Here is a 141,035-nt window from a genome sequence, read left to right on the forward strand (position 1 = left end):
TTGAAGGGGCAGGTTGACTTGCCCTGGGGTATGGTTCAGCCCCCTCTCCTCTCCCTCCACCCCAGGGCTCCTCCTTCTCTTTCTGACCCAGGCCTGGACAAAATCTCCAACCCACAAGAATACAATTAGAACAACAACTTTTTTTAAAAGGAAAAGCAAAAGCTACAAGACGATCAGATACATAGCTGTTTGAGAGCAGAGTGTTTGACCGGAAGGTCTCACAGCCTGGCCAGGGATGCTAAGACCAAGGGTGGGGTCCTCTGGAGGAGGAAGACTTTTCTCGTCTTTGTGATATTCCTGCAACCCACTCACCCCCATCTTAACTCCAGTCCCACAGAGGCAGAGTAGGGTCACATGGTTCTTGACTGGTAGGTCAGCTCCTAAGTTTCTTATCAGGGCTGTCACTTTGCTTCCCTGGCCATCAGTCTCTTCATCCATAAAGTGGGCATCATGGCACCCTGAGGGTTGATGTGAGGATTAGAAACATAAATAAATATTATAGCAGGAGGAGTGCCACACAAAAAGCATATGGTTAACTACCTTTATGTGGTAGTAATTTTGCAATAATAATTATTAATTGCAATTGCCACTGTAATCATTTTACAATATATACCTATATCAATTCATTGTGTTGTGCATCTTAAATTTATACCATGTTACATGTCAATTACATCTCAATAGAGCTGGGGGTGGGAGCATATATAACTGTTCATCAGTGTTCTCTTATCACAGCCTCACCTCTGTGTCTTTGCTATGCTGGTTTCCCTGTTCCGGATGCCCTTCCTTTTTCTCCATCTGGCAAAATCTTACTATTTTAAGACCTACCTCCAGTATCACCTCCTTTGAATCCACCCGCCAATGCAGGAGGCGCAGGAGATGCGAGTGTGATCCCTGGGTTGGGAAATCCCCTGGAGAAGGAAATGACAACCCACTCCAGTATTTCTTGCCTGGAAAATTTCATTGGCAGAGGAGCCTGCCAGACTATAGTCCAGGGCAATAGTCGGACACAACAGAGATCGAGCATACACACCAGTATCACCTCCTTTGTCAAAACTTTTGAAGTGCTAGATGAGCAGAAGCATCCTCTGCTCCTCAGGACTTCTGGGCACTTTACTCCTACCCCCTCAGCCCTTACCAGCTAGGTCTTGGGAGTCACTGACCCTGTGCACCAGGAACTCTGGGCTGGGATGCTGCCCTTTCGTGTCCTGTCTAACATAGAAGCCACTGGGCAAACCTTTGTCAGATGCCCACAGAATGACTTCTGCTTGTCTCCTAACAACCTTCCCCACTCCTTTTTGGGAATGGGCCTTCCTTTTCCGTAGGTACTTTCCTGGATTTGGGTTGATTCCAAAGAAGTTGGGGTGCCCTCAGTGGGGGCCCAATTCAGATACTCTTGAGGTTGGGGCTCCCTCATTATGGGGAGGAGCTGGGGATACCAAAAGCAAGGGGCACAGCTGGAGAGCTGGACTCGGCTGGGACACGTGCCCTAGAAGGGTGGATGCCCAAGGCAGGGCTGTCCTGTTAGGTCACCCGAACTCGGTGGCTTCAGAGGCCACGCACGGGCCTTTTGAGGGAAAGAGCTGGCCTGCCCTGACCCCCACCACAACACACACACACACACAAGCACACACAGCTGTGCACAGCTGGATTGTTCCCTCTGAACTCTCTGAACCTGGTGTTCCTCCCCACTCTCAGAAGGTCCACCCCACCCCAGACCTCAGGAAACATCGTGGGTCTGTCCTGCCCCCTGCTGGCCTCGGAGAAAATAGCCCTGAGGAAAGTGCAGGGCGCTGCCTGGCCACTCTGCCAGGCGTTATTCCTGAAGACAACGACCACCCCAGCCCCAACCTTCCCGCTGTCCTGTGGGTCTCACCATTTGACCTTAGTTACTGTTCAAGTCCAAACTCTTTTGCTGGGCAAAGTCCTTCAGGACCTGATTCCAAAGTCCCTTTCCCATCTGACTTCCTACCACTCCCTCCCCAAACCCTGGTGCCAGCAAAGCATCTGTTTTTTTGCCCCTGGAATACACTTTCCAGTGTGTTCTGACTGCTGGCCTTGATGCAGGTTATCCCTTTCCAGAAATGCCATGGCCCTTTTCTCTCTGCTTCAAGATCCAGTCAAGTCTCACCTCCTGGCTGAGCACCCCAGCTCCAGACACGCTCCAGCACTCAGCCAGAGCCCATCCCTGTCCCCTGTGGCTTGTGCCCACCCTCGTTCCATCTGCAGCTAGACGAAGGATAGTCACATCGAATGTGCACAGACTCAGGGCTTCAGCACAGGGCCGTGCACACAGCCAGTGCATATACTCAGTGCTGGTGGGATAGGTGATCAGTCCCAGCACCTCATGTTTCCATTTCTCCCACCAGCCCCAAGGGCTGCGGGGAGGCTGGCAGGGTCCCCTGGGAGGGTAAGGGTGCTCTCAGTTTAAAGTGTAGGTCCCTGATCATCCTCCAGGCCCCTTGCCCTCACAAAACTAGTATCTGGACGGCACCAGCTGTCAAGGAGAGGCGGGAAAGGGGAGGCCCCCTGACATGCAGCTGGACCTGGGAGAAATGTGTGTGCAGGGGATGCTGATTACCCTCCTCCAGGTCACTCCCTCCTCTCCCAGTCACTTCTGCTCTCCTGACTTCTGGTTCCTGTCTATCTTCACTCACTCACTCCGTGATCCTCTGTTAGGTGGCAGACACGGGTTTGGCTTACACAGAAAAAGACACAAAACCCTGTCCTCAAGAAGTACTTTGTCTAGTAGAAGAGAAAATGAAGGTCTTCACCAGTATCTCGCGTTAAGGGTTCTGACAGAGATAGAAGAAGCTGTGTGTCCTCCCAGACCACAGCTGAACCAGCTGAGAGGCAAGGGGAATCCAGGGACCCTGCCAGGATGTGGGCGTGTTGAAGGTGAGATGGGAAGGAGGCACCCAGTCATTAACCAGGCAGCAAAGGTGGGGAGACAGAAAGTGAAGCCAGGTCTGGATTTCTGGGCACTTCTTTACACATGGATTCAGGGTGGGAAGAGGAGATTTGCAGAAAGCAAATCTCAAGTGCCACGGGCAAAGATAAGGACTTTGATTTTTTTTTTTTTCCCTTAAAGCAAAGGGAGCAACTGAAGGATTTATAAGCAGGGAAGTGACGTGTGTACATCTGAATTTTAGGCAGATCTGTTAGGCAAAGTTTGGCAAGCAGCGAAGGGAGCATCCGTAGGGAGGTTTGGGAGGCTGTGGTGAAATAAAGGGGGTGGGGGTGGGTCTGAATTAAGGCAATAGCAGCAGGGATGGAAAATCATAGCAGATTCTGGAGTTTCAAGCAAGAAAACATACGACTCAGTCCTAGATGTGGGGAGTAGATGGGGGGACCACAGACTGAGATGGGGACACTGGAGAAGGAACAGGCTCAGTTTGGAGCCCGATCTCTGGGGCCTCTGTCCTCCCCAAGGATAGTGTTCCCTGCATGGATGCCGCAGCCTGCATGACCCCTGCCTTGCCCTTCAAGACCTTCCCTGGAACTGCACCTTGCTGGTGGAAGGACATAGCAGGAACCTTGGCCTCTGCCCTGTGTCCTCCCCACCACACGGGTTCCTGCCCTTCCTCTTTGCAGCCCCAAAGGAGTTGGGTGGATGGGATTTAAAAAAAAAAAAAGGAGGTGAAGGAGCTAGGGAGCCCACTAGGACTGAGCCGTTCAGCTCCCCTGCAAGAGAGGTTGGGGGTGGGAAGCTCCCCAGGCCAGGAGCCATGAAGGCAAATTCTACCCAATGAGGTGGCAGCCCCGGCTTCAGTTTCCTCAGCTGTAAAATGCCCAGCTCTACGGTAGGGCTACCGGCTGTGTGGTGGGACTAATGGCGACCTCCTCCAAGAGGACTTATGCCAACATGCTGTGCCTCCCAAGACTGCTGCTGCCAGTCCCCCTGTCCCTGTGGCAGGCCACTGCTAGCTCACACCTCCACAGAAGACCCTCACACACTCACAGGCAGGACACATTGGAAAAGACCCCGATGCTGGGAAAGGCTGAAGGCAGGAGAGGTGGACGACAGAGGCTGAGATGGTTGAATGGCATCACCAACTCAGTGGATGAGTTTGAGCAAACTCCGGAAGATTGAGAAGGACAGGGAAGTCCATGGGATCACAAAGAGTCGGACACTTCTTAGTGACTGAACAACAACAAAACTGCTCAGCGGGGTCAGGCCACCTTCGAGGTCCCACCCACAATAACTGCCTGTGATTCCACCCTGTCCTGTCTGCAATTCACCTACTAGCCAGCAGAGGGGGCCCACACCCCTTCCCAGCCAACCTGGAGCCCGGCCAGGAAGGCTGGCAAAGAGACAGGAAACCTGACTAAGTCACCGCTGTGTGGAGCATGTGACTTGCTTAGTGCAGCACTAGGCCTGGGAGCCTGGTGGGCTGCTGTCTATGGGGTCGCACAGAGTCGGACACGACTGAAGCGACTTAGCAGCAGCAGCAGCAGCAAGCCTGGGACACTCATTCAATAAGTAGGAGCCATAGTCTACATTTTGCAGATGAGGAAACTGGGATTCCAAGAGTTACATTTGAACCCAAGGGTTCAGGCACCGATGACTATTTAGGCAGCTCCAGGGAAGCATGATAACACACTCTTAACGTGTGAAGAACTTACCTTAAAAGAGGGAACACCCTGGGTGAATGTTCCAGGAATACAGGCCTGACACCGGCTTAGGAAAGAATGTTCCAATGGTCAGGGTTGGCTGGCTGGGACAGGGACTGCCTTGACGGTGAGCACGGTCTCTGAGGGAATGTTTTAGGCAGCCAGGAATTAAGGGGTGGTGGGTCTCTCTAAAGCCCCCTCCAGCCTAGAGGACCACATTCTGAGAGGACTGAAGGGCCTAGTGCAGTGGGTGCCTGTCCTGAGTCAAGGAAGCCACTGCCCCTCTGGGGGCTCAGCTGTCTCCGGTGCCTTGCAGATGTCCACACTCTCCCCAGGACACACTCAGCCTCAGGGCCGGAGAGGCCCAGGACCTTCTCTGCAGGCTCTGGATCCCAGTCACGAGCCCAGGGGCAGCCCCACTCCCTCCCCCAACCCCACCCCCACTCCTGGCTGCCCCACAGCTGGCCCCTCCTCTGAGGCTTGTTCTGGAATCCAGGGCAGGCCTCTCAGGGCAGGGTCTCTGCTGGCCTGAGTTCTGTGCTCTTTTCACAGGGCTGTGGCCCTGCCAGTCTGCTGGGGAGGGCAGCCTGCCACAGTCAGCAGGCTTATTCTGAGAACCCTGCGAGGCTATGGCTCAGGCCTCTCTTTGGACAAGTATTCTGGGTCCAAGATGGGGAGGCCAGGGTTCCTGACCTGAGCCACTATCCAGTTTCAGAGCAGAGCATGGTGGATTATTTCTCTGAAAGGATGCTCCCTGTCTGTGGCACAAGCACACCCCACGGGGCACACCCAGAGGACTGAGGGGGAAGAGGGGAAGCAGACAGGACAGCCTCTCAGGTCCAAGTCAGACAGCAGCAGCCCAGCACGGGCCTCTTCCAGGTGACACGCTTAAGGAAGGGTCTCACCAATTGGTTCCCATGAGAACCACTGGGGAGATTGTAAAACTGGATTCTGGGACTTGTTCCTGGACTCTCCATGGCTGGAGTGTTCAATCATGCTGCCCAGGGATCCCCACAGACCAAGTATGTGAGACACTGCTCTAGAGAGACCGAGGTGGCAGCCTGCCTGGCGCTGTGCCGTGCTTTTCTGGGGTGGCTGCGGGAGCTTGGGGAGGCCTGCTGGGGGAGACACCCCTTGGACGCGTGGAGTCTACTCTGCATGGCTCCGCAGGGAGAGCTGGGAGCAGCAGCACTTACAGGGAGGCCCGAGTTGGGAGGCAGATTTACAGAGCCCCTTCCTGCTCCAGACTTGTGACCTACGATATCTTATGTAATCCTTAGTCATCACCGGCTCTTCTGACAAACTTCTGACAAAGCTCAGAGAACTCAGGTTCCAAGGCCACACAGCTAAGAGCCAGAACTAGGGTCAAACTAAGTGTTTCTGGCCCTGAGTCCCTTGCTCTGGACTGTATAGGGTCCCACACAGCCTACATTGCTGGTGAGGTAATGGGGACTGGTCACTAAGAGGGTCCCAACAGCAGCTGGGTGCTGCAGAAGGGAGCCTTGCTCCCTGTGGAGGAACCACGTGGGGTGGGAATATGTAGTGGGGGTGGGAGGGCCAGGAAACCACAGAGAGGCTTCCAGACTCCCCCACCAGTCCCCCACCCCACCCCCACACGCTCAGCCCTCCCCAGGGCTCGGGAAGGACAGCACGATCTGTCCAGTGCCTCTCAAGGGCAACCAGGGTGTGGCCTGGACCCAGCCCACACTCTGGGTGGCCTCCATGAAGAGACCCGAGATTCCTCAGGGGCACAGCCCAAGGCCTTTGGGACCCTCAGGGACCACGTGGCACAGAGGGGAGGGTTGAGCCCTCCCACTGGCCTTCCCAGGGTCTGGTGGGGGTCCCAGGACACTGATCTCACCCTCCAACAGCCAGCTCTGGGCAGGACTGAGTCCCAGGGCTGCAGGAGCAGCAGCACTTTCCTGGGACAATTTTGTCTTGTTTTGTTACTTTTAAAACTCCCATTTATTTTGTGTGGGGTGGAGAGGGAAAGGAGAGGCACTGATTAAAAAATAACATGCTTTTTGGGAAAAAGTTGAAAAATATAGAAAAGCACAGAGAAGAAATCACATAGAAGCCGCCCCCCCACCCCCAAAACCCTAAAGAGATCTGACATTGTTTCTTTCAGTACCTTTTCTTCAAGCCAAGCTGCTGCTGCTAAGTCGCTTCTGTCGTGTCTGACTCTGTGCGACCCTAGACAAGCTGCTCAGGTTCAAATGGCTGTCCTGTCATCTCAGGGGTGTGACGCGGCATAAATGGCCTCTCCCCTCTTTGCACCTCAGTTTCTTCATATCTAACCTGGAGATGAAAATAACAGAGCCTACTTCAAAATGTTGGTGTGAGCATCAGCACATCGGTGCCTGTCACAGACTAGATGCCAAGAAAGTGTTTAGATTCAAACACTGATGTTTATTTTTATGTTTAGATTTTCGTGATTAAAATTGTTTATAAAATTGAATATTACCATTTCATAACAAGCTTTTTTCACCTAATACATCACGAACATTAGCTATATTTAAGATTTACATGATTGAAATGCTTTGTTTCTATTTATAAGGTTACGTGTGTTTTTAGATTTTTTTCTATGTTTTTATTTATATGATCTCAATTTATGTGTTTATTTGTTTATTCAACTAAACTAGTATCTACACAGTATCTACTACTGTGTGGCCTGCCTTCTTGTGCTGCGCCATGAACTCCCCCGACGCCCCCCCCCCTTCACTGAATAATAGACTTTGAATGGCTGCATTGTGCTCGCCGGGCAGCGGATTGAAACGCGTGGACAGGAACGGAAGTGCATGATGGAGGCGCTGGATGAGTGCCCTCCCCTGCACACCCATAGCAGGCAGCCAGACCAGGCCCAGGGAGGATGACCCAGGGCGCTGCCCCTCGTGGGACAGTGAGCCAGGCATATATCCATCCCCTCTCTTAAGATCACCGAGGATAGGCCCTTCTTTGAGGCTCCGCTTGCTAAGCAGCCCTCCCCAGCCTGGCCTGAGGTTCCTCTCCACCCCAGCCTCTCTGGATGCCTGCTCTGAATCACCGTCCAAGGGTCAGGCCTCTGGTGAAGAGGTTTCCAGGCGTCCCTGTCAGCCTTTCTGCCAGGGCTGTCTGGGTGAGAGGAGGCTGGAGGAATCTCGTCCCTTGGGACCACGGATCTCCCTGGATGAGGGGTGGGATGCAAAACAGAGGGGTGGGATGAGGAGGTATGTGTGGGAGTCACCCACCCCATCTAAGGCTGGACAAAGGCCGAACCCATTGCCCAGAAGTGGGGGAGGGACACTGAGAATGTCATCTAGAGGGCCATCCTGCTGCCAGGGACAGTTAGGAGAAGGATGGAGAAACAAGGCCTGAGAACTGGCTTGAGGTGTGGGGGCTTAGGAGACTGAGGAACTCAGGACGAACAGGGCAGATGAGGGTGGGCCCTGGGATTCCGACCCCAGCCTCCCAGCCCCTGAATGGAGCTGTTTCCAGGAGTACCTGAAGCCCAGCCTTGTCTCCTGAAAATCTAATCCTCCAACACCACCCTGGCTGCACAGTGCTTACCCTCAAGCCACCCGCTCCCAGCCTCCCCCAGCTGCAGACCCCTTTCCTCTGCATCTGTGGAGCAGGAAGGTGAAGGTGGAGGCAGGGAACACAACAGAGCTGCTCTTGGGAACCAGGCCAGAGGCCGTGTATGTGCAGAAATCCCGGGCCGGCTCAGACCCCTCCTCTCCCAGGGAGGCCAGCTCCTCCCTCTACACTCTGGACCCCACGCTGAGCATGCTTGTTTCTTCTGACCCCCAGAAGGTAAGCTCCAAGTACAGGGACATCATGGCTCTTGCTGACTCCTCTGTCTGGCTCACAGAAGCAACTTGCCCTGCGTGCCAGTGCTGGGGGCAGCTGAGATGCACTGCTTCTGTGACTGCCTGGCAGCCCCGGGACCATCCATCAGCCCCAGCCAGGACCACCATGACTCGGGCCCCACCCCTGATCTGACGTGGAGGCCGTGCCTTGTCTGTGCAGGGCGCCAGTCAGACCTCTGGCTGGACTCTGCTTGTGGCATCCATCCCGTGAGCCTGAGACGCTCCTAGTTGACATTCCACCCCCGGAGCCTTTCAGCGACGGAAAGGCTCCGCCCTTCTTGAAACCAGAGCCCTCGTTCCCCAGAGTCCTCCAGAGTTGCCCCCTGTTGACCAGGGTCTGCTCTGGAGTTTCCAAGAAGCCCAGGACTGCTTCCATGGCCAGGCCAGGGTAGCCTGGAGGGGCTCCTTGGCCCCTTCAGCCTAAACCCTGTGCAGCTGGGTCCATTTCTACCTGGTGCCTCAGTAGCCTCTCTCTAGGCCCTGAGAACCAGCAAGTGGCAAGGTTCTCCCAGGGGTCGGGAGCATGGGGAGGGGGCGGGGTTGGGGCAGGGAACAGCGACATCCTTGTCACATCTTTGTGACACTCAGTGACTCAAAGCACTCAGTGACTCCACTTACCACCAGGTGATAAAGACACAGATATTCCCTATCACCTGCCATCACCATCTTCACTCACACACACACACACACACACACACACACTGGCCACTCCCAATGTCTACCACTCCATTTCACTCATGCATCCAACAGGATTTTTACTCCCTCCACCTGGCATTCCCTTCCCACTTTGTCTCTGGGCCTGACTCATGTGTGATTTTTAAGCTCTGGCCCCAGCATCCCCTCCTCTGGGAAATTTTCCCTGATGCCCCCAAAACAGTATGTGGTCTTTTGTGCCTGGGGGGCCACAGTTCATGAATTTGTCCACAGGTCCTCCTCTCCCCTGAGGTCTCTGATGTGGACTTTCCCTCAGTGTGCCACATGCAGTAGTGGAGGGACGTGTGAACCAGGGCCTGGTCCCCACCAGTCTCAGGCAGTGGGAAGGCTGCTAGAGAAGGTGGGGCTTACAGGTAGACAGGAAGGACAGTGGGCGTTTCCCAAGGGCAGAGAGAACAGCCTGCCTACCGAGTCATGACGCATCTAGGAACCAATCATGAGTCAGTCTCTAAGCTGAGTGTAAAGTACAAGCAGCACGAAGTGAGGGGAGATAAGGGCTGAACCCAGAGGCTGGAGCCTCAAGTTCACAAAGCTCCTACTCCGTTAAGTTGGAACTATGGTGCTGTTTGCTATATCTGGGTAAGAGAGAATGCCAGTCTCTCATCTAGCCACCATTTCATGTGCTGCTGCGGACTAGTTTATCAAAGCGATGGTTCAGAGTCAAAAGGATGCCTAAAGTGGGTCCAAGTCCCATTTTAATGAAGAATATAATATTGAAAGCTTTTAGAAGGAATTCTTTCTAAATCTTCTGAAATCCAATCCCTCAGATTCTAGATTTCCTAGAGATAATAAGAATTTGTCCAATAACTTGTTAGATATCTCCAAAGTTTTAATAAATTTCTGCATCTTTTTTAAGCGCTGTGATAAGGAATTTGGATCTTGTCCTGAGATCAGTGGGGAGTTAGTGATGGGTTTTATACAGAGGAGTGGATGATCAAATTTCCAGCTAAGGAAGATCCCCTGCCTGCAAGGATGAGGGGGACTAATAAGAACAAGATTGGAGGCAGGGGGTGTAGGAGACTACGGTGCCCTCACAGGCAGACAGTCTGACAGTGGGCAGGACTCAGGACGCGGAGGCGGGATGGGAGGAAGGTGGACCTGTTGTTGGTGGTGTTGTTTTGGTTGCTTAAGAAGTTGCTAAGGAGATGGGACTCGCAGGAGGGGTGATGGGCCAGGTGCAGAGGTTGTGCCCTGCTTGGACACTTGACCAGTGATAATGCCTTTGCTGAGCTAGCAACATGGGAGGCGAGGCTGGGTGGTTTGGAGGGAGATACTGAACTCAAGCTGAGTTCCAAGGTGTCCCCTAGCATGTAACACAGTGTCTGGCAGACAGGAAGTCCTCAGTATATAGCTGTGGAGTGAATATATAAGTGAATAAATGAATGAATGAATACGGTCTTCCAGGCTTCACAGCCTTGTAATTCAAGGAGATGCCTCTGAGCTTCTAATCCCTTCCCCTCACACCTGCGTCTGGGCTCCTGGTGTCCCAGTCAGGATTACTCTGCCAAAGAATTTCTTTGACACCTGGAGCTTTCTTTGTGGAAGCATCAGTATGTCCCCCTGGTCCCCAGGGATGAGGGGCTTGGCCTCGCCGTTGCTCCAAAAGCCCCCTTCCCTGGAGTGGTTCCACCATGCTTGGCACTGAAGCAGCCCCAGGCCCAGCCCCACCCAAGCTGCCAAGGGATCCTGTCTGAGGAGACCTGCCCTGCTCCTAAGGGCACTCCTACAGGGCCCTGAAGGAGCAAGATGCTGAGGATGCAAGCGGAGCTCCTTGTTTCTCCACCTGAAGATTTCACAGGGATCTCTGCAGTGGGCCAGGCCCCTCTCCCAGCCTCTGCTCCCAGGCTCCATGAGAGTACCTGCAGTGCTTGCCCCTCAAACGCATGGAGAGGCCTGTGGGAAGGACAGGGTCCAGCCTGAGCTGGACAGGAACGCAGTCTTGGTGGGGCATTCTGATCAGGGCTGGCGCTGGGGTTGGGGGAGGCAAGGAAGGGACAGGCTATCCTGTCCTGAGAGAAGCTGAAGGACCAAGAACCTCAGACCCATGGAACAGAGCAGCAGGGGAGGTCAGGAGAGCTGGATCCATGAGGCCACGGCTAGGGCTGGCTCAGCAGCCCTGTGACCCCTGGGCCTCTAACGCTGGCTGCCCAATGGACTGTCTCCGCTGGAAGGCCTGTGGACAAGATCCTATCCCTGGACTCCAGGCCATCTAGGGCTCTGTTGGCCGAGGTAGGGGTAGGGGAGTAGGCTGAGATCTCCTGAGATGGCCCCAAGGAAGCCAAGGGTGGGAGCTAGACACAGGCTCTGCTCCCAGACCACAGGACTCTCCAAACACAGATCTTAACCCTACAAAGCCGAGTCTCTGACCATGAGACCACCACCACACAAACACAGGTATTTCCCTCCCTTCTTTCCCCTCCTACTTTTGCACTCCAGTCCCCTATAATGAAGAGGACATCTTTTTTGGGTGTTAGTTCTAGAAGGTCTTGTAGATCTTCATAGAAACGTTCAGCTTCAGCTTCTTCAGCATTACTGGTCGAGGCATAGACTTGGATTACTGTGATGTTGAATGGTTTGCCTTGGAAATGAACAGAGATCATTCTATTGTTTTTGAGACTGAATCCAAGTACTGTATTTTGGACTCTTTTGTTGACTATGATGGCTACTCCATTTCTTCTAAGGGATTCCTGCCCACAGTAGTAGATATAATGGTCATTTGAGTTAAATTCACCCATTCCAGTCCATCTTAGTTCACTGATTTCTAAAATGTCAATGTTCACTCTTGCCATCTCCTGTTTGACCACTTCCAATTTGCCTTGATTCATGGACCTAACATTCCAGGTTCCTATACAATATTGCTCTTTACAGCATCAGACTTTACTTCCATCACCAGTCACATCCACAACTGGGTGTTGTTTTTGCTTTGGCTCCATACCTTCATTCTTTCTGGAGTTATTTCTCCATTCTTCTCTAGTAGCATCTGGGCACCTACTGACCTGGGGAGTTCATCTTTCAGTATCCTAACATTTTGCCTATTCATACTTTTCATGGGGTTCTCAAGGCAAGAATACTGAAGTGGTTTGCCATTCCCTTCTCCAGTGGACCACGTTTTGTCAGAACTCTCCACCATGACTCGTCCATCTTGGGTGGCCCTTCATGGCATGGCTCATAGTTTAATTGAGCTAGACAAGGCAGTGGTCCATGTAATCAGTTTGGTTAGTTTTCTGTGATTGTGGTTTTCATTCTGTCTGCCCTCTGGTGGATAAGGATAAGAGGCTTATAGAAGCTTCCTGATGGGAGAGACTGACTGAGGGGGAAACTGGGTCTTATTCTGATGGGCAGGGCCATGCTTAGTAAATCTTCAATCCAATTTTCTGTTGATGGGCGGGGCTGTGTTCCCTCCCTGTTGCTTGACCTGAGCCAAACTATGATGGAGGTAGTGAAGATAATGGCAACTTCCTCAAAAGGTCCCTTGCAGAACTACTACACTCAGTGCCCTCGACCCAGCAGCAGGCCACCACCGACCCATGTCTCCGCCGGAGACTCCTGGACACTCAGGGGCGTATCTGGGTCAATTTGTGGGGTTACTACTGCTCCTTTCTCCTGGGTCCTGGTGTACACAAGGCTTTGTCTGTGTCCTCCAAGAATCTGTTTCCCCAGTCCTGTGTAAGTTCTGGTGGTTTTATGGTGGGATTAATAGAGACCTCCTCCAAGAGGGCTTATGCCATACCCAGGTCTGCTGCACCCAGAGCCCCTGCCCCTGCAGCAGGCCTCTGCTGACCCGTACCTCCACAGGAGACACTCAGACACAGTTCTGGCTCAGTCTCTGTGGTTTGGGCATGCGTTTTGTGCCCTTTCCAGGTTGAGCAGCTCAGGCGATCAGGTACTTGCTGAGCACACTGTCCCAGGTGGGCTGTGTGTCTTAATCACCTCCCTGGTCCCAGTCACTCAGTTTCCTGGGTGTGCTGCAAGAGCACCATCTCAGATGTGCCGTATGTCTCCTATGGAGAGCTAATCTCAGGCTGTGACCCTCCTGGCGGATGTCAACCATCCAGGATCTCAGGAAGATGTGGTTAGCAGCTGGGAGCCTGCTCACAGCCTTCTCTGGGGACGAGATTGCAGCAGCCCCTTGCCTTCTGGCTCTGGCTGTCGAAAGCCTGCCTCTCTGCCTCCAGGTAGCGAGGGACCGGTATGCAGCTAGCTCTCCTTTGGTATTTGCTCAATCCTTTGTTCTCTGAGCCGGCGAGGCTGCGCGTTAGGCAGTTAGGTTAGAGCCTTTCACGGGAAAGTTCTCTCTTCTGCAGTTGCAGTTAGGCGTGTATTCTGTGGGTTTGGGTTTTTTTTCCTCCCAGTTATGTTGCCTTCTGAGATTCTAAAACTCCCCACAGACCCCTCTGTGAGACGGTTTCCTACTGTGTGGAAACTTCTCCTCCTTCACGACTCCCTCCCCAGAGCCAGACTTCCTGGAATGCAAAGTCAAGCGGGCGTGCGTTAGGAAGCATCACAACCAACAAAGCTAGTGGGGGTAATGGAATTCCAGTTGAGCTATTTCAAATCCTAAAAGATGATGCTGTGAAAGTGCTGCACTCAATATGCCAGCAAATCTGGAAAACTCAGCAGTGGCCCATGGGACTGGAAAAGGTCAGTTTTCATTCCAATCCCATAGAAAGCCAATGCCAAAGAATGTTCAAACTACCGCACAATTGCTCTCATCTCACATGCTAGCAAAGTAATGCTCAAAATTCTCCATGCCAGGCTTCAAAAATATGTGAACCATGAACTTACAGATGTTCAAGCTGGATTTAGAAAAGGCAGAGGAGCCAGATATCAAACTGCCAATATCCTCTTGATCATCAAAAAAGCAAGAGCATTCCAGAAAAACATCTACTTTTGCTTTATTGACTACACCAAAGCCTTTGACTGTGTGGGTCACAACAAACTGTGGAAAATTCTTAAAGAGATGGGAATACCAGACCACCTGACCTGCCTCTTGAGAAATCTGTATGCAGGTCAAGAAGCAACAGTTAGAACCAGACATGGAACAACAGACTGGTTCCAAATTGAGAAAGGAGTACATCAAGGTTGCATATTGTGTCCTGCTTATTTAACTTATATGCAGAGTACATCATGTGAAATGCCAGGCTGGATGAAGCATGAGCTGGAATCAAGACTGCCAGAAGAAATATCAATAACCTCAGATATGCAGATGACACCACCCTTATGGCAGAAAGTGAAGAACTAAAGAGCCTCTTGATGAAAGTGAAAGAGGAGAGTGAAAAAAAGTTGGCTTAAAACTCAACGTTCAGAAAACAAAGATCATGGCATCCTGTCCCATCACTTCATGGCAAATAGATGGGGAAACAATGAAAACAGTGAGAGATTTTATCTTCCTGGGCTCCAAAACCACTGCAGATGGTGACTGCAGCCATGAAATTAAAAGATGCTTGCTTCTTGGAAGAAAAGCTGTGACCAACCTAGACAGCATATTAAATAGCAGAGACATTACTTTGCCAACAAAGGTCTGTCTAGTCAAAGCTATGGTTTTTCCAGTGGTCATGTATGGACGTGAGAGTTGGACTATAAAGAAAGCTGAGCACCAAAGAATTGATGCTTTTGAACTGTGGTGTTGGAGAAGACTCTTTAGAGTCCCTTGGACTGGAAGGAGATCCAACCAGTCCATCCTAAGGAAATCAGTCCTGACTATTCACTGGAAGGACTGATGCTGAAGCTCCAATACTTCGACCATCTGATGTGAAGAACTGACTCGTTGGAAAAGACCCTCATACTGGGAAAGATCGAAGGTGGGAGGAGAAGGGGACGACAGAGAATGAGATGGTTAGATGACATCACTGACTCAAAGGACATGAGTTTGAGTAAGTTCCGGGAGTTGGTGATGGACAGGGAAGCCTGGCATGCTGCGGTCCATGCAGTCACAAAGAGTCAGACACAACTGAGCGACTGAACTGACTGACTGACTCTCCCCTCCTGCCTCACTCCCTGTTTCTGTCCTACCTCCCTTGTTAGACTGTGAGCCCCCAGAGGGCAGGCAGCCTGGATGCCAAGGAAGGCTCTTAAATATCATGAAGCATGAAGACTGGATCACATACAGGGACAGAGGTAGGGTCTCAGTTTCACATCTCTGTTGAAGCTGCCCAGGCTCAACCAGAAGTCTGAGGGCATGGGGTCAGGTGGGGAGTAAAGAGTGGAAGAGGGAGAATGGTGAGGGAAGGGCTCCCTGCTGGGTCAGAGGGGAAAGAAGAAAAGGCAGGATGAGGTGGGCCCTGCTGCGAAGAAATCTCAGTCCTCCACCTAATGCCCATAGTGGGCCCAGCTCCCACCCGCCATCAACTCTTATGAGCCCCACATCCTGCTCACAGGCACCACTTGGGCACCCATAACCACACACCCCCATGGGCAGCACACACAGGCACACGTGCCAGCCCACACTGCCCCCAAGCCTGGGTCCACCTCCACCCACCTGTGCCCGGGGTGCCCTCTCCTGCTCCCTGCCCCAGTGCCTGATGCTGACCTGGGGCCTCAGGGGAGGCACCCACAGGCAGAGGGAAGAGGGTTACGCTAATGGCAGAGGCAAGTCAAGCAGGAAGCCTGGAAGCAAGGGGCTCTGTCTAAGCTAGGGACACCTGTCGGCGCAGGCATGGCACAGGCCTGGGTTCTGGCACTGGGCAGGTAGGCCGCCCCACCCACTAAGAGTCCAAAGAGCACAGGTGTGGCTGCCTCCCGGCCTCCGCACCATAAGACCGGTCTGCTTCAGGGCTCAACTGACCACAGGGCGCCTGCCCGGGACTGCGCCACTAGCAGAGAAGCCACCGTCTTCCCACCACCAGCGCCAGGCCACCAGCTCAGACACCTGCCCCTTCGGAGGCACCAGCCTCCAGGCCTCACTGGAGCCCAGGTAAGGGCCTGGCCCTCAGGAAGATCAGGGCTCAGCCAAGCCACAGGAGGTCCCGACATAGTGGGGACAGCTCGGTGGCTTCCCAGGCCAGGGTCTCCAGCCCATTCTCGACGTGGTGGCCCTAAGGAGGGCTTGGGACTCAGCTGAAGGCTAGCGGGCCAGGGAGCAGAGCGTGGGGCAGGCCGGGCTCCAGCAGCACCTCTGGGCTGCTTCTCTCCAGGGCCCGTGATGCAGACATGAACTTCTTCCCTGCTTCAGCTCCCTAAACTTGGGGGATAAATGGGGAAACTGGGCTGCCACAGATTCTCTTACCCCCCACCAGAGGCAAGACAGACCAAAGTCAGCCCCCGTTCCTCCACCCCTACCTTTCATCCCCCATCCCCATCCCACCTCGTTGTTGTGATGTGGAGCAGGAGATGTTGCTTGGACCTGCCAAGAGAGACTGTTGCCAAAATCCTGGCTCCCTGTCTACCGATGCCAGATAGAAATAAGGAGACAGAGTTTGGAGGAAGTAGAAAAGAAGAGCTTCATTATTTTTGCCAGGCAAAAGGGAAATACAGCAGGCTAGCGTCTCAAGAACTATGCCCCCCTTTCTTGGGAATAGGGAGAGGTTTTATATCCTCTTGAAGGCCTTGCATTTTCTTTTTCTTTTGCAACATTTCAAAACGGCCACAGTTGCCATCAGGCAACTCAGCAACCGGGTCTTGTGTTCCTGAAGTTATCAGCCCTTGACCTTCTTTCTGAAATGCAGAATGCTACATGAGAGTGGAGGGGGAGAGGAATGCCAGGTGCTGAGTATAATCTATATGGAGTCAGAGAGTAATCAGCCTTGTGGAGGACAAGTCCAGCTACAAGTGTTTGTTACTAGTAACAGCTAAAGAATAACCAACATTGTTTAACCCTTGTAGGCCTGTTTGGCTGGAATGTGCCACAGGCTGCTCACTCATTTCTGTTTTGCTGCAATAAGACCCACAGGGACCATCCTGTGTGAAGGGGCTGGCAGGTAGGGAGGGGTGCTAAAGAAACAAAGTTCATTTTCTCTTCTTTATCTTCTGGATCTAGAAGCAGGAAGTGTTGCAGCCTGTGGGGTGCAGCTGGGGAGAGAGGGAGCAGGCTTTTAGAACCCCTTAGCCTTGGAGAGGAAAGGGATCCTTCCAAACGTGGAAAACACAGACCCATAGACAATCCCTTGTTTACTAGCAACTCATTTCCCCAACACTGAGTCATCTTATCAGATCTTCTGCTATTTTCATAGCAGGCCTAGTTACAGGGGCGTGGGCTGCTCTCTGATACTTTGCCCAGGATATTCCAGGGTTTCTGTACAACTCGGATGCATCATGGAAATGCAAGGACATCACAGAACTGACACCTGTCCATGATGCATACACACATCATTAGCACATACCCTTGACCCACACACTCAGCTGACTCCTGCCACACCCCCACACATCTCATTTACCTCCATTCCACTTCAATATATGTATATATTCTAGACTCCCTCTATGCTAGGAAGGCACTGGGGGAACAGCAGGAGCAACATAAGTCCACTCTCAGGAGGGCACAGCCCAGTGACAGAGGCGCATACATAAACAGTTAAAGCATGGAGCTTGTAGTCAGACCCAGGCTGAGTTCATTCTCTATAAAATATTTACTTGTGATCTCAGACCTGTTATCCTCTTTGAACTGCCACATCATCCTCATCTGGTCAGAGGGGTAATAACAGGACCCACCCAGCAAGGTTGTTCTGAGGATTAAATGAGTTGTTGGGTGTAACATCTGTAGAAGAGCACTCAGCACATGGGATCAAGGAAGTATAAGTGACGGTGCTGTGCTGTGCTGTGCTTAGTTGCTCAGTCATGTCTGACTCTCTGCGACCCTTATGGACTTTGGCCAGTCAGGTTCCTCTCTCCATGGGGATTCTCCAGGCAAGAATACTAGAGTGAGTTGCCATGCCCTCCTCCAGGAGATCTTCCCAACCCGGGGATCGAACCCAGGTCTCCCACATTGCAGGCAGATTCTTTACCTAAACCACCAGGGAAGCATAAGTGATGGTAGTGAAAACTAAATGACATAAAGTTCATAGGCACTTGACACTAGGCTCACAGCACTAACCAGGGTGGTGCTGTTGTTAGAGAGGAACTTATAAGACTCGGTGTGGCATTAGGCAGATGGGCAGGGTTGAGTGGGGTGGTCAAGGAGGGCTTCAATGAGGAGGTGATCCTTAAACTGTAATATATTTAACTTATTTTTTTTTTGCGTTAACCTTGGTTTATAACACTATATAAGTTTCATGTGTACAACATTATATTTCTAATTCTGTACACACTATAACATGCTCACCATCGAAATTTACTTTGTCCGTCATCACACAGTTGATCCCCTTAACCCGTTTCACCTTCCTTCCTGCCCCTTCCCCTGTGGTAACCTCTACTCTGTTCTCTGTACCTATTATCTCTATTTTCATTTGGTTTAGTCTATTCATTTATTTTGTTTTATTTCTTATATTCTACATAAGTGTGGAGTCATACGATATTTGTGTTTCTTTTTCTGTCTTATTTCATTTCGCATAACACCCTCAAGGTCCATGCATGTTATTGCAAATGAAAGGCTAATATTCCTTTGTATATACTACATCTTCTTTATCCATTCACGTGTGGATGGGCATTTAAGTTGTTACCATATTTTGGCTATTGTAAAGGCCCGGATGAACATGCCTGTGAATGTGCTCAGTCACAACCAGCTCTTTGGGACCCCATAGATTGTAGCCCCCCAGGCTCCTCTGTCCATGGGATTCTCCAGGCAAGAATACTGGAGTGGGTTGCCGTTTCCTTCTCCAGGGGATCTTCCCCACCCAGAGATCAACCCTCGTCTCTTGGGACTCCTGCACTGGCAGGTAGATTCTTTACCAAGGTGCCCCTTGGGAAGCCCCCATGATGAATGGAGGGGTGTGGATATCTTTTTCAATGAATATTTTCATGTTCTTTAGATAAATAACCAGAAGTGGGATTGCTGGGTCATATGATTGTTCTGTCCTTAGCTTTCTGAGGAGTCTCCGTACCATCTTACACAGTGGCTGCACCATTTTACATCACATTTAACTTATCAACAGTGCACAAGGATTCCCTTTTCTTCTTTACCAACATTTTTATTTCTTGCTTTTTTGATAATAGCCATTCTGACAGGTGTGAGATGATAGCTTATTGTGATTTTTGACTTGCATTTCTCTAAGAATTAGTGATGTTAAACGTCTTTTTATGTGCCTGTTGGGCATCTGTATGTCTTCTTTTGAAAAAACATCTATTCCCTTGAGCTGGAATTTACAGGGTTGGGTGGGGAGGGGCTCTGGGCAGAGGGTTCCGAGTATGGAAAGGCAAAGAGAGGAGATTTAGTAAGACATTTAGGGAAGTTCAAGTCACTAACACATCCTACAGAGCTCCATCATAAACGTGCAAACATATGTGTGTGCATACGCACACACGTACACCCCTCTTGAGTGGCTCCCCCGCATAAGAGCCAACACTGGCCTCCTCCCAATTTGAAGAGTTGAAACAGGCTTGGACAAGAGGCTTGCTGTGACAGAGAAGGCTGCTGACCCTCATGCCTCCCCTCCAGAAGACAGGCACACCCATCCAGCACCTTTTACACTCAGGCCCAGGATGGGATCTGGTCCCAGGTACCTGTCCACACAGCTTCCCTGGGGCCATCAGGATGAGCGTTATTGGCCAAATAATGGGAAGTTGGGAGCCTGCCTGGGGGCCTCCAAGGCCCAGCCAAGATGGAGGGCTCCTTGCAGAGGTGTCGGCTGGAGACGGATCCAGAAGGAACGGTGGTTTGAGCCCCAGACCCAGGTCAGGGATGGGCTGCGACAGCAGCTCTTCCACCCAGCTCTGCCTGCTCATCCCTCTCCCCAGTCCTGATCGCTGTCTCTTCTGCTCAGTTTGGGTTTTAGGGAGTCATCTCAGCAGCGTCAGAATGTCCCGGCCAAGCAGCAGAGCCATTTATTGTAAGTGGTCCCCTTCTCTCCCTCTGGGTTCCCTGAAGCCCTGCGTCCAGTCTCTCCCTCCCCACACTGACCACCTCCTATAGTTGTGCCTGTCTCAACTCCTTCTTCTGCCCTCACCCCCTTGCTTCATGCCATGGCAGTGCACCGGAAGGAGTACTTGCAGAAAATCGCCTTAGAGCCCACTCACCTGCAGCACAGGGTGGAGGTGAGTAACCCTAGGGCCCCATACAATTTCCTGATTCAAGCCAAGTTCTCCTACGTGCCCCCAACCCTGACAAAAAGCAGATATCTGAGATAAGTCTGCCATAGAAGCCAATGGCCTGACCCGGCCAGAATAGGTGGGCTCAGGTCCAGCAAGCCTACCTGAGCATTTGCTAAGTGCAGGGGAGGAGGATGGGGCAGCTGGGCATGGGCAGAGGAAGCTAAGCCAGTGGGCATCCCATCCCCAAGTAGCAGAGGGATGGGCCAGGATCCACCACTCGATCCTGCCCCTTCCTGTCTCTCAGCTCATCGCTTGCCCCAAGAAATTGCTTTTTGCCCAGGATCTGGTACAGTTGGAGGACAGAATGTGTGAGGTCAGCCAGCGGTCCTTGTGCAGGGACTTGAAAGGACCACTATCTGAGAGGGGAGCCCTCTGGGCTTGAGCTTCCTGTGCACGGCTTGGAGCCTGGAATGGAGGCTCTGGCACTGCCTGGGAGAATGACACTGGCACTGCCAGATCTAGTTGCCAGGACAGCTGTTGACACCACGTGAAAGCTCAGACTGGAAGGGTGTGGCAGGGAAAAGCAGACACTGCATCAGGCTGAAGGTCTGGGTAGAAGCCACCCCCAGACAGCAGTAGATTTAGCACTCACCCCGAGAAAAGGCAGGCAGGGATGCTGGAGCAACCGTCTGGAAGAAGTCAGCCTTCCCCAGTCAGCTGAGCTGGGACTAAGATCCCTGGGCTTCATGGAGGGAATGAGGATTGGGAACTGCCTTTGTTTAGGTCTAGGAGGCAAGAGCAGGGGAGGCATGTCCAGGGTGCCAGGGCATTTGCCCATGATATCAGGGCTCCTGAATATGCTGGCCGAGTGAACTTGAAGAAGAGCTGGGAGCTATGCAGAGGACAGGGCAGTGGGGTCAGGGGGCAGGAGGCAGATGGCATCCTCCCAGCAAGGGCCTGGAGGCGAGCACAAGGGACAGGACTGTGACTTTTGAACATGGATGGTAGAAGCGAAGAGTATCCTTGAGAAGAGAGAATAACAGCAAAACCCTGCTGTAGTGATCAGACTAGCAGGGGACAAGGGCCTAAGTGGAGACTGAGGTCAGTATGGACCTCTCTGGGAAAGAATCAGGGAGAAGGGCGGTGGGCTTGACTTATTCCTGAGAGACTGGGAGGTAATGGATTATCAGAAGGGGGACATGCATGCTGGGCGTGGGGCGCAGCATGCATGGGGTCAGAAAGGCTAGGTCAGGGAAGAGACGGACCAGGCTGGGTGGGCGATTCTCAAAGAGAGCAAAGAAAAGTAGGGGACAGAATTTGAGCATCCTGTAACCTACCTGGAGAAGCTGAGACTTATATGTTGGATAGCTGAAGCCCACGCCCCCTCCCCACATTTACCACCATCTAGACTGTTACAGGCCATGATTGTCCTTCCTCCAGAGTTCTAAATCCCCTCCTACAGCCCGTCAGTCCCCACCTTGCCCAACTGCCTCCAGACCTCACATTGTCTCTTGAAGTCTACTTTATGGGGATTGCCTGGGGCCTCCCCAGTGAGGAGGCCAGAGACATGTCATCCCCTTCTGCTGCCCTTCCCCCACCCCCACCCCTGTCCATCCCCACCTGTGAGCCCCCTCTCCAAATCTTCTCCCAGCCCATCTCCTCCTGTCCCCTCAGCACCTGATGACATGTAAGCTGGGGACACAGAGAATCCAGGAGCCCAAGGATGCTCTGCAGAAGCTGCAGGAGATGGACGCTCAGGGCCGGGTGTGGAGCCAGGACTTGCTCCTGCAGGTCAGGGATGGCTGGCTCCAACTGCTGGACATCGAGACTAAGGTCAGCCTCCCATCATTCCCTGCAAGGGGTCATACCTAACCTGGGCTGTGGGAAAGCAAGCCCCAGGGCATGAACACCATCCCACTATGCCCCACATGGCAAGCACCCTTCCCCCCACACAATACACACCCAGGACTAGGAAGAAACAGGAGATAGAGGCACAGGGGTCAGGGGAAAGGACACCCCATCCCAAGCCATTGGAAGGGTGGAGCAACCCAGGTCAGGAGCTCCTAGGGGCCTGTCGGGCTCTCACGGACTTCACAGCCAGTCTCTCTGCTTGGCCCAGGAGGAGCTAGAGTCCTACCGCCTGGACCGCATCAAGGTCATGGACGTGGCGCTCAACACCGGCTCCTACAACTCTGTCCTGTCCATCACCGTGCAGGATTCAGACCTGCGAAGCACTAGCACTCTGCTTTTCCAGTGCCAGGAAGTGGGGGTGAGATCTAACAACCATCACCACCCCCAACCTAACCCCTCCCCTCCCCCATCCCCCAAGCCTGTCTGATTGCCGGTTCCTCCAGGCAGAGCGACTGAAGACCAGCCTGGAGAAGGCTCTGGAGGAGGAGGTAGAGCAAAGGTAGGCAGCCTGTGCCCCCGCCCACCTGCAGAACCCTCGAGCTCAGGTCTGGGTGGGCTAGACTCTGCCGCATACCTGGCGGAGCTCAGGGGCCTGTGACCCAATAACACAGACATTGACCTGGGGAGTAGCGAGGCTGGAAGCAGGGCGCAAATGAGTGCTGGGCCCAGGGGCCACTGGAGACTATCCTCAGAGACTGATGTGGGACCAACTGGTCCCGGAGGGCAGGCCGATGACGCCGGGGAGAGTCAGGGAAGGGTTTGGATGGAGACTAGGGGGCAAGGCTGGTGGGGCTCCTGGAGAGGGGCAGTGGTACCCCCTGGGTTCTGGGGCAGAAGTGTGGGCAGAGCCTCTGCCCCAAGAACCCAGTCAAAGCTGTGTCCTTGTCATGTGCTTGACAGGCCCCAGTTGGGAGCCCTTCGCCCAGACCAGGACCGATGGAGGGGGTCTTCTCTGGAAAGGCCGCTCCCTAAGGAGCAGGCACGTCCTCTGGAGTGGAGACCCCCTCCAGAACAGCACTACTTGATGAGCCCAGAGCACAGTAAGTTTGGGCGTGGGGGCCAGTGGGAGGAAAGGTTCCCATCAAAGAAGTTCTGGGCCATGGTCCCCTTCCTCTGCAGACACCCCACCACCGTCTCCGAGGCCCCTGCCACACCGCACCAGCATCCGAGAGCCAAGCATCTTCTCGCTGTCTCCTTCAAGGAGGTCCCCATCCCCTGAGGACCCAAAATGGGATAAGGTAACTGCAGACTGTCTTGGGCTTGTTGAGGCTTTTGTGGTCTAGCCAAAGGGAAGACACCAGTTGTCTCCCTCGCCTCAAGGAGCCAGGCCCCAGGTCCACCAAGGCAGGGCCTGGCCTAAGAGGGGACACAGAGGCTTGGTCAGCCCTGGGCTGGGCCTGAGGCTCAGGCTTGTGGTGGAGGGAGGCAGGATTGGGAGTTCCAGGGTGGGTCTAACTGCCCACTCAGCCAGGGGTTGTTTGGGCCCCAGGAGGTGCTGGACCATGTCCTAAGGGACATCGAGCTGTTTGTGGGGAAGCTGGATGAGGCCCAGTCTAAGACCAGTCGTAAGAAGAAGAGTCACAGGAAGAAAAAGAAAAAGAATAAAGAAGGTGAGTGAGGAGGGCCAGGGGAGAGGAGTGGGGGTTTGGGGGAGGGGGGGAAGTCTTGGGATGATACATGACCCACCATCTATCCCCTTCTTGCTATAGAGATAACAGAGGTACATTACATCGACTGCTTCCAGAAGATCAAGTACAGTTTCAACCTCCTGGTACGTGACTCCCCACAAGTTTCCCAGCTCTTTTCGCCCCCTCCCTCCCCTCCCCTACCTCAGCAATCCCCTCCTCTCCCTCCCCTCTCCCTACCACCCCCCCACCACCACCACCGAGCAATCCTGTTCTCTCTTCTCTCCATGGACATCCCATGCTGCTCCAGCTTCTCCCCCTGGAACCGCCCCACCCCACTCTTGGGTTACTTTGGGAGAATGCCAGGCTCCCCACCAGGGCCCAGAACAGTTATGGGGCCCTGGGATCCTAGTGAAGGTGGGGTGGGAGGAAGGCTGGTGACAGGCTTCACCCTGTGTCTTCAGGGAAGGCTGGCCACCAGGCTGCAGGATACAAGTGCCCCTGAGTTTGTACACATCATCTTCAAAATTCTGGACTCCGTGAGTCAGGGCAGGGCTGGTGGGGGTAGGGGGGAACAGGGTGGTACAGAGGGACGTGCTGAAGTTAAGATGAGACAGGCCAGGGTGGGAGGGAGGGGGCAGAGGGAGGTACGGGTCTGCTCCTTGCTCACCGCCAGCATACCCTCTTCCTTGACCCCAAGACACTACCCCACTGTGCACAGCAAGCACCTCTCAGCAGACTAGGTGCGCTGGGGTTGGAGCCAAGGACACCAGTGAGGGCAGGAAGGAGCAGGTCTGGGGCAAAGTAGGAAGCCAGGGACCCCGAGCCCTTTCCCACTCCTGCCTGGCCCCGAAGAAGCTCAGGCTTCCTGACACCTTTCATCCTTCCCCAGATCCAGACCCAGTGCCCTGAGTCTGACTTAGCAGCCCGAGTGATCTCACCCCTCCTCACCACCAAGGCCATCGAGCTGCTGCAGTCCTGTCTAAGCCCGTCAGAGAATAACCTCTGGGAAGGGCTGGGCACAGCCTGGACCACCAGCCAGTAAGTGACAATAAGGCCTGAATGAATTGGAGGCAAGCAACATGGGGGTGTAGGGCAGGAGGTGACAAGCTCTACATTGTATCTTAAAACGAATTCTATACCCGTTAAAACTATACCCATTCCTCCACTCCCCAGCTCCTGGTAACCTCTACTCTACGAAATTTCTAAAAACAAATCAGGGAAATCTACCTTGAGTTCCCAACATTTAATTAGGCTAAGCACAATGGGAAAAAAAAAAAAAAACCAATACACTTACCATCGCCCACCATTGCAGGAAAGCATTATCTCAGAAAATAGAACAGTTCTTCCCAAGAAAGGAGCACTGGCAACCTTCTACTAAAATTTTTCTCATTTTTGTCAAGGACGAAGTAAAAACTTTGTCTCAATGTAGCCCAGATTTTAACAATTACGGACATAAGAGATGTTGCAAATGTAACATCAATAAGATTTGCAACCAACTGGCAGAGGAGCTAAGAGAAGCGATATTTCATGTGGGTGGAACAGTGACACAGGCAGTTGGGCAGCAAGGCAAGCTGATGAGCGCAGCGGGTGGGATGCGAAATCAGTTAGCACACCCTGAGTGAGGTGTCTGCAGAGACTGGGTGGCCTGGCCCTGCAAGGAGAGGTCTAACCTGGCTACGAGGGTTTGACAACAGTCAGTACAGATGTAATAGTTGGGACCCCCTGGAGGTAAGCACTGCAATAAAGTAAGCAGAGCCCACTTTAATAAGCATGGCCTGCTCTCCCCACGAGAAACAGGCCTCGGAAAACTTTGAGGTGGCAAAAAGAAACGGATAAGGAGGTAAAGGAGGCAAAGAGAAATTCCGGAGAGTTAAAAAGGAAAAACAAAAAAGCAGAAGCATGAAAACCAAGAGAGAAGAGGGTTTTAGAAAGAGAAATCAATTGGGGGAAAAGCCAATGGTTCCAGGAGTCTTTTTGCCTAATGAGCAGTTTTGTTTTGCTTTTCAGTTCAGCCCCATTAAAGGACATCTGTGTTCAGTTCATCTAAAGACATAAAATATAACTTAACATCTATTTATTTTATTGTGGTAGAATATACATAGGATAAAATTTATTTTAACTATTTTTAAGTGTATAAGTCAATGCCTTTAAGTACATTAACAATATTGAGCAACCATCACTCCTATTCATTTCCAGAATTTTCTCAGCATCCCAAATGGGAACTCTATACCCATTAAACAACCAAACAAAACTCTTTACCCATTCCTTTCTTTCCCCAGCCCCTGGTAACCTCTATTCTATTTTCTGTTTCTGCTTATCATTTTAAATATAAGATTGACGTCAGGTGTGCCCTGACATGTTTTCTCATTTCTTAAAACAACCAAAAATTAAGGAATGAATGAAATGAAAGACAGAAACACAGAGAACAGAATTAACTAAAGAGATGTAAAAACCTTCAAAAGAGTTCAATTTCAGGCAAATTTTATTCAAACTATTTGGCTTGAAGCAAATTGACCCAAAACTATGCTGCTGCTGCTGCTGCTGCTAAGACGCTTCAGTCATGTCTGACTCTTTGCGACCACATAGACGGCAGCCCACCAGGCTCCGCTGTCCCTGGGATTCTCCAGGCAAGAACACTGGAGTGGGTTGCCATTTCTTTCTCCAATGCATGAAAGTGAAAAGTGAAAGTGAAGTTGCTCAGTTGTGTCCGACTCCTAGCGACCCCATGGACTGCAGCCTACCAGGCTCCTCCATCCATGGGATTTTCCAGGCAAGAGTACTGGAGTGGGGTGCTATTGCCTTCTCCCACCCAAAACTATAAATGACACTAAATTCTGTGGTAATAGACTAGAAGGATACAGATCACACAAGGCCATTTGGATTTGGCAATCAGAAATCATCAGGGCTTTAGAAGAACTAGTTTCAACAGAGTAATGGCAGAGGTAAAAGTCATGTGGTAAGGAATAAAGAAAGATCCAAAGGTAAGAAAATGTAGGCAGGGCCTATGGACACATCCTCAAAAAATTTGATAAAGATAAGATAATAGGATGGCATCTTTAAAAGCATAGTCAAGGGAAGACTTGAGCATGTTTTTAAGGCAAAGAAAAGGAGCCAGTGAGGACTTCCCTTGCAGTCCAGTGGTTGACTTCACCTTCTGATGCACGGAGGAAAGGGTTCTATCCCTGGTCCAGAAGCTAAGATCCCACTTGCCTCCCGGTCAAAAAATCAAAATATAAAACAGAAGCAATATTATAACAAATTCAATAAAGGTTTTTTAAAGGGCCCACATCAAAAAAGGAAAGAAAGAAAGAAAATGAGCCAGTAAAAAAGATTCAGAAGAGGGAATAATTTGTTCCCATTGAATACATATTTATTAGGGGTTCCCTTTTGGCTCAGCTGGTAAAGAATCCACCTGCAATTTGGGAGACCTGGGTTCGATCCCTGACTTGAGAAGATGTCCTGGAGAAGGGAAAGGCTACCCACTCCAGTATTCTGGCCGGGAGAATTCCATGGACTGTATAGGCAGTCCATAGGGTCTCAAAGAGTCGGAAATGACTGAGTGACTTTCACTTTCACTGCCTCCTCTGTCCCTTCTGCACTATACTCTGGAGACAGCTATCAAGGAGATCAACATAGAAAGAAACACGGATAAGTGAGAATCATGCGCAATTCAGAATGTGTGTGCACAGTGCAAAGAAGCAGCATTCCCATCAGTCTCTGGGAGGCAGGGAGACACTTCCTCCAGGAGGGCCTCCGCGTTCCCCAGGCAGGCAAGCAGAGCCAGCCTGGAGGCCACAGGCAGTGCTGCTCCTCTGGCGTCCCGGGCAATGGGTGAGGGGGCAGGCCGAGAGGCAAGTACCAGCCCCCGCCCTAGAGCCAGCCAGAGTGCCCTGTGGTGATCACAAGGGGGAGGTCCACACGAACCAGCTAGAAAGAAAGATATGCTGCTGGGGAACCGAAATAGGTTAGACCCCAGGAGTGTCTTCCAGCCCTAACACTGCAGTTCTGCCACTTTCATTCAAACTCCCCATCAGTGAGTTAAAGTACTCATCTCTTAGGGTGTTGATATGTCTGCACATTCGCGGGCAGAGCTGAGGCTGGCCCACAGATACCTGTGCCGTGGGACCTGTACATGCTTGGCTGTGGGCTCCTGTGTCCTGGGGCCTTTCATCTGTGCACACGGGCCACTTTCTCCATTACCTAGAAGATCCCCCAGGCCAGCTGCTGTCCTCTCCGCCTTCTCCACATCCCACAGTCTGGCACGGAGTAGACTCAGCCCTGTTCTTTCCCTAGGGCCAACTGGACAGGCAGCGAGCCCCTGCCCTACAAACCCACATTCTATGATGGTTGGCAGCTTCCAGAAACTTCCTACCAGGTAAGGGGAGCTTAGCACAGAGCCCGAATCAAAGCCCTAGACTCTGGCTAGTTTCCACCGTCTCAGTCCAGCCATGGTCACGTGACTCCTAAGTGGTAGGTGGGTTCTGTGTGGAAAGCGGGCAGGCGAGGGGACGTGAGGCAGCTGTGCGCGGGCGGGCCTGTGGCCTCACACCCCTGCTCTCCACCACCATGCAGCTGACGTCCTGCTCTCACTTTGTTCTGCCCCCACAGGCGCTCTCAAGTTACCAAGACCCTACTTCCATCCGGTATGCCCTGGGCTTTGTCAGGACCTTGTGGTTCTGGGGAGGGAAGGACCAGGCTGATCCTGCGGATCTGCAGATTCTACGCCTCACTGACCTCTAGGCTCTCTTTTAGTCAGACACGCACAAGCACATCTCTCCCCTACTTTGGGTGAAAAAGCAGTTTTTTACCTTCCTAGGATACAATCCCTCTTCTTTCAGTATTCCCCACATGTAGCTCTGATTTCTCAGAGATTGAGTATGAAGTACTCAAAGGAGTGCTCAGATACAGAAGACTCCACTGCCAGAAGAGTCTTGAGAAATCACCAACATCTAGACCCCTTCTGCCTATAGAAACCCACACCCCAAGCCCATCTAAAAGTGACCTGCCCTCAAGCTCTGTGGAAACCCCAAAAGTCATTGCTAGACTCCAAGGGGGAGATGTCTTGGGCTGAGACAGGGGCCGGATCTCTGAGGCCCCACTCTCCAGCCATCCTGACTCTGTCTCTGGGGGGCTAGTAGGGAAAGCCCTAGGTTAAGGAGCACCTCGCACTTTGCTCAAGAGGAGACACACAACCATGGCCCCAGCCCTGTGCCCTCCAGACCCGGACCTGTCAAGCCAGCCCTGAAAATGCAAGTCCTCTATGAGTTTGAAGCTAGGAACCCACAGGAACTGACGGTGGTCCAGGGAGAGGTACTGGAGGTGAGGCATGGACTTGAGCTGAGAAAAGGAGGCGGCGGTTGGCAGTTGATGGGAGCTACTGGGAGCATGGGGGGTGGAGGGATTGGCCTGGAGAAAGTGAAGGAAGGTTGGGAAGGGCCCAGAGAGAGAAAGTCCGGTGGAGGAGGGGAAGGCTGGCTGGAGAGAGGCTCGGGTCACTGACGTAGTGACTCCCTGGCAGGTTCTGGACCAGAGCAAGCGGTGGTGGCTGGTGAAGAATGCAATGGGACGGAGTGGCTACATCCCCAGCAACATCCTGGAGCCCCTAGAGTCGGGAGCCCCCGGGAGCCAGAGCGAGTCACCCACTCGGGTACCTCCATGCCTAGACTTCAGAAGCTATAAAGCCTGAATCAGAGGTGGGGGCAGGGAGGATTCTTTGACAAGTGGAGGAGATGGCCCTGGTTCAACTGAATCAGTATTATCACGTTTATTGTGGGGCCAGAGCAGAGAACAAGCCTTGTGCTTGTCGGACAAGCAAACCATGGAGTGAGACACATGGTTTGATGAAAGCCCAGAGAAGGGATCCTGATGAGAGGGGCTGTGGGTGGCTCTGAGATGAGATGGCTTCTGACTCCCACTTCCCCTGGTTCTAGGGTCCGATGCTTCGACTTAGCTCAAGGCCTGAGGAGGTCACAGCCTGGCTACAGGCAGAGAACTTCTCCACTCTGTGAGTGCCAAGTGCCACAGCTTTACCTCTGTAAAGGGCACCAATGACCACTGCCCCCCACCTCCACAAGTGTCTCTTCCAGGGCACTTGTCCCTTCAACCCCAGGAGTTTATGGAGTTGGTTTAAGCCAGTTTGTTTATCTTACTCCCTGACCTCCAAACACTCTTTCTGTGAATTCTCCTGTCACCCCAGCCCTCCAAGCCCAAACACCCCCTTCTCCACCCAGATATCCAGGGCTGGGTCCTTCCACCCCACCACTGACAGTTTCTGCTCTATGTGTTTCCAGGACCGTGAAGACCCTTGGGTCCATGACAGGGAGCCAGCTGCTTCACATGAGACCTGGAGAGCTACAGATGCTGTGTCCACAGGAGGGCCCCCGGGTCCTGGCACGGCTGGAGGCTGTCAGAAGGACGCTGGGGGTGAGGACACATAGGGGTCCCAAGCCCTGCTGGAAATGTGGGGTGCTCCCTGAGTGAGCATGAGAGTGCCCGGTGGGCAAGCCAGCAGGCCCGACTCTGGGGCGGTACTCACTGTGGCAGGTCTGGTACAGGACCGTCCCCCAGGGGCTTGACTTCACGTGCACAGGCACACCCTGAAGCTCCTGACTGACTGTTGGCATGAGCTCTGGGGTCCCTCATCTGGCACTGGCCTCACCTCAACCTTTTCTTTCCTCAGATGAGCCTTTAGGCAGCAATTCAGACACCTCCAAGACCAAGACTTTCTCACAAGCAAGATGGCGGATCTGATACTCTTTAGAGCCCTGAGAATTCCTCTTCCAAGCCCCTAGGTTGCAGCAAACCCCACACCCCAGCTCACACAGCAAAGAGGATGAACAAGACCAGAGGTTGAGACAAACCGTGCCCCTTCTCGCTGTGTGGAGAGGTCTCCCCAGTTGCCACCTATTTATTGCGTCTCTCTCCTGAGCTTAGAACATTTATGCCTAGATTTGTCAGGACTCTGTTTAGACCCTCTCCTCCCCAATAAAGGTATCCTCAAGCTTGTCATGTGCCTCTCTTGCAGCTTCCTCTGGCCCTGGTGGAGGCCAAAGGCAGGGAATCAGGAAGAGCTAGGACACTGGGCATGAAACAGCAGCAGCCCTACATCCATCACTGGGCCAGACTATAAGTGGGAATTCACTGGAGCAGAGTCAGAATTCAATGATTATGGCCCAACTCTCCTTAATTTCTAAATAAATTTGAAAATAAGGCTATACTCGACATCTTTATCTTTCTGTGTACATCTTTATCTTTCTGTGTACATTTCTCCTGGTATATTCCAAGACACCCAGTACAGGTGAGGGCAGAACATCAGAGCAAGGAGTACTGAGGCTGACAATTGCAGGTTTTGATCAGCCACACTGGCCAATGATGCAAAGACACACTAAAAAGCATGTCCAGGCTCTACCTGGCAACTTCCTCTTTTAGTACTTTTGTCACTTCCTGTTGCAGTGAGCTAATTTTGAGCCCCCCTCCCCAGCTTGTCTCTTTAGTGGTGGAACATAGGGAACATTGGACTGGCTACGTGAACTCAGGGCAAGTCATTTCACTCTCTGGCTCTCTTTTTCCTCTCAAATGTTAAGTGAAGAGTCTGAACTATCTGTGGCTTCTAATATTTAGGATATATAGCCTTCTTTAATCTCAGAACAATCACAAGACTCCCCTCCTTATATAACAGAGGTTCTACTTTCATTCAGTTAGTCTGCAGATAAGGTTTGATATACATGTGAATTAAGGGCCCCTTAAGAGTCCTTAAGATGCTCCCTTAGTACAATAGCCAGAACATGGAAGAAACCTAGATGTCCATCAACAGGTGAATGGATAAAGAAGTTGCGGTACATAGATAGAAAGGACTATAAGTCAGTCATAAAAAGGGACAAAACTGAGTCAGCTGTAGTGAGGTGGATGAACCTAAAGTCTGTCATACAAAGGCAGAAAGAGAAAAATATCACACATTAATGCATGTATGTGGAATCTAGAAAAATGGTATTGATGAACCTATTTGCAGGGCACACAGATAGAGACACAGATGTAGAGAACGGACTTGTGACACAGTGGGGGAGGAGAGGGCAGGACGAACTGAGAGAGTAGCACTGACATATTTACACTATCACGTGTAAAACAGAGCTAGTGGGAAGCTACTGCACAACACAGGAGCTCAGCCTGGTGCTCAGTGATGACCTAGGGGTGAGGTGGGGGTGGGATGGGAGGGAGGCTCAGGACAGAGGGGATCTATATACGTGTAGTTGATTCACCCTGTTTTACCGCAGAAACTAACACAACATTGTAAAGCAATTATGCTGCAATAAAAAAAAAGAAGACAAGATCTTCCCACAGTCACTCAGTTGAATCTGTCCATGACCCTAACACTGCCAAAATATCCTATTTTTTGCCTGCCTATCTCATTCCCTCAAGTTCCTGGCCTCAGAAAATCATCTCTCCTAACTGGTAACACTGAATAAAAAAGCAAATAGTTTCCCTTACAAAATAGAACAAAGGTGAGACCCTTAAGGTTTGACTGTCAAGAGCAAAAGTTAAATAGCAAAGTTAATTCGGGGGAATGAGGAGAGGCGATATTGACATATTGTCTTCTGGGGCTTCAAGGAGCTGAAGGAGTCCTACAAACAGGGAAAACTTCCAGAACCAGGTAAAAAAGTATTTTAACCCAGGGCTCCCCAGATTTCCCAGCAAAGACTGAGATGAGGTGAGACTGTTTGGATACCCAAGTGCAGAGGATCTAGCACACGTTGGGCTATTACACAGACCTAGTTTTGAATTCTCGGAGAAGGCAATGGCACCCCACTCCAGTACTCTTGCCTGGAAAATCCCATGGATGGAGGAGCCTGGTAGGCTGCAGTCCATGGGGTCCCTAAGAGTCAGACATGACTGAGCAACTTCACTTTCACTTTTCACTTTCCTGCATTGGAGAAGGAAATGCCAACCCACTCCAGTGTTCTTGCCTGGAGAATCCCAGGGGCAGGAGAGCCTGGTGGGCTGATGTCTATGGGGTCACACAGAGTCGGACACGACTGAAGTGACTTAGCAGCAGCAGTTTTGAATTCTAGGCCACCCATGGACACTTGAAATTAGAACAGCAACTCATCCTACCTCTCTACGCCTCACTAATCTATAAAATTGGTGTAACAGCTACTTCACAAAGTTGTTGTGAAGCTTAAATTGGAATAAATTAGTTAGCATACATGAAGTACCTAGACTATTGACTAGCATATCATAGGTTTTCAATAAGCATTGGTCTTATATCCCAAGTTAATTTGTGACTGGCCTGTTATCGTAGGAGGAGAAATCCAAACATTATAAATTCATCTGTCCCAATGCATTTGTACTTTTTTCCTTTCTTCTTTTAGTGAACTGTCCTTTTAAAAAGTTTCATCTTTGCTACACCCAAACTAGGGGGAAATGTGTTTTCCCACGCCTGGCCTAAGGGGTTTAGGGCCTCTGTGTTCTAAGTGTCTGTGCTGCAGAGGCCAGGCCAGGCACCTACCCAGTAGCTCAGAACTCCTCGTCATCCACACTCTGTGCACACGCCAAAGAGAGCGATTCCCTGATGGTCAGCCTCTGTCGACTCCTGGTGCTTGCCCACTTACCCCCAAACCTCCCATCCCCACTAGATAAATATTTATGGCAACTAGGGTAACAGGGTCCTCACGGCCTGGACTGCTAGGGCTCAGCCCCATTCCTCTCTAACTGAACTATTAAACAGAGTGCGGCTTCACGCGCGGAAAGTACAGAGACTCAATCACAGGGCCCGGGCATTCTCCTCACGGGTCTGGCCTCGGGAGAATCCTCCCCCAACGCCAGAAACTGCAGGAGTCGCGCGGGCACGCGGCCAAGCGGACACTCGGAAGGTGGGGAGGGGACGGGGTGAGGGGGGTGAGACGACGGTGGGGGCGGAGTCAGGGCACGCACGTTGGCACCACCTACCTACGACGGGTATAAAGCCCCTCCTGGTAGCCATCTACCACCAGTGCGCTAAGGCACACAGGCGATACCGACATGGCTTCGTCAAAGTCTATGGTTCTAGGTTACTGGGATATTCGCGGGGTGAGTGCGGTCTCAGCGGCTAAGCCACTCGGTCTGGGCGACTGACGCGGAGGTAGTGGGGCGTCCTCTTGGTCAGCGGTCTCCGAGGCCAAACCTCCTACGCCGCGCTGCGCAACGGTGCGCGGCCGGCCCCCTGCGAGCTCCGGGGCCGCGGAGACGCTGGCCTTGGGGGAGAGGGGCTGAGGGCAGCAAGCCAGCCCGGGGTAGGTCTCGGGAGCTGCTTAACCACCCCATCCCGGCGGGATGCGGCGTCTCGGCAGCCCTAGCAGGGACGTTGGCGGGTTGGGGGTGGAGGATGTTGGGGGTGGGGTGGGGGTGGGGGGGGAAACTGCGCAGGTGCTGACCGAGCGCTTTCCCCACCCCCACCCCTCTTCCCCGACCCATCAGCTGGCGCACGCCATCCGCATGCTCCTGGAGTTCACGGATACGTCCTATGAAGAGAAAAGATACACGTGCGGGGAAGGTAATGCTTCACTACGTGCCGGTGCGACGCCGCGTTGAGCTGAGCAGGTCTTCCAACTGTTCCTGTTTTACTGTGCCCAGAGGGTGGCATTACGCCAAGGTCGGGTGGGACTTCTGCCACCAGTCACCTGAGAGCTGTCTGTTGTGTTTAGTGTGGGGAGAGAGCTGGGAATTTTCCTCCTGCCGTTGCCCAACTCTGCCTTAACACTGATGGTAATGGCTAAGCTTTTGGGATCTGGGTATGTGAAGCATTGGGCTTCCCAGGTGGCGCTAGTGATAAAGAACCCGCCTGACAATGCAGGAGACATGAGATGTGGGTTTGATCCCTGAGTCAGGAAGATCCCCTAGAGGAGGGCATGGCAACCCACTCCAATTCTTGCCTGGAGATTCTTGCCTGGAGAATCCCATGAACAGAGGAGCCTGGCAGGCTACAGTCCACAGAGTCGTAAAGAGTCGGCCACACTGAGGCGACTTAGCACGCTTGTGAGGAATTGGAATTAGGGTGTGTCTCTAAATCTTTCCACGCTCCTCAGGTGGGATATTAAGCTGGTTGGATCCCACTTCATTCTTTCTCTTACAGCTCCTGACTATGATAAGAGCCAGTGGCTGGATGTGAAATTCAAACTAGACCTGGACTTCCCTAACGTAGGTGGTTTTAGAAGAGGGGGCAGAAGGGAAGGCCTTCAACTGTATCCTTGCTCCTTTCCTCTCTCCTCTAGCGGTTTGTAGAATAAGGGCTCTTCATCTCGATAGAATAGATAGAATGCAGGGTGTCCTTAGACTTGGATGAAGAAAAAATTACATTTGCATTTCTACTAACCACTAACTAAAAGTTAACAGTTCTTTCTGTTGTGAATGTAGGCAGTGTAACCTTGATTATTAGCCAAGCCTGTGACTGGGTATTTTTGCATTACATGTGTTGCAAATATAAATAAATATTATTTACACTTATCATACTTTGAAAGTATGATAGTCATTACATCATCTTGTTATTTAATGCATTCATAGGCACATATTACTCTTAAAATTTTGTTCTTTTAATGTTATATAAATTATGTAATATGTGTAATTTGCTTTGTGCATTTAAAAGCCTTATTCGGAGAAAAAGTGCATAGCGTGCACATACCCGTACACAAACACACACTCAGTAAAGCACCCTGTCTAGAATTAAGTGTAGACTCAGTTGCTACCTTTTACTTTCTTTCTTCTTTCTTCTAACACAGCATTTTTTCTCTACTGTTCTCTTCCCTGCAAGTCTTCTTTCCCAGGAGAGAGAGGCAGGGAGGCAAGAGAGAGGTTGTTCATTTGGCCTGTCCTTTTCTTTCCAGCTGCCCTATCTCATGGACGGTAAGAACAGGCTGACCCAGAGCAATGCCATCTTGCGCTACATCGCCCGCAAGCACAATATGTGTGAGTTGGGGTAGGGCTGGTGTTGTGAGGGCAGCTCGCCTGGGAATGGATAAGGCCAAGGGTGATTTCCTGTCATTTGGCCTACAGGCGGTGACACTGAAGAGGAAAGGATTCGAGTGGACATCATGGAGAACCAAATAATGGATTTTCGCATGCAGCTGGTACAACTCTGCTACAACCCTGACCACGTGAGTTTCCTGAACAGGAAGGCATCAAGAACAAGGAGCCTTTAGGAACTCAAGGTTTAAATCTGCCCCATTCTACTGCTGCTACCTTCCCACCAAGTCTGTCAGAATAAGAAACAGAACTCTTATTTCTGGAGGATTGGTTTGTCATGTAACTCTGATGTTGGCCCTTCTTCTTTCCACATCCCTCCTTTCCATCTGCCACCTCTCCCTGAAGGCATGGAGAGGAAGGCACCTGGAGAAAGGGCTGCTAAGTGTCCATCACTGGCCCATGCCCTGATTCATGGAGATGATGGCAGCTGTTCTCACTTTTGCTTTTACTTCTCCCCCAGGAAAAGCTGAAGCCTCGGTACTTGGAACAGCTACCTGGACAACTGAAACAGTTCTCCTTGTTCTTGGGGAAATACTCATGGTTTGCAGGGGAAAAGGTAGAACAAAGGAAAAGGAGGGGATCCTTTTCTGTCTCTGCAGGTATTAATGAACTCCCCAGACCTGATGATCTTATTGTCCCTGTAGCTCACCTTTGTGGATTTCCTCACCTATGATGTCTTAGATCAGAACCGTATGTTTGAGCCCAAGTGCCTGGATGAATTTCCGAATCTGAAGGCTTTCATGTGCCGTTTTGAGGTGATGCCCCTTGCACCTTTCTCTTAAAAAACACAGGCTGCCCTGGGCCCTCAAGGGACCCCATTGTTGTATATTCTTGCCTAACACCAACTTTTGCCTAAAGGGATCAGTGGTTGGACACCTCTAAACTTTAAGTCTTGGGAGGGCACTGTCTATAAGAAGTGGTGGGGATGAGGGACATGGGGGTGGAGTCAGGCAGCATGCGCGTGCTACTGTTTTGAAATGGGTCTTTTGGCCTGGGTTAGAGTCTTTATAAGATTTGGTGTGCTTTCCCTTCAGGCTTTGGAGAAAATAGCTACCTACATGCAGTCTGACCGCTTCCTTAAGATGCCTGTCAACAACAAGATGGCCCAGTGGGGCAACAGGAGAATCTGCTGAGCAGGAGGCAGACTTGTACTCCTTTTTTTGTTCCATTCCGTCCCTAGGGTACTTGTACTCCCTCTTTCCTGCTCTTTTCAATAAATAGCATTCAGGCTACTGGTGTCTAGCTTGACTTCTGTTGGGAATAAAGGCCGAAGGGGAGTAAGGACATGTGAATTAAATCACTGCAAATTGGCGTTCGCCTACCCTACACCTGAGTTCAAGAGCTAGAGGCTCTTGCTCAGACCTTGAGAGTAAGGTGAGATTTCACAGCTGTAGATAACAGGTTGTTAAATGAGACTGTACCCTCTGTGAAGACTTGAAGTCTTCAAGTAAAGGTGTGTGGTAGATTTGGGAAAATTTCAAGTAAAATTGTGGGGGATAATTGTGGAAGATTTCAGGTAAAATTGTGTGGTACTATGGACTCAAAAGAACTGGAGATCAGAAACAGACCCTTGTGTATGTGATAAAGATACTTCAAACTGGTGGACTAACCCATTTATAGGAATAGGACAGTTACTTAGCAATTAAAAATAATAGACTCCTGTGTTATGCTATTCACTAAAATTAATTCATCTGGAGTTTAAGGCCCAATGTTAAAGCTCTAGAAGTATTAATGAAAATGTATGAAATTTTGATCATAGGGAAGAAAAAGTTTTTCTAAATACACCATTTTAAAAGCTATAAAGGGAAAGATTTTACAGATTTACCGTTATTCCAGATTGCAAAGATTTTTTATGACAAGGGATAACTAATGGCAAATGAGATAAAAGACCAGTATGCTGCTGCTGCTGCTAAGTTGCTTCAGTCGTGTCCGACTCTGTGCGACTCCAGAGACGGCAGCCCACCAGGCTCCCCCATCCCTGGGATTCTCCAGGCAAGAACACTGGAGTGGGTTGCCATTTCCTTCTCCAGTGCATGAAAGTGAAAAGTGAAAGTGAAGTCGCTCAGTCGTGTCCGAGTCCTAGTGACCCCATGGACTGCAGCCTACCAGGCTCCTGCGTCCATGGGATTTTCCAGGCAAGAGTACTGGAGTGGGTTGCCATCACCTTCTCCGAAAAGACCAGTATAGAGACTATTATATAAAGAACTCTAGTCAAGGCTATGGTTTTTCCAGTAGTCATGTATGGATGTGAGAGTTGGACTATAGAGAAAGCTGAGTGCCAAAGAATTAATGCTTTTGAACTGTGGTGTTAGAGAAGACTCTTGAGAGTCCCTTGGACTGCAAGGAGATCCAACTCAGTCCATCCTAAAGGAAATCAGTCCTGAATATTCATTGGAAGGACTGATGTTGAAGCGGAAACTCCAATATTTTGGCCACCTGATGCGAAGAGCTGACTCATTTGAAAAGCCCCGATGTTAGGAAAGTTTGAAGGCAGGAGAAGGACAACAGAGGATGAGATGGTTAGATGGCATCATCCACTCAATGGACATGAGTTTGGGTAAACTCCGGGAGTTGGTGATTGATGGGGAGGCCTGGCATGCTGTGGTTCATGGGGTCGCCAAGAGCCGGACACGACTGAGCGACTGAACTGAACTGAAATCATTAAGGCATTCCAGATATTTTTTTAAACTAACATAATAACTTGTGCCATACAGTAGGTCCTTATTATTTATTTTATATATAGTGTCTGTCAGTTAATCCCAAACTCTTAATCTATTCCCCGCCATTGCCCCCACCTTTTCCCTTTGGTAACCATAAATTTATTTTCTATGTTCATCTGTATCAGTTTTTTAGATGTACATACAGCAGCAGCAGCAGCACATATAAGTGAAATCATATGATATTGGTCTTTCTCTGACTTAGTTTGATAATCTCTAGGTCCATCCACGTTGCTGCAAGCAGTGTTTCATTCTTTGAGTAATATTCCACCATGTATATGTACTACATCTTTTTCATCCACTCATCTGTCAGTGGAATTTAGTTTGTGTCCACGTCCTGGCTGTTGTAAATAGTGCTGCTAGGAGCATTGAGGTGCATGTATCTTTTCAAAGTAGAAATTTCATCTTTTCTGGGTGTGTACCCAGGAGTAATATTGCTGGATCTTATTGCAGCTCTATTTTTAGGTTTTTAAGGAACCTCCATACTGTTCTCTGGGCTTCCCTGGTGGCTCAGACAGTGAAGAATCTGTGATGCAGGAGATGGGGTTTGATCCCTGTGTTGGGAAGATCCCCTGGAGAAGGGAATGGCTACCCTCTCCAGTATTCTTGACTGGAGAATTGCATGGACAGAGGAGCCTGGCGGACTACAGTCCATGTGGTTACAGAGACTTGGAGACAACTGAACTACTAACACTTTCACTTTCATGCTGTTCTCCATATTGGCTGCACCAATTTATATTCCCACCAATAGTGCAGGTTGGTTCCCATTTCTCTACACCCTCTTCAGCATTTATTATATGTAGACTTTTAATGATGACATTCTGACTGGTGTGAGATGATATCTTTATGGAGGTAAGTCAGTTTTTTAAAAGTGAACAAAAGCTATGGACAGATGATTTATGAAAATATAAATATTGATGGCCCAAAAGTTTAAAAGATGTTTATAATTCAAGAAATTGAAATTTATACCAGTAAGAGGACCATTTTTCAGATGAACGAATTTACAGTTTATTAAGTATTGGAAAAGCTTGGGAAATTGACAAGGATTTGTTGCTGGTGGACACTTTTTTCCCAGGACTCATTTTTCCAGGGACTGAAGGGCCAATTTCCCATTTCTTTGCCTCTTCCCTGTGGTGAACAGACTTTAAAATGGCCCTCATAATCCCACCATCTTGTACTCAGGCTCTTGTGAAATCCTCTCCCTTTGAGTGTGGGCAGGACCTATGACTTCTAATAAACCACAGCAAAAGTAATACGATGGAGAGATGTGGCTCCCCCAGGTCCCAACTGCCCCTGACTCTAGTTCTAAGATGGGCAAGGAGAGAATGCTCTCACAATGTCTGCCTTGAAGCAAAGAAGGAAAGTGGACACCTGTCACCCCAGAGGCACAGAGATCGCACAAGTGTGAAACTAGTCGACTAGTAATGGGTTTGTGCAAGTAGCATCAGTAAGAAGTTTTTAAAACAAAAAACTTGTGATAGCTGAATGTGGTGGAGAAGTTCCCCCAAAAGTAGAGAACTTCATTTGTATTCATTATTGAGCAGCTAGATAAAGGCATTTCCGGTTCAGAAGAAAATAGCTTATGTGAGTCAAGAAAAATTTGTAGAGTTATTTCATGGATGGGATAGGTGATGTGTACAGAAATGGATCTGCCTTTAAAAGTAGTTTAACAGCTTATTAAAACACCTGGACTTGGTACAGAAATTGCATTTTCCTTATCTCTCAGCTGCAGGACTGGATGGTACAGTAAGCCATGTGGATCAAAGGGATTTAAGGAGTCCAGGTGGATGGTAGAGGAGGGAGGAAGTAACATTTAGCCAGTGATTTTCCTAATGTGTAAGTTTGCTTACATCACTGCTGCTTGAATATGGTAGGCCTTCAGAAAAAGACAGTCTCCTCCATTTTGCAAAACCATAGCCTGACCTCTGCTTCCTCTCCAGCTACATCTCTTGGCAGATGTCCGTCCCTTTCCCTGGAGCATTGGGTTCTAGCTTTTCTGAATACCCTAGACTCCAGAGTCAGGCTGCCTGGGTTGGGATCCAGGCCTTGCTACAGTAAACTTCTGGCCTCCTGTGCCTTCTCTGACAAATGAACCGCCCCCTCTCCTGCTACCCCACCCAACGCCCACTGGACCTTGTCAGGAATAAGCCAGTATTTCTAAAGCATTTAGAATGGATGAATGTTACATAAACTTACAAATTATCTAAAAGCACCATGTTCCTTTTTCTTCACGCTTTTGCACTTGCTGTTTTGTCTGCCTGGAATGTTTTTGTTCTGGCCAGCTAAGCCTGCCAAATGCCTATTCACCATCTAAGGTAAGCTGAGAAGCCCCTACCTGGGGGGAGCCACAACTGATAATCCCTCTGGGAAGTATTAGTGATTGTCACCAATGATTTATGATTGTTTCCCTTTTAGAGAAGTGTCACTTCCCTCTTGAACTTACATGTAACATTCTGACTTGTTTTGGCCAATTAAACACAGTGGAAGTTACACGTTTTCTGGGCAAAAAATTTAAAAGCCACTGTGCGGGTGAATATATCTACTTCAGACTGCTGTGGAAGCCTCCATCAGTCTGGGTCTCTGACAGACCAGGAAAACCAGGGGCTGTTGACTGCAGTGGACAGAAAAGGTGAGCAAGAAATAAACATGCATTAAGCCACTGAGATTTGGTTTCACTTGAGTGACATTCCTCCACCTTCCACCCAGCTAATTTCAGTGCACTGACTTTAAATCCCTGTTCCTATAGGAGTCAATGTTTTCCTCTGTCAGCACTTACTGAACTCTAGTTGCTGGCTTAAATGTCTATCTCTGCCATTGAACAATATGTTGCCTGAGAGCAGGGACTGTGACTTAAGCAAATTTTATTTGAAGCTTGTGTAGAGCCTGACTCAAAGTAGGCACAACAATGCATTGATTCCCTTCTAATGAAAATGGAAAGAATAAAGAAGAGTTTGCTTCAGAAAAGTACTTAATGGTCTCAAGGAACCTTAAGAATTTCACTCTGTTCTGGTTAGGAGATAAAACACAGCACAGAATGCCCTGTTCTTGAAGTAGATGGCAGAAGTGCTTGGAGGGAGCACGGAAGATCAGGTTCAGGGAGATCCCAGAGAAAAGCCAAGAACTCTGAGGCTGGAGAGTGGGTAATGAGATTTCATGGTCTGGTCTGCTGCTTGCTTAGGCCAGATTGTAATGAAACATCTCTGAGGACCAGCAGGTATGAGCTCTTTGTGTTTGGGGAGGATTTTCAATAGAAATAATTACAGGTGTGTCACACGTGAGATTTAAATCCAGAAGAAAAGATTAAATAGACGTATGTATGTTTGAATTTCAAACGAACAGGTGCTGCTGTGCAGAAGCCACATAGAGACAGAGGGCCAACCTGAGGTATTGTCGCTAGAAGGGGTGTTTACAGTGGTGGGGAGATGTGGGACTAGAACCAACAGGATAGTTTGCGTGCTGGGTGAGACGTTTGAGGGAAAATGAGGCTAGATCTGTATTTTATCTTCTGTGGTGTAATGTTTCCAATAGTACTAACAGATTTTTGTAAACCATGACTGAAACCCTATCTGCTTCTTTCCAGAATTATGTTTAAAATGGGAAGAAAAGTAGAATGTAGGACATGCAGAGTGGCTGTTGGGTCTTTTAGACAGGACTGTGCTTTGTTGGGGGATTGTGTTGGGAAGACTTGGGAAAAGCCAGGTCTGATTAACAGGAATAGAATAATGGGCATATTCTGGAAGACTTGTTATGGGATCCACCAGGACTGGACCTTCTTCTTTGCTTCCAGGTCTTGAGTTGCTATACAGAGCAGGCTGGTCTCTGTGCGTCTGTCATCAGTCAGGTGGTAGACTAAGAAAGTGGGTTAACAGTGAACCTGAAAGTGAGGTCACCAGAGGGATGGACGCAAGAGCCAACCCAGGGAATAACTTTAGTTTGCAGATATCGATGTTTAGTGTAAAAGCTTTATTATGCAGTATCTCTTTGGAATCTCTCACCATAGAAGGGCATATGTGTGGTAAAAACAAAAAAACAAGTGTTCAATCATGTCCCTATGGACTGTGGCCTGCCAGTCTCCTCTGTCCACGGGATTTTTCCAGGGAAGAATACTGGAATGGGTTGCCATTTCCTCTTCCAGGGCATCTTCCCAACCCACGGATTGAACCCACATCTCCTGTATTGGCAGACGGATTCTTTACCACTGAGCCGCCTGGGAAGCCCCTATATGCGTGGTAAATAAAGGCAAAACAGCTTATTTGCAAATGTGAGTGTAGGCTGTTTTCTATTAAATTACAGAGCTCTTCTAATTTTGCCTTTTTTCTACCTCCCATTCCCTTAATATTTCATATGGACTGAATTGGGAGTCATTGACATTGTGCTTTAGTCTGGCATTTTCAGAATATCAACATAAGTGTTATCCCAAAATGCCAGACTTGGAGCTGGATGCAGTAGTTAATGACACTGGGTTGTCCCTGTTTTGGTGAAAGAGGGTGGATGTATTTTTGTTCGTACAGGGATGGTTGTATTACGGTAGGTGTGAGTATCCTGTTGTGGTGATGGTAGTGATGACTGGAAATGCACATGTGCAAAAGGATGTTTCTGTTCGGCGTCTGTCCTCTGCATCTTTTAAACATCCTTCCCACAGGTGGGGAATTTCTCACACTACAGGTCCCACCTCCCCCAGGTGGAAGACTGCTAGTTGACTCTCGATATCCATGTCCCCATCTTCTGTTGTCACAGAATCTCCACTCCTCCTGGGCATGTTACTTCCCAGGCAGAAGATGTCATTTCCAAAATGATGAAGTTCTAGCTGCTGCTGCTGCTGCTAAGTCGCTTCAGTCATGTCCGACTCTGTGCGACCCCGTAGATGGCAGCCCACCAGGCTTCCCCGTCCCTGGGATTCTCCTGGCAAGAACACTGGAGTGGGTTGCCATTTCCTTCTCCAATGCATGAAAGTGAAAAGTGAAGGTGAAGTCGCTCAGTCATGTCTGACTCCTAGCGACCCCATGGACTTCAGCCTGCCAGGCTCCTCTGTCCATGGGATTTTCCAGGCAAAAGTACTGGAGTGGGGTGCCATTGCCTTCTCCGGAAGTTCTAGCTAATGAAATATAAATAGAAGTGTTATATGTTACTTCCAGCAAGTTTTTCTGTAAGAGGGAAAGAGCAAGAGCCACTCCTCTTTCTCCCTCCAGCTGTTTGCAAAGCAAATGTGACAGGGCTTTAGCAGCTGTTCTGTGTCTATGAAGTGACATAGAGAATGGAAAACACCCATTCAGGATGATGAAGCATAAAGTTAAAAAGCTAAGTCATTAAGACTACTATGAAGCCAGCATTCCTAGTACTTAACTATCTACCTCCAGAGATCTTTTCACATGAGAAATAAACTTCTGTCCTATTTAAGCCACTGTTTATATAAATATATATAATTTTTGGCTGTGCAGAGTCTTTGTTGCTGTGCGTGGGCTTTCTCTAGTTGTGACAGTTGCAGTGCGCAGGCTTCTCCTTGCGGTGGCTTCTCTTATTGCAGCTTCTGGACCCTAGAGCTCAGGCTCAGTAGTTGTGGCATACAGACTCAGTTGCCCTGCAGCATGTGACATCTTCCCAGACCAGGGATCACACCCATGTCCCCTGTACTGGTAGGTGGACTCCTGATCCCTGGACTGCCAGGGAAGTCTATGCTGCTGCTGCTAAGTCACTTCAGTCGTGTCCGACTCTGTGCGACCCCATAGACGGCAGCCCACAAGGCTCCCCCGTCCCTGGGATTCTCCAGGCAAGAACACTGGAGTGGGTTGCCATTTCCTTCTCCAATGCATGAAAGTGAAAAGTGAAAGTCAAGTCGCTCAGTCCTATCCAACTCTTAGCGACCCCATGGACTACAGCCTACCAGGCTTCTCCGTCCATAGGGTTTTCCAGGCAAGAGTACTGGAGTGGGGTGCCGTTGCCTTCTCCGAGGGAAGTCTATAAGCCACTATTATTATTTAGTTTTACACAGAACTTAATTCCAATGAATTCACCTGCTTTTCCAGCCTCCCTTGTGGCTGAGGTAAAGGCCTGTGACCCAGGTTCTATTAACTGCACACAGTAGTTCAGGACCTCAGTTCTAAAGAAGCAGACCCTGAGCATTTATCTGGCACAGGTAGTGGTGGAGGGATCAGGATGCTGGAGGCAGCAGTGATGAGACATTCACATCCGGTACCACATGACACAGGTAGGAGCTCCAGCATCTGTGCCCCACAGTGGCTGTGGGGTCGTCTCTAGGACAGCCCCTCATGTGGTTAGGCACACTTCCTAGTTACCCAGCTTCCAATGCCAACTCCCTGGCCTCCCCAGAGATTTAGTGAGCTACCAATACCTTTAAAAAATTATTTTCCTGGGCTGGGCGAACCCGGGCGGCGCGGGGCGGGGGTCGGGTCGTGGCGGACTGGGGTCGGGTTGTGGCTGACGGGGGGTCGGGGGGAGCGGTTCCCAGTTGTGCTTATGGGGTTGCCATTGCGGCTGGGAACGCCCATTTCGTGTGCTCCTGGGTCCCCTTGGATCGGCATCCAGTGAGCGGAGCAGAGGGGTGAGGACCACAGAATGTATAGGTGAACTATAAAGAAAGCTGAGCGCAGAAGAATGGATGCTTTTGAACTGTGGTGTTGGAGAAGACTCTTGAGAGTCCCTTGGGCGGCAAGGAAATCCAACCAGTCCATCCTAAAGGAAATCAGTTCTGGGTGTTCATCGGAAGGACTGATGTTGAAGCTGAAACTCCAGTTTTTGCAGAGCTGACTCATTTGAAAAGACCCTGATGTTGGGAAAGATTGAAGACAGAAAGAGAAGGGGACGACAGCGGATGAGATGGTTAGATGGTATCAGCAACTCAATGGACACGAGTTTGGATAAACTCTGGGAGTTGGTGATGGACAGGGAGGCCTGGCGTGCTGCGGTTCAATGGGGGTCGCAAAGAGTCGGACACGACCGAGCGACTGAACTGAACTGAACAGAAAAACAAATGCTGTTCAAGGACACTGAAAGAACCCAGATGTTGAAAATCAGATCTGTATCGTGAGCAATACTTAGAAATCCATGAGTTGACACATAGTATTAGGCCTATCATCCTTGTAGTTCCCTCAGTGAAATATGTTGGGAAAAGCTCTTCCTTCGTGGTATAGATTCATGAAGAAGCTAAATAGCATGAATCCTTTACGTTGACAACTGTGAATTTAAATCTCCTGTGAATCCTATGTGACAACCACACATACCAACGTGATTTATTAGTATTATATCAATATTTTTAGTCCTACTGTATTTCAACTAAAAATGTCACTATATGATGGTACATGAAGTCAAGACATAAAATCAGGGCAAATACAAAATATTCCATCCTTTGAGAAAGGGAGCAAAAAAATAATGTGCTTTGCCTATTGCATTTTTATGTATTAGATCCTTAAGTATTTTATTCACCATACCCAACTGAATGGTTCACAAATGTTTCAGAGAGGAAGGATTATTTCTCTTTAACAATGAGGAGTTCAACTGCTCTCAAAGCAAATACCGGATGGTAATCACCATGAAGGACAAAGTTGATTATTCATATTTATATTACTCATTTGTTAGCTTGCCGAAGGTTCTAGATCTGTTACCACATTTTTTTTTAATAATATCCGCATGTGAAAGTGAAAGTGGCTCGGTCGTGCCTGACTCTTTGTGACCCCATGGACTATACAGTCCATGGCATTCTCTAGGCCAGAATACTGGAGTGGGTAGCCTATCCCTTCTCCAAGGAATCTTCCCGACCCAGGAATCAAAACCAGGGCCTCCTGCGTTTAGAAAAATCATGTCCTTTGAATTTCCATTTTACTGTATAGGACCACGGCAATGTGATTACATAAAATTGTTTACTTTCCTTTAAAAAAAAAATATTATTTTCCTGTTTCAGCAAGGAACACTAAAGAATACTCCACTCCCCTTTGGTCTGTCTGAAGATAAAGATCTTTAATACTTTGCTTTCTATTCTCCCTGCTTGAAACCACTACCTTAAACCCAAAGTTTCTCCTTGTCTTGGGTTTAACCTTTATCCTCTCTCTCCTGGGTGTGGGAGAGACTGAAACTGGCCATGAAATCTATTTTTCTGTTGAAATATGTGTCTACCCTTGTGACTAGGTAAAGCCACACCTCTGATCACAAATGGAATGTGATCAGTCATGATGTGTGCAACTTCTGCCTCACTTGTATACTAACTTGCTTCCTTAGGTTTGCTCTGTTTTCTTCCCCATACTCATGTTACATCTGCTACCAAGGAAATGAGGAAGCAACCTTGCTAATGGCAGAGCCACAGGATGAAATGAGCTTCAGTTCCCGAATAACTGCCTCAACAGCCTGACCTGTTCATCATGGGACATGAAAGAATAAACTTCCATTTTCTGTAGGCTGCTAGCTTGGGATCTCTATCAGCTTCATCTTTCTCTGCTGCTACAACAATGATGGAGGAGCACTAGGCATGGAACTTGTAATAATAGCAGGTAATTTCAGGTCAGTGCGGGAGATACCAACGCACTTGATGGTCAGGATCCAGGGGTAAGCCAGGAACTTCTTGTAGTGCAGCCCAGTCTCTTGACTTGACACAGTCCACCTCCTAACTGTGCCCCTTGATTCTGCTTTAAGAGTCCTTGGGCATCTGTGATACTGCGGGTCCCAGCCTCTTAATTGGCTGAGGCCAGTGCTTCAGGGGTCCCTCTGGTTCGTGTAAACCCTTTAAGAGTGAAATCCCCATTCCCCCCAGGCCTGTGGGGCCCCTGCAGTTACTCCCCATTGGCCTTCAAAGCTAGACACTGTAAGGGCTCATCTTCCCAGTGCTAGACTCCCAGGCTGGGAGCCTGTTGTGGGTCTCAACTCTCACTCATGCTTTACAAGCAGTCTCCTACCCCCAGCTGCAGCGTCATGCCACAGTTCTGGGGACCTCACAACTACGGTGGAGCTCAATATGTCTACCCCATCACCCTTTAGAATCTTCATTAACTTTTTAATAATGTCATACATTTCTATAAGGTTAGATTAGTTTTTTTAAAAAAAACCTATTTGCATTCCATATTTCAATAAAATTATATTGGTAGTGAACAAAAACAGTTCCCCTATAGGAGAACCTGGGCTTTCCAGGTGGCGCTCGTGGTAAAGAACCTGCCTGCCAATGCAGGAGAAGCAAGTTCGATCCCTGGGTTGGGAAGATCCCTTGGAGAAGGAAATGGCAACTCACCCCAGTATTCTTGCCTAGAGAATCCCATGGACAGAGGAGCCTGGTGGGCTACCATTCATGGGGTCACAAAGAATCAGACACGACTGCAGTTACTTAGCCCACGCATGGAAGAACCTATGCAATATAATGATTCTCAAGTTAGTGGGTCATCCCCATGGGAGGTATGGGATTTCACGATAGCAGGAGTCCTCCCTGACTACCTGTCTTATTGTGGTTCCTTCTTTATGTCTTTTAGTTATAGAAGATCCTTCCTGGTAGGCCCCAGTCTTTTTGATTGATGCATCTTCTGCAGATAGTTGTGACCTTTGGTGTGCTCACGAGAGAAGGTGAGCTCAGAGTCTTAATACTACACCATCTTGGCTGCTCTCTTTTACTGGGCTTTTTTTTTTTCTTTTCTGTCATACCAGTTTTATCTTTAATCATATAATTCTTAAAGACTTTACAAGTATTCTTACTGTTCTCTGTTTATTTAAACTGCTAGACAACTGTCCAGCAGGATACTTCTCTAAAGTTACTCCTTGTTTTGAGCTAAGACTTGATTTACGCCTCAGGTATTGAGGCAGTACTTTTGTGGTTTGCAGGTGCAGGTATCCTGGTATAAGATGGCACTCCACCTTCTGACCACACAGAGTGGCTACGCTAGACCTGCCCACTTCAGGTCAAGTTATACAAGGGCCAGTTACAGCCTACTAAATGCTTAGGTTAATGAGACCTACTGGCTTTCCCCCAGACCTGTAGATTTTAAATCTTCTGAAATTTATTCTTTACCTCAAGTGGCTGAGATAATTATATCCAGACCTCTAAAATCCATATAATTACTGTACACTTTGCAGGGCTTTAACTAGAGAGAGTTCTTTCAAATTTCCAACTTTTCATTAAATATTTAGTGTGCCAGGCAGCAAAATAGATATGAGACATAAAGTCAAATAAGACATGGATTCTTTCCTCAGTGACTTTATGGTCAAGCTGGAGAGGAAACCAAGTATAACACGATTGTAATATAGTAGGGGCAGACTTTACTGAGATATGTTTTAAGAATGCACATGAAGGGTATCTAAAGCAGGGTAGGCTTTCAGGAAAGGGTGACAGAAGCAAATCCACCAGGATCCCACACCATCAGTAGACTACTCAGACCCCTTCTCCAGCCCCTGAGAGTCCCCTGAACCATGACACAGAGTACTGCAAGCTGACAGGAGGCAGCCCATGAATGCTGAATTAAAGAGGAAACCAGGCACAGAAGGGCCCCCCTTCTGTAGAGACTTAATGCTAAGGAACAGAGATGCGTGAAGTGGAGATAGAAATGAACAAGCAAGCCCCACCCCCTCTACACACACACGCATGCCCATCCATGTGGCCCTGCAGTAAACAGCAGAAGAGAGAATGGACACCCCTATACACCCAACACAGTCATTCATGACTCCAGGAAGCCAGGAGGGAATAAGACAAGACACAGCAGGTGTGAATAAGGCTTTCCTGGGGATCAAACAGGCTGGGCGGGAACCACACTGGGAAGCATGGTCTGTACACCAGGCCAGGTCTGGTCTTCAGGGCAGTGCTGGGAGCTCAGAGCAGAGCGCTATGGGCCAGGGGTCTGGCTGGGCTCCTCACAGCAGAAGCAAGGGAAGGGAAGGATAGCCTGGGTGGCTTCAGTGCAGGAGAGGCGTGGGGGAGGAAATTTGCTCGAAAATTATGGGAAACTGAATCTTTAAAGTAGGGATGGAAAGGGGTGTGGGAGAGGGATAAGGGGGCCAAGAGAGCATCTAGAGTGAACAGAAAGAGAAAGAAAAAGACAGAAGGTTCTGTGTGCAGGAAGGTCCATCTGGTCTCCAGGGCACTGGCTCCTCATGTCATCTCCTAGTTGGAGGCGTTACTTGTTTCCCCACACGGCAAGCTTTAGAAACATAGGGTTTGGGTGGAAGCGGCTAGACTTCATGTAGGCAGAGATCCTCTTCAGGCCCTGAGGGTGGGAAAAAGAAGGTCAGGCCTCAGGTCTGCTGCCCCAGTAGGGTTCATGGAGTTCTCCCTAGGTTTGGAGGGCTAGATATAGCCCTTCCATGTGGAGTCAAATATTGGGGGAAAATAAAGTCCTCCTGGTGTCCCCAGCTCTGCAAAGTTAAGTTTTCCAATTTCCTGTAATTCAAGCGGTATCTTGATAAGACATCACAAATGGAGACTCCACCCACTGCTGGGTGCTAGAAATGATGATATAGGTTTAGAATCTCTATGCCACTATCCTGCAAGATGGGTTCTACTGTCACCATTTATCAGAAGGGAAACTAGCCACACAGAAGTTAAGGACCTCTGTCATGATCACACAATTCATAAATAATATGGCTAGAATGCAGCCTGCTCCTTCTTGCCCCCTTTCTCTCTCCCCATTCTGCTGCACCCCCTTGCTCACAGTTGAAAACAAAAAGAACCAGGAGGCTCACTCATCATCCAGTTATACAAAGAGTTAAGTCACTACTCAAGGAAGTCGCCCACCAACAGTGTGCCAGGAAGGCAATTCAGGATGGGGAAAAAAAAAAGATGAAATATTCTGTGTTTTGGACACATGGTTCCTAGACTGTTAAGATGCATCTACAGAAGAACTCTAATCACCCAAGATTTGTGCATACATACACACCCAAGATCTTTTCGTATATAGAAAAGCACTAAAATCACTAACTAGAGATCCCTGGTTTTTGGTGATTAGCAGTAATCTTACCAAGATATATAGTTGATTACTCCTATTTCCCAGACCTCCTCCCCTGCCTCTTGAAAGCAGTTCCCCCAGAGCTATCTGAGAGGCTGTGTTCTAGGATATAGTCCTAGAATATAGACCTCAGTAAGGTCCCCAAATAAAAGGGAAACTCAGTGCTTTGCATTATGTGGGTTTTACTTTCCAGTGGACAGTTTTGCTGACCACAGAGGGGCCCAGAGGAGACTCCATCCCCTCAACAAAACTTTACAAGGATCTGGAGCCTTGCTACCAGCAGGGCCCCTTGTGCTGGTCTACCTCTCTACATGTGCGTACAAATTTGGGTGAATCTCTCATGATCTCAGATTTATCATCTTGGTTGATGATCCTGAATTTTATTCAGTGGTAGATGAATAAGCCATACCTGGCCAGGTATGGCTTTCTCAGGCAATTGAGAAGCTTGCAGCAGAGGTGGAGACCAGTCCTCATACCACACAGCAGTCCCATAAGGAAACCGACTCTTTAAAGAAACTTGCCCATTTGGGGAACACACACAAAAAGTTTGGCAATCCTGGGTTCCCAGTGCTCACCATGGTTTTAGACTGTCAAAGAGGAAAACTGAGACATGTAAAAAATCTGAAATGACTACTGGGTGACAACTAGGAGAGTTAAGCTCATAAACAGCAGAAGGGCCCCCCACATACAGTTACCAATAGCAGTTTATCCTGACAGACTCTGAAATGGGAAAGCTTTCTAGACAAAAGAAAGAGGAATGACAGGTTGCTAACCAATGACTAACATCATGGTCAGGTTTAGGTACATTACATATGGACCTTATACTTGCAAATACTTACTTAATTGGGATAAAGGGCTTCCCTGGTAGCTGAGATGGTAAAGAGTCTGCCTACAATGCAGGAGACCTGGGTTCAATCTCTGGTTTGGGAAGATCCCCTGGAGAAGGACATGGCAACCCACTCCAGTATTCCTGCCTGGAGAATTCTATGGACAGAGCAGCCTGGAGGGCTACCATCCATGGGGTCACAGAGAGTCAGACATGACTGAGCGATTAACACTTTCACTTTACTTAATTTGGGACATTATACCAAAGGAAATCTCAACCTAAAAATCACCAAAATAGGGTTCTTTTGCCATTTCAAGATTGAGGGGTTTTTTTTTTTTCCATGAACACCAGCTAGAGAAAGCAGACTAAAAGATCTGCTGAATGGAAGACCTCTTTTGATTGGTATTTAGAAGTTTTTAAAAGAGGAAATGAGAAAGTAACTTCTTACGGAAAACTGACAAAAGATTGCTTGAAATTATATCAGAATTTTTAAAAGGCTCCTGAATTTGGTTGGCCCTGCTCTCCACTGCTCCTCCCTGCTCCTCTAAGCATCTCCTTCAATGCTCTCCTACATCGTGTTCGACTCTCTCTGAACTTCCTTTTTATAACACCAAAAATTGATTCCCATGAAAGCAACCATAATTCAGAAGGCTTGGTAAAGCAATTATTTTGGCCAAAGAAGTTTTAAAAACTTTTTTTTCCCCAAAATTCTGACAATAAGAAAGCCAAAGCCTTTCTAGTAGGAACTTGAATCATTTGCCTGTGCCTTTGAGATACAAATGTTCTAACTAATCTTAGGCACCTTCCACTTTGTTTCGAGAGCTTGGTCAGCCATCAGATAAGTACACATATAATGCACATTTGGCAACCAGTCAAGTAGAATGGGATTCTGAGCAGTCTCTTTGTCCAGCTAGGCCAGGTTTAGGGAAATGTGTCATATGGAGTTCCAATCTGTAAAGGGCCTTTATTGTCTCAACCTATTTTGTATCTGCCTATACAACAAGGCCTTTATTTTCTTAGCCTATACCAAGGAGTAAACTTTCTGGGTCTTGTGAAGGCTGCATAATTGCACCCTCTTGTGAGAATGCCTCTTGCATCTTCGTGGTTTAAGTTACTATTGGGACATCCTAAAAGACACTTATTCCTTGGAAGAAAAGTTATGACCAACCCAGACAGCATATTAAAAAGCAGAGACATTACTTTGCCAACAAACGTCCATCTAGTCAAGGCTATTGTTTTTCCAATAATCATGTATGGATGTGAGACTTGGACTATAAAGAAAGCTGAGTGCCAAAGAATTGACGCTTTTGAACCATGGTGTTCAAAAGGAGAAGACTCTTGAGAGTCCCTTGGACTGCAAGGAGATCCAACCAGTTCATCCTAAAGGAAATCAGTCCTGAATATTCATTGGAAGGACTGATATTGAAGCTGAAACTCCAATACTTTGGCCACCTGATGTGAAGAGCTGACTCATTTGAAAAGACCCTGATGCTGGCAAAGATTGAAGGCAGGAGGAGAAGGGGATGACAGAGGATGAGATGGTTGGACGGCATCACCAATTAGATGGACATGAGTTTGAGTAAGCTCCAGGAGTTGGTGATGGACAGGGAAGCCTGGTGTGTGCAGTCCATGGGGTCGCAAAGAGTCAGACATGACTGAGTAACTGAACTGAACTGACTGTAAGATATTTAGGACTATTAATAAATATGTTTGGTACCACACCGACAAATTTTTATACAGAAAAAGCACATGTTTTTAGAAATCAAAAATAGTATTTATAAATTTGCCAATCTACAGAATACTAATATAAAAGACAGTTGACAATTGCTTGTTTCTTCAGTTCAGTTTAGTACTCCTTTCCCAATTTCAAACTAATCTGTTGTTCCATGTCCAGTTCTACATACAAATTTCTTAGAAGGCAGGTAAGATGGTCTGGTATTGCCAGAAATTTTCCTCAGTTTGTTGTGATCCACACAGTCATAGGCTTTGGCATAGTCAATAAAGCAGAAGCAGATGCTTTTCTGGAATTCTCTTGCTTTTTCAATGATCCAGTGGATGCTGGCAATTTATCTCTGGTTCCTCTGCCTTTTCTAAATCCAGCTTGAACATCTGGAAGTTCACGGTTCACGTACAGTTGAAGCCTGGCTTGGAGAATTTTGAGCATTACTTTGCTAGATGAGTGCAATTGTGTGGTAGTTTGAGTATTCTTTGGCATTGCCTTTCTTTGGGATTGGAATAAAAACTGCCCTTTTCCAGTCCTGTGGCTACTGCTGAATTTTCCAAATTTGCTGGCATATTGAGTGCAGCACTTTCACAGCATCATCTCTTACGACTTGAAATAGCTCAGCTGGAATTCCATCACCTCCACTAGCTTTGCTTGTAGTGATGCTTCCTTAGGCCCACTTGACTTTGCATTCCAGGATGTCTGGCTCTAGGTGAGCAATCACACCATCATGGTTATCTGGGTCATGAAGATCCTTTTGTATAGTTCTGTATATTCTTGCCACCTCTTCTTAATATCTTCTGCTTCTGTTAGGTCTGTACCATTTCTGTCCTTTATTGTGCCCATCTTGCTTATTTCTTAGTTTTCACTAGAAACTAAGGTATTAAAGGTTAAGAATTCTAATTAATGTATGTAATTAAAACTATTAAAATAAGGAAAAAAAGCCTTTTTGGCAAAGGGGGAATTATAAAGAAAAAAAATACGACAACTATATACCAATAAAATGGACAGCCTGAAGAAATGAATAAATTCGTAGAAAGGTACAATCTCCCAAACTGAACCAGGAAGGAAGATAAACTATGAATAGACCAATTACGGGTACTAAAACTGAATCTGTAGATACAAAACTCCCAACAAACGCACGCCCAGGACCAGATGATTTCACAGGTGAATTCTACTAAACATTTAGAGAAGACTTAACACCTATCCTTCTGAAACTATTCCTGCAAATTTCAGAGGAACTACTGAACTCTTTCTATGAAGACATCATCACCCTGATCCCAAAACCAAACAAAGACATCACACAAAAAAGTGTAAGTATATAACTAATAAACAGATATGTAAAAATTCAAAGGAAGACATCACACAAAAAAGTGTAAGTATATAACTGGTGAACAGATATGTAAAAATTCTCAGCAAAATACTAGCAAACTAATCCAATAATACATTAGAAGGATCATACACCATGAATAAGTGAGATTATCCAGGGATACAAGGATTTTTTCAGTATCCGTAAATCAACAGTTGAAACACTGTATAAATAAATTAAGAATAAAAACCATATGATCACCTCAATAGTTGTAGAAAACGCTACTGATGAAATTCAAATTCCATTTATGGCAAAAAATAAAAAATAAAAGAAAAGAGATTCCCTGGTGGTCTAGTGGTTAAGAATTCACTTGCCAATGCAGGAGACACAGGTTTAATCCCTGGTCTGGGAAGATTCCACATGCTGTGGAGCAACTAAGCCTGTGTGCCACAACTACTGAGCCAGCAGCCTGGAACCTACAAGCTGCAGTGGCTGAGCCCACGACTTCTGAAGCCCATGTGCCTAGAGCCTGTGCTCCACAACAAGAGAAGCCACCGCAATGAGAAGCCTGAGCACTGCAACAAAGAGCAGCCCCCACTCACTGCAACTGGAGAAAGCCCATGTGCTGCAGTTAAGGCCCAACACAGCCAAAAATAACTCATCTTTAAAAAGATACCATTCTTAAAAAAAAAAAAAACTCCATAAAGTGGGCATAGAGGGAACATACCTCAACATAGGCTATGTATAACAAACCCACAGCTAGCATAATACTCAATGGTGAAAAGCTGAAAGCATGATCTCTAACATCAGGAACAAGACAAGGATGCCCACTGTCACTACTTTTATTCAATGTAGTTTTGAAAGTACTAGCCACAAGCAATCAGACAAGAAATAAAAGGAATCCAAATTGGAAAGGAAGAAGTAAAACTGTTACTGTTACTATACATAGAAAATCCTAAAGATGCTATCAGAAAACTAGTAGAGCTCATCATTGAAGTCAGTAAAGTTGCAGGATACAAAATTAATAAACAGAAATCTCTTGCATTCCTATACAGTAACAATAAACTATAAGAAAGAGAATTAGGAAACAACCCTTTTTGCCATCACATCGAAAAAAATATCAAAAATATCTAGGGATAAACCTATCTAAAGAGGCAAAACACATGGACTCGGAAAGCTATCAGATACTGATGAAAGAAATCAAAGATGACACAAACAGATGGAAGAATATACCATGTTCTTGGATTGAAAAAATCAATATTGTCAAAATGACCATATTACTCAAGGCAATCTACAGATTCAGTGCAACCTCTATCAAATTACCAATGGCATTTTTCATAGAACTAGAGCAAAAAAAATCTTTAAATTTGTATGGAGACACAAAAGACCCCAAATAGCCAAAAGAATCTTGAGAAAGAAAAATGGAGCTAGAGGAATCAGGGCCCCTGACTTCAGATTATACTACAAAGCTATAGTCATCAAAACAGTATGGTACTGACACAAAAGTAGAACTATAGATCACTGGAACAGGATAGAAAACCCAGAAATAAACCCATACACCTACAATCAATTAACATATGACAAAGGAAACAAGACTACACAATGTTGGAAAGACAGTCTCTTCAACAAATGGTGCTGGAAAAACTGGACAGCTACATGTAAAAAAAATGAAATTAGATCATTCTTTAATACCATACACAAAAATAGACTCAAAATAGAACCAAAGACCTAAATGTGAGACTGGACACTATAAAACTCCTAGAGGAAAACATAGGCCGAAGACTCTGACATTTGCAGCAACATCTTTTTTTATCTGACTCCCAGAATAATGGAAATAAAAACAAAAAATAACAAATGAGACCATTGAAAACTTTTGCACAGCAAAGGAAACAATAAACAAAATGAAAAGACAGCCCACAGATTGGGAGAAAAATTTGCGAATGATGTGACCTGACAAAGGATTAGTCTCCAAATTTTATAAACAGTGCATAATGCTTAACAGCATCAAAACAAAAAACTTAGTCAATAAATGGGCAGAGGACCTAAATAGACATCTCTCCAAGGAAAACATACAGATGGCCAAGAGGCACATGAAAAACTATTAGAGAAATGAAAATGAAAACTACAATGAGATATCACCTCACACCAGTCAGAATGGCTATCATCAAAAAATCCAAACAATAAATGCTAGAGAGGGTGTGAAGAGGGACTCCTCCTATACTGTTGGTGGGAATGTAAACTGGTACAGCTATTATGGAGAACAGTATGCAAGTAACTTAAAAAGTAAAATAGAGCTACTATGTGACCCTGAAATCCCATTCCTGGGCATATATCCAGAAAAAAAACTTGATCTGTAGGGATTCATGCACACCAATATTCATTGCAGCACTGTCTACAATAGCCAAGACGTGAAAGCAACCTAAATGTCCACTGACAGATGAATAAAAAGACGAGCTGCATACATACAATGGAATACTCAGCCATTAAAAAGAATGAAATAATGCCATTTGCAACAACATGGATGGACCTAGAGAGTGTCATACTGAGTGAAGTAAGTCAGACAGAGAAGGAGAAATATTGTATGACATCCTTTATATGTGGAATCTGAAAAGAAATGATACGAATGAAATTACTTATGAAACAGAAAGAGACTCAAAGACTTAGAGAATGAACTTAGGTTGCCAGGGAGAAGGATGAGGGGATGGAATACTTAGGGAATTGGGGATGGACATGTACACACTGCTATATTTGAAATGCATAACCAATAAGGATCTACTGTATAGCACATGGAACTCTACTCAATGTTATGCAGCAGCCTAGATGAGAGGGGAGTCTGGAGGAGAATGGATACATATATATATGTATGGCTGAGTCCCTTTGCTATTGACTTGAAACTATCATGACACTTAATCAGCTATACGCCAATATAAAATGAAAGGTTTTTAAAAAATGGGCAGAAGACCTAGACATTTCCAAAGAATACATACAGATGACCAACAGGAACATGAAAATATGTTCAATATTGCTAATTGTTGGAGAAATGCAAATCAAAACTATAATGATACTATACATCACCTCACACAAGTCAGAATGCCCATCATCAAAAGGTCTATAAATTGTAAATAGAGAATGGAGAAACGAGAACCCTCTTACAGTGGGGTGGGAATATGAAATGGTGCAGATGCTATGGAGAACAATATTGAAGTTCCTTAAAAAACTAAAAATAGAGTTACCATATGATCCAGCAATCCCACTCCTGGCATGGATCCAAAGAAAATTCTACTTCAAGAAGATACATGCACTCCTATGTTCACAGCAGCATGATTTACAATACCCAAGACATGGAACCAACCTAAGTATTCATCAACATATAAATGGATAAAGAAGATGTGGGGGTGTGTGTGTGTGTGTGTATACACACAATGGAGTACTACTCAGGAATAGAAAAGAATGAAATAATGCCATTTGCAGCAACATGGATGGACCTAGAGATAATAATACTAAGTGAAATAAGTCAGACAGAGAAAGACAAATCTCATATGTATCACTTATATATGGAATCTAAAATTATGATAAAAAAATGAACTTATTCACATAATGGAAACAGACTCACAGACATAGAAGATAAATTTATGGTTACCAAAGGGGAAAGAGGGGGAATAAATTAGGAGTGTGCCACTAACAGATACCAGAGAAGGCAATGGCACCCCACTCCAGTACTCTTGCCTGGGAAATCCCATGGACAGAGGAGCCTGGTGGGCTGCGGTCCATGGGGTCGCTAGGAGTCCGACACGACTGAGCGACTTCACTTTCACTTTTCGCTTTCATGCATTGGAGAAGGAAATGGCAACCCACTCCAGTGTTCTTGCCTGGAGAGTCCCGGGGACAGCGGAGCCGGGTGGGCTGCTGTCTCTGGGGTCACAGAGTCGGACACGACTGAAGTGACTTAGCAGTAGCAGCACTAACAGATACACACTACCATATATAAAGTAAACAAAAAGGAACTACTGTATATCACCAGGGACTATATTTAATATCTTGTAACAAACTATGATGGAAAAGAATATGAAAAAGTATATATATATATATATATGTACATTCTGAATTATATGTAATTGAAACACTTTGCAGTACACTTGAAACAGTACAAAACTTGAATCAAAAATACTTCAATTTTAAAATGGAAATGTACTTTGTTAAGGGAAAATAAAGTGACTTTGTGCTAAAGCTGATTATTTCTCTTTTTTCCTTTTTTAAAAAAAGTTATTTCTAAATGGGAAAGAAAACGAGAGACAAACTAATATGGATATAGAAAGTTGTAAAAGGCTTGTGAGAAAGAAAAGATAACTTTAGAAAGGAATTCTATGTGTGGTCAAGTCTGGCTAAGATTAGAATGAGTTAAACTAAGTAAATAAAGTTCAGTATTAAATGTCAGGAGGTGCAAAACTAGAATCTGATTTTTCTTTTCATTGAGAGGACAAAGTTTTCTTGAAATATTGATTTTTTGGTAACAATGTAAAACGTTTCTTTAGCTCTTAAGTGATCTATTATAATTTCACATATTTAGACTTTAAAATCTTTTACTGTCTCTTTGGTTAAGTGAATAAGTATTTATTGGGACCTATGATCCTACTTGGAGAAGGCAATGGCACCCCACTCCAGTACTCTTGCCTGGAAAATCCCATGGATGGAGGAGCCTGGTGGGCTACAGTCCATAGGGTCGCTAAGAGGACACGACTGAAGTGACTTAGCAGCAGCAGCAGCATGATCCTACTTTCAGTTCAGTTCAGTTGCTCAGTCATGTCCGACTCTTTGCAACCCCATGAATCGCAGCACGCCAGGCCTCCCTGTCCATCACCAACTCCCGGAGTTCTCTCAGACTCAAGTCCATCAAGTCAGTGCTGCCATCCAGCATCTCATCCTCTGTCGTCCCCTTCTCCTCCTGCCATCAATCTCTCCTAGCATCAGGGTCTTTTCCAATGAGTCAACTCTTTGCATGAGGTGGCCAAAGTACTGGAGTTTCAGCTTTAGCATCATTCCTTCCAAAGAAATCCCAGGGCTGATCTCCTTCAGAATGGACTGGTTGGATCTCCTTGCAGAAATGCTATAAAAACTTGATATCTTTGGCAAACCTTCCCCAAGTCAAATTCTAAATGAAGTTCTTTTGACAGCTAACACTTTGGAATGATTCAGCTGCTGCTGCTGCTGCTAAGTCACTTCAGTTGTGTCCGACTCTGTGCGACCCCATAGATGGCAGCCCACCAGGCTCCCCCGTCCCTGGGATTCTCCAGGCAAGAACACTGGAGTGGGTTGCCATTTCCTTCTCCAATGCATGAAAGTGAAAAGTGAAAGTGAAGTCACTCAGTCTGTGTCTGACTCAGCGACCCCATGGACTGCAGCCTGCCAGGCTCCTCCCGCCATGGGATTTTCCAGGCAAAACAGTACTGGAGTGGGGTGCCATTGCCTTCTCAGAGGGCCCTAAAATAACTCAAAGAGAGATACTAATTACACTTTTCGGTATGTTAAGTAACATGGGAAATGTTGTCAAATGAGTTATAATGAACACTTTTAGATTATACTATATAGATAATTAATTCTAATGCTAAGTCTCTTCAGTCGTGTCTGACTCTGTGCGACCCCATAGACGGCAGCCCACCAGGCTCCGCCGTCCCTGGGATTCTCCAGGCAAGAATACTGGAGTGGGTTGCCATTTCCTTCTCCAATGCATGAAAGAGAAAAGTCAAAGTGAAGTTGCTCAGTCGTGTCCGACTCTTAGCGACCCCATGGACTGCAGCCTACCAGGCTCCTCTGTCCATGGATTTTCCAGGCAAGAGTACTGGAGTGGGGTGCCATTGCCTTCTCCAATATAGATAATTATTATTATATAAAATTACTAAAAGTATCCTGGCATCTTATGTGTCATAACTCTAGTTATTGTATTAAAATTTTGTATGCCACAGAAATAACCAAATTTTACTGACAGTTATATTGTAATCAGATCATTTGTCTTTTGACATTTATGGGCAGTTATTGTTTTACTCTGATGCTTTTTAAAAGAATGTAGATCTTGAAGATTCATAAGAAGGACCTTTTTACAAATACACATTTCTGGTAACTTTTAAATGATCCCACTGAACTGAGTGAAAAATTTACAAAACTGTAAATGGAAAACCTGATGGCTTCATAAAACTACTAACAAAAAAAAGTCAAGGTCAACAAGATTTAATTCCATGGCACTGAATGAAGTGAATTTATAATTTTATGGCTGTTTGAAATATTGCCGGCTTTTAATCTTTGTTCTCTGGATATGAGGAAACATTTCCTCTTATGCCTACTAACTTGCAGCAAGTTGATAAAGTATACCTTTGCAAACAAAGATGGAGCATTTATCTTTTTCTTTCTATCTAATCCCTTCAGCATTTGGCCTCTCCAACTGGCCCCTCTCTGGACTTGATGGCTTCTCGTGATCTAGACTGCAACAAGTTATATTAATCATTGTTTTAATTTATTCTTTGTTGTTTTCAAACTATTCATGCTTTGCTTCCTTCATTGTTGTACTGTGACCTTAAAAATGTTACTAGCTATATTGCTTATACCTTAATTATTTTATAAGATTATTGTTTCTTGCATTACCTTCTGTGCAGCCGGGTCTCTGATAAAATTAACGATGGTAAACCTCTATATGTCACACATATATACCTCCATATTGGTTTCTCAGGTGGCCCTAGTGGTAAAGAACTGGCCTGCCAGTGCAGGAGACATAAGAGATGTAGGTTCGATCCCTCAGTTGGGAAGATCTCCTGGAGGAGGGCTTCACAGCCCACTCCAGTATTCTTGCCTGTATAATCCCCGTGGACAGAGGAGCCTAGCAGACTACTGTCCATGGGCTCACAAAGAGTCAGACATGATAGAAGTGAGTTAGCACACACACAGCTCTATATAAAATTAATTGTGATGATGCAACTCTAGATATGGGAAGAAGTAACAAAGGGAAACATATTCTGGGTCATAATAGACTAGTTAGTAAGACAGATGATCCAGAGACGTTTTAGTATATTCACAGTGTCCAGATATAGCATAGAAGTGACCTATCAATGAAGTCCTTGTCTGACCTAGAAATGAGCCTTCCTAGCACCATGGGACAAATAGGTGATGAAATGCCTCCCAATCCTTGGTCAAATTTATGGCCTAAAGCTGTAAACAAAAAGAACAGAGTCTCACTCACTACCTGGTTAAGGAAAGGACTAAGCTGTAACCCACTGCAATCACTCACAGACTGTGTGCCTTAAGGGGAGTTCAGGATGGAGAAAACCAGGATGAAACATTCTGTGTTTTGGACACAGGTCCCCTAGAGAGTTGGGTTGCATCTCGGATGAAGAATTACAAAGACCCGAGATTCACCCATCTTCCTACACATAGGAAAGCATTAAGATCATTAACGTGAGATGTTGGTTTTTTGATGATTAGTAGCAATCTTTTACCAACATGTATATTTGATGATGTCATGAAAAAAATGCACAACCTAAAAGTTGAGAATTATGTTTTATACTGTAATTCTCTGAAGACTTCAGAGCAGTCTCTTAGAGCTACCCGAGAGGCTGCTTCCTGGGCTTAAAGAGGTAAGGAAGGAGCCAGGATATATACGAGTTTTGTAACAAAACCAAGTAGTTGGAATATCAAAAGATTACTGTTAATTAAAGAAAATCAGACATCTCAAGTTAATGAATTTAGCACTGTTCTCTGTATAGGAAGCTACAAAAGTTTGGGCTCACTGAAGTCGTTACTTTGATATGTACCTCCGCTACCTGAGGCCAGTATCCTGTGTTTTCCCTTCTGGAGTCTCTGCTGGGCACACTGCTGGGCACACTGCTGGGTGCGGCTGCAGTGGATGAAGGCTAGGTGGTGGGCACTGGGTTTACATCCTGAATTCCCTCAGGACCCACCACAGGGGACAACTATAATGCAATGGCTTGATGGCTGCAACATCCTTAGTTTACTGCCTTTGGCAGGCAAATTTCTCATTCTCAACTATATGTATTTTCAAGGTGAAAATTTATATATCTGCTGTCTTCTACCTTACGTCTTCATAGCAGTTACTCAGAGCTCTCTGAGAGGCTGTCACATAGGCTACAAGTCCCCAGTAAGACCCCCAAATAAGACTGAAACTCACTGCATTCACATTGTAGTTTTTTATTGTCTTCTCCCCGCCACTCCCCAGGGGACATCTCCCTACAGAACAACTTCTCATTCTGCAAAACAATTCTCTTTGTCAGAAGGAAGCTCTTGGCTTCCCAGGGCTTGACCACAGGTGGACCCCAAGCACAACAAAGGGGCTTAGGGAGTAGATAAACAGCTTGAAAGAGACACCACATCTCATCCAGCAAAACGTGGAGGAAAGGTGATAGGAGGTGTGGAGCAGCAAGACTAGGCCAGGCCACACTCTGATTGTTCCACTTAAAGGACACAGAGCAGCTGCCTGGCCTAGGACCTGAGCCCCTTCTCACTGAGCCCCAACCTCCCTCATCCCCGGTCCTGCTGCAGCCAACCAGGCGCTGAGATGCTCAGGTGCACCTGTGCACCATCTTCCCAAAACAAACAGTGCCCCAGAGTTCCCAGGACTCCAAAGACCTAGGGCTGCTTGTACCGCACAGCGCAGGCCCCAGCAGGCCACACACTGGAGCCCACTTCTGTCCCACATCCTCCCTGCTGGGCAGTCATCCCGGTTCTTGCAAAAATTTCAGGTCAACAAGCCTTGGACCAAAACCAGAGCTGAAGAGAACTGGCTGAGGAGGCAGATTTCATGATGGGAGTGGGAATACAAAACAAGATTAGGCTGAAAACCATTGGACTAGAGCTTCAAATTCCCAAGTCCATCATAAAGAGACTTTCTTACTCTCCAGTTGGTAGACTGAGGGTGAATGACGAGCTGGGAGGTGCAGTCAGACTGTGCTCCTCTAGAACCAAGGTGGCTCCATGTACTCTACACAGCTCGGGGTTCCTATAGATCTCCAGCTGCACTGAGCCCCAGAGGCTGGGTGACAGGACTATGTGACTTCTGCATCCCCCTCTGCCTGACATAGTGCCTCATAGAGGGAAGAGGATCAGATCAGTGAATGTAACTTAAAATGATGTACTACCCCATCTCTGAGATGGAATCTTGGATAAGTAGAAGGAAGAAAGAAGGAAGACATGGAGGGAAGGAAAGTGCCCATCGTAAGAGGCATCCCTATAAAATCTTCCCAAGAAGGCACCTACATATGGAAGAAAATCCCAGCACCAATTACATTCCTGGAAATCTCAGTACAACCCCAGAGAGGGAGCCAATAGCCAGAGAGCCTTCTGGAGAGCAGGAGAAAATATTGTTTGTGTTCTTATTACTTCATATCAACCCTATTGTGTCTCAACTCTACAAATGCCAGCTGCATGCAAACTCCTGAAGATTCTGCTTCATCCACACTTTCCAGAGCTGTGAACCCAGTCAACAAAAGATCCTGAGCTTTTTTTCATTTTCATACAAGAAACAGAGAGCCCCTGACTGCTGCCCATAGAAGCCAGACACTCTGACTGTGAGCCCAGCACAGTCTGTACTGGTTCTGTGACCTTCAGAAATTACTTATCCTTTCAGCTTAATTCCTGATCAGTAAAACGGAGAGGATGATTATTCTACCATGTAGGAATGTTATAAAGGTTAAATCTGACACAATATATGTCAGCTGCTGAGCAGAGATCCTGGAATAAACCAAGTTCTCAATAAATTCTATTTCTCATTGTAGTTCCAACTAGGAAAGCATCAGAAAGTAGAGGGAAGAGAAGAGAGATATAAATAGTAGGAGGACCAGGGAAATCACCTCGAAACGGGTAATGAAGTCTTTCAAGTTTGGAAATTCATCCAGACATGTAGGTTCAAATATGCGGTGCCGGTCAAGGACATCATAAGCCAAGAAATCCACATAGGTGAGCTGCAGAAAGACAAAGCAGGAATGTGCACCAAACTCTGAGTAAGAAAATACACCAGTTCTCCTTCCTCTGAAGCCATCCCACTGACCTTGTCCCCTGCGAACCAAGGCCTCTTCGCCAGAAAATCTGAGAAGAGCTTCATCTTTTCAGGGATCTCCTTCAAGAAACCAGGCTTCAGTGTCTCCTAGACAAAAACCAGCTGTCACCGCTCTCAGACACAGACTCCCTGGCAGAGAGCAGGCTTCCCAGGGCTGTGTCTGATCCCAGCTGTGGGTGAGGAGCAATGTCCCCTGACTGAACCTGGGTTCGTGCCCACTCTGCAATTCAACCCACCTGTGTTCACTAAACTCCTATGGGTACCACCTCACATCTGTGAGAGGCGATGGGAAAGCAAAGGGCAAAACCACACTCTCCCTGAACGTGTCACCACTCAGCTTCAGGCACCTGCCCTGGGTCAGACCAGCAGTGCTGTGAGGCCTGGCGGAGCTCCGTCCTCAGACCTCAGGCTGATGGTCTTAGTGTTGACTAAAATTTAATGTTGACTAAAATGACTAGGAAAGAAGTCCTACATTCCAGTGTGGGAGACAAGAATGGTGTGGACGCCTGGGCAGTTTCTGGACAGTTGGGGACAATTTGAGAGCCTGAAAGGAAGGAGGGGGAGGAACAAAGTCTGGCACTGGGGTGCCTACAAGACACACATCCTGAGCCCTGAGATGCCAGGAAGAAGGACCTGGGCTAATGAGGTAAACACCATCTAGGAACTGAATCTCCACCCAGGGGAGGCTGGACTGCTCCTAAGATTGGTGGGAATTAGAGTTTGCATTTTATGTTCTGGGGGTTCTGAGAGTCACTCTGGGGACTCTGTAGGGACAAGCTTGGTGGATCAGTAGCACCAAATGGTTCAAATGGCAAAAGGACCAGTGCAGATGGGACCCTGTGCTACATTTAAACTCTGTGCAACCCAGCCCAGTGGAAGGGAACTCACAAAGTCAGGGCTGTAACAGATCCTGGCCATGTGCAAGCGGACGTCCATAGTCTGGTTCTCCAAAATGTCCACACGGATCTTCTCCTCCTCTGTCTCCCCACCTGTGGCCACACAACAGAGACTCACCCTCAGCGTCCCACTCCAGCCCAGCCCAGGGGAGTAGGCATGTGTTCCCCAGCCCCACTTACACATGTTGTGCTTGCGAGCGATGTAGCGAAGGATGGCGTTGCTCTGGGTGAGCTTGTGAGCTCCATCAATTAAGTAGGGCAACTGGAAGAACAACACGGCCTTTGTTGTGCAACACACAGGAGTCTGTGTTTGAACTCCAGACTGCCCTGCACCCGCTCCCTGACCAAGTACAGAGATGAAACCTGGCACTCGAAGAGCCTGGCCCATTGCTTGCTTGCTAAGTCGCTTCAGTCGTGTCCGACTCTGTGCAACCCCATAGACGGCAGCCCACCAGGCTCCCCCGTCCCTGGGATTCTCCAGGCAAGAACGCTGGAGTGGGTTGCCATTTCCTTCTCCAATGCATGAAAGTGAAAAGTGAAAGTGAAGTCGCTCAGTCGTGTCCGACTCTTAGCGACCCCATGGACTGCAGCCTACCAGGCTCCTCCATCCATGGAATTTTCCAGGCAAGAGTACTGGAGTAGGGTGCCATCGCCTTCTCCGGAGCCTGGCCCATGGTAGACACTAAATAATATGCTGTAAAATGGAGGGATGAGCTGGACACAGAGTATCATTGAAGGGCAGGGGAGAGAACCAGGAAGCTGAGAGACAGAGCAGAAGGCACCAGATTCTGAAACCTCTAAGCCGGGAAAGGAGATGGATGGAGACACTGTCCACTTCTTCCCACAGACCCCAGCCCCTGTACCTACATTGGGGAAGTCCAGGCCCAGCGTGAATTTTTCACTCAGCCACTGGCTTCTGTCATAGTCGGGAGCTGAGAAAAAGAACACACAGTGAAACAAATTTCCCGAGTCCAGCCCTCCTTCCCGGGGGACCCACCAAGGAGTCAGAGGCAAAACTCCCTGAACTGGTGGATGTGGATTCAGAACCGCCAATCTCACATGGAGCTTTGGGGGAAAGCACATTTATAAGGTTTTGGAACCTCCCTGAGTGAGGCTTACAGAGAGTTAGTGCAACACTAACAGGCGCCCAGGACTGATACAGGGCTTAGCTATGGGCTCTCGTGTCCTTCCTTGGAGACCAGCTGCACCCTCAAAGTGTTTGGGAAGGGGCAGGCCTCTGCTCCAGCTGGTGGAGGGCAACAGAGGCAACAGGGACAAGGATATGAGTGGGCTTGGCACCAAATCAGTGTGACTTGGCCAGAATTCAGGACATGAAAAGGATGCTATTACCGTCCCCCATCGTGTACTTCTTCTCCTCATAGTTTGACTCTGTATACTCCAGGAGCAGGCGGATGGCATGGGCCAGCTGGGAGAGATGCCAGAACAGAGAGCAGTTGTCAGGTCTTGACTGCCAAACTCTCACTGCTCCAGGTGGCTTCCATACTCCCAACCCTCTCCCTTCACCACCACCCCCAACCCTGCATGGGAGCCACACACACACACACACACACACACACACACACACACACGCCAACACCAGGTAAGATGGTGGAGTAAGGAAAGGGGCTCTGCTGCAGCAAGCCCTGTGGAAGCTTCTGGTTGAACCAGTCCCACCGCCCGGGATTTCCCCACCCGCCTCCATCTTCCCAGCCCTTGTGGACCCCCGCTCACCCCACGGATGTCCCAGTAACCCAGGATCATGGGCATGGTGCAGTTATGACGCTCAGAGTGCAGAAGCTCCAGGACAGCTGGACTTGAAACTTATCCTGTGACCAGGGGGGTCAAGGCAGGCCCGGAACACCAGCCCCTCTTTTCGGTCCCACCCCCGGCACAGACCCTGACTCAGCCCCAGACAGGCAGAGCGAGGACTATTCCTGTCTCTTAGCAGAAGGAATTGGAAGCCAAGCTCTGGTCGCCTAGAAGACTAGGGCCACCTGAGTCGAGCTCGCCAGGTTCCTGCCTCAAGTCAGCCCTTGACTATTCAGGGGAGATGGCAGTGCCCTCGGGGAAACAAGCCTGAATCATAACATGAGCAAGGCTCCTCCCTCTCCACTCCCCTCTCTGGCTCAGCTCAGCCTTAACTCTGGCTGCAGAGTTCCTGCGGGCTCTGGGCAGCTCTGACAGCCAAGTTTAGGCTAAGAGTCATGCGCCTGAAATGGAGACATTAAATCGGTCCCTGAGGACATTCCTGGTCATCCAGTGGCTAAGATTTCCCACTCCAAGTGCAGGGGAATGAGGTTGGATCCCTGGTCAGGGAACTAGATCACACAAGCCGCAACTGAGTGTTTCTACATGGCTGCCGAACAGCCTGCATGTCTCAACAAAGATGTGAAATCACCAGTGCCTCAACTAAGAACTGGCAAGCCCAAATAAATAAATATTTTAAAACTTGGCTCCTATTAGAAGAAGATCAAGACTCCAGGCCATCCTAACATTCCCCCATGATTTATTTATATAATCCATGATAGCTGCAGTCTTCCAGAACAGAATATCACTGTAATAGGAAGAGGTGAAAGTGAAAGTCGCTCAGTCATGTCCAACTCTTTGCGACTCCATGGACTACACAGTCCATGGAATTCTCCAGGCCAGAATACTGTAGTGGGTAGCCTTTCTCTTCTCCAGGGGATCTTCCCAACCCAGGGATTGAACCCAGGTCTCCTGCATTGCAGGTGGATTCTTTACCAGCTGAGCCACAAGGGAAGCACAAGAATATTGGATTAGGTAGCCTATCCCTTCTCCAGGGGATCTTCCCACCCCAGGAATCAAACCAGGGTCTCCTGCGTTGCAGGCAGATTCTTTACCAACTGAGCTATCAGGGAAGCCCAAGGAAGGAAGAAGTGAAGAGGCAGAAGAAGGAAATGTGGTCTCTGTGTTTTCCTTTCAGGGACTATGGGTGTCCCTGCCATCCTAATGTGCCTAAAAGTAATGATACAACATAAGTTAATCAAGTAGTTTATGGCCTCACTTGTGAATCTAAATCCAGATTCACTCACAGCAGAGAGGGTACCCAGGTGCAGCTTCAGAGATGTCCTGACAGACAGCTCCATGTCCCTCACATTGATGGGACAGTGATGGGGAATGTGGTGGGAATGTGACCCAGGGGAGAGGACCTGTCCTCTGTGTAGATGGCCAGAGAGGGTGGCCAGAGAGGGGTGGCAGCCTGGACGACTCCACACAGGACGAGTCAGAGTGGCCCAGACACCCCTGGATCCACAGATTCCAGCCCTCATCCCATCTCCTGACCCATTGTGATTTTAGGAGAGTGATCTGTGCCTTAAAAAAAAAATTATATTGAAGTATAGTTGATTTACAATGCTGTGTTAGTTTCAGGTGTACAACAAAGTGATTCAGTTATATATATATATATATATTCACTCTTTTTCAGATCCTCTTCTCATATAGGTTATCACAGAATATTGAGTAGAGTTCCCTGTGCTGTACACTAGGTCCTTTCTGGTTACCTGTCTTATTTATAGTAGTACGTGGGCTCAGTGTTCTTTGAAGTCACTCTGTGATCTGTGACCTGTGGTACAACACGCACAAGAATGATGTCCTACCTGCCAACTTTCTTCTTAGCAGGCAGAAGTTTATTTCAAAATTAGGAGAATAGGACATAGGGTGGGCTGTGATTTCTTTTCTTTATTGAAAGGATATTACAAAGTAATGGCTGTAGGAAACAGATGAGAGCAACATTTAAAAAACAAATGAATTTTATAAGTTGAAATACAAAGTTGGTACACGATAAAAAAATATGTTTAAAAATAGGTAACACTTTTTTAGGATAGAAAGGTCTGCACCAGTGTTCAATAAAGACTCAAATAACTAAGATGCGGTATGGAGTGGGGTTTCAGTCCCTGTTAAATCACAGACTCAGAGTCTGCTCATCTCTGCTTAGCTGGGGAGCAGGGAGAATGTGTCAGCAGAGACCAGAAGAGCTCAGTCCCTCTACGGATACTCCCAGCCATTCCCACCCTGCCAGTCCTCAGGGCTCAGCTCTGGGTCCAGGCTCAGGATGCAGCTCAAGGTCAGGTAGATTACTGTTTTTGTTTGCCCACAGGGAGGTGATGGTGTCTGTGTCACACAAAAGTGCTGGCTCATACAAAGGTTACACATTTCACAATACATTAAGGAGCTGCCATTTTGAGTTTTATACATCTTGAGCTTAGAACAGAAACACAACTAGATTTCACTGAGAAAATTATTTTAAAAGCCACATTAAATAGAATAATATTTAAAACAGGTTAAGCGATATTGTAATATAATGTAATTCATCCATCCATCCCTCATTCCTTTTTTGAAAAAACAGTCACTATGATCCTGACATATAGCAGCACCATAAGTAAGACCATCCTGGGTAATAAAGGCTGGAAGTCTTCTGGGAAATACAGGGAGGAATTTTTAAGTACGGAAGAGATTTTCAGTGTTCAAACACCGAGGGGCACTGAGATGGACGGAGCTTGAAGGCAGGAGAAAGAGGCCGTGCCTGCTGAGACAAGGAACTGAGGACACAGGGATGGGCCCCGAGCACAGGCGGCCCTGTCAGGAGGAGGACGTCAATCCTGCAGGAGGAGGGGGGCTGGCGGAGCAGGCTCTCAGACTCAGCCTCCAGGCCCAGGGGTCCCACTGGTGGGGGCAGTGGGTGTGGAAGGCAGTAGGGGGCAGGGGGACTCGGGAAACTGGAGAGGGGGCTGAAGGGCCTGATGCAGCCAGTGGTTGCCTCGCTGATATTCAGTGTCAGTGTGGTCACGTCTTCTGGATTTACATGTGCTCACTTAACTGTAAATATTAACAAGTTCTAGTATTTTAGAGAATACTGTGCCGGACATCAGAGCATATAGTGTCCAGTATCCAGTTGAGAATTCTGCCTCTGATTTGACTCTACACTGCATTCCATTCTTTCAGCTCTACTGCTGATATTCTGAACTCTCAAATAAATTAATAGAAGTTCTATATGAAATAGCCTCAGAATACAAAATTACATAGTGTAAATAAATACAGTAGAATTTAAATGTGTCCTTCATCTTGTTAATTTTTTAAGGTTTTACATATTGTCTGTGTAAGCATAGGATATTCGGGCTATAAAGAATATTTTTTTACCCTGAAAATAATAGAAGTAACTGCTCACAAGATACTACAAAATTATATATGAGATAAAATTTTTCCACTGACATAGTATTTTGAATAAGAAGAGGTAAACTAGGGTTTCAAGAATTTAGAAAAGGAACCAAGTTCAAGATGAAACATATGAAAAACAAGGAATACTAAGAAGAAAAAATTCACATTTAAAGAAATGTGTTTACACTTCATCTGTCTTCATCATCACATATTGCCTTGTTTTGAGCGTCACCTTTTACATCTGAATCTAAGATTTAAGTTTTAATATAGCTATGCCCTTTTAATTTGAGCATCTAAATCTGGAGTCAGGGAAATAAGTCCATCTGTTTTTGAAGTTATTGTCATGCAGCCCCATCCATTCATTTATGTATGGTCTATGGCTGCTTTCATACTACAGAGATAAAGGTGAGCAACTGAGACCATATGGAGCAATTTGAGACCAAAATGGAGACCACATGGCCTGCAAAGACAAAAATATTTACTGACTTACCAGTTTCATTAGCTTTTAGTTTACTGGACTTTTTTGTTAGCAGTTTCACTTTTTTAAATAATCATTTGTTTATTATTTCTTAAAATAATCATGTATTTCACATTATTCCTTTGCTACCTTTTTATTCAGTGACTGCAAGAAATGGCCATCTAGACGAACACCCAACAGGACTCTTCTCCAAAGCCCAAGGCCTATCAGACTTCAGGCCAAGTCAAGACTTAAGGCCATGCCATAACAAGATCCAAACCCACCATCCAGCCACTCTCCGAGCTTGCTAATCGTATTATCTGATGAGTCCTACACTTTGCAGGTATCCTAACATAAAATAGCACACCACCTCCTGATTGCACAGATAGGCTACACCTTGGCCCAGCACACTAGACCTGCCCATTTCAGGTCAAGTTATCCAAGGCCCAGCTACAACCTAATCAATGCTTAAGTTAGTGAGGCCTAATGTCTTTCCCCCAGATCTACAGATTTTAAATCTTTTGAATGTATTCTTTATCTTAAATGGCTATAACCACATTCAGATCTGTAAATCCATATAACGACTGTAGAGTTTGCCAGGGTTTTAACTAGAGATAATTCTTTTATATTTTCAATTTTAATGAATATTTACTGTTTGCCAGGCAGTGTAATAGATATGAGATTTAAAGTAAGAAAAGATATTGATTATCTCCTTAGTGTCTTTATGATCAAGTTACAGAGGAAAACAGGTAAAACAACAATTATAATACAGTGGGGGTAGGTTTTATTGAGATACGTTATAAGAACACAGGGAAAATTTCTAGGAAAGGGTGACAGAAATGAGTCCACCAGGATCCCACACCATCAGTAGACTACTCAGACCCCTTCCCCAGCTCCCATGAGCCCCCTAAACCATGACACAGAGTGCTACAAGCTGAAAGGAGGCATCCCATGAATGCTGAATTAAAGAGGGAACCAGGCACAGAAGGGCCCCCCTTCTGTAGAGAACCCATGCTAAGGAACAGAGGTGCATGAAGTAGAGATAGAAATGAACAAGCAATGGTATAATCCCACCTGTGCCCAACCTCCCACCACACACACACACACACGCATGCCCATCCATACGGCCCTGCAGTGGACAACACTAGGAAAAATAGACACCCACACACACCAAACACAGTCAGTCATGACTCCAGGAAGCCCCGAGAGAATAAGATAAGACACAGCAGGTGTGATTAAGGCTTTATTGGGCATCAGTCAGGCTGGGCAGGAACCACACTGGGAAGCATGGACTGCACACCAGGCCAGGTCTGGTCTTCAGGGCAGCACTGGGAGCTCAGAGCAGGGGCCTGGCTGGGCTGCTCACAGCAGAAGTAATCATGGAAGGGAAGGATAGTCTTGGTGGCTTTAATGCAGGAGGGATAATGTGGGGTGGGGAGGAACTTTGCTCAAAAATAGTGGGAAACTGAATCTTTAAAGTAGGGATGGAAAGGGGTGTGGGAGGGGGATAATGGGGCCAAGAAGCCATCTAGAGTGAACAGAAGGAAAAAGAAGAAGACAGATGGTTCTGCGGGCAGGAGGTCCACCTGGTCTCCAAGGCACTGGCTCCTCACGCCCATCTCCTGGTTGCAGACACTACTTGTTGCCCCACACGGCAAGCTTCATGAACAGAGGGCCTGGGAGGAAGCGGCTTGACTTCATGTAGGCAGAGATCTTCTTCAGGCTCTGAGGGTGGGAAAAAGAACACCAGGCCTCAGGTCTGCTGCCCCACTGGAACCCAGGCAGCTCTCCCCAAGTTTAGGACCTGGGGTACAGCCCTTCCATGTGGGAGTCAAATGTTGGGGCAAAAGATAGTCTTCTGGGGTCCCCAGCTTTGGGAAGTTAACTCTGCCAGTTTCCTGTAATTCATCTGACATCCAGACTCACCACATATAGAGACTCTATACTGTATTAGGTGCTACATATCCACTAGACATGATGACATAGGTTCAGAATCTCTATACGACTTCCCTGCAAGATGGGTTCTACTGAGGCCGTTTACCAGAAGGGAAACTGAGGCACTCAGAAGATAAGCACCTCCCTCATGATCACACCGGACATAAGCAATATGGCTAGAATGTAGCCTGCTCGGTCTCCCTCTCCATTCTGAGTCTCTCTGCTGCACCCCCTTCCCCACAGCTGGAAACAAGGAGGCTCACTCATCATCCACTTACACAAACAGTTAAGTGACCCGCAGGGCAGTTGCCCCCCATGCTGTTACATTGTGTGGGCTTTCCTTTCCAGTAGACAGGTTTGGTGACTCCAACAGGGCCCAGAGAAGACTTTTTCCCCTCACCAGAACGTTACAAAGAGGTGGAACATTGGTACCAGCAAGCCCCCTTGTGCTGGTCTACTTCTCTACATATGAATACGAATTTGGCTGAGTTCTCTAGTGAGCTCAGATTTACCATCTTGGTTGACAATCTTGAGTTTTCTTCAGTGGTAGGTGAAAATGTACCTGACTTCTCAGTTCAGAAATACTGAGAAAGTACCCAGTAGAGAGAACAGGTCAGGATGAATAAATAGATCAGGGGTTGGCTGGTGTCTTTCCTTGAATTGACCGCTTTACTAGAGTCGGTAGGAATATAGTATAGATACTACAGGCAAGAGCTTAGCTCTTTAGATAAGGAACAGAGCTCCTCCTGGCTAAGCAAGGCTTTCCCAGGCAATTGAGAAATTGTAGCAGAGGTGGAGGCCTCATACCATGGAGTCCTCATACCATGCAGCAGTCCTCATACCATGCAGCAGAAACCCACTCCTTAAAGAAACTCGCCCATCTGGGAGACACACGCAAAAGGTTTGGCAATCCTGGGTTCTCAGTGCCCACGGTGGTTTTAGACTGTCAGAAGGAAAAACTGAGACATGTATAAAACCTGAAATGAGAGTTAAGCTCACAAACAGCAGAAGGGCCCACTACATACAGTTATCAGTAGCAAGTTGTCCAGACAGCCTCTGAAAAGGGAAATCAAACTTTCTAGGTAAAAGAAAGAGGAGTGACCAGTGAGTTAACACCACAGGTTTGGATACATTACATATAAAGCTTAAACTATACTGAAGGAGATCTTGTCCTAAAAATCACCAAAGTGAGGTTCTTTGACATCACGAAATTGGGGTTTTTTTCGTGTACACAGCTAAAGAAACGGACTACAAGATCCAACAGACTGAAGAGAAGGCCTGTTTCAATTTGTATTTAGAAGCCTCTAAAAGAGGAAATGAGAAAGTAACTTTTGCAGAAAACCAACAAAAAATTGCTTGAAATTTTATCAGAATTTTTAAAAGGCTGCTGAAGCCAGCCCTACTCTCTACTGCTCCTCGCTGCTCCTCTAAGTACATTCTGCAATGCTCTCCTTCATGCTATTCAACTCTCTCTGAACTTCCTTTTTATAACACCAAAATTGATTCCCACAAAAGCAACAATAATTCAGAAGACTTGGTAAAATTGTGAATATTTTGGCAAAAATAGTTTTTAAAACTTTTTTTTTTTTTACTTTAAGGAAACAAAAGGCCTTATAGAAGGAACTTGCTTCATCTCCCTGTGCCTTTGAGACATCAGTGTTCTACCTCATCTTCTTAGGCATCTTCTAGTGCATTTTGAGAGATTAGTCTCTGCAACTGTACAGGAACACATTTGGTGAACACTCAGCACTAAGCTGCACAGACTGCAATTCCAAGTCCTTCTGTCCAGCTATGCTAGCATTAGGTAAATGTGTCATTAGGGGTCCCAGTTCATAAAGGGTCTTTGTTGTTTCAATCTTCCTTGTATCTCCCTGTACAACAAAGGCCCTTACTTTCTTAGACTATATTTGTGAGTAAACGTCCTGGTTCTTGAGAAAGCTGCATCCTTTGCACTCTCTTGCAGGGATTCCTCTTGCCTCTTACTGGTTTGAATCACAACTAAGAATCCTAACAATGGATCTTTTAAACTGGAAAAACTTCTAAATTGGTAAATTTTTAGAGACCTCTCATTGTAAAAACAGTTGTTTTATTGGTACCCATGGAAAGATAAAATTAAAAGGTGGATATGCACAATATTGATAATCAGCTATATCCCCAAAGAAAATTAAAAGTTTAAATTAAAACAAATTTTTTTTAATTAAAGATGGATACAAAGAAATATAATCATTGCTAACCTTAAGAACTTCCTTAGTTTCAAATCAATCAACCAACAAACAAAAGTTGTTCATAGAGCCTTATTTGTGGTCTCACATTTCCCCTCAATTGATCTTACAGGTGCTAATAAAAACAATAGAATAACTAAAGTTAATTAGGTTAATAAACAGGGAATAGATAAAAGCTGAGGGGAAAATCAAGTGATTTCTTCCTACAAGTAGGAAATTTTAAAGGGACTGGTCCCAATAGGATAAAAATCTTGATATGGTTATTAAGAGATGAGATAAATGAAACAGACTTTGATGGCATGAAAACAAGTTTTGATACAACACTACCAAAAAGGAAGTTTTTGATGGGCCAGAAAGACCCCTTTATCAGTCCCCCAAATATAAAGGGACCCAAACAAGTCCATTCTACTTACCCCAGTTTAGAAAAATTTTAAAGGTAAGAGGGTAAAAAAAATTACACTGAGATACTTGACCAGCAATTGCATGGGGCAATAAACCAAACAACCCAGTTAAAGACTGACAAAAAGGCCTGGATCCCTTGGCTCAACCCCTCACTGGAGCCCAAAACCCTTTATACAGGACTGGGTTAAAATGGCCTGCGAAATAAAAAGGGAAGTTTCTAGGACTCTTTATAAGACCAAGAGTTGCTAACAGAGTCCTGACAAGGGCTACGGTTAAAGGTATAACAGTTGATAGAACTGAGATTTGTTACGGATAGAAACAAACTCTGATGCAATGTTGGATCTGTTTCTTTTACTTTAAGCATTGCTTCCCATTGCTTTTGTTCACTAAAAGGACACTGTCTATACCTAATAGCCTCCACAGGGGAACCCTGCCCCTCTGCCTAAATGTTAAACCGAAGTACCTTTGTTCAAGACCCTGGCTACCTATGGCTACAGGAAAGAAGAAATTAACACATCCCCTCCAGGAGGCTGGCCAAGACATTTGCAAGATTAATGGCTTTTTTACTTTACGGTCTCACCTACCCACTCTCAGTTCTATAAAACTGAGGCATATGGGCATCCAGACCCTGATAAGTTGGTTATTTTGGGACATTTGTCTGCCATCTTCTCAGTCCGCCAGCTTTCTGAATAAAGTCACATTCCCTCCCTCAACACCTTGTCTCTCAGATTATTGGCCTGTTGTGCAGCTAGCAGACCAAGCTTGGACTTGGTAACATATTTAAAAGTGGTATATTTGAACAGCTTTATGTAAGATGGTTACATCTCGTTTACCTGATTATACTGTGGGGATATACAAACATGTCTCACTGGGGAATGCTCCCCTGCCTCGCATAAGAAACAGCATATAATCTGCCTCTCAAACAATTTTAATTAAACATAATAAAGAAAACTAATAGGGTTACCTAAGCCAACAAACTATGAGATAAAAATTGCAGTCCAATATTCAGATACTCTAATATTCAAATACTCTTTGCAACCCCATGGACTGTAGCCTACCAGGCTCCTCTGTCCATGTAATTTTCCAAGCAAGAGTACTGAAGTGGGTTGCCATTTCCTTCTCCAGGGGATCTTCCCAACCCAGGGGATCAAACCCAGGTCTCCCGCATTGTAGGCAGACGCTTTACCATCTGAGCCACCAGGGAAGGTGTTCAATATTCAGGGCCTAATAGAAGCAATAACGGAGTTTGGTCTGGGAGGTTTGTTTGGTTGGTTGGTTTTATCTTTGTTCCTAGGATAAACTGGCCTGAGTTTGACTTGTGCACTCAGAAAGATGGCCTTCTGCAAACATTTGAAGACATGATACATTGATCCCTATAGTTCTAGAATACAGAAATCTTTTGATTTCCAGTTTAGTTGGAAATTTTCCTACTGATATAAAAAAGCAAATGAAAGAAAACGTACTTGGGAAAATCAATCTTTTGACATCATTTGGGTGGCAGCCCAGTTCTTCAGAGAATTAAAAGCAATTGTGTTTGTCTTGCAAATCTCCACTTATCAAGGGACTTCCCTGGTGGTTTAGTGGTTAGGACTCTGCCTTCCAAAGCAGGGACTCGGGTTCAATTGCTGGTCGGGGAACTAAGATCTCACGTGCCCTGGAGCAACGAAGCTCTCACATCACAGCCACTAAGCCCAGGAGCTCCAGAGCCTGCACACCACAACTGGAAAAAGCCCGAGCACCACAATGAAAGATCCTGCATGACGCAACTAACACGCTACGCAGTCAAACAGATGTTTTTTAAAAATCTCCACATACCAGAAATGTAAATACAGCTCACAATGACCTGAGACTAAGCAGGATTAACTTAATAAGGTAGAACCTGACACCAAAGGGAAGAAATAACAAAGAGGCCTCTTTAAACTCAAATGGTTGGAAAGGCTTCTTCACTCACAATATACTTGCTGCTGCTGCTGCTGCTAAGTCACTTCAGTCGTGTCCAACTCTGTGCAACCCCACAGACAGCAGCCTACCAGGCTCCCCTGTCCCTGGGATTCTCCAGGCAAGAACACTGGAGTGGGTTGCCATTTCCTTCTCCAATGCACGAAAGTGAAAAGTGAAAGTGAAGTCGCTCAGTCGTGCCCGACTCTTATCGACCCCATGGACTGCAGCCTACCAGCCTCCTCTGTCCATGGGATTTTCCAGGCAAGAGTACTGGAGTGGGGTGCCATTGCCTTCTCCCACAATATACTTAACGGCCTCTTTAACGGTTTGTCAAAAATGAATGCAAGGACTTCCCTAGTGGTCCAGTGGTTGAAAATCTGCCTGCTAATGCAGGGGACATGAGTTTGACCCTGGACTGGGAAGTTTCAACATGAAACTTCATGAACCACAACTGCTGAGCCTGGGCTCTATAGCCAGAGCGCACGCCTAGAGCCCATGCTCCATGACAAGAGAAGCCACTGCAATAGAAGCCAGATGACCACACTAGAGATTAGCCCCAGAAGGAAATGGCAACCCACTCCAGTATTCTTGCCTAGAGAATCCCAGGGACAGGGGAGCCTGGTGGGCTGCCATCTATGGGGTCGCACAGAGTCGGACACAACTGAAGCGACTTAGCAGCAGCAGCAGCTGCAACTAGAGAAACCTGTGCCCAGGAACGAAGACCCCAGCTGAGACAAAAATAAATACATATTTTTTTAAATCTATGAAAAAAAAGAATGAATACAAATCTTATTCTTTTCCATGAGGAGTAAAAAGCCTGAAGATTTTTCTTCATTATTAGTTATAGAAAGGGGTGAGCTGCCACCAACTGCAGTCACTCACAGTGTACCCTGAGAAGAGCTCAGGATGAAGAAAACCAGGATTAAACATTCTGTGATTTGGACATGGGGTCCTATAGAGAGTTAGGATGCATCCCAAACTAAGAATTACAGTGACCTAAGATTCATGCATCTTCCTACACATAGAAGAGCACTAAGGTCATTAACTTGAGATGTTGGTGTTTTGATGATTAGCACTAATCTTTTATCAAGATGCATGCTTGGCTACATGTATTTCCGAGTCAAAAATGTATATACCTACTGTCTCCTACCCTACATCTTCAGAGCTCTCTGAGAGGCTGTCTCTTGGGCTACAGTCCTCAGTAAGGTCTCCAAATAAAACTGTAACTTGCTGCTTTTAAGTTCTGTCAAATGTTTTCCAATCAACATCTCATTATAGGAGTATTTGTTCTTTTCTTTATGCAAAAATATTCTCTTTTTCAGAAAAGGCTCCTAGGTTCCCAGGGTTTGCATAGACGGATGGGCCCTTAGCAAAACAAAGGCACTCAGAAAGTGCCTGAGCAACCTGCAGAACCACACCTCACCCAATGACTCAGCAAAACATGGATGAAACATGATAGGAGGGTGTGGAGCACCAAGACTAGCCCAGGCCACACTCTCATTATTCCACTGCAAGGACATAGACCAGCTGCGTGGCATGGGACCTCAGCCCACTCTCACTGGGTCCCAACCTACCTCATCCCCAGTCCCGCTGCAGCCAACCAGGCAGCAACACTCAGGTGTACCTGCGCACCACCTTCCCAAGACATACAATGCTCAAGAGTTCCAAGCACTCCAAGATCTAGGGCTGCCTGTGCCCCACAGCCCAGGGCCCAACAGGCCGCACGCTACAGCCCACAAGTGTCCCCATCCTGCCTGCTGGGCAGTAATCCCAGCTCTTGCAAAATTCTCAAGGCAACACGTCTTGGACCAAAACCAGAGCTGATGAGAACTAGCTGAGGAGGCAGATTTCATGAGGAGGAGTGGGAATACGAAACAGAATGAAGGCTGAAAGCCTTTAGGGCTAAAGCCTCAAATTCCCAAATCCATCACAAAGCAGACTTCTTTGCTCTCAAATTAGTTGACCGAGGGTGACAATGATGAGCTGAGAGGTGAGATCAGGCTGTGCACCTCCAGAATCAAGGTGGCTCCACCTACACCACACAGCTTGAGGTCCCTGTAGTTCTCCAGCTGCACTGAGCCCAAGAGGCTGGGCGCCAGGACTGCATGACTTCTGTATCCCACTTGTGCCTGACACAGTGTCTCATACAGGGGAGAGGATCAGATCAGTGAATGTGACTTAAAATGAATGCACTATCACATCTCTGAGATGGAATCTGGAGTTAACATGAAGGAAGAAGGGACAGGAGATGAGGAGTGAAGGAACTGCCCACCGTAAGAGGTGTCAAGATGAAATCCTTGCACAGGACACCTCTGTATGCACCCAAATCCCAGCACCGACTACAGATGTGACAATCTCAGAAAAACAGGGCGGGGCTCAATTGCTGCAGAGCCCTTTGGAGATCAGGAGAATATATTGTCTGTGTTTTTAGTACTTGATATCAATCCTACTGTGTCTCATTCTACTAATGCCAGCTGCATACCATCTCCTGAATATTCTGCTTCCTACACACTTTCCAGAACTGTGAACCCAGACAATAAAAGGACCTGAGCTTTTCATTTCAGTACAGGAGATGGACAGCCACTGACTGCTGCCCATAGAAGCCAGACAGTCTGACTAGGAGTGCTGACCCAGCACAGCCTGTACTGGTTGTGTGACCTTCAGAAATTACTTATCCTTTCAGCTTAATTCCTTATCTGTAAAATGGAGAGGATAATTGTTCCACATGTAGGAATGTTATAAAGGTTAAATGTGACACAATACACGTCAGTAACTGAGGAGAGATTCTGGTAAACAAAATTCTCCATAAATGCTAGTCTTCATTGTAGTCCCAACAGGAAATCAGGGAGAATAAGAGAGAGAAGAAAGACGTAAATACAAGGGGTTCAGGAGAATCACCTCAAAACGAGAAATGAAGTCTTTCAGGTTTGGGAATGCGTCCAGGCACTTGGGCTCAAATATGCGGTGCATGTCAAGGACGTCGTAAACCAGGAAATCCACATAGGTGAGCTGCAGGAAGACAAAGCATGAATGCGGACTGAACTCTGAACCTGGGGAAATGACAGTTATCCCGCCCCCAAAGCCGTCCAACTCACCTTGTCCCCTGCAAACCAAGGCCTCTTCCCCAGAAACTCTGAGAACAGCTTGATTTTTTCAGGGATCTCCTTCAAGAAACCAGGCTTCAGTTTCTCCTGAGACACAGAACAGTTGTCACCACCCTCACACACAGACTGAGAGAGAGAGCAGTCTTCCCAGCAGAGAGCAGTCCTCCCAGGGCTGTGTCTGATCCCAGCCGTCAGGTGAGCAGTCATGTCCCTTGACTGTACGTGAGTCAGGGTCCAGGGCCAATTCAACCCACCTGTGTTCACTAGACTCCTATGGGAACCATCTCCCATCTGTGAGAGACTGTGGGAAGGCAAAGGGCAAAACGCACTGTTCCCGGACCTGTCACCACTCAGCTCCAGACACCTGCCCTGGGTCAGACCAGCAGTGCTGTGAGACCTGGCGGAGCTTGGTCCTCAGACCTCAGGCTGATCAACACTAAAATGATTAGGAAAGAAGTCCTACATTCCAGTGTGGGAGACAGGAATGGTGTGGACGCCTGAGCAGTTTCTGGACAGCTGGAGAGAACTGGAAGCTGAAAGGAAGGAGGGAGAGGAAGAAAGGCTAACCCTGGGCTGCCCAATGGACACATGTCCTGATCCCTGAGATGCCAAGTAGGAGGCTATGTGGTAAGGAGAAAAACATTCAGTTTACGAATTGAATTTCTATCCAGGGGAAGCTGGACTCCTCTTAAGATTAGAGGGAACTGAGTTAGAGTTTCAAAGGAAATGTCCTGGTGGATCACTAGCTCCAAGATCAAAATCTAAAAGACCAGTTGATGAGATCCTGACAAGCACCTCACACCCTCTCCAACTCAGTAGGAAGGACTCACAAAGTCAGGGCTGTAGCAGATCCTGGCCATGGCCAAGCGGACATCCATAACCTGGTTCTCCAAAATGTCCACACGAATCATCTCCTCCTCTGTCTCCCCACCTGTGGCCACACAACAGAGATTCACCCTCAGCCTCCCATTACAGCCCAACCCAGGGCATGGCCACTGGTGTCCCTGACCCCAGCTCCAGACCCACTCACACAGGTTGTGCTTGCGAGCAATGTACCGAAGGATGGCGTTGCTCTGGGTGAGCTTGTGAGTCCCATCGATTAAGTAGGGCAGCTGGAAGAACAACAGGGTCTGGTTATTTGGGCCACCAGACTCCCCTGTACCCCCTCTATTGACCAAGGGCAGATATGAAATCTGGCACTCACAGAGCCTAAATACTGTGGTGGGCACTAAATAATATGCTGCAAAATGGAGGGATGAGCTGGGACAGAGTATCATGGAAGGGCAAGGGAGAGAACCAGGAAGCTGAGAGACAGAGCAGAAGGCACCTGTTTCTGAAACCTCTAAGCCAGGAAAGGAGATGGATGGAGACACTGTCCACTTCCCCTCCCAGCACCCCAGCCCCTGCACCTACATTGGGGAAGTCCAGGCCCAGCTTGAATTTTTCATTCAGCCACTGGCTTCTGTCATAGTCGGGAGCTGAGAAAAAGAAGATGCAGTGAAACAACCTCCCAGGAATCCAACCCTCCTTCCCGGGGGGACCGACCAAGGAATCAGAAGCAAGACCCCCTGAACTGGTGGATACGGATTCTGAATTGGATTCTAATCTCACATGGAGCTTTGGGGGAAAGCACACGTAGAAGGATTTGGAACCTCCCTGAGCTGAGGCTTACAGAGAGCTAATGCAAGCACTAAGCAGAGCCCAAGGGGCTCTCATGTCCTGCTTTGGAGGACAGCTGCACCCTCAAAGGGTTTGGGAAGGGGCAGGTCCCTTTTCCAGCTGGTGGAGTTTGAGGGATGGGAGCAACAAGGCAGAACATGGGTTGCTTGGCAACCAATCAGCATGAGCTGGGCAGAAGTCAGAATAGGAAAAGGATTCCATTACCATCTCCTACCGAGTACTGCCTCTCCTCATAGTTTGTGTCTGTGTACTCCAGGAGAAGGCGGATGGCATGGGCCAGCTGGGAGAGACGGTGGGACAGAGGGCAGACGTCAGTCTTGACTGCAAAACTCTCACTGTTCCAGGTCACTTCCACACCTCCAACTCCCTTAGCACCATCACCTGCACCAGCCCACCCACGCCACACACACACACATGCCAACAACCAGATAAGATGATCGGGGTGAGGGGAGAGGGGCTCCGCTGCAGCAAGTCCTGTGGAAGTTTCTGGTTTGAACCGGCCTCAGCTTTGCAGCATTTTCCCAAGGGGGCGCAGCATTTCCCCACCCGCCTCCACCTTGCCCGCCCCGGGGGACCCCAGCTCACCCCGCGGATGTCCCAGTAACCCAGGATCATGGGCATGGTGCAGGTTATGACGCTCAGAGTGCAGAAGCTTCAGCGCAGCCGGGCTTGAACCTTGTCTTCTGAATCCGGGATAAAGCGGGCCCGGAAGCACCCGCCCCTCTTCTCGGCTCCGCCCCCAGCCCAGCCCCTGACTCAGCCCGCGGCCTGCAGAGCAGGGTCTACTCTTGTCTCTCTCTCAGCAGATTCCTATGGAAGCCAATCTCTGGGCGCCTAGAGATCAAAGGACGCCGAGGTCGGGCTCGCCTGGTTCCCGACCCCAGAGAGACGTCAGCTAACCGGGGGAGTTCCCAGTGCCCTTGGGAAACAAGCCTGAATCATGACATTAAATCGGCCCGTGTTACAGGAAGATGAGAACCCCAGGCAATCCTAACGTTCCCCCATGATTTGCAACCCTAACGCTCCCCCATGATTTACAATCCATGATAGCTGCAGTCTTCCAGAAATGAGTATCAGTGCGATAGGAGCACTCCAGTATTCATGCCTGGAAAATCCCATGGACCAAGGAGCCTGGTGGGCTACAATCCATGGGGTCGCAAAGAGTCGGATACGACTGAGCGACTTCTGTGTGTGTGTGTGCGCAATAGGAAGAGTAGAAAGGAGGCAGAGAAAGGAAATGTGCCCTCCATGTCTTCCTTTCAGGGACTGTGGAGGGTCCTGCCCTCCTCATGTGCCTGAAAATAAAGATATAACATAAATTAATCAAGTAGTTTATGGCCTCACTTGTGAATCTAAATCCAGATTCATGCACAGCAGAGAAACTACCCAGGTGCAGCTCCAGACATGTCCTGACAGACAGCTCCATGTCTCTCACATTGATGGGACAGTGAGGGGTAGTTTGGTGGGAATGTGACCCAGGGGAGAGGACCTGTCCTCTGGGTGGGTGGCTCCAGAGGGTGTCTAGAGAAGGGTGACAGCCTGGATGACTCCACACAGGACCAGAGTCAGAGTGGCCCAGACACCCTTGGCTGCCTAGATCCACAGTCCCAGCCCTCACCCTGGGATATGTTATTCAGTTCAGTTCAGTTCAGTCGCTCAGTCGTGTCCGACTCTTTGTGACCCCATGAGTTGCAGCATGCCAGGCCTCCCTGTGACCCAATGTGATTTTAAGAGAGTGATCTGTGCCTTTAAAAAAAATTTTATTGAAGTATATTTGATTTATAATCCTGCTTTATTTTAGGTGTACAACAAAGTGATTCAATTATACATAAACATATATCCATTCTTTTTCAGATTCTCTTCTCATATAGGTTATCATAGACAGTATACTGAGTAGAGTTTCCTGTGCTGTGCTTAGTCGCTCAGTTGTGTCTGACTCTTTGTGACCCCATGGACTATATGTAGCCCACCAGGCTCCTCTGTCCATGGGGGTTCTCCAGGCAAGAATGTTAGAGTGGGTTGCCATGCCCTCCTCCAGGGGATCGTCCCAACCCAGAGATCAAACCCAGGTCTCCTGCATTGCAGGCAGATTCTTTACCATCTGAGCCACTAGGGACGCCCGGAGTGCCCTGTACTGTATAGTATGTCCTTGTTGATTATCTGTCTTATATATAAGTGTGTGGGCTCGGTGTCCTTTGAAGTTACTCCATGATCTGTGACTTGTAGTACAAAATGCACAAGGACAATGTCCTACCTGCCAACTTTCCTCTTTGAGACAGAAGGTTATTTCAAAACTAGGAGAATAGGACATTGGGTGGGCTATGGTTTCTTTTGTTTGTTGAAAGGATATTACAAAGTAGTGGATGTAGGAAACAAATGAGAGGAACTTTGAAAAACAAACAAATTTGATAAGTTAAAACATAAAGTTGTGCTATGGGTTATGTCCTAAGTTGCTTCAGTCATGTCTGGCTCTTTGCAACCCCATGGACTATAAACCTGTTAGGGGAAGCACACTGACTGAAACCACCCACCCTGGCCAGGCACCATAGTAACCATTTGCATGAGTTGTTTTATGACAGGAGATCCTGATACGGAACACAGAACTAATAAGCCACCACCAACCGGAAGAGTTCGGAAAAGGTCGAAAGGAGACACCGGGTGTCCGTCTACTTCCCAGAATCCCTCTCCCTAGCATCCATCTTGGCTGAGTGATGCGTGTGCCACCAGGAAAGACTCTGAATTAGAGTGATTGGCCAAAGACCACCGGGAAACTAATCCCATTACCATAAAACCCAAGACTGCAAGCCACAGGGCAGAGCTATTCTCTTGGGTTCCCTTACCCTATTGCTCTCCACCCGGGTGCCCTTCCCAATAAAATCTGTTGCTTTGTCAGCACGTGTCTCCTCAGACAATTCTTTTCCAAGTGTTAGACAAGACCCCAGTTTCGGGCCCTGGAAGGGGTCCCCTTTCCTGCAACAAGCCCACCAGGCTCTCTTTCCATGGGATACTCCAGGCAAGAATACTGGTGTGGATTGCCATGCCTTTCTCCAAAAACACAAAGTTGGTATACTACAAAAATATATGTTTAAAAATAGAGCTTCCCAAGTGGCTCAGTGGTAAAGAATATGCCTGACAGTGAAGGAAACTCAGGAGCCATGGTTTCCATCCCTGGGTTTGGAAGATCCCCTAGAGGAGGAAATGGCAACCCACTCTAGTATTCTTGCCTGGGAAATCTCAAGGACAGAGAAGCCTGGCGGACTACGGTCCATGGGGTCCCAAAGAGTCGAACATGACTAAGCACAGCACAGCACGACACTTTATAGGATAGAAAGGCATGAACCATTGTTCCAAGAAGATTCAAATCACCATGGTATAGTATGGAGTGGGGCTTGGAAGGCAGATAGACTTTTTCTGCTGCTGCTGCTGCTAAGTCACTTCAGTCGTGTCCAACTCTGTGCGACCCCATAGACGGCAGCCCACCAGGCTCCCCCATCCCTGGGATTCTCCAGGCAAGAATACTGGAGAGGGTTGCCATTTCCTTCTCAAATCCCTGTTAAATCACAGACTTAGAGTTTAGCAAATCTCTGCTAAATTTGGAAGTATAGAGAGTGTGTCAGCAGAGACCAGCAGAGCTCAGTCCCTCAATGGTCCCAGCCATTCCTACCTTGCCTGTCCTCATGGCTCAGTTCTGGGTCCAGACTCAGGATGTGGCTCAGGGTCAAGTGGATTCTCTTGTCCTTTTGCCCACAGGGAAGCGATGGTGACTATGGTCACCAAAAGTGCTGACCTTCACAATAGTTACACATTTCATAACGTAATGAGGAATTACAATTCTGACCTTTCTACATCTTGAACTTACAGAAACACCAGTAGATTTCACTGAGAAAATGATTTTCCAAAGCTACATTAAGCACAATAGTAATGTTTAAAATAGGTAAAGCAGATGCTGTAACATACTGCAATCTAATTCATCCATTTATCATTTTCCTTTATGAAAAAACAATCACTATGATCCTGACATATAGCAGCACCATAAGTAAGACCATCCTGGGTAATAAAGGCTAGAAGTCTTCTGGGAAATACAGGGAGGAATTTTTAAGTACGGAAGAGATTTTCAGTGTTCAAACACCGAGGGGCACTGAGATGGAGGGAGCTTGAAGGCAGGAGAAAGAGGCCGTGCCTGCTGGGACAAGGAACTGAGGACACAGGGATGGGCCCCGAGCACAGGCGGCCCCGTCAGGAGGAGGACGTCAATCCTGCAGGAGGAGGGGGGCTGGCGGAGCAGGCTCTCAGACTCAGCCTCCAGGCCCAGGGGTCCCACCGGTGGGGGCAGCGGGTGTGGAAGGCAGTAGGGGGCAGGGGGACTCGGGAAACTGGAGAGGGGGCTGAAGGGCCTGATGCAGCCAGTAGTTGCCTCGCTGATATTCAGTGTCAGTGTGGTCACGTCTTCTGGATTTACATGTGCTCTCTCTCTTGACTGTAACGTGTTGACAAGTTCTAATATTTTAGAGAACGCTGTGCAAGACATTGAAACACACAGTGACCAGTATCCAGTTGAGAAGTCCAGCCTGTGGTCTTTCTTCTGTGTGGCCTTCCATAATTCCCTCCAGCTCTACTTCTGACCTTCTGAATTCTCAGTGAATTAACAGTGTTTCTAAATGAAATAGCCTCAGAACACAAGATTAATAGTATAATAAATACAAACAGAAGAATCTAAATATGTCTTCATCTCGCTAATTTTTTTTTTTTTTGAGTTTGTAAGTGTTGTCTGTGTAACTTTAGGTTTTAGAGAACATTTTTTAATCTTAAAATAAGACATTAGAAATAACCATTGACAAGTGTTGAGGTCCTTTAATGGGCCGGATCCTGGTGGTCCCGAGTCGACCGATAAGAAAGTAAAGGAGAGAGAAAGAGGCTGATATTCCTTGGTTTACGCAGAAAACCAATAAAGCCCCTGCACAGGGCTTGCTCTGTTCATGAAGGCCTCAGGCGCCCTGTCGAGGAGGTGAAGGAAGCCCGGGCAGGAAAGTGAACCCAGAGGGCCTCTGCACTCCAGGGTATCAGCCTGAAAAAGAGAGATGGGCGGGGGAGAGAGAGAGGGAGAGAAAGCAAGACACGGGGACAAAAGCTCTGATGGAGCAGAGGTGTTTTATTCAACATTGTGTGAGTATTTATACTGTCTTACAAGGCAGCTATTTTCAGCAGAGATAAAATCAAAACTTAAAAGTTATCAAGGAAACATGAGGTAATCCATATGAAAGAGAGAGGGTTGTAAATAATCACTTTTACAGTATGGTTCATAAAAAGGAAGAGGTTCGTAAATAGTTGCTTATCACTGTATGTAAATGCATGCATACTTCAGCCCCCGGGAGTAGCTTGCTGCTCCACTTAATTCCTGAATATTCAGGAATTAATAAGGGACAGAGGATTCATGACAGATCCAAAACAGCACACAGGAAGCCTCCTGTTAAATGCTTCCTGACAGACAAGATACTGACAAATTATATATGAGACAAAAATTTTCCACTTGCTTATAACATTTTGAATAACAAAATGCAAACTAGGATTGCAAGAATTTACAAAAGGAACCATGTTTAAGATGAAAAGTATGGAAAACAAGAAATGCTATTAAGAAGAAATATTTCACATTTAAACAAATGTGTTCATACTTGATTTGCAACTGTCTTCATTATCACATATTGCCTCACTTTTTTTTAAAAGGACTGAGTTATTTTGTTCTTTAGGTTTTTTTGATGGTCGTCTCTTACGTCTGAGTCTAAAATTTAAGTTTTAAGATAGTTACTTATTATTTATGTGGAGGATAATTTCTTTATAATATTGTGTTGATTTCTGTCATATAATCAACATGAATCAGCCATAGGTATACATATGTCCCCTCTCTCTTAACCCTCCCTCCCACACTAGCTGCTGCTGCTGCTGCTGCTGCTAAGTCGCTTCAGTCATGTCCAAGTCTGTGCCACCCCATAGACGACAGCCCACCAGGCTCCCCCATCCCTGGGATTCTCCAGGCAAGAACACTGGAGTGGGTTGCCATTTCCTTCTCCAATGCATGCAAGTGAAAAGTCAAAGTGAAGTCGATCAGTCGTGTCCAACTCTTAGCGACCCCATGGACTGCAGCCTGCCAGGCTCCTCCATCCATGGGATTTTCCAGGCAAGAGTACTGGAGTGGGGTGCCATTGCCTTCTCTGCCCACACTAGCTATGCCCTTTCAATTTGAGCATATAAATCCAGAGTCAGAGAAATAAGTTCACCTGTTTTTGAAGTTCTGTTGAAATACAGCCCCATCCATTCATTTATGTATGTCCCATGGCTGCTTTCACACTACAATAATAAAGGTGAACAACTGTGATGATGGAGAACATATGGCTTGCAAAATCAAAAATATTTACTGACTTAAAGTTTCATTAACTATTAGTTTACTGAACTTTTTTATGTTAGCAGTTTTACTTTTTTAAATAATCATTTATTTATTTAAAAAATCGTTTTTACTTCACATTATTCCTACTTTTGCTTAATATTTTTTGCTTAATAACTGCAAGAAATGACCATCCAGACAAATACCCAACAAGACTCTTCTCCAAAGCACCTGAGGGCTATGACTTGAGGCCAAGTCAAGACTTGAGGCTGTGCTATAACAAGCCCAACTTCACCATCCAGTCACTCTTTGAAGGATCTGCCAATCATATTGTTATCTGATGAGGCCTACACTTTACCTCAAATGGCATTCTCCCTCATGACTGCGCAGAGTGGCTACACTTTGGTCCACACACTAGCTCTGCTCATTTCAGGTCAAGTTATCCAAGGGCCAGCTACAGCCCACTAAATGCTTAAGTTAGGGAGACCTAATGGCTAGACTTAACAGAAGCAGAAGATATTAAGAAGAGGTGGCAAGAATACACAGAAGAACTGCACAAAAAAGATCTTCATGATCCAGATAATCACGATGGTGTGATCACTCACCTAGAGTGAGCCAGACATCCTGGAATGTGAAGTCAAGTGGGCCTTAAAAAGCATCACTACGAACAAAGCTAGTGGAAATGATGGAATTCCAGTTGAGCTATTTCAAATCCTGGAAGATGATGCTGTGAAAGTGCTGCACTCAATATGCCAGCAAATCTGGAAAACTCAGCAGTGGCCACAGGACTGGAAAAGGTCAGTTCTCATTCCAATCCCAAAGAAAGGCAATGCCAAAGAATGCTCAAACCACTGCACAATTGCACTCATCTCACACGCTGGTAAAGTAATGCTCAAAATTCTCCAAGCCAGGCTTCACCAATACATGAACTGTGAACTTCCAGATGTTCAAGCTGGTTTTAGAAAAGGCAGAGGAACCAGAGATAAAATGACTCTTGAGAGTCCCTTGGACTGCAAGGAGATCCAACCAATCCATTCTAAAGGAGATCAGTCCTTGTTGTTCTTTGGAAGGAATGATGCTAAAGCTGAAACTCCAATACTTTGGCCACCTCATGCGAAGAGTTGACTCATTGGAAAAGACCCTGATGCTGGGAGGGATTGGGGGCAGGAGGAAAGGGGGACGACAGAGGATGAGATGGCTGGATGGCATCACTGACTCGATGGACGTGAGTTTGGGTGAACTCCGGGAGTTGGTGATGGACAGGGAGGCCTGGCGTGCTGCAATTCACGGATCGCAAAGAGTTGGACACAACTGAGCAACTGAACTGAACTGAATTGAATGGCTTTCCCCTAGACCTATAGATTTCAAATCTTCTGATGTTGATTCTTTATCTTAAGTGGCTCAAGAAACTATATAGTACTGAGTCGCTTCAGTTGAGTCTGACTCTTTGCGACCCCATGGACTGTAGCCTGTTAGGCTCCTCTGTTCATGAGATTCTCCAGGCAAAGATACTGAAGTGGGTTGCCATGCCCTCCTCCAGCGGATCATCCCAACCCAAGGATCGAACCCTGCATCTCTTACATCTCCTGCATTGGCAGGTGGGTTCTTTACCACTAGTACCACCTGGAAGCTAGGTACCTATATGCAGAGCCCTAAATCTATAAAATGGCTGTAGAGTTTCCCAGGGTTTTAACTAGAGATACTTCTTTCACGTTTCCAACCGTTATTGAACATTTACTGTGTGCAAGGTAGTATAATCGATGTGAGATATAAAGTCAAATAAGAAATGGATTCTCTCCTCAATGTCTTTATGACCAAGTTAGAGAAAGAACAAGTTAAACAATGATTATAATACACTGGAAGCAAATGTTATTGATATATGTTGTAAGAACACAGATGAAGAGTATCTAAAGCAGAGAAAACTTCCAGGAGAAGGTGACAGAAGTGAATCCACCAGGATCCCACACCATCAGTAGACTACTCAGATGTCCCCAGCACCCAAGAGCCCCCTGAACCATGACACAGCTACACATACTACAAGCTGAAAGGAGGCAGCCCATGAATGCTGAATTAAAGAGGAAACCAGGCACAGAAGGGCCTGGCCTCTGTAGACACCTCATGCTAAGAAACAGAGGCGCATGAAGTGGAGATAGAAATGAACAAGCAATAGTATAATCCCACCTGTGCCCAACTTCCCACCACACGCCCATCCATGTGGCCCTGCAGAGCACAACAGAAGGGAAAATGGACACCACCACACACCCAACATAGTTGGTCATGACTCCAGGAAGCCAGGAGGGAATAAGACAAGACACAGCAGGTGTGATAAAGCTTTACTGGGGATCAGACAGGCTGGGCAGGAACCACACTGGGAAGCACAGACTTCACACCAGGCCAGGTCTGGTCTTCAGGGCAATATTGGTAGCTCAGAACAAAGCTCCATGGGCCAGGGATCTGGCTGGGCTCCTCACAGCAGAAGCAACCATGGAAGGGAAGGATAGTCTGGGTGGCTTTAGTGCAGGAGGGATAATGTGGGGTGGGGGAGGACCTTTGCTAAAAAAAAAAAAAAAGTGGAAAAAAAAAAAGTGGGAAACTGAAATAAAGGATGGCTGGAAAGGGAGGGTGGGAGGGAGATAAGGGGGCCAAGGAAGCATCTAGAGTGAACAGAAGGAGAATGAAAAAGACAGATGGTTCCGTGGGCAGGAAGGTCCACTTGGTCTCCAAGGCACTGGCTCCTCACGCCCATCTCCTGGTTGCGGGAACTACTTGTTGCCCCACACGGCAAGCTTCAGGAACAGAGGGCCTGGGAGGAAGCGGCTGGACTTCATGTAGGCAGAGATCTTCTTCAGGCCCTGAGGGTGGGAAAAAGGTCAGGCTTCAGGTCTGCTGCCCCACTACGGTTCATGCAGGTCTCCCTAAGTTTGGAACCTAGATATAGCCCTTCCATGTAGAGTCAAATATTGGGACAAAATACCATCCTCCTGGTGTCCCCAACTCTGGAAAGTTAACTCTTTCAATTATCTGTAATTCAAGTGACATCTTGATAAAACAGGACATTTGGAGACTCCACCCAGGGCTTGTTGCTGGAGATGATGACATAGGTTCAGAATCCCTAAATGACTTCCCTGCAAGATGGGTTCTACTGAGACCATTTATCAGATGGGAGACTGAGGCACTCAGAGGATAAGCACCTCCCTCGTGCTCACACTGCACATAAGTAATATGGCTAGAATGCAGCCTGCTCGCTCTCCCTCTCAATTCTGAGGTCTCTCTGCTGCACCCCCTTCCTCACAGCTGAAAAAAAAACAAAAAACAAAAAAAACAAGGAGACTCACTCATCATCCACTTATACAAACAGTTAAGTGACCAGTCCTGGCAGTTGCCCACCAACAGTGTGCCCGTAGGGGAATTCAGGATGGGAAAAAACAGATGAAACATTCTCTGTTTTGGATACACAGTCCCTAGAGAGTTACAATGCATCTAAAGAAGCACTCTAATCAACCTAGGTTTGTATAGTTTTCTACCCAGAGTAAAGCACTAAAATCAGTAACTTGAGATCCCTAGCTTTTGGTAATTAGCAGTAATCTTTACCAAGATGTATAATTGATTACTCCTATTTCCCAGACCTCCTCCTCCACCTCCTGAAAGCAGTTTCCCAGAAATATCTGAGATATCTGAGAGGGTGTCTCCTAGCACACAGGTCTCCAAATAAAAGGGAAACTCATGCTCTTACATTGTGTGGGCTTTGTTTCCAGTGGACAGTTATAGTGACCACAAAGGAGTTCAGATGAGACTTCTTACTGGTATTGGAACCTTACAAGGAGCTGGAGCCTTAGTACCAGCAAGGCCCCTTGTGCCGGTCCACCTCTGTACGTGATCATATGAATTTAGGTGAATCTCTCATGATCTCAGATTTACCATCTTGGTTGACAATCCTGAGTTTTCTTTAGTGGTACATGAAAAAGCTTCCTGTCATCTCATTTTAGAGATACTGAGAAAGTACCCAGCTGAGACACTGGGAAGGTTCAGGTTGGGTGGGAAGGTTCAGGTTGGGTGCGTAGGTCAGGGACTGGTTGGTGTCCTTCCTTGGATTGACTAATTTACCAGAGTTGGCCGGAATATAGTGTAGATACCACATGAGATCTCTTAGCTCCATTGATAAGGGACAGAGCTCCTCCTGGCCAAGCAAGGCTTTTTCAGGCAATTGAGAAAACTTGCAGGAGTGGTGGAGGCAAGTCCTCATACCACACAGCAATCCCATAGGGAATCCCACTTTTTAAAGAAACTTGCTCATCCAGGGACACACACAAAAGGTTTGGCCAACCTGTGTTCCCAATGCCCACGGTGTTTTCAGACTGTCTGAGACATATCAAAGACCTGAAATGACTACAGGGTGACAACGAGCAGAGTTAAGCTCACAAGTAGCAGAAGGGCCCACCAGACACACTTATCAAAAGAAATTTACCCTGACAAACATACTGTGAAATGGGAAACAAAGCTTTATAAACAAAAGAAAGAGGGGTGACAGATTGCCAACCTGAGACTGACACTACAGGCAGGTTCAGGTACATTACATATGGAGTTTACACTTGCAAATACTTACTTAATTGGGGAAACTATACCAAAGGAGATCTCATCCTAAAAATGGTCAAAAAAGGGTTCTTTGACACTCAAAATTAGGGGGTTTTTGTGTACACAGCTAGAGGAATGGGTTTTAAAATCAAACAGACTGAATGATTTAGAAGGCCTGGTAAAATTGGGATTACTTTGGCCAAAAAAAGTTTTGTTTTCAAATTCTGACCTTAAGGAAACTAAAGTCCTTCTAGGAAGAACTTGCATCATCTCCCTGTAGCTTTGAGACATAAAAGTTCTACCTCATCTTCTTAGGCATCTTCCAGTGCACTTTGAAAGCTTAGTCTCTCTGATCGTGAAGGTACACATACGGTGTATGGCTGGCAGCAAGTTGCACAGACTGTGATTCCAAGAGTCTTTTTGTCCAGCTATGCTAGCATTAGCTCAATGTGTCATTAGAGGTCCCACTTCATAAAGGGTCTTTGTTGTTTCAACCCTCCTTGTGTCTCCCTGTACAACAAAGGCCTTTCCTTTCTTAGACTATATTTGTGAGTAAACTTCCTGGTTCTTGAGAAGGCTGCATCCTTTGCACTCTCTTATGGGCATTCCTCTTGCCTCTTATTGGTTTGAATTATAACTAAGAATTCTAATAATGGATCCTTTAAACTGGGAAACCTACTAAATTGGTAAATTTTGAGAGATCTCTCATTGAAAACAGTTGTTTAGCTGGTCCCTATGGAAAAATCAAACTAAAGGGTGGATACACAGATATATAATGGTGGCTAACCTTAAGAACTTCCTTAGTTTCAAACCCATCAACCAACCAACAAAAATTGTTCCTAGAGCTTTATTTATGGTCTCAGCTTCCCCTCAATGGATCTTACAGATGCTAATAAAAACAAAAGAATAACTAAAGTTAATTAGGTTAATTAACAAGGGAATAGTTAAAAGCTGAAGGGAAAGTCAAGTGAGCTCTTCCTACAAAGTAGAAATTTTAAAGGGACTGGTCCCAATAGGATGAAAATATTTAGATGGCTATTAAGAGGTATGATAACTGAAACAGACTTTGATGGCATGAAATTAAAGATTTTGATCCAGCACTACCAAAAAAGATGTTTTGGATGGGCCAAAAAGACCCTTTATCAGTCCCCTTAAATGTTAAAGAGACCCAACAAATCCACTCTATTTACCCCAGTGTAGGAAAATTTTAAAGGCAAGAAAGTAGAAAAATTCACCAGCAATTGCTCAGGGCAATATGCCAAACAATCCAATAAAGATGGAAAAAAAAGCCTGGGTCCCTTGGCTCAACCCCTCACTGGGGACAGAACTGGGTAAAATGGCCAGGGAATAAAAGGGAAAGTTTCTGGGACTCCTTATAAGACCAAGACTTGTTAACAGGATCCTTACAAGGGCTATGGTTAAAGGTAAAATATTAATAGTTGATAGAATTGAGATGAAAGTTATTTGTTATGGGGAAGAACAAATCTGCCTCAATGTTGGATCTGTTTCTTTTTTTTTTTTTTAAGATTTGTATCTCTTTTTTTTGGCTGCACTGGGTCTTCATTATGAGCCTGGGCTTTCCCTAGTTCCAGCCAGTGAGGGCTACTCTTCATTATGATGCAGTCTTCTCATTGCAGTAGCTTCTCTTGTGGTGGTGCACAGACTCCAGGTGCGTGGGCTTCAGTAGGTAGTTGCAGCACATAGACTAGTAGCTGTGGCTTTCAGGCCCTACAGCCAGGCTCATTAGTTGTGGTGCAGGCTTAGTTGCGCTGCATCATGTGGAATCTTCCCAGAACAAGGATTGAACCCATGTCCCCTGCATTGACAGGCAGATTCTTATCCATTGTACCAACAGAGAAGTCTAGATCTGTTTCTTTTACTTTAAACTTTGTTTCCCATTGCTTTTGTTCACTAAAAGGATACCCTCCATACATAATGGCCTGCCCTGGGGAACCTGCCCCTCTGCCTGAATGTTAAACCAAAGTGCCCTTATTCAGGACCTGTCCACCTGTGGATGGCTACAGGAAGGAAAAAATTAATATATCCCCTCCCCAAGGCTGGCAATTCCAGGAGATATTTGCAAGATTAATGACCTTTTTACTTTACTTCCTCACCTCCCCCATTTCTGTTCTATAAAAGAACCTGGCATCCAGACCCTGATAAGATGGTTATTTTGAGACATTAGTCTGCCATCTTCTCAGTCTGTACCTTGTCTCTCAGATGATTGGCCTGTTGTGCAGCAAGCAGACTAAACTTGGACTTAGTAACATACTAAAAAGTGGTATATTTGAACAGGCTTTATGTAAGATGGTTATATCTCTTTTACCTGATTATGCTGTGGGGATATACAAACATGTCTCACTGGGGAATGCTCCCCTGCCTGGCATAAGACACTGCATATAATCTGCCTCTCAGGCAATGTTAATTAAATATAACAGAGGAAACCAACAGGGTTACCTGAGCCCACACACCATAAGGTTAAAATTACAATCTAATATTCAGGGCCTAATAAAAGCAATACTGGAGTTTGGTTTGGGGGTTTTGTTTGGTTGGTTGGTTTTGTTTTTGACCAAGGGTAAACTGGTCTGAGTTTGACTTGTGCACTCAGAAAGAGGGCCTTCTGCAAACATTTGAAGACACAATACACTGATCCCTAAAGTTCTAGAATAGATCTTTTGATTTCCAGTTTAGTTGGAAATTTTCCTACTGATATAAAAAAACAAAATTTAAAAAAAAGGTAGTTGGTCAAATCAATCTTTTGATATCATTTAGGTAGCAGCCCAGTTCTTCAGGGAATTGAAAGCAACTGTGTCTTGCAAATCTCCACAAATCAGGGGACTTCCCTGGTGGTCCAGTTGTTAGGAATCTGCCTTCCAGTGCAGTGAAGCCAGTTCAATTCCTGGTCAAGGAACTAAGATCCCATATGCCCCGGGGCAACTATGCCCGCACACCACAGAGCCCATGTGCTCTGGAGCCCACGCAGCACAAGCAGAAGCAGCCTGAGCACCACAGTGGAAGACCCCACACGACACAACACCAAGGTAGCCAAAAAAATTCTGTATTTTAAAAAAATCTCTTCACGTCAGATATGTAAATATAGCACACAATGACCTGAGACTAAGCCTGATTAACTTAATAAGGTAGAATCTAACACCAAAGGGAAAAAATAACAGAAAAGAGGTGTTTTTAAATTCAAACAACTGGAAAGGCTCCTTCACGCAAAATCTAATTTACAGCCTTTTAAAGGATTTGTCAAGAATGAAGGACTTCCCTGGTGGTCCGGTGGTTGAGAATCTGCCTGCCAAATCAGGGGACGTGGGTACAATCCCTGGTCTGGGAAGATTTCACATGCCCCGGGGCAACTGAGCCTATGCTCTACAGCCTGAGAGCCACAAGTACTGAACCTCAAGTGCCTGGAATCTGGTGCTCTGCAACAAGAAAAGCCACTGCATTAGAAGCCAGAGCACCGCGACTAGAAAGTAACCGAGCTCCCTGCAACAAGAGAAAGCCCAGGCCCAGCAACGAAGACCCAGCCCAGCCAAAAATAAATCAATAACTTTTTAAAGTTTATGAAAATAAAAGACTGAATGCAAATCTTATATCGTTTCCATGAACAGCAAAAAGCCTGAAGATATTCCCTCCTAACTGGTATAGAAAGGGGTATGCTTCAATCTACTGCAGTCAACCACAGACAATCCACGCTGAGATTTCAGGATGAAGAAAACCAGGATGAAACATTCTGTGTTTTAGACAGGGGGGCCCCAGAGAGTTAGGATGCATCTCAAAAAAAGAATTTTCATGACTCCAGATTTACCCATCTTCCCACACAGAGAAAAGCACTAAGGTCATTAACTTGAGATGTTTGTTTTTCAATAATTAGCATTAATCTTTTACCAAGATGCATGAGTGACTATATGTATATCCCAGCCAAAAATTCATATACCTACTGTCTCCTACCCTACATCTTCAGAGCTCTATGGGAAGCTGTCTCCTGGGTTCCAAACAAAATTGAAGGTCTCCAAGTAAAGTCAAAACTCACTGTTCTTAAGTGGTGTCAAATGTTTCTCCATTGACATCTCTTCATAGGAGTATTTGTTCCTCTCATCAAGCAAAAAATAATCTCTTCCTCAGAAAAGGCTCCTAGTTCACAGGGTTTGCCCACAGAGGGATGAAGGCCTAGCAAAGCAAAAGGGCTCAGAAAGTGGCCAGGCAACATAAAGAAGAGACCACATTTCACCCTATTACTCAGCAAAACATGGATCAAACATGATAGGAGGGTGTGGAGCAGTAAGCCTAGCTCAGGCCAGACTCTAATTATTCCACTTAAAAGACACAGACCAACTGCCTGGTATGGGACCTGAGTCCACTCTCACTTGGCCCCAACCTACATCCTCAGTCCTGCTAGAGCCAACCAGACAGTGAGACACTCAGGTGTACCTGTGCACCATTTTCCCAAGACAGACAGTGCCCAAGAGCTCCCAGGACTCCAAGATCTAGGGCTGCCTGTGCCCTACAGCCCAGGGCCCAACAGGCCACACTGCAGGCCACGTCTGTCCCCATCCTGCCTGCTGGGCAGTCACCCCAGCTCTTGCAAAATTCTCAAGGCAACAAGCCTTGGACCAAAACCAGAGCTGATGAGAACTAGCTGAGAAAGCAAATTTCATGATGGGGAGTAGGAATACGAAACAGATTGTAGGCCAAAACATCGAGTGGACAACAGCTTCAAATTCCCATATCTGTCACAAAGCAGACTCTGTTGCTCTCCAGTTGGGTGAATGATGAGCTGGGAGGTGAGTTCAGGCTGTGCTCCTCCAGAACCAAGGTGGCTCCACCCACACCACACAGCTCAAGGTTCCTATAGTTCTCCAGCTGCACTGAGCCCAAGAGGCTGGGTGCCAGGGCTGCATGACTTCTGTATCCCACTTGTGCCTGACACAGTGTCTCATACAGGGGAGAGGATCAGATCAGAGAATGTGATTTAAAATGAATGTACTATTGCATCTCTGAGATGGAATCTGGAGTTAACATGAAGGAAAAAGGGACTGGAGATGAGGAGTAAAGGAACTGCCCACCATAAGAGGTGTCAAGATGAAATCCTTGCACAGGACACCTCTGTATGCACCCAAATCCCAGCACCAACTACAGCCCTGAGAATCTCAGAACAACAGGTGGAGGCTCAATTGCTGCAGAGCCCTTTGGAGATCAGGAGAATATATTGTCTGTGTTTTTAGAACTTGATATCATTCCTACTGTGTCTCATTCTACTAATGCCAGCTGCATACCATCTCCTGAATATTCTGCTTCCTTACACACTTTCCAGAACTGTGAACCCAGACAATAAAAGGACCTGAGCTTTTCATTTCAGTACAGGAGATGGACAGCCACTGACTGCTGCCCATAGAAGCCAGACAGTCTGACTAGGAGACCAGCACAGCCTGTACTGGTTGTGTGACCTTCAGAAATTACTTATCCTTTCAGCTTAATTCCTTATCTGTAAAATGGAAAGGATAATTGTTCCACATGTAGGAATGTTATAAAGATTAAATGTGACACAATACACGTCAGTAACTGAGGAGAGATTCTGGTAAACAAAATTCTCCATAAATGCTAGTCTTCATTGTAGTCCCAACTAGGAAATCAGGGAGAATAAGAGAGAGAAGAAAGATGTAAATACAAGGGGTTCAGGAGAATCACCTCAAAACGAGAAATGAAGTCTTTCAGGTTTGGGAATGCGTCCAGGCACTTGGGCTCAAATATGCGGTGCATGTCAAGGACGTCGTAAACCAGGAAATCCACATAGGTGAGCTGCAGGAAGACAAAGCATGAATGCGGACTGAACTCTGAACCTGGGGAAATGACAGTTATCCTGCCCCCAAAGCCGTCCAACTCACCTTGTCCCCTGCAAACCAAGGCCTCTTCCCCAGAAACTCTGAGAACAGCTTGATTTTTTCAGGGATCTCCTTCAAGAAACCAGGCTTCAGTTTCTCCTGAGACACAAAACAGCTGTCACCACCCTCACACACAGACTTCCCGGCACAGAGCAGTCCTCCCGGCAGAGAGCAGTCCTCCCAGGGCTGTGTCTGATCCCAGCCGTCAGGTGAGCAGTCATGTCCCTTGACTGTACGTGAGTCAGGGTCCAGGGCCAATTCAACCCACCTGTGTTCACTAGACTCCTATGGGAACCATCTCCCATCTGTGAGAGACTGTGGGAAGGCAAAGGGCAAAACGCACTGTTCCCGGACCTGTCACCACTCAGCTCCAGACACCTGCCCTGGGTCAGACCAGCAGTGCTGTGAGACCTGGCGGAGCTCGGTCCTCAGACCTCAGGCTGATCAACACTAAAATGACTAGGAAAGAAGTCCTACATTCCAGTGTGGGAGACAGGAATGGTGTGGACGTCTGAGCAGTTTCTGGACAGCTGGAGAGAACTGGAAGCTGAAAGGAAGGAGGGAGAGGAAGAAAGGCTAACCCTGGGCTGCCCACTGGACACATGTGTTTAGGCCTTAGATGTGGAGAGGAGGTGCTGGGGTAAGGAGGAAAATATCCTGTCTAGGAAGTGAATTTCCATCCAGGAGAAGCTGGACTCTTCTTAAGATTGGTGGGAACTGAATCAGAGTTTCCAAGAAAATGTCTTGGTGGATAAGTAGCTCTAAGGAAGTAAAAATCTAAAAGACCAGTAGATGAGATCATGACAAGCGTCTCACACCCTGTTCCCCCAAGTGAGAGGACTCACAAAGTCAGGGCTGTAGCAGATCCTGGCCATGGCAAAGCGGACATCCATAACCTGGTTCTCCAGAATGTCCACACGAATCATCTCCTCCTCTGTCTCCCCACCTGTGGCCACACAACAGAGACTCAACCTCAGTATCCCCTCCAGCCCAACCCAGGGCATGACGACCTGTGCCCCTGCCCCCAACCCCAGACCCACTCACACATGTTGTGCTTGCGAGCGATGTACCGAAGGATGGCGTTGCTCTGGGTGAGCTTGTGAGTCCCATCAATTAAGTAGGGCAGCTGGAAGAACAATAGGGTCTGGTTATTTGGGCCACCAGACTCCCCTGTACTCCCTCCATTGACCAAAGGGCAGAGATGAAACCTGGCATTCACAGAATCTAAATACTGTGGTGGGCACTAAATAATATGCTGCAAAATGGAGGGATGAGCTGGGACAGAGTATCATGGAAGGGCAAGGGAGAGAACCAGGAAGCTGAGAGACAGAGCAGAAGGCACCTGTTCCTGAAACCTCTAAGCCAGGAAAGGAGATGGATGGAGACACTGTCCACTCCCCCTCCCAGCACCCCAGCCCCTGCACCTACATTGGGGAAGTCCAGGCCCAGCTTGAATTTTTCATCCAGCCACTGGCTTCTGTCATAGTCAGGAGCTGAGAAAAAGAAGATGCAGTGAAACAACCTCCCAGGAATCCAACCCTCCTTCCCGGGGGGACCGACCAAGGAATCAGAGGCAAGACCCCCTGAACTGGTGGATATGGACTCTGAACTGAATTCTTATCTCACATGGAGCTTTGGAGGAAAGCACACGTAGAAAGATTTGAAACCTACCTGAGATGAGGCTTACAGAGAGCTAATGCAAGCACTAAGCAGAGCCCAAGGGGCTCTCATGTCCTGCTTTGGAGGACAGCTGCACCCTCAAAGGGTTTGGGAAGGGGAAAGTCCCTTTTCCAGCTGGTGGAGTTTAAGGGATGGGAGCAACAAGGCCAGGACATGGGCTGCTTGGCAACAAATCAATATGAGTTGAGCAGAAGTTAGAATAGAAGAAGGATTTCATTACCATCTCCTACCGAGTACTGCCTCTCCTCATAGTTTGTGTCTGTGTACTCCAGGAGAAGGCGGATGGCATGGGCCAGCTGGGAGAGACGGTGGGACAGAGGGCAGACGTCAGTCTTGACTGCAAAACTCTCACTGTTCCAGGTCACTTCCACACCTCCAACTCCCTCAGCACCATCACCTGCACCAGCCCACCCACGCCACACACACACACATGCCAACAACCAGATAAGATGATCGGGGTGAGGGGAGAGGGGCTCCGCTGCAGCAAGTCCTATGGAAGTTTCTGGTTTGAACCGGCCTCAGCCTTGCAGCATTTTCCCAGGGGGGCGCAGCATTTCCCTACCCGCCTCCACCTTCCCTGCCCTGGGGGACCCCAGCTCACCCCGCGGATGTCCCAGTAACCCAGGATCATGGGCATGGTGCAGGTTATGACGCTCAGAAAGGAGAAGATCCAGTGCACTTGGGCTTGAAACTTTTGAATCCGGGAGAAAGCGGGCCCGGAAGCACCCGCCCGTCTTCTCGGCCCCGCCCCCAGCCCAGCCCCTGACTCAGCCCCCCGCCGGCAGAGCAGGGTCTACTCTGTCTGAGCAGATTTCTTTGGAAGCCAATCTCTGGGCACCTAGAGATCAAAGGCCGCCGAGGTCGGGCTCTCCTGGTTTCCGACCCCAAAGAGACGTCAGCTAAACGGTGGAGTTGCCAGTGCCCTCGGGAAACAAGCCTGAATTATAACATTAAATCGGCCCGTGTTACAGGAAGATAAGAACCCCAGGCAGTCCTAACGCTCCCCCATGACTTATTAATATAACCCATGATAGCTGCGGTCTTACAGAACAGACCATCGGTGCGATAGAAAGAGGTGAGGAGGCAGAGAAAGGAAATGTGGTTTCCCTCTGCTCCTTTCAGGGACTGTGTAGGACCCATCCCTCATCATGTGCCTAAAAATAAAGATACAACATAAATTAATCAAGTAGTTTATGGCCTCACTTGTGAATCTAAATCCAGATCCACAGACAGCAGAGAGGGTACCCAGGTGCAGCTCTAGAGATGTCCTGACAGACAGCTCCATGTCTCTCACATTGATGAGACAGTGATGGGGAGTGTGGTGGGAAAGTGACCCAGGGGCGACCGTTCCTCTGAGTGTGTGGCTCGGGCGGGGGTCCATAGAGGGGTGACAGCCTATACAACTCCACACAGGACCAGAGTCAGAGTGGCCCCACACACCCTCAGCTGCCTAGATCCACAGATTACAGCCCTCATCCTGCCTCCTGACCCAATGTGATTTTAAGAGAGTGATTTGTGTCTTTCAAAAAATTATATTGAAGTATAGTTGATTTACAATGGTGTGTTAGTTTCAGGTGTACCACAAAGTGATTCAGTTATACATATACAGATGTTCACCCTTTATCAGACCCTCTTCTCATATAGATTATCACAGAATATTGAGTAGAGTTCCCTGCACTGCACAGTACATCCTTACTGGGAATCCATCTTATATACAGTAGTGTGAGGGCTCAGTGTCTTTTGATGTCACTCTATGATCTGTGATCTGAGGTATAATCTGCACAAGAATAATGTCCTACCTGCCAGCTTTCCTCTTTGCAGGCAGAAGTTTATTTCAAAATTAGGAGACTAGGACATAGGTTGGACTGTGGTTTCTTTTCCTTGTTGAAAGGCTATTACAAAGTAGTGGATATAGGTAATTAATGAGAGGAACTTTAAAAAACAAATAAATTTTGTAAGTTCATACACAAAGTTTGTATACTACAAAAAAGTATTTAAAAATAGAGCTTCCCAGGTGGCTCAGTGGTAATGAATCCACCTGTCAAGGCAGGGGGCACAGGAGACTCAGGTTTGATCCCAGCGTCGGGAAGATCCCCTGGAGAAGGGAATAGCAACCCACTCCAGAATCCTTGCCTGGAGAATCCCATGGACAAAGAATCCTGGCAGGCTAGATCCATAGGGTTGCAAACAGATGGACACAACTGAAGCAACTTAGTATGCATGCATGCACACATGCATGTTGTAAGAACACAGATGAAGGGTATCTAAAGCAGGGTAAGCTTCCAGGAAAGGGTGACAGAAGCAAATCCACCAGGATCCCACACCATCAGCAGAATATTCAGACTCCTTCCCCGGCACCCGAGAGCCCCCTGAACCATGACACAGAAAAGGCTCCTAGTTCACAGGGTTTGCCCACAGAGGGATGAATGCCTAGCAAAACAAAAGGGCTCAGAAAGTGGTCAGGCAACAGAAAGAAGAGACCACATTTCACAATACTGCAAGCTGACAGGAGGTATCCCATGAATGTTGAATTAAAGAGGGAACCAGACATAGAAGGGCTCCCCTTCTGCAGAGATCTGATGCTAAGGAACAGAGGTACATGAAGTGTAGATAGAAATGAACAAGCAATCATATAACCTACTCATCCCAACAGTCTACCCCACCCCACCCCCCCCACACACCCATACCCATCCATGGAGCCCTGCAGTGGACAAGAGGGGGAAATAGACACCCACACACACCCAACACAGTCAGTCATGACTCCAGGAAGCCCCGAGAGAATAAGATAAGACACGGCAGGTGTGATTAAGGCTTTATTGGGCATCAGTCAGGCTGGGCAGGAACCACACTGGGAAGCATGGACTGCACACCAGGCCAGGTCTGGTCTTCAGGGCAGCACTGGGAGCTCAGAGCAGAGCCCCGTGGGCCAGGGGCCTGGCTGGGCTGCTCACAGCAGAAGTAATCATGGAAGGGAAGGATAGTCTGGGTGGCTTTAATGCAGAAGGGATCATGTGGGGTGGGGAGGAACTTTGCTCAAAAATAGTGGGAAACTGAAATCTTTAAAGTAGGGATGGAAAGGGGTGTGGGAGGGGGATAATGGGGCCAAGAAGCCATCTAGAGTGAACAGAAGGAAAAAGAAGAAGACAGATGGTTCTGCGGGCAGGAAGGTCCACCTGGTCTCGAAGGCACTGGCTCCTCACGCCCATCTCCTGGTTGCAGACACTACTTGTTGCCCCACACAGCAAGCTTCAGGAACAGAGGGCCTGGGAGGAAGCGGCTTGACTTCATGTAGGCAGAGATCTTCTTCAGGCCCTGAGGGTGGGAAAAAGAACACCAGGCCTCAGGTCTGCTGCCCCACTGGAACCCAGGCAGCTCTCCCCAAGTTTGGGACCTGGGGTACAGCCCTTCCATGTGGGAGTCAAATGTTGGGGCAAAAGATAGTCTTCTGGGGTCCCCAGCTCTGGGAAGTTAACTCTTCCAGTTTCTTATAATTCATCTGACATCCAGACTCACCACATACAGAGACTCTATACTGTATTAGGTGCTACATATCCACTAGACATGATGACATAGGTTCAGAATCTCTATACGACTCCCCTGCAAGATGGGTTCTACTGAGACCATTCATCAGAAGGGAAATTGAGGCACTCAGAAGATAAGCACCTCCCTCATGATCACATCGTACATAAGTAATATGGCTAGTATGTAGCCTGCTCGGTCTCCCTCTCCATTCTGAGTCTCTCTGCTGCACCCCCTTCCCCACAGCTGGAAACAAGGAGGCTCACTCATCATCCACTTACACAAACAGTTAAGTGACCCGCAGGGCAGTTGCTCACCAATAGTGCCTACAAGGGAATTCAGGATGGGAAAAAAGAAGATGAAACTTTCTGTGTTTTGGATACATGGTCCCTAGATGGTTAAGATACATAAGCTCCAGAAAGAATGAAGTGGCTGGGCCAAAGCAGAAACAACGCTCAGTTTTGGATGTATCTGGTGGTAAAAGCAAAGTCTGATGCTTTTAAGAATAATACTGCATAGGAACCAGGAACGATAGGTCCATGAATCAAGGTAAATTGGTTGTGGTCAAGCAAGAGATGGCAAGATTAAACATCATCTTAGGAATCGGTGAAATAAAATGGATGGAAAAGGGAGAATTTAGTTCAGATGACTATTATATCTACTACTGTGGTGAAGAATCCTTTAGAAGAAATGGAATAGCCCTTATAGTCAACAAGACTCCAAAATGCAGTACTTGGGTGCAATCTCAAAAACGACAGAATGATTTTGGTTCGTTTCCAAGACAAACCATTCAATATCACACTAATCCAAATCTATGCCCCCACCACTGATGCCAAAGAAGCTGAAGTTGATTAGTTCTGTGAAGACCTACAACACCTTCTAGAACTAACATCAAAACAAAACGGTCTTTTTTCATCATCAGGAATTGGAATAGAAAATTATGAAGTCAAGAGATACCTGGAATAACAGGCAAGTTAGACCTTGGAGTACATAAATGAAGCAGGGCAAAGGCTAACAGAGTTTTCTCAAGAGAACAAGCTGGTCATAGTAAACACCCTTTTCTAACAAACCAAGAGACAACTCTACACAAGGACATCACCAGATGGCCAATACCAAAATCAGACTGATTATGTTCTTTGCAGTCAAAGATGGAGAAGCTCTACACAGTCAGTAAAAACAAAACTTGGAGCTTACTGTGGCTCAGACCATCAGCTCCTTATTGCAAAATTTAGGCTTAAATTGAAGAATGTAGGGGAAACCACTAGGCCATTCAAGTAGCACCTAAATCCATTCCCTGATAATTATACAGTGGAAGTGATTAATAGATTCAAAAGATTAGGTCTGGTAGACAGAGTGCCTGAAGAACATGGATGGTGGTTCATAACATTGGACAAGAGGCAATGACCAAAATCATCTGAAAGAAAAAGAAATGCAAGGAGGCAAAGTGGTTGTCTGAGGAGGTTTTACAAACAGCTGAGGAAAAAGGAGAAGTGAAAGGCAAAGGAGAAAGGGACGGATATACTCAACTGATTGCAGAGCTCTAGAGAATAGCAAGATCTATTAAATGAGATAAGGCCTTCTTAAATGAACAATGCAAAGTAGAGGAAAACAACAGAATAGGAAAGAATGGGAAAGACTAGAGATCTTGTCAAGAAAATTGGAGAGATCAAAGGAACATTTCATGCAAGGAAGGGCACAATAAAAGAAACAGTAAGAACATAACAGAAGCAGAAGAGATTAAGAAGAGGTGGCAAGAATACACTGAAGAACTACACAAAAAAGGTTTTAATGACCAGATAACCACAATGGTGTGGCCACTCACCTAGAGCCAGACATCCTGGAGTGTGAAGTCAAGCGGGCCTTAGAAAACATTACTACAAAGCTAGTGGAGGTGACAGACTTCCACCTGAGCTACTGAAAATCCTAACAAGATGATGCTGTTAAAGTGCTGCACTCAATATGTCAATAAATTTGGGAAACTAATCAGTGGCCACAAGACTGGAAGAAGTCAGTTTTCATTCCAATCCCCAAATAGGGCAATGCCAAAGAATGTTCAAACTACTGTACAATTGCACTTATTTCACATACTAGCAAGGTTATGCTCAAAATCCTTCATGCTAGGCTTCAACAGTACATGAACCAAGAACTTCCAGATGTAAAAGCTGTCTAGACAAAGGCAGAGATCAAATTGCCAACACTTGTTGGACCATGGAAAAAGCAAGGGGGGTCCAGATAGACATCCACTTCTGCTTCATTGACTGTGTGGATCACAACAAACTGTGGAACATTCTTAAAGAAATGGCAAAACTAGACCACTTATCTATCACCTGAGAAACCTGTATGTAGGAGAGTTAGAACCTTAGATGGAACAACAGACTGATTCAAAATTGGGAGAGGAGTAAGACAAGACTACATACTGTCAGCCTGCTTACTTAACTTACATGCAGAGTACATCATGAGAAATGCTGGCCTGGATGAATGACAAGATGAAATCAAGATTGCCCGGAGAAATATCAGCAACCTCAGATAAGCAGATGATGCCACTCTAATGGCAGAAAGTGAAGAGGAACTAAAGACCCTCTTGATGAGGGTGAAAAAGAGAGTGAAAAAGCTGGCTTGAAACTCAACATTCAAAAAAATAAGACGATGGCATCCAGTTCCATTGCTTCATGGCAAACAGAATGGGAAAAAGTGGAAGCAGTGACAGATTTTACTTTCCTGGGCTCCAAAATCACTGTATATGGTGACTGAAGCCATGAAATCAGAAGATGTTTGCTCCTTGAAGGGCTTCTCTGGTGGCTCAGATGGTAAAGAATTCACAATGTGGGAGACCTGGGTTCCATTCCTGGGTTGGGAAGATTCCCTGAAGAAGGGAAAGGCTACCCACTCCAGTATTCTTGCCTAGATAATTTTATGGACAAAGGAGCCTGGCAGGCTATAGTCCATGGGATCACAAAGAGTCAGACACAACTGAGTGACTTCCACTTTCACTTGCTCCTTGGAAAGAAAGCTATGATAAACCTAGACAGCATATTAAAAAACAGAGACATCACTTTGCCAACAAAGGTCTGTTTGGTCAAAGCTATGGTTTTTCCAGTAGTCATATATGGATGTGAGAGTTGGACCATAAAGAAGGCTCATCACCAAAGAATTGATGTTTTTGAACTGTGGTGCTGGAGAAGACTCTTGAGAGTCCCTTGACCTGCAAGGAGATCAAACCAGTCAATCCTAAAGGAAATCAACCTGCAGTATTCATTGGAAGGACTGATGCTTATGCTGAAGATCCAATACTTTGGCCACCTGATAGGAAGAACTGACTCATTGGAAAAGACCCTGATGCTGGGAAAGACTGAGGGCAAGAGAACAGGGCAACAGAGGATGAGAAGGTTGGATGGCATCATTGACTCAATGGACATGAGTTCGAGCAAATTCTAGGAGATGGTGAAGGACAGGGAGGCCTGGTGTGTAGCAGTTCATGGGATTGCAAAGAGCCAGACACAACTGAGCAACTGAACAACGACACTGTCCTTAAGTTGTGAGGGTTTTTTCCAATTGACACTTGGTCATAAGAGTATTTGTTCTTCTCATTCTCCAAAATTATTCTCTTTCTCAGAAAAGGCTCCTAGTTGCAAGGGTTTCCACAGAGAGATAGGTCCTAGCAAAACAAAAGTGTTCAGAAAGTACCCAAGCAACTTGCAGAAGAGACCACATTTCACCCAATTATTCAGGAAAACATGGATGAAACATGATAGGAGGGTTGAAGCAATAAGACTAGGCTAGGCCAGACTCTAGTTTTTCCACTTAAAAGACAGAGACCAATTGCCTGGACTGGGACCTGAGCCCACTCTCACTGGTCCTCAACCTACCTCATCCTCAGTCCTGCTACAGCCAGCCAGGCAGAAACACTCAAGTGTACCTGTGCACCATCTTCCCAAGACAGACAGTGCCCAACAGTTCCCAGGACTCCAAGATCTAGGACTGCCTGTGCCCCACAGCCCAGGGCCCAACAGGCCACACTGCAGGCCACATCTGTCCCCATCCTCCCTACTGGGCAGTCACCCCAGCTCTTGCAAAATTCTCAAGGCGACAAGCCTTGGACCAGAACCAGAGCTGATGAGAACTAGCTGAGAAAGCAAATTTCATTATAGACGTGGGCATACAAAACAGATTGTAGACTGAAAAACCTCTTGGACAAGAGCTTCAAATTCCATATCTGCCACAAAGCAGACTCTGTTGCTCTCCAGTTGGGTGAATGATGAGCTGGGAGGTGAGGTCAGGCTGTGCACCTCCAGCCCTAAGGTGGCTCCACCCACACCACACAGCTCAGGCCTCCTATAGTTCTCCAGCTGCACTGAGCCCCAGACGCAGGGCACCAGGACTGTGTGACATCTGTATCCCACTTGTGCCTGACACAGTGTCTCATACAGGGGAGAGGATCAGATCAGTGAATGTGACTTAAAATGAAAATACTAACCCATCTTTCAGACAGAATCTGGAGTAATGGGAAAGAAGACAGGATGGGAGATGAGGAGGGAAGGAAAGTGCCCACCAAATGAGAAGTCAAGATAAAATCCTTGTACAGGACATCTATATTATGTTAGCAGAAATGTTATGTTAGTCACTCAGTCATATCTGACTCTTTGGGACCCCACAGACTGTAGCCCCCCCAGGCTCCTCTGTCCATGGAATTCTCCAGGCAAGAATACTGGAGTGGGTAGCCATTCCCTTCTCCAGGGTATCTTCCCAACTAAGGGATCCAACTGGGGTCTCCCACAGTGCAGGCAGATTTTTTACCATCTGAGTCACCAGGGAAGCCACCAACTACAGCTCTGAGAATCTCAGAACAACAGGCAGAGACTCAACTGCTGCAAAGCCCTTTGGAGATGAGGAGAAAATATTGTCTGTCTTTTTAGTCTTTGATATCAATCCTACTGTGTCTCACTCTACTAATGCCAGCTGCACATCATTTCCTGAAGGTTCTGCTTCCTCCACACTTTCCAGAGCTGTCAACACAGTCATGAAAGGGACCTGAGGTTTCTTTTTCCTACAGGAAATGAGGAGCCACTGATGCTGCCCATGGAAGTCAGACGCTCTGACTGGGAGCCCAGCACAGCCTGCTCTGGTTCTGTGACCTGCAGAAACTACTTGTCCTTTCAGGTTGACTCCTTATCTGTAAAATGCAGAGGATAATTTTTCTACCGTGTAGTAATGTTATAAAGATGAAATTTGACACAATATATGTCATTGCTGAGCAGAGATTCTGGCATAAACCAAGTTCTCCATAAATGCTATTCTTCATTGTAGTTCCAACTAGGAAATCATCCAGGCTTCCCAGGTGGCACTAGTGATAAAGAACTCATCTACCAATGCAGGAGATGAAAGAGATGCAGGTTCGATCTTTGGACTGGGAAGATCCCCTGAAGGAGGGCATAGCAACCCACTCCGGTATTCTTGCCTGGATAATCCCATGGACAGAGGAGCCTGGCAGGCTACAGTTTGTAGGGTCACAAAGAGTTGGACACGACTGAAGCAACTTAGCATGCATACACCCAGGAAAGCATCAGGAAAAGGTGGGGGAAGAGACATAAATACTAGGGGGATCATGGGAATGACCTCAAAACGGGTGAGGAAATCTTTGAGGTTTGGGAATTCATCCAGGCACCTGGGCTCAAATATGCGTTGCAAATCAAGGATGTCATAAGCCAGGAAATCCACATAGGTGAGCTGCAGGAAGACAAAGCATGAATGTGCACCAAACTCTCAACCTGGGGAAAAATGACAGCTCTCCCTCCCCAAAAGCCATCCCCCTTACCTTGTTCCCTGCAAACCAACACCTCTTCCCCAGAAAAACTGAGAAGAGCTTCATCCTTCCAGGAATTTCCTTCAAGTAACCAGGTTTCAGTTTCTCCTGAGACACAAAACAGCTGTCACTGCCTTCAGACAGACTCCCTGGCAGACAGCAGGCCTCCCAGGCCTGTGTCTGATCCCAGCTGTCAGGTGAGCAGCCATGTCCCCTGACTGCACCTGGGGCAATTCAACCCACATGTCTTCATCAGACTCCTATGGGTACCACCTCCCATCTGCGAGAGGCGATGGGAAGACAACGGGCAAAACCACACTGTTCATGAACATGTCACCACTCAGCTCCAGACACCTGCCCTGGGTCAGACCAGCAGTGCTGTGAGACCTGGCGGAGCTCGGTCCTCAGACCTCAGGCCAATAAACAGTAGAATGACTAGGAAAAAAGTCCTACATTCCAGTTTGGGAGTGAGAAATGGTGTAGACGCCTGAGCAGTTTCTGGACAGTTGGAGAGAATCTGAGAGGCTGAAAGACAAGAGGCAGAGGAATAAAGTCTGACCCTGGGCTGCCTACTAGGCACCTGTATTTATGCCAGAGATGTCGAGGAGGAGACACTGGGTTAACAATGTAAACACCTGTCTAGGAACTGAATTTCCACCCAGAGGAAGCTGGAGTCTTTCCTAAGATTCTCCAGTGTAGAGGACTGTGTCCAGCGTTTCAAACCCTGTCCAGTCCAATGTGAAAGGACTCACAAAGTCAGGGCTGTAGCAGATCCTGGCCATGTGCAAGCGGACATCCATAACCTGGTTCTCCAATAAGTCCACTTGAATGTTCTCCTCCTCTGTCTCCCCACCTGTGGCCACACAACAGAGACTCACCCTCAGCATCCCACCCCAGTCCAGCACAGGACATGGCCACCTGTGCCCCTGCCCCCAACCCCATGCCCACTCACACATGTTGTGCTTGCGAGCGATATGGCGAAGGATGGCATTGCTCTGGGTTAGCTTGTGAGTCCCATCAATTAAGTAGGGCAGCTGGAAGAACAGGGCCTGGTCACTTGGGCCACCTGCATCTCCTCCCTTGCATTAGAGAAGAGATGAAATCTGGCACTCACAGAGCCTGGCCCACTGCAGACACTAAACGCTGCTGCTGCTAAGTCGATTCAGTCGTGTTCGACTCTAAGCGATCCCATAGATGACAGCCCACCAGGCTCCCCCATCCCTGGGATTCTCCAGGCAAGAACACTGGAGTGGGTTGCCATTTCCTTCTCCAATGCATGAAAATGAAAAGTGAAAGTGAAGTCGCTCAGTCGTGTCCGACTCTTAGCGACCCCATGGACTGCAGCCTACCAGGCTCCTCCATCCATGGGATTTTCCAGGCAAGAGTACTGGAGTGGGGGCCATTTCCTTCTCCAGCAGACACTAAATGATATGTTGTAAAACAAAGGGATGAGTTGGGACACAGAGCATCATGGAAAGGCAGAAAACAGAACCAGGAAGCTGAGAGACAGAGCAGAAGGCACCTGTTCCTGAAACCTCTAAGCCAGGAAAGGAGATGGATGGTGACACTGTCCACTCCCCCTCCCAGCACCCCAGTCCCTGCACCTACATTGGGGAAGTCCAGGCCCAACTTGGATTTTTCATTCAGCCACTGGCTTCTGTCATAATCAGGAGCTGTGAAAAAGAAGATGCAATGAAACAACCTCCCAGGAATCCAACCCTCCTTTCTAGGGGGACCCAGCAAGGAGTAGAGGCAAGACCCCCCTGAACTGGTGGATCTGGAATCTAAACCACTAATCTCACATGGAGCTTTGAGGGGAAAAACCAACTTAGAAACTTCTTGAAACTAGGTGAGTAATCCTTACAAAGGCTTCAGGTAAGCACTAAGCGGAGCCTGTGCCAATGGCTGATACAGGACCCAGCTGTGGGCTCTCATATCCTTCCTTGGAGGCCAGTTGCATCCTAAAGGGTTCGGGAAGGTGCAGGTCCCTGCTCCAGCTGGGCGGGCTGGAGGGGAGGACGACAGACGTGAACAACAGGGGTCAGAACACGGGATGCTTGGCACCAAACCAGCATGAGTTGGGCAGAAGTCAGGACATGATAAGGATGCCATTACCGTCCCCCATCGTGTACTTCTTTTCCTTATAGTTTGAGTCTGTGTACTCCAGGAGCAGGCGGATGGCGTGGGCCAACTGAGAGAGATGGCCAGAGGGAGAGCAGATGTCAGGTCCTAATTGCCTGACTTTCTGTGTTCCCACAACCTCAACACCAACCCCCACCCACACTCCCGCGCACAAGCCCCGCTAGAGAAAAAAGGGCAGAGGAATAGGACTTCGGGCTTGGCTCTACCAAGCTCTGAAGAGGAATATTCTAGTGAAATCAATCCCCATTGCACAGCATTTCCCACCCGCAACCCTCCCTACCCTGCCGGCCTCCATCTTTCCCGCCTTGGTGACCCCAGCTCACTCCGCGTATGTCCCAGTAACCCAGGATCATGGTCATGGGGCTGGTTTCCGTGCTGAGTGGAGACACTTCACAGGGGCTGGGCTGGAAATTTATCCTCTGACCCGGCGGTGAAGGCGCGGCCGGAAGCACCCGCCCCTCTTCTAGGCCCCACCCCCAGCGCGGCCCCCAACTCCTCGAGGCCTTTCCCAGATGCAACTCTAGGCAAGCGAAAATGAGACCTATTTCCGCCTCAGAGCCAAGGGGTCTCCAGAGACATGGTGCGGGCTCTGGGATGTCAAGAACCCCCGGGTCGGGCCCACTTGGTTCCTGATCCCAGTCAGATCTCTGCTAAGTCGGTGGAGTTGGTGGCACGCTCAGGAAACAAATCGGAATCAACAGCAGCAAGGCTCTTCTGCCTTCCCTTCTCTCTCAGGAACCGCTTAGTTTTGCCCTTGGGCTTCAGATATCCCACGAGCTCTGGGGAGCTCTGTCCACTAAGTTTAGGCCAAGAGCAGGTGCCCCTCAAATTGAGGGTTTAATTGGCTCCTTTCACAGGAAGAACAGGACTCCAGGCAATCCTAAAGCTCCTCAGTCAGTTACGATCCCTAACAGCCTCAAGTCTTGAAAGAAAAGCCTATCACTGGGATAGGAAGAACCACCCAGGTCAAGAAAACGTGCCTCAGTGCCCAGCCCTTCCCTGCTGTTCTAAGAGTGAAACTGATCAAATGTATATTAACCAACTGGTTTATGGTTTGGATTATGAATCTAAATCCAGAACCAGGCCAGCAAAGAAGATATCCAAGTGCAGTCCAGAAATATCCTAACTGCCAGCTAGATGTCCCTCACATGATACAGTGATGGGGAGAATGGTGGTCACAGAAGGAATGTGACTGAAAGGGGAAGAGCTGTCCTCGGAGTAGTCAGTCTCCTCTCTTGTAGCAGAGAGTTGCCAGAAGGGGTGGCAGTCAGGAACCTGAAGGACGGTGCACAGGACCGTGGTCAGAGTGGGCCCAGCACACCCTCAGCTGCCCAGGTCCACAGATTGCAGCCCTCATCCTGCCTCCTGACCCCTGTGTAGTTCTGTGTATGAGAGGATGGTTCAAGTGTCCTTTGAATTCTCTCTGTGATATAACCTCCAGAAAACCAGCTTCTACCTGTCAGTGTTCTTCTTGGAAGTTTGAAGACTATTTCAAATTTAGGAGAATAGGACATAAGTTGGCCTGTGTTTCCTATTCTTTGTTTAAAGAGTATTACAAATTAGTGGATATATGAAAACAGATGAGAAGAACATTTAAAAACAAATGGGTCTACAAGTTAAAACACAAGGTTGAGGGACTTCCTGGGTGATCCAGTGGCTAAGACTGTATGCTCCCAATGCAAGGGGCCAAGGTTTGATCCCTGGTTGGGGAACTAGATCCCACATGCCAAAACTAAGAGTTTGCATGCCACAACTAAAAAAAAAAAGGATCCCACATGCCACAAAGAAGATCAAAGATCCCCCATGCCGCAACTAAGACCCAGTGCAGACGAATAAATGAATATTTTTTAAAAATAATTCAAGGTTGATGTACTAGAAAAATAAGTTAAACTATGTAACACTTTGTTCAGATTGAACTAAGTGAACCAGGTATTCAATAAAAGTTTCAAAACACCAAGGGGTTGAGGATACAGATAGACTTTATCTAATTCACATTAAATCACTGAGTGTGCACATCTCTGCTAAGTTAGGGAGAAGGGAGAGTATATCAGCAGAGACCAGCAGAGCTCAGTCCCTCTATGTCCATCTAGTCCCTACCCTGTAAGTCTTCAGGGCTCAGCTCTGGGTGCAGACTCAGGATGCGGCTCATGTCAGGTAGATACCCTGGTAGGTTTGTCCCCAGGGAGATGATGGTGGCCATGCAAACACAAAAGTGCTGGCCCTCTTGAAAATGATATGTTTCATAGCACATTAAGGAGTTGCCATTCTGGGTTTTACCCATCTTGAGCTTAGAACAGAAACATGACTAGATTCCATTAGGAAAATGGCTGTTTCAAATGAACAAAGAGAATAATAACATTTAAAGTAGGTAAAGCTGATACTACAATATAATGTAATTTGTTCATCTGTCCTTCATTTCTTTTTTTGCAAGAAACAATCATTGTGATCCTGTCATATAGTAGCCACAAGAGTAAGACAATCCTGGGTAATAAAGGCTGAAAGTCATCTGGGAAATAAAGGAAGGAATTTTTAAGTATGGAAGAGATTTTCAGTGTTCAAACACCGAGGGGCGCTGAGAGGGAGGGAGCTTGAAGGCAAGAGAAAGAGGCCGTGCCTGCTGGAACAAGGAACTGGGGATACAGGGATGGGCCCCAAGCACAGGCAGAAGACGCAAATCCTGCAGGAGGAGGAGGGGGGCTGGCAGAGAAGGCTCTCAGACTCAGCCTCCAGGCCCAGGGGTCCCATTGGTGGGTGTGGAAGGCAGTAGGGGGCAGGGGGACTCGGGAAACTGGAGAGGGGGCTGAAGGGCCTGGTGCAGCCAGTGGTTGCCTCGCTGATGTTCAGTGTCAGTGTGGCTGTGTCTTCTGGATTTACATGTGCTCTTGTTTGACTGTAACATGTTGACAAGTTCTAATATTTTAGAGAATACTGTTCAGGACATCAAAACATATAGTGTCCAATATCCAGTCAAGAAGTCCAGCCTCTGGTCTCCTGCATGGCCTTCCATAATTTCCTCCAGCTCTACTATTGACCTTTTGAATTCTCTAGTGAATTAACAGAAACTATATGTGAAATAGCCTCAGAATACTAAATTATACAGTATAAGTGAATACAAACAATACAATTAAAATGTGCCCTAGTTGTTAATTTTTTTAAGACTTGGAAATAGTCTGTGTAAGCTTAGGATATCCAAGATATAAAGAACATTTTTTAACCTGAAAATAACAAAATGGAAAAACCCAGTGACAATTTACTGCCAAATTGTATGTCTGACAAATTTTTACTACTTGCTCATATTATTTTCAATAAGGAAAGACAGATGAACTCGGGTTTCAGGAATTTAGAAAAGGAACCAAGTTCAAGGTGAAAATTATGGAAAATAAACAATGCTAAGAACAAAAAATCCACATTTAAACAAATGTTTCTAAAACCCTTAGTTAATTGTCTGAAAACATTAGTAAATCAATATAACAGTAGTCTAACAACAAAAACAAAAGGTTTTACATGATAGTAAAAATCAGGACTGAGGAAGATACCTAAAAATTAGTCAAACAATTTCTAAAGGTGGGGGAAATCTCTCTCAGGTCATGGCTAATTAATGTTACAAACAAATGGAACAAACATACACACATCAAAACATGTGCTAAAGAAACAAAGATTCCGAATGAATAATAGCATTATAAAGAACAATAATAACCCAAAAGGACACTTGGTCCTTGGGAATTTTTTTGGTAATTTTTCAAAACTTTCTAAACAGAAATGCAATACAGAAATTGTCACAAACTGTAGACAAGTGTGGCCTGAATACCCTAAAAGGACAACACAGGTGAGAACAATTATAAATCACTGTCACTTATGAACCTAAACCCAAACATTAGCAATGACAGCTTAGAGCACAGAGGGTGGTGTTTTGGTACAAAAGGCCCATGTGCTCATAGGGAGCATTTGAGAAACAGAGAAGACGGAAGGAGAGGGAGGGGAGAAGGCAGAGAAATCAAGTGTGGAAAGTTAGTATTGGGGTCTACACAAGTTCTTTGTACTTTTGAAAATTTTCTAAAAGTCTGAAATGTCAAAGCTTAAAAATAATTTACCAGATGATCTAGGACATACATGGATATATTATTAATCAAAATAGAAGTTTCATCAAGGAAGACCGACCTTATCAACATGTGTTGCATTCTGATTTTCCTTTCTTCTTTTTTTTTTAAATTTATTTTTATTATTTTTGGACATGTAGGAACTAAAAAGCCTCTTGATGAAAGTGAAAGAGGAGAGGGGAAAAGTTGGCTTAAAGCTCAACATTCAGAAAACAAAGATCATGGCATCCAGTCCCATCACTTCATGGGAAATAGATGGGGAAACAGTGGAAACAGTGTCAGACTTTATTTTTTGGGGCTCCAAAATCACTGCAGATGGTGACTGCAGCCATGAAATTAAAAGACACTTACTCCTTGGAAGAAAAGTTATGACCAACCTAGATGGCATATTGAAAAGCAGAGACATTACTTTGCCAACAAAGGTCCGTCTAGTCAAGGCTATGGTTTTTCCTGTGGTCATGTATGGATGTGAGAGTTGGACTGTGAAGAAGGCTGAGTGCCGAAGAATTGATGCTTTTGAACTGTGGTGTTGGAGAAGACTTTTGAGAGTCCCTTGGACTGCAAGGAGATCCAACCAGTCCATTCTGAAGGAGATCAGCCCTGGGATTTCTTTGGAGGGAATGATGCTGAAGCTGAAACTCCAATACTTTGGCCACCTCATGAGAAGAGCTGACTCATTGGAAAAGACTCTGATGCTGGGAGGGATTGGGGGCAGGAGGAGAAGGGGACGACAGAGGATGAGATGGCTGGATGGCATCACTGACTCGATGGACATGAGTCTGAGTGAACTCCGGGAGTTGGTGATGGACAGGGAGGCCTGGCGTGCTGCGATTCATGGGGTCGCAAAGAATCGGACACGACTGAGCGGCTGAACTGAACTGATACACTTCTATATTTATTTATTTATTATTTTATTTACTTCTGGCTGCACTGGGTCTTCGTTGCTGCTACAGGCTTTCTCTCATTGCAGAGCTTCTCATTGTGGTGAGCTTCTCATTGTGGTGGCTTCTCTTGTTGCAGAGCACAGGCTCTAGGAGCACGGCTTCAGTAGTTGCAGTAGGCAGGCTCTGTAGTTGTGGCCCTCAGACCCTAGAGTGTGTACGCTTTAGTAGCTGTGGCACACGGGCTTAGTTGCTTCTCAGCATGTAGAATCTTCCCTGACCAGGGATTGAACCCATGTCCCTGCATAGGCAGGTGGATTCTTATTCACTGCACCTCCAGGGAAATCTGATTTTCTTTTCTTTTTAAATGCTAGCCTCCATTCACTACATCATTTGTCTTCCTTTGAGGCGGAGAGTGATTCTTTCCCTTAGGGGACATTTTCAGTGTCTATGGACACTTGTGATTATCACGACTGGGAAGTGCTATTGGCATCTGATGGGTGAGGAGTTGGGATGCTGAAAAAAACCTCAATATGCATAGGACAGCCCCCCACAATCTAAAATTACACCATCTAAACTGTCCGTGGTGCTGAGGTTAAGGTATTCTAGTCTACGACCATAGGTCAAAACCTGCAGCTGGTTTTCCTCCTACTGCCCTGGCAGGAGGAGCCAGAGCACCCACGAGCCTGGTCACAGACTGACAGCAGGAAGGGCTATCTGCAGGGACAGCCTGAAACGACCTGCTCTGGGGGCTGTCTCCGCGGGCACCGGGCAGCAGATCAGGACAAAAGCCCAGGAGAGCGGGCAGAGAATGTGGTGCTGGGCTGGCAGCCTGGGCTTCCCGGGTGCAGAGTGTGGTGTGGGGTTGCTCTGGTTGTCAGACAGTGGGCTCATGCGGAGCTCCCCAAGGTTCATTCCAGGGCCACAGCGCTGACCTCTGCCAGGACAGTTAATTCTCCAGGAGCTGCTGACATGGCTACATGGGAAGAACTGAATGGATTGTTAAACCATGTCCACCAAGGGGCAAGTTTGGGGGAGGTCTTTGGTGTGGCTCTCACAGCACAGCCCTGCTTAGGTGCCCACTTAGACTGGGGGAGCTGGGTCAGGCGGTCATCAGGACACCCCTGTCTGAAAAGCAGTGGCGTGCTCAGGAGAAGCCATGCTCCCCACAGCCAGGTGCTGGGGTCCACAGCTCCTGTGACAGTCTAAAGGCCATCTTCCTGCCCTGGGCCAATGGGGTGGCCCTGCAACAGAGGTGGAGCAACCCCGTTACACCAAAGGTGAAGAGCTGAGATTGACCAGCAGTTTCGGGGGGCCCTGCTGGGAACTGACCTGGCCCCAAGGAGAAAGGGAAAAAGTTAAAAGAAAAAAAAACTGTCCACATGACTGAGAAAGACGTACAGAAAATTCTTACAAGTTACTGCTTTAAAAATAAAATAAAATCCCCTAAGGAAAGGAAAATGAAGAAAAATCCACAAAGGAAAACCTAGAAAATGGACCCCTGTAGCTAATGAGGAGCCAAAATAAAATGAAGCTAGGCAGTTATGATGGACCTGGGTTTCAGTCATGTGCTCTGTTTTCTTAGAAAACCACAAGCAAAATCTACAAGGATGCCTGTTTTTGCAAAAGGTCCTATCTTAAAAAAAAAAAAAAAAACACCCTAGTAGGAAGCTCGAATGACAACCAATCATTGAAAACAATCTTGCCATCACTCAGCCAGGATTTGTGGCTGCAAGGACCATCCGGTCCCATTACAAGTCTCTCAAACTATGGTTTCTGTGGGTTTTTTTGTTTGTTTGTTTACAAAAATTACTCACTCCCTCTCCCTGTGCCCCGCCTCCCAACATATTTTCCGTTCCAGCCGAAGACTGAATATCCTCAGTTTGCAAACCTTGAGAATAAAGCTGTCCTTTTGCTTCAAGATATCCCTGATTTTTCTCTGGGGGTTATTTCTATTAAGGATGACACTGGCAACTCATGATGTCTAGACCAGGATCCTCTCTGTTTTTAACACCCTCATAGGGTGACCACAGTTGAATATGTCAGCACCTAATGACTACCACACATGGATATCAGTGATGGAAGTAACCATAGAAACAGCTCCTTCTCCATATTTTACATACCACTCAAGGCCTCCTAGAGACACTGATGCACACACATCAGGTGGGCAAAACATGCAGGCAGACATGTTTGTGACTTGCTCTTTAAAGGCTTTAAAACAGTCCCTATGATCAAGGAGACTGACCAGTAGAAAAAAGGACCTCTTCTCTCCAAACCTCCTTAGAGTTCTATTATAAGATATCTCAGCCAGTCCAGTTTGATAGAGGAGACTTCAAAAAAATGGGGTGCTTTAGCTTTTTATATTATGATTAGTTTTACAAACATATTCATTGATTATTATAATTATATATTTATTTATAATTACATATTTATTTGCTATGTGGTAAGAAGTGCAAAATAAAACCACAAGTAGTTCCACTTTGCCTATGAGAAAAGGTTGTGACTGCTGCCACCTCATCTATGATCCAGAATTAAATAAATCGTGGATGAACAAAGTCAAACAGCACTGGACACAGGGAGATTCACAGACAGGGATTCATTCATCAGCTGTAAACAAGCACAGCCAATAAACACCAAAAGTGGAAACATCTTATGGTGGAAAACCATAAGGTATGATTATGAGCCCGTAAAACTAGCATCAGATGAAATTGTGACACCCCAACTGCCTAAGATACTGCAGAAAGAAGTCCACATGCCTTGCTGGGGGCACCATCATGTAAATTACTCTCTCTGCAGAGCAATAAAATAATCTACTATCAAAGCTTAAAACCGTTCTCACCCTTTGCCTTCTAGTATCTGCTTGGGGATCTACCACATAAAGGAAATAAGACAAAGGAAAACTTTAGTTTAAGATAATCCTATAGTGTGGTAAAAAAAAAAAAAAGGTAAAATGTTAGAAAACCCCACATGTCCAACAGTGTGCGACTGACAAGGCAAATTGCACTTTATCTGTTCTAAAGAATGAAACATATCCAGTAAATACTCAGTAGTATGTGGACAGGCGTATGGCCAATAAGTATAGATTTAAAGGGAAATGTTAAAGGAAAAGAAGAAGAACCTAAGGATATATGTACACAGGTAGAAGTGAACATAGACAAAACATCCTCTGACATAAATCATACCAACGTTTTCTTAGGTCAGTCTCCCAAGGCAATAAAATAAAAACAAAAATAAACAAATGGGACCTAATCAAACTTACAAGCTTTTGCACAGCAAAGGAAACCATTAAAAAATGAAAAGACAGCCTACAGAACGGGAGAAAATATTTGCAAATGGTGCAACAGACAAGGGCTTAATCTCCAAAACATACAAATAGCTCATACAACTCAGCAACAACAACAACAACAAAAAAAAAACAACCTGATCAAAAAATGGGAAGAATACTTTAACAGACATTTCTCCAAATAAGACATACAGATGGCCAGTAGGTACATGAAAAGATGCTCAACATGACAAATTATTAGAAAATTGCAAATCCAAGCTACAGTGAGGTACCATCTCACACCAGTGAGAATGACCACCATTTAAAAGTCTACAAAAAAAAAAAACAAATGGAAAAAAAAAATAATAGATGCTGGAGAAGGTGTGGAGAAAAGGGAACCTCCTACACTGTTGGTGGAAATTCAAGTTGGTGCAGCCACTATGGAAAACAATGTGGAGATTCCTCAGAAAACTAAGCATAGAGCTACTCTATGATACAACAATACCATTCCTGGGCATGCACCTGGATAAAACTGTAATTTAAAAGGATACCTTCACCCCATGTTCACAGCAGCACTGTTCACATAACTAAAGTATGGAAATAACCCAAATGTCCATCAGCAGGAAAATGAATAAACAAGATGTGGTATATATATGTATTCCACATACATATATACCTAGGATTATATAAACCTAGTCCTACGGGTCTCTGCCTAGGGCTAGGAGGAAGAGAAACTCCACTCTGAGGTCCATGCTCTGGCTGAGGCCTTATGGGACCTATATTTTGAAAAGAGCTGTGGCTGTCTGCCCCTCCGGTGTGCCTAGCAACTCCCCCCAGCCCCAACCCAACCGGGGGTCTCATGCCTCACACTGCCTTCCATCAACATCTTAAAGTAACAACTGTGCTGAGCCTGTAAACAACACAGCTTTTCTGGGCCACCTCAACAGGGTCTTGGCATGTCCCTGGAGGGGCGTGGGTCCTCTCAGGGCTCAGAACCCCTGCAGCCTGTTTCAGACACCTGGGGAGCCGGCCTCACTGCCCAGCCCACCCCAGGGAATGAGCCCCACTCAGGCAGGAGGCCAGGGGCCCCGAGGCAACTGGATTTCCCCTTTCAAGCAATGATAGGGAGCTGTCCAGAGTGGGCCACAATAGTTTCAAAATCCGAGTAAAAGCTAATAGCATTTGGGAATCTCACCGTGGTACTGCACCTCTGTAACCTGGGACCAGCCACAAGCAAATGGGAGGAAGAAGCTGGGATGAGGATGGGGAAAATGAAATAATGCCATTTGCAGCAACATGGATGAACCTAGAGATTAGCATGCTAAGTGAAGTAAGTCAGAAAGAGCAAGACTAATACCATATGTGGTATATAAAATATGGCACAAATGAATCGATCTACAAAACAGAAACACTCATAGACAGAGAGAACAGACTTGTGGTTGCCAACGGGGTGAGATGGGGAGGGAAGGACCGGGAGTGTGGGATTGGCAGATGCGAACTGCTATGTATACAATAGGTAAAAACCAAATGCAATAGCACAGGCAATCATACTTATATCCCTTGTGATAAACCATAATGCAAAAGAATCTTTTAAAAAAAGACTGTTTTTTACACAACTAGGTTGTGTATAATTGAGTCACATTGCTATACGGTAGAGACTGGAACACCTTTGTAAATCAGCTATTGTTCAGTCGCTCATGTTGTTCATGTCCAACTCCTTGTGACTCCATGGACTGCAGCACACCAGGCTTCCCTGTCCTTCACTATCTCCTGGAGTTGGCTCAAATTCATGTCCATTGAGTCATGATGCTATCTAACCACCTCATCCTCTGCTGCCCTCTTCTCCTTTGCCTTCAATCTTTTCCAAAATCAAGGTCTTTTCCAATGATTGGCTCTTCATATCAGGTAGTCATAGTATTGGAGCTTCAGCTTCAGCATCAGTCCTTCCAATGACTATGCAGGGTTGATTTCCTTTAGGATTGGCTGGTTTGATTTCCTTAAAGTCCAAGGGACTCTCAAGAGTCTTCTCCAGCACCACGATTCAAAAGCATCACTTCTTCAGTGTTCGGACTTCATTATGGTCCAACTCTACATCCATATATGACTACTGAATAGCTTTGTCTATAGGGAGCTTTGTTGGCAAAGTGATGTCTCTGCTTTTTAATACACTGCCTAGCTTTGTCATAGCTTTCTTTCCAAAGAGCAAGCGTCTTAATTTCATGGCTGCAGTCACTATCCACAGTGATTTTGGAGCCCAAGAAAATAAAATCTGCCACTGCTTCCACTTTTTCTTCACCTATTTGCCATGAAGTGATGGGACTGGGTGCCATGATCTTAGTGTTTGAATGCTGAATTTTAAGCCAGTTTTTTCACCTACCTTTTTCACGTTTTCCAGAGGCTCTTTAGTTCCTCCTTACTTTCTGCCATTAGAGTGGTAACAGCTGCATATCTGAGGTTGTTGATATTTCTCCTGGCAATCTTGACATCCAGCCCAGCATTTCTCATGATATACTCTGCATATAAGTTAAATAAACAATGTGACAATATACAGCCTTGTGTTACTCCTTTCCCAATTTTGAACCAGTCAGTTGTCCCATCTAAGGTTCTGTTTCTTCTTGACCCAAATACAGGTTTCTCAGGAGACAGATAAGATGGTCTGGTATTCCCATCTCTTTAAGAATTTTTCACAGTTTGTTGCAATCCACACAGTCAAAGGCTTTCAAGTAATTAATGAAGCAGAAGTAGATGTTTTTCTGGAATCGCCTTGCCATCTCTGCTACTGCTGCTGCTAAGTCGCTTCAGTCGTGTCCAACTCTGTGCGACCCCATAGACGGCAGCCCACCAGGCTTCCCCGTCCCTGGGATTCTCCAGGCAAGAACACTGGAGTGGGTTGCCATTTCCTTCTCCAATGCATGAAAGTGAATGATCCAACAAATGTTGGCAATTTGATCCCTGGTTCCTCTGCCTTTTCTAAAACCATATTGTACATCTGGAAGTTCTCAATTCATGTACTCCTGTAGCCTAGCTTGAAGGATTTTGAGCATAACCTTAGTAGCATGTGAAATGAAAGCAACTGCACAGTAGCTGGAACATTCTTTGGCATTTCCCTTCTTTGGGATTGGAAGGAAAACTTATCTTTTCCACTCCTATAGCCACTGCTGAGTTTTCCAAATTTGCTGACATATTGAGTGCAGCACTTTTGCAACATCATTTTTTAGGATTTTAAATTACTCAACTGGAATTCCATCACTCCACTAGCTTTGTTCTCAATAATGCTTCCTAAGGCCCACTTGACTTCACACTCTAGGATGTCTGATTCTAGGTGAGTGACCACACCATCGTGGTTATCCTGGTCATTAAAACTTTGTTCGTATAGTTTTGTGTATTCTTGCTGCCTCTTCTTTATCTCTTCTGCTTCTGTTAGATCTTAGCATTCCTGTCTTCTATCATGCCCATCCTTGCATGAAATGTTCCCTTGATCACTCCAATTTTGTTGAAGAGATCTCTAGTCCTTCCCTTCTATCGCTTTCCTCTACTTCTTTGCACTGTTCATTTAAGAAGGTCTTAAATGGCAACCCACGTCAGTACTCTTGCCTGGAGAATCCCATGGACAGAGGAGCCTGGTAGGCTACAGTCCATGGGGTCACAAAGAGTCGGACACGACTGAGTGAATTCACTTCACTTCACTTTATCTCTCCTTGGTATTCTCTGGAAGTTTGTATTCAATTGGGTATATCTTTCTCTTTCTCCCTTGCTTTTCACTTCTCTTCTTTCCTCAGCTATTTATAAAGACTTCTCAGATAACCACTTTGCCTTCTTGCATTTCTTTTTCTTTGGAATAGTTTTGGTCACTGCCTCCTGTACAGTGTTACAAACCTCTGTGCATAGTTCTTCAGGCACTGAATCTGCTTGTCACCTCCACTGTTAATCATAAGGGGTTTGATTTAGGTCGTATCTGAATGGTCTAGTGGTTTTCCCTACTTCAATTTAAGTCTGAATTTTGCAATCAGGAGTTCATGGTCTGAGCCATAGTCAGCTCCCGGTCTTGTTTTTGCTGATTGTATAGAGCTTCTCCATCTTCGGCTGCTAAGAATATAATCTATCTGATTTCAGTATTGACCATCTGGTGATGTCCTTGTGTAAAGTTGTCTCATGTCATTGGAATAGGGTGTTTGCTATGACCAGCATGTTCTCTTAACAAAACTCTGTTAGCCTTGGCCCTGCTTCCTTTTGTACTCCAAGGTCAAACTTGCCTGTTACTCCAAGTATCTCTTGACTTCCTGCTTTTGCATTCCAGTCCCCTATGATGAAAAGGTCTTTTTTTTTTTTTTTTTGGTGTTAGGTCTAGAAAGTGTTGTAGGTCTTCATAGAACCAGTCAACTTCAACTTCTTTGGCATCAGTGGTTGAGGCATAGACTTAGATTACTGTGATGTTGAATGGTTTGCTTTAGAAACGCGCCAAGTCATTCAGTCATTTTTGAGATTGCACCCAAGTGCTGCATTTTGAAGGCTACTCCATTTCTTCTAAGGGATTATTCCCCACAGTAGATATAATGGTCATCTGAATTAAATTCTCCCATTCCCATCTATTTTACTTTACCTGTACCTAAGACGTCGATGTTCAATCTTGCCATCTCCTGCTTGAGCAGGTCCAATCTACCTTGATTTATGGACCTAACATTCCAGGTTCCTTTGTAATACTGTTCTTTCCATAATTGGACTTTACTTTCACCACCAGACACATCCACACCTGAGCATCCTTTTCATTTTGGCCCAGCTGCTTCATTCTTTCTGGAGCTATTAGTAGTTGCCCTCTGCTCTTCCCCAGTGGCATATTGGACACCTTCTGAACTGGGAGGCTCATCTTCTAGTGTCATATCTTTTTGCCTTTTCATACTGTTTATGGGGTTCTCGCAGCAAGAATACTGTAGTGGTCTGCCATTCCCTACTCCAGTGGACCATGTTTTGTCAGAACCCTCCACTATGACCTGTCAGTCTTGGGTGGCCCTGCACAGCATGGCTGATCACGTCTTTGAGTTATACAAGCCTCTTTGCCATGATAAGGCTGTGATCCATGAAGGGGAAAATCAACTATACTCCAACCTAAAAAATTAAATTAAAAAAAAAGCACTCTTTTCTGTTCTAATTTTTGTCTATGTAGGTATGTAATCAGATCTGAGTTCTTAACCTCTCTAGTATCTAATGATGCTAAGCACCATTTCATATGCTTATTGGCCTTCTGGATATTCTTTTTTAGGAAATGCCCATTCAAGACTTGGGCCTTTTTTCATGGATTATATTTTTAAATAAATGTTCTTTGTTGATTTGCAATGTTTTCTCCCAACTGAATGTTGCCTGAATACCATACCCACAAAATCAGCAGCTACTTACGTATGGTAGGACAGTTTTTGGGGACTCCTGAGATACTAGAAACTTCCTCTTAAGCAGACCACTGGGCAGTGTGATTTGAAATTCCTTCTAGTGGATGCAATGCAGAGAGAGGAGCGGTGACTGGTAAATCATGGTGGAGAAAACTTGTGCTTAAAATATTCATGGAAGGGTGTAATGGAAAAAATTTTCACCTGTGGAGGTTAGAGAACGTCATTGGCTTTTATGACTTAAACATTATGTCAACAGAACAGCCTATTTTGTGATCTGTCAAACGTGGATTGTATATCTGCTTTAATCTTTAAAGAAAAGAATGCATCTACAGATCAAAATGCAGTAACTGTGGTTCAGGCATCCAAAATGGAGCCCTATGGCCATTGTGGATATAATTTCAGATATGTTCCTGTGCTGCTGCAAACTTCTTCTCTGAGCAAGATCAGACTCTAGGACACTAGCCCTGCCAGCTGCAACCTTATGTTCTCAAGGTCTCCCCTCACAACTATGCAACCATTCTGGATCCCAATCAAGCCTTGCTTAACAAGCACCCTTACTTCTTGCCAACTTCAATTATAATTCTTCACAAACAACTTACATAATTTTGTGGGGTTTTTTTTTTTGCCCTTATAAGCCTCCCTTATTTTGCAGTTTGGAGGAACACAATTCAAGTGCTTCTTGAATCTGTGTTTCCTGGGCTAAATTTCTCAGTTTGCCTCAAAGAAAACTCTTTTCTGTTATAGATTGGATTGTTGATTATTTCCACAGACATTACTTGGCAGAGTCAACAAGGTATCTGAAAATCTACCTGAGGGCACTTGGAGTCTATGTGGTAGACTTAGTACAGCACTTGGTACAGTGCTCAGTACTAAGCTTGCGCCTTCTGTGTCCCCCTTCCCTGAGCCTTATAGAGCACTTCAGCTGCTTCTGGGAGCTCTTCCTGATATCTGGACCTCCTTATGGTAACTTTATTTGAAATCTTAGGATAATTTCACTTAATAAGGATTATTATTTGAAATCTTAGGATATTAAGACTTGAAGTCTTTAAGTTCTGCTTTGTTTTGTCTGGGCTTCGTGGCTTGCAGGATCTTAGTTCCCTGACCAGGAATCAAACTTGGGCCATAGCAATGAAAACGCCAAGTCCTAACCACTGGACTGCCAGGGAATTCCCAAGACCTGAAATCTTAATAGGGTAGTAGTACATTTCCTAGATTAAAGTAACCTATGAGGAATCTATAAGCAAGAAAGGTCTAGAAGAAATTTTCGCACATTTCCACAGTGAAATAAGCCTAGGAAACCCTAGGCAGAAAAGCCTAGAAAAAAAATCTGGACTGATTTACTAGGCAAGAAGCTAGAATTGATTTCTTAGCAGGAACCTAGAAGAAATCCAGAGACAGGAAAAGTCTAGAATGAGCCTTGGAATGAATTGATCTGATTGACTTTTTTTTTTTTTTTCAGTTTATGAAAATCACCTGTATTTCTAAACACTAACAACAAATCATCAGAAAAAGAAATTAAGAAAACATTTTCATTTACAAAGCTTAAATGGTGATTGACTTTTTTTTTAAATATGGCTTAAAATTGGAAAGATTTGTACTTTATAAGAAAATGAGAAATTGTATTTCTAAAGTCTGTCAAAATTGTGTTTCTGAAAGCCTTCCTAAATGAGCAATGCAAAGAAATAGAGGAAAACAATAAATGGGGAAGACTAGAGATCTCTTCAAGAAAATTAGAGATACCAAGGGAACATTTCATGCAAAGATGGGCAAAATAAAGGACAGAAATGGTATGGACCTAACAGAAGTAGAAGATATTAAAAAGAGGTGGCAGAAGAACTATACAAAAGTTCTATACAAAAGAACTATACAAAAAACTATACAAAAGAACTATACAAAAACTATACACAGAAGAACTATATAAAGAAGATCTTCACGACCCAGATAATCACAATAGTATGATCACCTAGAGCCAGACATCCTGGAATGCAAAGTCAAGTGGGCCTAAGGAAGCATCACTACAAACAAAGCTAGTGGAGGTGATGGAATTCCAGTTGAGCTATTTCAAATCCTGAAAGATGATGCTGTGAAAGTGCTGCACTCAATATGCCAACAAATTTGGAAAACAGCAGTGGCCACAGGACTGGAAAAGGGCAGTTTTCATTCCAATCCAAAAGAAAGGCAATGCCAAAGAATGCTCAAACTATCACACAATTGTACTCATCTCACACACTAGCAAAGTAATACTCAAAATTCTCCAAGCCAGGCTTCAACAGTACGTGAACCAGGAACTTCCAGATGTTCAAGCTGGATTTAGAAAAGGCAGAGGAACCAGAGATTAAATTGCCAACATCCGTTGGATCGTTGAAAAAGCAAGAGAGTTCCAAGAAACATCTATTTCTGCTGTATTGACTACACCAAAGCCTTTGACTGTGTGGATCACAACAAACTGTGGAAAATTCTTAAGAGATGGGAATACCAGACCATCTTACCTGCCTCCTAAGAAATCTGTATGCAGGTCAGGAAGCAACAGTTAGAACTGGACATGGAACAGACTGGTTCCAAATTGGGAAAGGAGTACGTCAAGGTTGTATATTGTCACCCTGCTTATTTAACTTATATGCAGAGTACATCATGCGAAATGCTGGGCTGGATGAAGCACAAGCTGGAATCAAGCTTGCCAGGAGAAATATCAATAACCTCAGATATGCAGATAACACCACCCTTATGGCAGAAAGAACTAAAATGCCTCAATGAAAGTGAAAGAGGAGAGTGAAAAAGTTGGCTTAAAACTCAATACTCAGAAAACTAAGATCACAACATCTGGTCCCATCACTTCATGGCAAATAGATGGGGAAGCAATGGAAACGGTGAGAGACTTTATTTTTCTGGGCTCCAAAATCACTGCAGATGGTGACTGCAGCCATGAAATTAAAAGGTGCTTTCCCCTTGGAAGAAAAGCTATGACTAACCTAGACAGCATATTAAGAAGCAGAGGTATTACTTTTCCAACAAAGGTCCGTCTAGTCAAATCTATGGTTTTTCCTGTAGTCATGTATGGATGTGAGAGTTGGACTAAAGAAAGCTTAGTGCCAAAGAACTGATGCTTTTGAACTGTGGTGTTGGAGAAGACTCAGAGTCCCCTGGACTGCAAGGAGATCCAACCAACAATCCTAGAGGAAATCAATCCTGAATATTCATTGGGAGGACTGATGCTGAAGCTGAAACTCCAATACTTTGGCCACCTGATGGGAAGAACTGACTCATTTGAAAAGACTCTGATGTTGGGAAAGATTAAATACGGGAAGAAAAGGGGACAACAGAGGATGAAATGGTTGGATGGCATCACCGACTTGATGGACCTGAATTTGAGTAAGCTCCAGGAGTTGGTGATGGACAGGGAGGCCTGGCGTGCTACAGTCCATGGGGTCGCAAAGACTTGGACACAACTGAGTGACTGAACTGAAAGTCTACCAGCTCCGGGGCTGGCAGCTGCCCGCTAGAACTCCAGCTGGCTTTGTGTACAATTGGTACACAGCCAATACCTGAAAGTCCTTATCTTGCCCCAAATTGGCCAGGATAGGGTTCTTTCATCATTCCCAAACTGGTTTTTTGTTTCTGAAATTAGAGAAAAACATTTACAGATTCCGAACTTGAGGGAACAGAAGTGCTCCCAGGAGAAAGCTTGTGATTATAATTCTTACCAAGTCCTGAGACCTGTAAACACAGCCCATATTGCCTGAAACAGCAGCCTTGGGTCCATCAGTAGAACCTAAAAATGAAGAAAAAAAGGGGAAAGAGTTATAGGTCTTTCTTTAAATTCAAGGTGTAAATGAATTATTCCAGCTTATAAATTAGTGAGTTTACAATACTTGATTCATGACTAATTATTTTTTTTTTACTTTTAAAAAATATTTCATTTATTTATTTGGCTGTGTGAGGGCTTAATTGTAGCATGTGACCTCTTAGTTGTGGCATGTGGGATCTAGTTCCCTGACCAGGGATCAAAACTGGGCTCCCTGCATTGGGAGCATGTAATCTTAGTCACCGGACCACCAGGAAATCCCCATAACTAAGTTTTAAAATAAAACTGCGAGATCTCTGTGTCTATCTAGATGTATGCTTGTCTGTGCACATTATAAATATGATATGCTTTTCCCTCAGAATAGCATTATTAAAATTAATTAATAAAAGAATTCTATTTAATTGACTTAAAAGTGTTTACAAATTAAATATTTCTAAATGTAACAGAAACTTGTCCCCAATTTTAAAACTATATTTAATATTTAATGAATGAAAACCAGTTTAAGTTATTGGTTTAATTAATACAGCCACGTCTTTAGGGTTATGGATATTGTGGTTGCTTCAGAAGCACATATACTAAAAGTAGAGTCACCAACATTAAGAGCCATCCACCAGAGATTCAGGGAAGAGTGCCATCGCCCTCCTATGAACAACGCTGAATTCTAGAAGCTCTGACTAATTTCATCAGAGGCTTGAAGATCTTCGTCTTAGACTTCTATACCCAACCAAAATGTTAGTTTAATGTACACTAGCAATACATCTGCAGATATGCAAGGACTAAAGAAATGTATCTCCTAGGTAGCCAAGAAAATGAGGAAGCAAACCAAGAAAGAAGGTCCTGAATAATAGCTGGGTAGCAGCCAACAGAAGGCGCCTTGAAGGCATCTGAGAAAAGAGTGGAGATGGGACCCTAGACACATTCCAGATGTGATAAAGCCAGGCACTATAAAGGGAAACGAATCCTGTTCTCTCCACTAGGCATTCCCACCACTCTGAGCCCTGCTAAGACACACAGCTCTACAAAGCCATGAGCTCTTAATAAGGAGGAGGAATGGATGAGAGATGGAGGCTCAGGAAGAGGCCTCCCTTCTATTAGTAGAAGGAACCCTCTGAGAACTCCTGCTCTGAGGGCCTCAGAAATGGGAACAAGAAGTCTCAGAACATCTTACTACCAGACAGGATCCCCATGCACCCAGACACTGCCAGTGTCACCACTCTATCCCTAGGAAGCAGCAGGGCCAGTTGGACAGTTCAGATGGTCAGGAGGAAAAAAGATAAGACATAGCAGGTGTGGTTAAAGCTTAATTGGTGATTGGCAATGCTGGGCAGGGCCCACGCTGGGAGAGCAAGGCCTGCACACTAGGCCTATTCTGGTCTTCAGGGCAGTGCTGGGGGCTCAGGCTTGAGCTCTCCAAGCCAGGGATCTGGTCAGGCTACTCACAGCAGGAAAAAAAAAAAAAAAAAAAACATGGAAAGGAAGGATGATCTGGTTGGCTTTAGAGCAGAAATGATAACATCAGGGGATGACTTCTCTGAAGAAAAATGGGGTATTGTAGAGCTTAGAGATCCTAAATGAATGGGATTGGAAAGAGTTGGGGCAAAATAGGGCCTGAGTGGGGACGAACAGAAAGAAAGAAGGAGAAAATAAGACATCTGGTCCTGGGGTGTAGGAAGCTCCAGCTGTTCTCCAGGGCCCTGGTGCAGCAAGCATGGCCCTGGCTCCTTCATGTAGGCAGAAATCCTCTCGAGACCATAAGGATGAGAAAAAGGAAGTCGGATCATGATCAGCTGCCCCACTGGGGCTTCAGCAGCTCCATGTCAGATACCCAAGTTGGGAAGCCCAGTACAGCCCCTCCTTGTGGGGGCAAGTGTTACAGAAGGCACAGTCTTCCTGCAATCCCTAGTGGTCAGAACTCAACCCCTTCAGTTTCCTCTAACTAATGTGCTATCTTACTAAGACCTACCACACATGGAGACTCCACTCTGAGGATATCCACCAGAGAGGGTGATGTATAGGCGTCTCTGGTTCTATCACACTTCACTTAATTATGCATCCCAGGTATTGTGTATTTTACAAACTAAGGTTGGTGTCATCAAGTAAGTATATCACCAATATTTATTCCAAGAGCATTTATTTGCTCACTAAAGGTCACTAAATGTCTCTGTCACACTTTGGTAATTATAGCACCATTTTCAAATTTTTCATAATCATTACATTTGTTAAGGTGGTCTGTGATCATTTGATCTTACTATTGCAAAACTCAACATTCAAAAAATTAAGATCATGGCATCTGGTCCCATCACTTCATGGCAAATAGGAGGAAAAAAAGTGGAAGCAGTGACAGATTTTCTTTTCTTTGGCTCCAAAATTACTGTAGATGGTGACTGCAGCCATGAAATTAAAAGACGCTTGCTCCTTGGAAGGAAAGTTATGACAAACCTAGACAGCATATTAAAAAGCAGAGACATCACTTTGCTGACAAATGTCGCTATAGTCAAAGCTACGGTTTTCCCTGTAGTCATGTACGGATGTGAGAGTTGGACCCTAAAGAAGACTGAGCACTGAAGAATGGATGCTTTCAAATTGTGGTGCTGGAGAAGACTCTTGAGAGTCCTTTGGACAGCAAAGAGATCAAACCAGTCAATCCTTAAGGAAATTAACCCTGAATATTCATTGGAAGGACGGATGCTGAAGGTACAATACTTTGGCCACCTGATGTGAAGAGGTGACTCACTGGAAAAGACTGATGCTGGGAAAGATTGAGGGCAACAGAGGCAACAGAGGATAAGTTGGTTGGATGGCATCATTGACTTAATGGACACAAGATTGAGCAAACTTCAGGAGATAGTAAAGGACAGAGAAGACTGGTGTGCTGCAGCCAATGGGGTTACAAAGAGTCGGACTTGAATTAGTGACTAAACAACAACAATTGCAAAAACACTACAATTCCCTGAATGCTCAGATGATGGTTAGCATTTCTTAGCAATAAACTATTTTAAATTAAGGTAAAATACATTCTTTTTGTAGACATAGTCAAGGCTATGGTTTTTCCTGTGGTCATGTATGGATGTGAGAGTTGGACTGTGAAGAAGGCTGAGTGCCGAAGAATTGATGCTTTTGAACTGTGGTGTTGGAGAAGACCCTTGAGAGTCCTTTGGACTGCAAGGAGATCCAACCAGTCCATTCGGAAGGAGATCAGCCCTGGGATTTCTTTGGAAGGAATGATGCTAAAGCTGAAACTCCAGTACTTTGGCCACCTCATGCGAAGAGTTGACTCATTGGAAAAGACTCTGATGCTGGGAGGGATTGGGGGCAGGAGGAGAAGGGGATGACAGAGGATGAGATGGCTGGATGGCATCACTGACTCGATGGACGTGAGTCTGGGTGAACTCCAGGAGTTGGTGATGGACAGGGAGGCCTGGCGTGCTGCGATTCATGGGGTCGCAAAGAATCGGACACAACTGAGCGGCTGAACTGAACTGAACTGAATGCTATTGCACACTTTGTAGATTACAGTAGGGGCTTCCCTGGTGGTTCAATGATAAAGAATCTGCCTGCCAATGCAAAAAAACACAAGTTCCATCTCTGATCCAGGAAGATCCCATATGCCATGCAGCAACCAAGCCCAGGCGCCACAACTATTGAGCCTGTGCTCTAAAGCCCAGGAGCCACAACTGCTGAGCCCACATGCTAAACTACTGAAGCTGCGTTCCTAGAGCCCGTGCTCAGCAATAAGAGAAGCCACTGCGGTGAGAAGTCTGCCCAGTGCAACTAGAGAGTAGCCCCTGCTTGCCACAACTAGAGAAAAGCCAGCCCAGCCGTGAAGACCAGGCACAGCCAAAAATAAATAAATTAGAAAAAAAAATTTTTTTTAAAGATTACAATATACTATAAACATAACTTTTATCAGAGACAGGCTCCAGGCTTTGCCCACAGGGGGCCCCCTAGCACCACAAAGAGGCTCAGAAATACATAAACAACTTGCAGAAGAGACCACTGTACTCAATGACTCAGCAAACCTGGATGAAAGCTGATAGAAAAGTATAAAGCTCAGTACCAGATTCTAATTATTTCTCTTAAAGAACAAAGTCCAACTGCCTGGCCTGAGACTTGAGCTTAGTCTCACTGGGCCCCTAGAGTTTCAAGGATCCAAAGATCCTGGGGCTGCCTGTATCCAACAGTCCAGGCCCCAGAGGCCACACACTGCAGCCCACATCTGTCTCCAACTCACTTCCAGGCAGTCGTCTGGGTGATGATCCAGATGACTCTTGAATGATCCCCAAGGCGGATCAGCTTGGACCGAACCAGAACTGATGAGAACTAGCTGAGAAAGGAGATTCCATGATGGAGAGGGGGAATAGAAAGCAGACTGTAGGCTGAAAATCTTTTGGACTAGAGCTTCAAATTCCCAAACCTGACATAAAGCAGACTTTGTCGCTCTCTAGTTAGTTGACTGAGGGTACCAGTGGTGAGTTGGGAAATGAGATCAAGCTGAGCTCTTCCAGAACCAAGGTGGCTCCACCCACACCACACAGCTTGGGGTTCTTATAGTTCTCCAGCTACGCTGAGCCCCAGAGGTTGGGCACCAGGACTCCCTGCGCCTGATTCAGTGCCTCATGCACAGGAGAGGGTCAGATCAGTGAATGTGACTTAAAATGATGTACTATCACATCTCTGAGACAGAATCTGGGGTAACTGGAAGGAAGAAGGAAAGGAAGACAGAAAGGGAAGAGTAGTGATCACCATAAGAGATGTCAAGAAAAATACTTCCACATGGGTATCTACCTATGTTTTCAAATGTCAGCGTCAATTAGTCCTGGGGCTGCTGCTTAGACGTTTCTGTCGTGTCTGACTCTGTACGACCCCATGGACTGCAGCCACCAGGCTCCTCTGTCCATGGGATTCTCTAGGCAAAAATACTGGAGTGGGTTGTCATGCCCTCCTCCAGGAGATCTCCCTCAACCCAGGGATCGAATCTGGGTCTGCATTGCAGGCAGATTCTTTACTACTGAGCCCCCAAGGAAGCCCCCAGTTAGTCCTAGGAATCATAATACAACCCCAGGCAGGGATATGATTGCTGCTAAGCTCCCCAGGAACCAGGAGAAAAAATTGTGTCCGTCTTTGGTACTTGATATCAATCCTTCTGTGTCTCATTATATCACTCACAGCTGCATACCATCTCTTGAAAGTTCTGCTTCCTCCATACTGTCCAGGGCTGTGAACTCAGACAAGGAAAGGACCTGAGCCTTTCTTTTCAGTACAAGAAACAGAGAACCACTGACTGTTGCACACAGAAGCCAGATGCTCTCACTGGGAGCCCAGCACAGGCTGTCTGTGATCTTCAGCAATTACTGTCCTTTCAACTTAATTCCTTACTATAAGACAGAGGTGATGATGTGCACCCATGGGTGATTCATGTCAATGTATGGCAATAACCACCACAATATTGTAAATAAATTATCCTCCAATTAAAATAATTAATTTAAAAAGATGGAGGTGATAATTCTTCTACCACGTAGAAATGCTGCAAAGATGAAACACAATATATGTACGATGTTCAGCAGATATCCTGGTATAAATCAATCATTGATAAATGGTAGGTAGTCTTAATTTTTAGCCCTGAGACTAAGAAAGTATCATGGAGAAGACAGAAGAGATATAAATAGTGAGAAGACCAGGAGAATTACTTCAAAGCGGTTGAGGAAGTCTTTTAGGTTTGTGAATTCATACAGGCACTTGGGTTCCAATCTGTGGTGCAGGTCAACGATGTCATAAGCAGATAAATCCACATAGGTGAGCTGCAGAAAGGCAAAGCAAGAATGGGCTTTAAACTCTGATCCTGGGCAAAATGAACTCCTGGCTCTCAAATCTGCCCCCGCACTTACCTTCTCCCCTGAAAACCAATGCCTTTTCCCCAGAAGTTGGGATAAAAGCTTCATCTTCAGAGGGATTCCCTCCAATTATGCAGGTTTCATTTTCTCCTGAAGGAAAACACAGATGTCACTGCCCTCAGACACTGACTCCCTGGCAGAGAGCAGGCCTCCCGGGGCTGCGTCTGAACCCAGCTGCCAGGTGAGCAGCCATGTTTTCCGCCTGAACCTGGGTCGGTGCCTGGGCTGCAATTCAACCCACCTGTGTTCACTAGACTCCTATGGGTACCACCGCCCATGTGTGAGAAGCAATAGGAAGGCAAAGGGCAAAAACCACACTGTTCCTAACCTAACTCAGCTCCAGACACCTGCCCTGGGTGTCTCAAACTGGAGAGTGATGCAGGGTGTGACGCAGCCAGTGGTTGCCTCGCTGATATTCAGAGTCAATGCAGCCGCATCTTCTGGATTCACACGTGCTCTCTCTTGCTTATAAAATGTTGACAAGTTCTAATATTTTAGAGAACACGGTGCAGGACATGAGAACATATAGTGCCCAGTATCCAGTCAAGAAGTCCAGCCTCTGATCTCCTGCATGGCCTTCCATAATTCCCTCCAACTCTAGTGCTGACAGACATTCTGAACTCTCTAGTGAATTAACAGAAATTCTATGTGGAATAACCTCAGAATACTAAATTATGTCGTATAAATAAATACAAACAGTAAGATTTAAATGTGTCCTGCTGCTAAGTCGCTTCAGTCGTGTCCGACTCTGTGCGACCCCATAGACGGCAGCCCACCAGGCTCCCCCGCCCCTGGGATTCTCCAGGCAAGAACACTGGAGTGGGTTGCCATTTCCTTCTCCAATGCATGAAAGTGAAAAGTGAAAGTGAAGTCGCTCAGTCGCGCCAATGTGTCCTAATTTATGTTAATTTTTTAAAGATTGTTAAATGTTGTCTGTGTAAGCTTAGAATATGCCAAACAAAGGAATATATTTTTCACTTGAAAATAAGAAAATGAAAATAAACATTGACAAGAATCTGCCAAGTGGGATATCAGAAAAGAAAATTGCCTACTTATATTACTTTGAATAAAGAAATGCGACAAACTAGGGCTGCAGGATTTTAGAAAAGAAACTAAGTTCAAGGTGAAAAATATGGAAAATAAGAAACAATGCTAAGAAGAAAAATTTCAAACCTACACCGGGAAGAACTGAATGGATTGTTAAACCGTGTCCACCAAGGGGCAAGTCTGGGGAGGTCTTCGGTGCGGCTCTCACAGCACAGCCCTGCTTAGGTGTCCACTTAGACTGGAGGAGCTGGGTCAGGCGGTCACCAGGACACCTGTGTCTGAAAAGCAGTGGTGTGCTCAGGAGAAGCCTGGACGGCCATGCTCCCCACAGCCAGGCACTGGGGTCCACAGCTCCTGTGACAGTCTAAAGGCCATCCTCCAGCCCTGGGCCAGTGGGGTGGCCCTGAAACAGAGGTGGAGCAACCCCGTTACACCAAAGGTGAAGGGCTGGGTTGGCTGGCCCTGCCTCTAGAATCACAGCTGGAAACCTCCCTGGCGCTGAGAAACAGGAAAAGAAACTTGAAAAACAAAATAATAATAATAAAAACCCCAGATGACTGAGAAGATTGTACAGAAATTTGCAACAAGTCACTGCGAACTCAGTGTCTAGACTGAGACCTGTTTTTATCACCCTTGTAGGGTGATCGCAAGTTGAATATGTAAGCATCTAGTGACTGCCACACAAGGATATTGGTGATGGACAGGACCACAGTGTATCTCAATTACCACTGCTGGCCCATCACTCAAGGCCTTCCAGAGACACTCATATACATCAAATTGGCAAAACACGCAGACTGACACGACTTGCCCTTTAAAGTCCTTAAAATAATGACAATGTCAAGGAGATTGACCAGTGGAAAAGAGGATCTCTTCTCTCCAAACCTACTTAGAGTTCTTTTATAAGGCGTCTCAGCCAGTCCCCTCTAATTCATAAGTCCTGTAAAAACAGATTGCTTTAGCTCTTATGTTTTGCTTTAAAAACATACTTATTATCATATTCAATGTGTGTGTTCATTTGCTCTAGATAATAAGCTAGAATAGAACCACAATGAGTTCCACTTTGCCCATTAAAAAAAGGTTGTGACTACCATCACTTCACCTTTTAACTGTGATCCAGAATTAAATGAGTAATGGGGCGAGCATAGGACACAGGGAGATTTATAGACTGGGATTTATTCAGCAAGTGGAAACATGCACAGCCAATAAACAATTGGAAAAATGTAAAGGTCAGAAACAGCAGGGTAGATAATGAGCCCATAAAATTAGCATACAATGAAATTGTGACACCCCAAGTGCCTAAGGTACAGGAAAAAGAGGCCCACGTGCCTTGCTGGGGGCACCATCAAGTAAGTTACTCTCTCTACAGAGCAATAAAATAGTCTGCTATTAAAGCTTAAAACCATTCTCACATTTTGCCTTCTAGTATCTGCTAGGGGATCTACCAAATAAAGGCCACAAACCAGAGGAAAACATCAGTTTAAGATGACACTATCGTAAGGAAAAGTAAAAAATAGAAAACCCCACATTGCCCAGTAACGAGTGACTGACTAGGCAAATTACACTTTATCTACTGGATCCAGGAACTATTTAGTAGAATGTGCACAAATGTATGGCTAATAGGTATAGATTTTTAAGGGAAACCTTAAGAGAAAAAAGAGCAGAACCTAAAAATGTATGTACACACAAATTACACGTACCCAAAGAAGTAGGCACAAGTAAAAATCAAGTGAATACTTGAAGTGATCCCCCTAATATTAAATACAACTAGCTTAATAACTCTTCATTGAACACCCAGTATCTTCCAGGTGCTGTTCTGGTTGTATAAAAACACCTGTAAGACCAGGAACAAGAAGAGACAGAAATGCCTACTTTCATGGTATTTATATCCTACAGGGAAGACTGATGATAAAGAAAAACATAAGCAATATAACAATGAGACCATGTCTATGTCCGTCACAAGCAGTAAGGTGCACCATCTTAAGTGGACAACTCAATGGGTTTTTAGATATGTATATTTTTATGGAATCACCACCTGGGTCAAGATAGAGAACATTTCCAGCCCCGCACAATCTCTTCAACAAAGACAAGCTCACCATTCAGCTGACCTCTGTTACCCTGGACTTATTTTGCCTACTAATAATCATGTAAATAGAAGGATGTGGTAAGTGCATTTGGTGTCTACATCCTGTTGTCCACATTGTGTCTCTGAGAGTCATCCATGTTATTGTGTGTAGCAGTAGCCCTTCATAATATTTTCATCATATATATATATATATCGTGTAATACTCCATCATATGAATAATGAATTTGTAGCAGATCCAACCAGTCCATTCTAAAGGAGATCAGCCCTGGGATTTCTTTGGAAGGAATGATGCTAAAGCTGAAACTCCAGTACTTTGGCCACTTGATGCGAAGAGTTGACTCATTGGAAAAGACTCTGATGCTGGGAGGGATTTGGGAGCAAGAGGAGAAGGGGACGACAGAGGATGAGATGGCTGGATGGCATCACTGACTCGATGGACATGAGTCTGAGTGAACTCCAGGAGTTGGTGATGGACAAGGAGGCCTGGCGTGCTGCGATTCATGGGGTCGCAAAGAGTAGGACACGACTGAGCGACTGATCTGATCTGATCTGATGATGGACTTATATAACATATCACAGCTTATTGGTCCACTCTTGCATTGCCAGACATTGGAAAGTTGCCAGTTCTTGGCTCTTTCATATAAAGCCACTTTGAACACTATGGTACATGTCTGTTGAAGACATAAGCACACATCCCCATTAGTATATAACAAGGCATGGCATTCCAGGGGCATAGGGTAGATGTTATGTTTAGTTCCAGGAAGTGCTGTTGGTTTCCAAAGTGGTTGTTCCACCAGCAGTGACTGATGGTTCCAGTTACTGCACATATTTGTGAACAATTGTTGGTCCTTTTCATTTTAGCTTCTGTGAGTATATAATTGGATTAACTGTGTTCATAACTTCCCCAAATCCAATATTGTTGGGCACCTTTTCATATACTGACTGGCCTTTGGAATATTCTCTTTTGTAATACCCAATCAAGACTTGGGCCTTGGAGTTGCCTGGTGGCCTAGTGTTTAGGATTCTGGGCTTTCAATGCCAGGGCCTGGGTTCAACCTCTGGTTGGGAAACTGAGATCCTACAAGCCACATGATGCGGCCAAAAAGCCACTTAGGCCTTTTTTTTTCATTGGTTATATTTTTAGCTAAATATTTTTGGATAAAGGTCCTTTGTGATTTGTAATATTTTCTCCCAACTGAGCCTTGACTGAATACTAGACCCCAAAATAAACAACTATTTATGGTAGCATGGTCTGGGAACTCCTGAGGTCCTAGAAACTTTCTCTTAAGCAGACCACTGGACAGTGTGATTTGAAATTACTTCCAGAGAATGCAAAGCAGTGATGAATGGTGCCTGATAAAAAGGAGACCAGGAAACTTAGTATACTCATAGAAGGATGTGAAGTGAAAACACAACAGCCCCAAGATCTCTATATAGACTCTGGACTCGGATACCTCACATGGGCAAGAACTGAAAAGCAAGTGCCTTAAGTTAAAAAATATATGTATCCATCAGATATTCAAGAGATATTGGATATTCAAGAGAGACTGGCATCACCCATCCCGTGAACAAGGCTTAATTCTAGCTGTGTCTAATTGCATCAGAGGCCTGAAGGTCCTTATCCTAGAATTGTATAACCAACAAAAACATTACTTTAGTGTACACTAGCAACACATCTTCAGATATGTGAGGACTAAAGAAATTTACCTCGCGGGTAGCTAAGAAAATGAGGAAGTAACCCAGAAAGACAGTCCTGAATAATAGCTGCGCAGCAGCCAACAGAGAGCGCCTGAGCTCTTAACAAGGAGGAGAAATGGATGAGAGATGGAGGCTCAGGAAGAGGCCTCCCTTCTATTAGTAGAAGGAGCCCTCTGAGGACTCCTGCTCTGAGGGCCTCAGAAATGGGAACAAGAAGTCTCAGAACATCTTACTACCAGACAGGATCCCCATGCACCCAGACACTGCCAGTGTCACCACTCTATCCCTAGGAAGCAGCAGGGCCAGTTAGACAGTTCAGATGGTCAGGAGGAAAAAAGATAAGACATAGCAGGTGTGGTTAAGGCTTTATTGGTGATCAGCAGGGCTGGGCAGGGCCCACACTGGGAGAGCAAGGCCTGCACACTAGGCCTGTCCTGGTCTTCAGGGCAGTGCTGGGGGCTCAGGCTTGAGCTCTCCAAGCCAGGGATCTGGTCAGGCTACTCATAGCAGGGGAGAAAAAAAAAAAAAACAGCAACATGGAAAGGAAGGATGATCTGGTTGGCTTTAGAGCAGAAAGCATAATGGCAGGGGGTGACTTCACTGAAGAAGAGTGGGGTGCTATAGAGCTTAAAGATCCTGGATGAATGGGGTTGGGAAAGAGTTGGGGCCAAATAAGACCTAAGTGCGACAAATGGAAAGAAAGAAGGAGAAAACAAGACATCTGGTTCTGGGG

General features: G+C 46.4%; 8 protein-coding genes across 11 annotated transcripts in view; 2 read left to right on the forward strand and 6 right to left on the reverse strand.

Moving 5' to 3' along the window:
- The first annotated feature begins 15,893 nt into the window (after positions 1–15,893).
- Positions 15,894–31,041, forward strand: EPS8L3 (EPS8 signaling adaptor L3). Of its 2 annotated transcripts, none has more exons than XM_061410898.1 (19): positions 15,894–16,083; positions 20,021–20,086; positions 20,227–20,291; positions 21,963–22,121; positions 22,408–22,557; positions 22,643–22,698; positions 23,100–23,239; positions 23,319–23,437; positions 23,689–23,809; positions 23,909–23,970; positions 24,289–24,363; positions 24,717–24,865; positions 28,121–28,202; positions 28,436–28,470; positions 28,963–29,146; positions 29,346–29,474; positions 29,758–29,831; positions 30,118–30,250; positions 30,507–31,041. In XM_061410898.1, the coding sequence occupies exons 2-19, from the start codon at positions 20,056–20,058 to the stop codon at positions 30,516–30,518; spliced, it is 1,776 nt and encodes a 591-aa protein (XP_061266882.1). In that variant the 5' UTR covers positions 15,894–16,083; positions 20,021–20,055; the 3' UTR covers positions 30,519–31,041. The 2 variants fall into 2 exon arrangements, with proteins under 2 accessions (XP_061266882.1, XP_061266883.1); XM_061410899.1 differs by having other exon boundaries at positions 28,966–29,146.
- Positions 31,042–33,689: 2,648 nt separating this feature from the next.
- Positions 33,690–37,050, forward strand: GSTM3 (glutathione S-transferase mu 3). Its single transcript, XM_061410900.1, has 8 exons — positions 33,690–33,889; positions 34,277–34,352; positions 34,932–34,996; positions 35,680–35,761; positions 35,849–35,949; positions 36,279–36,374; positions 36,463–36,573; positions 36,853–37,050. Exons 1-8 carry the CDS (start codon positions 33,842–33,844, stop codon positions 36,949–36,951), a joined length of 678 nt encoding a protein of 225 aa, XP_061266884.1. The 5' UTR covers positions 33,690–33,841; the 3' UTR covers positions 36,952–37,050.
- Positions 37,051–48,702: 11,652 nt separating this feature from the next.
- Positions 48,703–67,367, reverse strand: LOC133244148 (glutathione S-transferase Mu 1-like). Of its 2 annotated transcripts, XM_061410905.1 has the most exons (8): positions 66,999–67,359; positions 66,618–66,693; positions 66,135–66,199; positions 65,448–65,529; positions 65,260–65,360; positions 64,363–64,458; positions 64,166–64,276; positions 48,764–49,721 (listed from the first exon to the last, which is right to left on the reverse strand). In XM_061410905.1, exons 1-8 carry the CDS (start codon positions 67,032–67,034, stop codon positions 49,632–49,634), a joined length of 657 nt encoding a protein of 218 aa, XP_061266889.1. In that variant the 5' UTR covers positions 67,035–67,359; the 3' UTR covers positions 48,764–49,631. The 2 variants fall into 2 exon arrangements, with proteins under 2 accessions (XP_061266890.1, XP_061266889.1); XM_061410906.1 differs by lacking the exon at positions 64,363–64,458 and having other exon boundaries at positions 48,703–49,721; positions 66,999–67,367.
- Positions 67,368–72,129: 4,762 nt separating this feature from the next.
- LOC133244145 (glutathione S-transferase Mu 1) lies at positions 72,130–82,906 on the reverse strand. The gene is made up of 8 exons (XM_061410901.1): positions 82,769–82,906; positions 82,388–82,463; positions 81,917–81,981; positions 81,534–81,615; positions 81,334–81,434; positions 80,495–80,590; positions 80,298–80,408; positions 72,130–72,624 (listed from the first exon to the last, which is right to left on the reverse strand). The coding sequence occupies exons 1-8, from the start codon at positions 82,802–82,804 to the stop codon at positions 72,535–72,537; spliced, it is 657 nt and encodes a 218-aa protein (XP_061266885.1). The 5' UTR covers positions 82,805–82,906; the 3' UTR covers positions 72,130–72,534.
- Positions 82,907–87,312: 4,406 nt separating this feature from the next.
- Positions 87,313–101,431, reverse strand: LOC133244146 (glutathione S-transferase Mu 1-like). Its single transcript, XM_061410903.1, has 8 exons — positions 101,301–101,431; positions 100,920–100,995; positions 100,448–100,512; positions 100,064–100,145; positions 99,865–99,965; positions 99,023–99,118; positions 98,826–98,936; positions 87,313–91,411 (listed from the first exon to the last, which is right to left on the reverse strand). The coding sequence occupies exons 1-8, from the start codon at positions 101,334–101,336 to the stop codon at positions 91,322–91,324; spliced, it is 657 nt and encodes a 218-aa protein (XP_061266887.1). The 5' UTR covers positions 101,337–101,431; the 3' UTR covers positions 87,313–91,321.
- A 2,068-nt stretch (positions 101,432–103,499) lies between these two features.
- The window catches only part of LOC133244150 (glutathione S-transferase Mu 1-like), a 43,468-nt gene continuing 5,932 nt past the window's right edge, over positions 103,500–141,035 (reverse strand). The window contains exons 1-8 of one of the 2 annotated variants that reach the window (XM_061410907.1): positions 112,484–112,804; positions 112,134–112,209; positions 111,627–111,691; positions 110,971–111,052; positions 110,771–110,871; positions 110,031–110,126; positions 109,832–109,942; positions 103,500–104,011 (exon numbers count right to left, since the gene is read on the reverse strand). In XM_061410907.1, the coding sequence (XP_061266891.1) occupies positions 103,922–104,011; positions 109,832–109,942; positions 110,031–110,126; positions 110,771–110,871; positions 110,971–111,052; positions 111,627–111,691; positions 112,134–112,209; positions 112,484–112,519 (657 nt within the window). In that variant the 5' untranslated portion in view covers positions 112,520–112,804 and the 3' untranslated portion in view covers positions 103,500–103,921. Of the gene's footprint in view, positions 104,012–109,831; positions 109,943–110,030; positions 110,127–110,770; positions 110,872–110,970; positions 111,053–111,626; positions 111,692–112,133; positions 112,210–112,483; positions 112,805–141,035 lie in introns of those variants that run through there. The other variant, XM_061410908.1, reaches the window with a different exon arrangement.
- Positions 127,346–136,454, reverse strand: LOC133244151 (glutathione S-transferase Mu 1-like). Its single transcript, XM_061410909.1, has 3 exons — positions 135,469–136,454; positions 135,271–135,381; positions 127,346–129,550 (listed from the first exon to the last, which is right to left on the reverse strand). Exons 1-3 carry the CDS (start codon positions 135,520–135,522, stop codon positions 129,479–129,481), a joined length of 237 nt encoding a protein of 78 aa, XP_061266893.1. The 5' UTR covers positions 135,523–136,454; the 3' UTR covers positions 127,346–129,478.
- Positions 140,656–141,035, reverse strand: part of LOC133244147 (glutathione S-transferase Mu 1) — a 6,524-nt gene continuing 6,144 nt past the window's right edge. The window contains exon 8 of the mRNA XM_061410904.1: positions 140,656–141,035. This exon is cut by the window's right edge and continues 159 nt beyond it. The gene's annotated coding sequence lies outside the window, so the exon portion shown is untranslated.

Source organism: Bos javanicus, chromosome 3, assembly GCF_032452875.1.
Source record: "Bos javanicus breed banteng chromosome 3, ARS-OSU_banteng_1.0, whole genome shotgun sequence".
In the NCBI taxonomy this organism is placed as follows: Eukaryota; Metazoa; Chordata; class Mammalia; order Artiodactyla; family Bovidae; genus Bos; species Bos javanicus.

Excerpts from the sequence above, each read along its gene's own strand:
- EPS8L3 (XM_061410898.1), top strand. The coding sequence starts at position 20,056 with ATGTCCCGGCCAAGCAGCAGAGCCATTTATT. Across the intron at positions 22,122-22,407 it reads TGCTGGACATCGAGACTAAG|GAGGAGCTAGAGTCCTACCG; the intron begins GTCAGCCTCCCA and ends TGCTTGGCCCAG. Across the intron at positions 22,699-23,099 it reads GAGGAGGAGGTAGAGCAAAG|GCCCCAGTTGGGAGCCCTTC; the intron begins GTAGGCAGCCTG and ends TGTGCTTGACAG.
- LOC133244148 (XM_061410905.1), bottom strand. The coding sequence starts at position 67,034 with ATGCCCATGATCCTGGGTTACTGGGACATCCGTGGG. Across the intron at positions 66,694-66,998 it reads GTTACTGGGACATCCGTGGG|CTGGCCCATGCCATCCGCCT; the intron begins GTGAGCGGGGGT and ends CATCTCTCCCAG. Across the intron at positions 65,530-66,134 it reads TGGGCCTGGACTTCCCCAAT|TTGCCCTACTTAATTGATGG; the intron begins GTAGGTACAGGG and ends TTGTTCTTCCAG.
- GSTM3 (XM_061410900.1), top strand. The coding sequence starts at position 33,842 with ATGGCTTCGTCAAAGTCTATGGTTCTAGGTTACTGGGATATTCGCGGG. Across the intron at positions 33,890-34,276 it reads GTTACTGGGATATTCGCGGG|CTGGCGCACGCCATCCGCAT; the intron begins GTGAGTGCGGTC and ends CCGACCCATCAG. Across the intron at positions 36,375-36,462 it reads CATGGTTTGCAGGGGAAAAG|CTCACCTTTGTGGATTTCCT; the intron begins GTAGAACAAAGG and ends TTGTCCCTGTAG.
- LOC133244146 (XM_061410903.1), bottom strand. The coding sequence starts at position 101,336 with ATGCCCATGATCCTGGGTTACTGGGACATCCGCGGG. Across the intron at positions 99,119-99,864 it reads TCTGCTACAGCCCTGACTTT|GAGAAACTGAAGCCTGGTTT; the intron begins GTGAGTCCTCTC and ends TTTGTGTCTCAG. Across the intron at positions 98,937-99,022 it reads CTTGGTTTGCAGGGGACAAG|CTCACCTATGTGGATTTCCT; the intron begins GTGAGTTGGACG and ends GTCTTCCTGCAG.
- LOC133244145 (XM_061410901.1), bottom strand. The coding sequence starts at position 82,804 with ATGCCCATGATCCTGGGTTACTGGGACATCCGCGGG. Across the intron at positions 82,464-82,768 it reads GTTACTGGGACATCCGCGGG|CTGGCCCATGCCATCCGCCT; the intron begins GTGAGCTGGGGT and ends CGTCTCTCCCAG. Across the intron at positions 81,616-81,916 it reads TGGGCCTGGACTTCCCCAAT|CTGCCCTACTTAATCGATGG; the intron begins GTAGGTGCAGGG and ends TTGTTCTTCCAG.
- LOC133244151 (XM_061410909.1), bottom strand. The coding sequence starts at position 135,522 with ATGAAGCTTTTATCCCAACTTCTGGGGAAAAGGCATTGGTTTTCAGGG. Across the intron at positions 135,382-135,468 it reads ATTGGTTTTCAGGGGAGAAG|CTCACCTATGTGGATTTATC; the intron begins GTAAGTGCGGGG and ends GCCTTTCTGCAG. Across the intron at positions 129,551-135,270 it reads ACTTCCTCAACCGCTTTGAA|GTTCTACTGATGGACCCAAG; the intron begins GTAATTCTCCTG and ends CTTCATTTTTAG.